We start from the raw sequence: 144,179 nt of genomic DNA, 5'->3' as shown, positions 1-144,179 counted from the left end.
GAACAAAATTCTCATTCTGAGGGCAATTCTCCTGTTTTACAAAACACTAATTCTTCTGATAACCTAAGGAGATTTACCAGAAGCACAGTATTTCTTAAGAAGTTTGATGATTTTGTTATTGATGATAAAGTTGAATATAGTATTAATAGAGTTGTAAATTTCTCTAATCTGAATTCTGAGAATTTGTGCTTTGTTTCTAATTTGAATAAAAGTTTTGAACCTAAAAATTATGAAGAAGCTGTTAAAGATAAAAATTGGGTTGAAGTCATGAATACTGAGATTGAAGCTCTTAATAGAAATAATACCTGGATTATTACTGATCTTCCACCCGATAGAAAACCTGTTGGTAATAAATGGGTGTATAGAATCAAGTATAAATCTGATGGTGAGATTGAGAGATATAAAGCTAGACTTGTTGCAAAAGGATATAGTCAAAAGGAAGGAATAGATTATGATGAAACATTTTCTCCTGTTGTTAAACATGTTACTGTTAGGTGTTTAATAACTATTGCTGTGCAAAATGATTGGCCTCTTTTTCAACTTAATATCAATAATGCTTTTCTTTATGGTGATTTAAATGAAGAAGTTTACATGACATTGCCTCAAGGCTATTATTCTGACTCTGAAGTGTGTAAATTAACAAAATCTCTTTATGTATTAAAACAAGCACCAAGACAATGGAATGAAAAATTAAATGCTACTTTGGTTGAAAATGGTTTTGTTCAAAGTAAAAGTGATTATTCTTTATATGTGAAAGATTGTGATAATGTGTTTATTGTTGTACTTGTTTATGTTGATGATATTGTTATTACTGGAAATAATCTGACTGAAATTGATAATTTCAAAACTTTTTTGAAGTCTAAATTCGTGATAAAGGACTTGGGAAAATTAAAATATTTTCTTGGTATTGAAATTTTAAAAACAAATCAAGGTGTTTGTTTGTCACAAAGAAAGTATTGCTTAGAACTTCTAAATGACTATGGTTATTTAGGAGTTAAACCAATTGGTACTCCAATTGAATCAAACTTGTGTGTTGCTTGTGAACCAAGTGATAAGGATTTATTGATTTCTAATATAACAGAATATCAAAAGGTAGTTGGAAGGTTGATTTATTTGACCTTAACCAGACCTGACATATCTTTTGCTGTTCATGTTCTTAGTCAATATATGTATGCTCCATTGCAATCTCATTTGAATCTTGCATTTAGAGTTCTTAGATATCTTAAGAACTCACCTGGAAAGGGTATACATTTGATGAAGGGCAATGGTTTTTCTCTGTATGCATATTCTGATTCAGACTGGGGAAAATGTAAATTAGACAGAAAGTCAGTCACTGGTTATCTTGTTTTCTTTTGTGGATCCTTAATCTCTTGGAAAAGTAAAAAAACAAGCAGCAGTTTCTATGTCCTCTACTGAGGCAGAATATAGGGTAATGGGTTCAGCTGCTTGTGAAATTATTTGGTTGAAAATTTTATTTTCAGATCTGAATATTACTGTTAAATTACCTATTGAGCTATACTGTGATAATAATTCAGCTATGCAGATTGCTTCTAATCCCGTATTTCATGAGAAAACCAAACATTTTGATATTGATATACACTTTATAAGAGATAAAGTTTGTACAGGTGTTATCAAAACTTTAAGAGTTGACTCTGAAAATCAGCTGGCTAATGTTTTAACCAAAGGACTTAGTATCAAACAACATAACTTTCTTTTAAAAGATTTGGGACTTATTGATTTGTTCAAAAATAAGCTTGAGGGGGAATGTTAAAATTTATAAATAGTTCAAGCTTATTTTTTATTCTTATTTAAAATTGTTCTTATTCTTTGGTTCTAGTGTTTGCAGAGTAATGCTTGTTATTCTGGAAGGATTGGCATTGCTGGATTTCATAAAGTGAAGGACTAAAGTTGTTAAGTTATTGAAATTTAATGCTGGAATCAAGTTGGAGGACCTTTTTGCACTTCTTAGAAGATTAAAGGACTACTTGGGGACCAAGTTATTTTGATGCTTATAGTGGTTTTCTCTCAAAACACACAATATTTGAAACCCTAATCATCTTCATCAGATCGTTAGAGTGCTTCTGTTATTCATTTAATCAATCACTTATAGTGATTGTAATTTTGATATTTGGTGTTCAAGAGATTTTTAGTCTATTTGATTTTATTCTCATCAAAGTTAAGATTGTAATTTTGAAGATTGAAGTATTTTGTAATCGAATCTGATATATTTTAGCACCACTCATATTTAAAAATAATTTTGTAGGTCACTCAAGATTCTTGTCGTGTTTATAGGCCACTCATATTCGCAAATGATTGTATAGGCCATTCAAATTCATATTTTGCTTCGTTTACACCAAATCGACTGAAAACTCATTGAAGTATATGTGGGTTTTAATATCTACACAGTCAATTGGTTTACCAAACAAATGCTCCAACTTACATGTTTTATCAATCAATATCTTCACATTCAATTGTTTTTATCAACCAATATCATGAGCTCTTCTCAAACTCTATAGGTTTTATCAACTAATATCTTCACATTCAAATAATATTATTTTACCAATCAATATCTTCACATCTAAGTGATTTTATCAACTAATTCTTATCAAACTATCTGTTCTGAAGGTTTATCAAACAATTGCTCTAACTTACAAGCTCTTTAAGAGTTGAGCTCACCTCTCAAGAAATCATGCAAGTTTTAATATCTTATGCAAGTTGGAGCAACATAAGAGTTAAGCTATTATCAACAAATATTGGTTGATAAACCAATTAGCTATGCGCATATTGGTTGGAAAAACCTTTTTCAGTGAGTTTACCGTCGGATTTGGTATATATGAAGCAACATACGTGATGTGTAAAAACGTAAATTAAGATAATTAGACAATTTAACTCAAAAATGTTGCACAATACAGACAACTAAACCCGACCGTGCAGTAGCTAGTAAGTAAATCGACCAGTTCGTTTCACAGGGAGCGCAATATTTAAAATCCAAATAACTAATAATTATTCTAAAAATGGGGTTTTTTTTGTTTTGAAGATGATATAAGAAACTAGAATAAGCGAATAAAGGAGATGACATGAATTCAATCAGAGACGATGATATCCACTCAGAATCAATTTACATGGCTATGATTGTTTCAATTAAACCGATTAAGCAACTGAAATGTAGTGACACTGTATTTATCTGTCGATTTCTACAGTTTCTTAACAAGTATTGCCCTAGCAACTATCACTAACCTAGATACTGTAGTGACCCGAACTTTTCCATGTTTATATATATATTAAATGAAATTATTATTTACATGATTAAGTGTTTCCAACATATTAAGCAATCAAACTTGTTAAGACTTGATTAATTGAAATAGGTTTCATATAGACAATTGACCACCCAAGTTGACCGGTGATTCACGAACGTTAAAACTTGTAAAAACTATATGATGACATATATATGGTTATATATATAGTTAACATGATATTATGATAAGTAAACATATCATTAAGTATATTAATAATGAACTACATATGTAAACACAAGACTACTAACTTAATGATTTTGAAACGAGACATATATGTAACGATTATCGTTGTAACGACATTTAATGTATATATATCATATTAAGAGATATTCGTACATCATAATATCATAATAATATAATAATTTAAAATCTCATTTGATATTATAAAAAATTGGGTTAACAACATTTAACAAGATCGTTAACCTAAAGGTTTCAAAACAACACTTACATGTAACGACTAACGATGACTTAACGACTCAGTTAAAATGTATATACATGTAGTGTTTTAATATGTATTCATAAACTTTTGAAAGACTTCAATACACTTATCAAAATACTTCTACTTAACAAAAATGCTTACAATTACATCCTCGTTCAGTTTCATCAACAATTCTACTCGTATGCACCCGTATTCGTACTCATACAATACACAGCTTTTAGATGTATGTACTATTGGTATATACACTTCAATGATCAGCTCTTAGCAGCCCATGTGAGTTCATTTGATTCCCTTTTACTCTTTACATTTTTTTAGGGCTGAGAATACATGCAAATGCTTTATTAACTGTTTTACAATAATTATATGTGTGAGTTTCATTAATCCCTTTTTAAATGCTTTTGCAATATATATTTTTGGGACTGAGAATACACACGCTGTTTTTATAACTGTTTTACGAAATAGACACAAGTAATTGAAACTACATTATATGGTTGAATGATCGAAATCGAATATGCCCCTTTTTATTAAGTCTGGTAATCTAAGAATTAGGGAACAGACACCCTAATTGATACGAACTCTAAAGATAGATCTATTGGGCCTAACAAACCCCATCCAAAGTACCGGATGCTTTAGTACTTCGAAATTTATATCATATCCGAAGGGTGTCCCGGAATGATGGGGATATTCTTATATATGCATCTTGTTAATGTCGGTTACCAGGTGTTCACCATATGAATGATTTTTATCTCTATGTATGGGATGTATATTGAAATATGAAATCTTGTGGTCTATTGTTACGATTTGATATATATATAGGTTAAACCTATAACTCACCAACATTTTTTTTGACGTTTAAAGCATGTTTATTCTCAGGTGAATATTAAGAGCTTCCGCTGTTGCATACTAAAATAAGGACAAGATTTGGAGTCCATGTTTGTATGATATTATGTAAAAACTGCATTCAAGAAACATATGTCGATGTAATATATTTCTATTGTAAACCATTATGTAATGGTTGTGTATAAACAGTATATTTTAGATTATCATTATTTGATAATCTACGTAATGCTTTTGAAACCTTTATTGATAAAATAAAGGTTATGGTTATTTTAAAAATGAATGCAGTCTTTGAAAACGTCTCATATAGAGGTCAAAACCTCGCAACGAAATCAATTAATATGGAACATTTATAATCAATATGAACGGGACATTTCAGTTGGTATCCGAGTATTGGTCTTAGAGAACCAGAATTTTGCATTAGTGTGTCTTATCGAGTTTGTTAGGATGCATTAGTGAGTCTGGACTTCGACCGTGTTTACTTGAAAAATGATTGCTTAACAAATTTTGTTGGAAACTATATATTTTTAACATGTGAATATTATGTGATATATTAATCTCTTAACGCGTTTGATATTATGTGATAGATGTCTACCTCTAGAACAAGTCCCATTGACTCACCTAATAATAATGAAGAGTCAAATGTAAATTGGAATGATTCGTGGACTGATTCACAAGTTCCCGAAGAGGAACCGAAAGAAGAATCGGAACCGGAAGAAGAATCGGAACCGGAAGAAGAATCGGAACCAGTGGGGGAAATAATAAAACGGTTAAGTAGAAGAAAATCCTCAACCAACCGACTAAAGTTAATTATGGTCAATGGTGTTTCCGCCAAGGAAGCAAAGTATTGGGAGGATTACCAATTCTCCGATGAATCGGATCCCGACAAGGATTCCGATGATGTTATAGAAATTACCTCAACATAATTTAATAAGGCAAAAGAGAACAATAAGGGAAAGGGCATAAAAATAGAGAAATTTGATTCCAAACCCGATGAACTTTATATGTATCGTCAACACCCGTATTTCTTAAGTTGTGACAATAACCCGGGAACCTCTAAACCACCAGGTTTTTCTAAACCAATGTGGAAAACGACGGCTCGTATTAGGGGAACATCATATATCCCTAAAAACTTAGCAAAAAGAACCAAGTTCAAAAAAGAAGAAACGAGTGAGTCGGAATAAGATAGTTATATTTGTGCGGTGTAATATATGTAATATAGTGTGCTTATGCTTTACGATATATGTAAAAATTGCTTGTATTAATAAGTATCTTTTATGAATCTAACTCTTGTCTATTTTACAGTATAAAAACACAAAATGGATAGACAACCCAATATTTTAGAAGACTTATCCGGAGACATGATTGATGAAATCTTGTCTAGAGTCTGTCAGAATTCCTCGGCACAACTATTTATAGCAAAATCAGTTTGTAAGACATTCGAAGAACGTTCCAAGAATGCCTTGGTTTAAAAAAGGCTTTCGTTTGAAAGATGGGGGATATCACATTGGGAAACCCATAAGTTACGATGTGTTTACTTTGACGCATATATTGCGGGGAACCCAAATGCTATTTTACGCAACGGGTTAAGAAATTATTTTGACTCAACGTATCCGAATATAGGACTTCATGATTTAGAAAAAGCGGCTAACATGCAACATAAAGAAGCATGTTATGCTTACGGGTTAGTAATGTTCGCTTCTCACCAAAGTGAGAAAAAGAACATCGGGCTACAACTATTAAACAAAACGTTCCCACAAGTGACGGAGTCGGTAATTGGGGTAAGAAATGAGGTTTTTAGGTTATTACGAGACTGTTGGTCATTACGTAACCTTCGTCCTTTTGACGACGTTACAACACGTTGTCATACTATCGGTCACAACGATTACGTTCCACAAGACCAAGGATGGGAAGTGGTATTAGTAAAACCAGAATGCATGACTTATTTCTGGACGTATGAATTACGTATCTTTGTTGCCTTTGCTGAACGCCTTATTTATTAACTAGAATTATCTTCGCAACTACTTTGTATCAAAGTTTTATGTGCTATATTTCATGCTATATGTAAAATAGCGGTATTGTAAGTTTGCAAGTTATTGTATAAAGGTTTGAATATGATATATATTTTTTTGTGATTAGTTTTTCATATAGAATTGTAGTAGTTGAAATGGTATGTTAGCTACTAAGTATGAACTTAATGGGTAGGTACTACCCGAATTAAAGAGTATAAAACGCTAATATGAAGAAAGAGCTTTTATAAATAAGTTCATATTACGCTACGAAATACTATTGACTACTCTTGATATTCTATATGATTAACTCGTTTCATTTGACTATTTTGAAGGAAATGGCACCGACTACTCGACACACCTTGAATATGAGTGAAGAGGAATTTCGTGCCTTTCTTGCTTCAAACATAGCCGTAGTACAGGCCGCGCTACATACCAACAATAACCTTGGATCTAGCAGTACAGGAAATCGTGTAGGATGCACCTACAAAGAATTCACTGCCTGCAAACCTTTGGAATTTGATGGAACCGAAGGACCGATCGGATTGAAACGGTGGACCGAGAAGGTCGAATCAGTGTTTGCCATAAGTAAGTGTACTGAAGAGGAAAAAGTGAAGTACGCTACGCATACCTTCACAGGTTCTGCGTTAACATGGTGGAATACCTATCTAGAGCAAGTGGGACAAGATGATGCTTACGCACTACCGTGGTCAGCATTCAAGCACTTGATGAACGAGAAGTACCGTCCCAGAACCGAGGTCAATAAGCTCAAGACAGAACTTAGAGGGTTACGAACCCAAGGATTTGATATTACCACGTACGAAAGACGATTCACAGAATTATGCCTATTGTGTCCGGGAGCGTTCGAAGATGAGGAAGAGAAGATCGACGCGTTTGTGAAAGGATTACCGGAAAGAATCCAAGAAGATATAAGTTCACACGAGCCCGCCTCCATACAACAGGCATGTAGAATGGCTCACAAACTAGTGAACCAGATTGAAGAAAGAATTAAAGAACAGACTGCTGAAGAGGCCAATGTAAAGCAAGTCAAAAGAAAGTGGGAGGAAAACAGTGATAAGAATCACCAATACAACAACAACAGCAATTACAACAATAATCGCAACAACTATCCTAACAATCGCAACATCAATCGCAACTACAACAAACGGCCCAACAACAACAACAACAACAACAACAACAACAACAACTACAACAATCATCTTAACAACAATAATAACTGCAACAACAACAACAATCAGAAGCAGCTATGCCAAAGGTGTGAGAAGTATCACTCGGGGTTCTACACCAAATTTTGCAACAAGTGTAAAAGAAATGGTTATAGCGCGGCGAAGTGTGAGGTCTACGGACCAGGGGTTAACAGAACGAAAGGAAAAAATGGTGTCGGAACAAGTAATGGCGGAGGAAGTAGTGTCGGAGCAAGTTATGCCAATGTAGTTTGTTATAAATGTGGAAAACCAGGCCACATTATTAGAAATTGCCCGAACCAGGAGAACACGAATGGACAAGGCCGCGGAAGAGTTTTCAATATTAATGCGGCCGAGGCACAGGAAGACCCGGAGCTTGTTACGGGTACGCTTCTTATTGACAATAAATCTGCATACGTTTTATTTGATTCAGGTGCGGATAGAAGCTATATGAGTAGAGATTTTTGTGCTAAATTAAGTTGTCCATTGACGCCTTTGGATAGTAAATTTTTACTCGAATTAGCAAATGGTAAATTAATTTCAGCAGATAATATATGTCGGAATCGAGAAATTAAACTGGTTAGCGAATCACTTAAGATTGACTTGATACCAGTAGAGTTAGGGAGTTTTGATGTGATAATCGGTATGGACTGGGTGAAAGAAGTGAAAGCAGAGATCGTTTGTTACAAAAATGCAATTCGCATTATACGAGAAAAAGGAAAACCCTTAATGGTGTACGGAGAAAAGGGCAACACGAAGCTACATCTTATTAGTAATTTGAAGGCACAAAAACTAATAAGAAAAGGTTGCTATGCTGTTCTAGCACACGCCGAGAAAGTACAAACTGAAGAAAAGAGCATCAATGATGTTCCCGTCGCAAAAGAATTTCCCGATGTATTTCTGAAAGAATTACCGGGATTACCCCCACATCGATCCGTTGAATTTCAAATAGATCTTGTACCAGGAGCTGCACCAATAGCTCGTGCTCCTTACAGACTCGCACCCAGCGAGATGAAAGAACTGCAAAGCCAATTACAAGAACTTTTAGAGCGTAGTTTCATTCGACCAAGCACATCACCGTGGGGAGCTCCTGTTTTGTTTGTCAAGAAGAAAGATGGTACATTCAGGTTGTGTATCGACTACCGAGAGTTGAACAAACTTACCATCAAGAACCGCTACCCACTACTGAGAATCGATGACTTATTTGATCAACTACAAGGCTCGTCTGTTTATTCAAAGATTGACTTACGTTCTGGGTATCATCAAATGCGGGTGAAAGAAGATGATATTCCAAAGACTGCTTTCAGAACACGTTACGGTCATTACGAGTTTATGGTCATGCCGTTTGGTTTAACTAATGCACCAGCTGTGTTCATGGACCTTATGAACCGAGTGTGTGGACCATACCTTGACAAGTTTGTCATTGTTTTCATTGATGACATACTTATTTACTCAAAGAATGACCAAGAACACGGTGAACATTTGAGAAAGGTGTTAGAAGTATTGAGGAAGGAAGATTTGTACGCTAAATTTTCAAAGTGTGCATTTTGGTTGGAAGAAGTTCAATTCCTCGATCACATAGTGAACAAAGAAGGTATTAAGGTGGATCCAGCAAAGATAGAAACTGTTGAAAAGTGGGAAACCCCAAAAACTCCGAAACACATACACCAGTTTTTAGGACTAGCTGGTTACTACAGAAGGTTCATCCAAGACTTTTCCAGAATAGCAAAACCCTTGACTGCATTAACGCATAAAGGGAAGAAATTTGAATGGAAGGATGAACAAGAGAAAGCGTTTCAGTTATTGAAGAAAAAGCTAACTACGGCACCTATATTGTCATTTCCTGAAGGGAATGATGATTTTGTGATTTATTGTGACGCATCAAAGTAAGGTCTCGGTTGTGTATTAATGCAACGAACGAAGGTGATTGCTTATGCGTCTAGACAATTGAAGATTCACGAACAAAATTATACGACGCATGATTTGGAATTAGGCGCGGTTGTTTTTGCATTAAAGACTTGGAGGCACTACTTATATGGGGTCAAAAGTATTATATATACCGACCACAAAAGTCTTCAACACATATTTAATCAGAAACAACTGAATATGAGGCAGCGTAGGTGGACTGAATTGTTGAATGATTACAACTTTGAGATTCGTTACCACCCGGGGAAGGCAAATGTGGTAGCCGACGCCTTGAGCAGGAAGGACAGAGAACCCATTTGAGTAAAATCTATGAATATAATGATTCATAATAACCTTACTACTCAAATAAAGGAGGCGCAACAAAGAGTTTTAAAAGAGGGAAATTTATAGGATGAAATACCCAAAGGATCAGAGAAGCATCTTAATATTCGGGAAGATGGAACCCGGTATAGGGCTGAAAGGATTTGGGTACCAAAATTTGGAGATATGAGAGAAATGGTACTTAGAGAAGCTCATAAAACCATATACTCAATACATCCTGGAACGGGGAAGATGTACAAGGATCTCAAGAAACATTTTTGGTGGCCGGTATGAAAGCCGATGTTTCTAAATACGTAGGAGAATGTTTGACGTGTTCTAAGGTCAAAGCTGAGCATCAGAAACCATCAGGTCTACTTCAACAACCCGAAATCCCGGAATGGAAATGGGAAAACATTACCATGGATTTCATCACTAAATTGCCAAGGACTGCGAGTGGTTTTGATACTATTTGGGTAATAGTTGATCGTCTCACCAAATCAGCACACTTTCCGCCAATAAGAGAAGATGACAAGATGGAGAAGTTAGCACAACTGTATTTGAAGGAAGTCGTCTCCAGACATGGAATACCAATCTCTATTATCTCTGATAGGGATGGCAGATTTATTTCAAGATTCTGCAGAAATTACAGCAAGCATTAGGAACTCGTCTAGACATGAGTACTGCCTATCATCCACAAACTGATGGGCAGAGCGAAAGGACGATACAAACGCTTGAAGACATGCTACAAGCTTGTGTTATTGATTTCGAAAACAGTTGGGATCGACATCTACCGTTAGCAGAATTTTCCTACAACAACAGCTACCATTCAAGTATTGAGATGGCGCCGTTTGAAGCACTTTATGGTAGAAAGTGCAGGTCTCCAATTTGTTGGATTGAAGTGGGGGATAGACAGATTACGGGTCCGGAGATAATACAAGAAACTACCGAGAAGATCATCCAAATTCAACAACGGTTGAAAACCGCCCAAAGTCGACAAAAGAGCTACGCTGACATTAAAAGAAAAGATATAGAATTTGAAATTGGAGAGATGGTCATGCTTAAAGTTGCACCTTGGAAAGGTGTTGTTCGATTTGGTAAACGAGGGAAATTAAATCCAAGGTATATCGGACCATTCAAGATTATTGATCGTGTCGGACCAGTAGCTTACCGACTTGAGTTACCTCAATAACTCGCGGCTGTACATAACACTTTCCACGTCTCGAATTTGAAAAAATGTTTTGCTAAAGAAGATCTCACTATTCTGTTAGATGAAATCCAAATCAACGAAAAACTTCAATTCATCGAAGAACCCGTCGAAATAATGGATCGTGAGGTTAAAAGACTTAAGCAAAACAAGATTTCAATTGTTAAGGTTCGATGGAATGCTCGTAGAGGACCCGAGTTCACCTGGGAATGGGAAGATCAGATGAAGAAGAAATACCCGCATTTATTTCCAGAAGATACGTCAACACCTCCAACTGCTTAAAATTTCGGGACGAAATTTATTTAACTGGTAGGTACTGTAGTGACCCAAACTTTTCCATGTTTATATATATATTAAATAAAATTATTATTTACATGATTAAGTGTTTCCAACATATTAAGCAATCAAACTTGTTAAGACTTGATTAATTGAAATAGGTTTCATATAGACAATTGACCACCCAAGTTGACCGGTGATTCACGAACGTTAAAACTTGTAAAAACTATATGATAACATATATATGGTTATATATATAGTTAACATGATATTATGATAAGTAAACATATCATTAAGTATATTAATAATGAACTACATATGTAAAAACAAGACTACTAACTTAATGATTTTGAAACGAGACATATATGTAACGATTATCGTTGTAACGACATTTAATGTATATATATCATATTAAGAGATATTCGTACATCATAATATCATGATAATATAATAATTTGAAATCTCATTTGATATTATAAACATTGGGTTAACAACATTTAACAAGATCGTTAACCTAAAGGTTTCAAAACAACACTTACATGTAACGACTAACGATGACTTAACGACTCAGTTAAAATGTATATACATGTAGTGTTTTAATATGTATTCATACATTTTTGAAAGACTTCAAGACACTTATCAAAATACTTTTACTTAACAAAAATGCTTACAATTACATCCTCGTTCAGTTTCATCAACAATTCTACTCGTATGCACCCGTATTCGTACTCGTACAATACACAGCTTTTAGATGTATGTACTATTGGTATATACACTCCAATGATCAGCTCTCAGTAGCCCATGTGAGTTCATTTGATTCCCTTTTACTCTTTACATTTTTTTGGGGCTGAGAATACATGCAAATGCTTTATTAACTGTTTTGCAATAATTATATGTGTGAGTTTCATTAATCCCATTTTAAATGCCCCTTTTTATTAAGTCTGGTAATCTAAGAATTAGGGAACAGACACCCTAATTGACGCGAACTCTAAAGATAGATCTATTGGGCCTAACAAACCCCATCCAAAGTACCGGATGCTTTAGTACTTCGAAATTTATATCATATCCGAAGGGTGTCCCGGAATGATGGGGATATTCTTATATATGAATCTTGTTAATGTCGGTTACCAGGTGTTCACCATATGAATGATTTTTATCTCTATGTATGGGATGTATATTGAAATATGAAATCTTGTGGTCTATTGTTAAGATTTGATATATATAGGTTAAACCTATAACTTACCAACATTTTTGTTGACGTTTAAAGCATGTTTATTCTCAGGTGAATATTAAGAGCTCCCGCTGTTGCATACTAAAATAAGGACAAGATTTGGAGTCCATGTTTGTATGATATTATGTAAAAACTGCATTCAAGAAACATATGTCGATGTAATATATTTCTATTGTAAACCATTATGTAATGGTCGTGTATAAACAGTATATTTTAGATTATCATTATTTGATAATCTACGTAATAGTTTTGAAACCTTTATTGATAAAATAAAGGTTATGGTTGTTTTAAAAATGAATGCAGTCTTTGAAAAACGTCTCATATAGAGGTCAAAACCTCGCAATGAAATCAATTAATATGGAACGTTTATAATCAATATGAACGGGACGTTTCAGATACAAGTTAACTCACCACTAAATCAATCAACTATGCGACTTAGTCAAATTTTACTTTCATAAAACCTAAGTTACTTCAGTGTCCCTATGTAACCTCACGATTATAAGAATTAAATTCACCAATCACCAATTATATTCCTACTTCAGTGTCCTTACGTATTCACACAATTGTCTAGATCACTCAATGTGTTGAAGCACAAGTTATTAATCGTAAATTAATTGTTGTTAACTAATAAATAACTTATGTGACGAGTTTAAACTGAATAATTCAAACAACAATGGATCTTTTAACTAAGCACACAATCAATTAATTGCAATTCACTTAAGACAATAATTTAACTTAAGTTGTTTTGGTGTCCCTTTACAACCTCACTACTATTCTCGATCAATCAATAATTAAACCACTAATCGTTCAATTATAGTTTGGTGTTCCATTTATAATTTTAACGATTATCTAAACGATTTGTCAATAATTTAGTAAAGCTCATCAACAAACATAACTGTCATTAGCAATCAACAAAACTCGGTGACCTTTTTAATTGGAAAACCTTGAATAACAGTGATTCTTCAACCAAACATAATCACAAGCAATTTAATCAATTAAATAATATAAAAACATAGCAATCCATAGCCTAGGTTTTAATTATCTAAGTAGATATAATAGAGTTTAGCCTAACATGGCTGAACAATTAATTATACAAAGGAAAACAATAGTATTCATGATTAAAATCACTAATAAAGATGAAAAACAATTGTACCAATGATCGACTTTGTTGGTTAGTGATCCAATGATAATATTCAAATATTAACCACTTTGTTTTGATGATGACATCAAGTCTTATGTGCTTAAACAACGTTTAGTACAACACAAGTTCACGAGCCTACACAATCTCTAGCAAACGACCAATGCACACAATAACAAAGTTAAAAGAGTCATTTGTAAAATCCTGGATGAGCACAGCTGGGTCCACGGTCAACCGCATGTCAGACCGTGGGATTCCCTGTACCTTGGTTCTTCGAAACAAGGTACACGGTCGACTCCACGGTCAGCCGTGGGTCGACCACAATTTCTCACTGTTCGAATTTTTGATCGAAAAATGTTTGACTACTTCGGGGCATCTATAATTTACAAAACTTATTCAAACATGCTTAGAATAGTTGTCTCCTTCATATTCAAATGAGTTTTGGTCACAAAAATACTAATCTTAGTTAATCACACTTAATGACGCCTTAATGACATTTTTAGCTTATGATTAATGTTAAACACACAAGTATGGCTAAAAGTTCTTTTTCAAAGGATATCTTTTTTAAATTTAAATTAAAAATAATGAAACATTTAAGATGTTTATTAAGTCCCAATTAAAGATATGCTCTCCACTTGATTAATCATTAAGCATTACTTACTTAAGTATGCTTATCTCTATATGATTAGTGTAACTTCCTAGAAGTCTTCATATAAAACAAATGGGTCTTATTTGAAGGGTTGTAAGTAACCAATGAATACATATACTTGCAATCAAATGTTAACAAATATTTTGAAGACATGAGATATGGTGTTTGGCTTGTAGTGGTTCGTTAAAGGATAAATGCAACTTCCAAAAAGTCTTTACAAGACTCAAATTAGTCTCATTTGACTTGTTACAAGCAATCAATGAGGCAAGATATATCAATCAAAGTATTGACAAATTGTTGAAGACATGGGATATGATGTTTGGAGTGTTGTGGGTTGTCAACGCATAAAAAATCTGCATTTACCATAATGGGAAATCAATGATACAAAAGAAGACTATGTGACTTTCCTGTTTAGCAAGCTCATGTCCACTTCAATGAATGCATCTAAAAGTATAAGATGAAGGTTAAGGACTTCTAGGTGTATTAAGCATCTTTTGAAGTCTCTATATTGGGTAAAGAAGCCAAAAATTCAAAGTCAAAAGAGCTCCAACGGATATATTGAAAAGATGTCCAGAAGGTGCAAGGTCGATCCACGGTCGACCGTGGGGTAAGCCGCACACCATCTGAGAGAAATTTTCATTTCCTATAAATACCAACATTTGCCAAATTTGAAGAACACCTCTTTCCAACATTCTTTCAAAGTCATATCAACTGATCTCCCAAGCCTCAAGCACATATCAATGGAGATATTATAAGAGAGAAAGAGAGATTCTACTTACACTAAGTAGAATTACATTATAAACTTTATGCTTATTATTTATATCTTTAAGTTTACTTTGTAAGATACTTCCTTAGGGGGTCAAGGAAGTTAAATAGTTCTTGTAATAGGAAGCACCATCTTACTTAGTGATTCAACTTCCTTAAAGGGATCTAAGAAGTTTATTAATTCCATTGAGAATTAATACCTGTCCAAGGTAAAGACAAGTTTGATCTAAGTAAGGTTTGTGTGACCTATTGAAGAACTATGTGAGGCTGAGTTAGTAGAATCATTGTGTCAACTTAATTGTAAGTTTACTTGGGTTCTATCTTCTTAAAGGGTTCTAAAAGGTAGTTGTTGAACTTGTGGTAAGAACATATGGTGATTGTGAATTCTTCAAAGGGATGTAAGAATTCACAAGTAGCAACTTATTTAAGATCAATTGATGTAAATGGATCTCCACCGGGTTTGGAGAAACTTAGTGAAGAAAACTCTCGATAAGGTGTATCGAGGAGTAGATTAAGGAGGATTAGTTAACATCCTCTCGAACCACTATAAATCCTTGTGTTTGTGCACTTACATTCTTTACATACTTGCATTAACAAACACAAACGCTTCCACACTTAAAACTTACGTTTTGATTGTTAAAGATTTCAAAAAAGTTTTAAGAAAACACTAAGTAACTATTCACCCCCCTCTAGTTACTTACAGACTTATAATCCTTGATGATTAGCCCTTTTAAAGTTGATAAAAATAGGGTTTAGAACCCCTAAAATCGCCCCAACATTTGCCCAAATAAACTTCCACTAGCGAGCTCCAGAAAAGTCACGCTCCCACTCGCGAGCTCCAAAGGCTTATTTTGCTCCCACTCGCAAGCTGAAGAAAATCATGATTCTTTGTGTTCGCGAGTTGATCTTTCGCGGCTGGAGATTACGCTTGACATTAAGCCCGCGAATGGGAGTGATATAGCTTTAAAATGCTCGCGAGTGGGATCCATTTAAAACTCATTTACCTCTGTTCTCTTAGCTATGCAATTTTATTGGTGTTCGGCATTCATTATATCAGACGGTATTATCAAAGAGATAGAGAAATTGATTTGTGGTTTCTTATGGTGCCAAGGCGATTATAAAAGAGGTAAAGCTAAAGTTCGATGGGATGATGTTTGTATGCCAAAGGATGAAGGAGGGTTTGGTATTAAACGGTTAAAAACGTGGAACATTGCTCTCATGACATCCCATATTTGGAGAATATAACTGCTAAACAGTCTATATGGGTTCAATGGGTTCATGAATACAAGCTCGTAAATAGTCACATTTGGGAGGTCGGCATCCAGCCTTGTTCTTCTTGGAGCTGGCACAATTTAATGCAAATAAGACATTTGGTTGAAAAATTCTCTGTTTATCAATTGGGTAATGGTTATTTTGCTGATGAGTGGCTGGATTTGTGGAGTAATATTGGTCCTTTAGTCGATGCCTATAAATGAGATTTTGATTGATGGCTTTTACAAATATGACAAGGTCTGCGATGTCGTTAGATTAAATGGTGTCGTTTAGCCTTCGTCATGGTATCAAAGATTTCCCCCTCTAAGCAGCTTGTCATGCTGCTGTTGTTTGATTATAAGGTTGAGCTGTGTTGGGACTCAAATGATATTCTTCAAGATGTGTCTGTTGGCTGTATATGGGATTCACTTCGTCCTCATGCTCCACGTGTTGCTTTGTTCAAGGTGGTGTGGTTCAGTCAGAGTATTCCTAAGCATGCTTTTGTTATGTGGTTGCTTATGGGTGAGCTTCTTAAGACTCAAGACAAATTGAAGTCATGGAATTTGCACGCTAATCTGGTGCTAAAGTGTTTCTTTTGTAATGATAGTGTTGTCTCGCATGAACATCTTTTTTTCAAATGTGCCTTTTCATCTAAAGTTTGGAGGAGTGTGCTTGCATTTATTCATGTTAATACGGAGAGTGACGATTGGAAAGTGTGTAGGGATGTTCTTATTCCTATCGTTGGTCGCAATTCTTCTAGAGTTGTTGCTAAATTGTGTTTTGCAGCAACGGTTTATTATATTTGGCATGAGAGGAATATTCGGTTGTTCAGAGGTATTAGAATATGCATATTAGGAATAGCCCGACCCAATAATATAGATGGGCTTAATCCATTAGGGTTTAACTAGGTCATTTGTAATCTATAAATACTATACCAATAAACGTTATGACCTACGGGGTTTTCTTTATTCTACATTGTATCAGATGCTTAGGTTTCTTCTTTCTTTTTCTTACTTTTTCTTGCCACTGCCATCAAAACAGTCTGCCGCCGCCACCACCCAAACGATCCGCCACCGCCCCCATGTATTGGTCGCCGCCTTTCTTTGTTACCCTCTTCTCTTCGTGTTCCAGGGTCCACGAATCTTCTATCGTTTCGTTTTCTTTTCATTTATATGGTGACATTGTGCCACCATTATTATTGCACGTCGATCAGTTTGTCCAGCCTCTTAATCTTTATTGACAAGATTCCTTATTGTAGTTGGTAAATTTTCCTCCGTCTCATCCATTCCATGTTTCCGCTTCTATTCCTTTTTGCTGCAAATCACAGCCGACTTAGGTCTTTTCTATCCTATCTATCTACTCATATATTCACCATTCTCTGTCTATACTCTTGGATTCTTCATAGATCACCTATTTTCTTAAGTATCATTATTTCTTTATTATTAGTATATTAAAAAAAAAAAATAAATAAAAAACTAACGGAGTACTTATTGGTGGCATAGATCACCGTACGAATTCATATAGGTCACCCTACGTCCCTGTGAATAGATCACCCTGCGAATTCTTCATAGATCACCCTACGAATCTCTCTTTCTTAGTTTCTTTGTAATTCGTATCTACGTACTATCCATCTTTATAATATTCAATATCTCCATGCATCTTCTGAATCTTCTACATCTTTAATTTAATTCACATAATTTCCTTTCTTACTAGTTGACTCTTTCGTTTTTTCTTTATTTTTTTTTCTTATTTATCAAGAAAAAAAAAATGAACAACTTTCAAGATGAACAAACAAGACTTTTCAAGATGAACAACCGAGATTTTTCAAGCTCGAGATGAAGACATTGGCTACATTTGATTGTTTTGTTAATGTATGTATTATTAGAATACGTGTTTATTATTTTTCATTTCAGTTTAAGCATGTGTATTTAATCCCGCTTCAACTGATGGGAGTATTAGAATATGTATATTAGGATTAGCCCGACTCAATAATATAGACATGCTTGATCCATTAGGGTTTAACTAGGTCATTTGTAACCTATAAATACTATATCAATAAACGTTATAACCTACCGGGTTTTCTATTATTCTATAAGAGGGAAGCACAAATCGGTGGATCAATCGTTTGAATTCATACGGTCTAATATTCGGTTGATATCGTGTCTAATTGATAGATCCCATAACGTCGATCAAGCAAAAGAATTAAACATTAGCTTAGTGCGGAAACGAAGAACAAAAGAAGTTTCTCAAAGTTTAACATTTTATTGAATAAATGAAAAACATAAACAATGAAAAACAGAGGATAGACGATCTCAAAGTTATGAGATCGGTTCTTGCTGCAGGCAAAGACAACTAACCTCACCCCAAGACCTCTTTATTTATAGAGTTTTGGGGATAAGAATTAGGAAACTAAATCCCCTAAGATAAATTAAAATCCCACTATTTAAGGGATTTATACCCATACCGATTTTATCCAATCAATTCTAAAAATAGGAAATCTTTTCTTAACAATCTCCCCCTAATTGATTAGGATAAAACAATCGGTTACAAGATGTAAATATAGACTAAAAATAAATCCAATCTTTGTCTTCAAAGCTTTTAATCATCTTGTATGATCTTCAGATCTCTTGATAAATTGATCTTTCTTTAATCTTGATTCTCCTCCTCTTTATTATAATTTTAGTACACATAGCCTCAACATCTCATCAGTACTTCCGAAGACAAATCATCAACTAACATGAACATAATCATGACAAAACTGCATTTGAAAATATGCATGAAAAACCGCGTTCACCACCGCTTAACCACTTGCGTATAAATGTTGAACATATTTGTTGAATCTTCATCTTCATAAATGTTGATTATGTTGAGCTAACATCCGGTCTTCTTATTGGGGAATAACCACTTCAAAAGAGATGAACTCAAATGGGTCTGACCTGATTTGAGTCTGGAGTCCTAGAGTCTGAAGTATTTTGAGTCTGGCCTCGTGTAAGTCTGACTTCTACTAAGTATAAGTTCACGCGAAATTGAAGTCTGAATCTGATCTTTATAATCTGTGCTTGAGTCTGATCTTGAGTCTGCATTTGAGTCAAACTGTTAAGTCCGAAATTCAGACTCATATCTCAATCAGAGTCTTGATTCTGAGTTTCCAGACTCAGAATTACATCATAACTAAAAATACATATCTTTTAATATAATTATCAGATCAAGCTAAAATTTTTACACGAGATAGATCTATATGCCGTTAACCTCATATCCAAAAATCATGACGATCCAACGGCCAACGAATCTAAAAAAATCGTTTTAAACTGACTGCACATATTGAAACACAAGCAGACTGCTGTGTATTCAAAAATTTATATCTTTTCGTAGACACGTCCAATCAAGATGAAATTTTTACACAACGACCATCTATATGTAATCAATGACCGAAAATCATAAAAATATAGATGATAACGAAGATACAGTAATTAAATTACTGAAACTGCACTGAAAACCCTCCAATCTCAGCAGCAGATTTCGACCATTGATATCTCTCAATCCAAAGCTCCAATCAAAATTTCCTTCGGTAGGAATTTAGTTCCATGTGTTGTGAACATACAGTTAAAATTTTATGAAGATTGAACGGTTAACGAATGAGATATAATCATTTATATATCGCTGCGCATAGCATGACGAATCTGAAAATGATTTTTCTTTTGTATCTTCAATAAGACATATTTTGCTCGAAAATGACTGGATCATCAACAAGATATGTTGATCCTGCTTTGATACCAGACTCTCAATTAAACAATAAATAAGAATTATTAGTGCAGAAATTGAGAGAACACGATAATAGAATAGAAGACAAATAATATTAATCGTAAAAAGTGCATCCTACAAATGAAACATACGTCTCTATTTATACAAGTAAAAACCAAATCTGGAGATTTGGTTTCCAAAACTACTTAGCTATAAATATGGAAAAGATAAACTAAAAACCAATCAAATTTGCTAATAACTAGGAAGTCAACTCTGGAGATAAAATCAACTCTTCAAAACAAATCTTCTTAATTAACAAGCATATCTCCAGAATATTCTATGGCTTCTGCTTCAAGAAATCTTCAAACGTTTACTCCAGCAATTCCAGAATCTGTAACCTCAGACTCTAAATCTCCAGACTCTAAAATCTGCAAAATGCTTTTGACTCATCAGATTATTATTTTCATTTTCCCAATAATCTCCCTCTATCTGATGATGTCAAAACAACCTGTTCACCTACTTAACCACCTTAGCATACTCTTTTTCAATAAGCTTACACTTGCTCTTCATATGAGGAATTTCCTTTAACATATTCAGCTTGCTATACAAGTGTTTCAACAACACATCTAATCAACATCTTTTGATAGTAGTCTTAATCATCAAGCCATCCAAGTATTCTTAACCTTCTATCTGGCAAATGAGTCATGGTAAGCAATAGAGTGACACCTTCAAATTCAGATTTATCAACCTCAACCTTGACAACATCACCTTCATATCTTCTGAATCTAAATCTTTTTTTCATCTGAGCTCTTAAATTACCTTGCATAGCAGCAACCACAACAACACTAGTGCTTCCTTGAACATAACCAACACCACCTATTTGAGTATCACCAGCAACAACCACCTGAGTATCAACACCAACCACCATTTGAGTATCACCAACAACCACCATTTGAGTATCACCAACACCTTTATCAGTAATATTCTCCCCCTCAAGTTGAGCTCTCTTAGATTGCTCCCCCTCAAGTTGAGCTCTCTTAGATTGCTCCCCCTCAATGCCATCATCGTCTAATCTTTTTCGTTTCTCCCCCTTTTTGACATCATGCAAAGGAAGAGAAGATAGAAACTGCCAAACTTCAGCCTGTTGAGCTTTTAGGAAACAAATATCAGATGCAAACCCAGTAAAACATTCTCTTAGTTCATCAACACCAGCCATTTTCTTTTCCAAAGCAGTCAATCTGTCAACAATAGCAGTCACACCCTCTGCACTATTTGAACTAGCCAAACCCTGCATATCCCCAACCAACCTCCTTACCTCTAACAGCTCATCTTTTGATACAAAATTATTATTAAAGTTAAGATTATTAATCTTAGACTGCACACCAGAGAGCTTGTCATCAAACTCCTTAGTCAACTTGGTCAAAGCCTGATGTAGGCCAACCATGGTGACTGGTGCCTCAGTTTGAGAAGTAGTGCCAGAAGATAAGGGTAGGGTTGGTATGTCCTCACAACCTTCCTGTTGTAAAGAAAGCTGATCCTTAGACATAGAAGATTTTGAGGCCTGTATCTCACCCTGTGACATGAGTGTGATATTGGCAGCCTGTGCAAGAATGTGTAAGGATGGAACATTTTGGGTTGGTAGTGACAGACTTAAGTCTGGGGTAAAAGTAGGCTTGGTCATTTCAGTTGGTTTTTGGATTTGGTTATTTGAGTCTAGGATTGAGACTTCTTCATGTAAGTCTGCTGAGTAGGTTTCTTCAGTGACTGTAATGTGGGTATCCAAGTTCACTATCCTATCAGGTTTAGGTTGGGTCAAAGCACTGCCTTCATCAACCTCTAGCAGAGGTGATGAAGTAGTACTAGAAGCACCTTGCCTAGTGAATTTTTGAGGTGAATTCACAAGTGTTGTAACATCTAGGGTTTCAGATATGGTGGTATTCTCTGTATGAACTGGTGAGTTCATAAGATGGTTTGAGTGGGAAATTTTCACAGTAGCAGTGAGTGAAGATGGGTTAGAATGAGGTGGGATTTACTCATTCATGTCCTCAGCCTGCTCTGTATGTGGAACATCACCAAAAAGGCTCTCGTTACTGGTTTTAGCCCCAATAAGGCTCTAGTGTGCGATTCATCCACGGGTTACAGGCTTGTGTATTCAAAGTTGTTCCCTGTGTCGAAACAACCACACGTCGAGTAAAATTACCGAGCCAACTAAACCCGGTTTCGGAGTAGGGCGGAAAAGATACTCGAGAATGGCAATTTGTACAATTCAATTCAATTCAATTCTTGGGTAACAACTTTGACTCTGATTGATCAGAATCTGTAGGTTGGTCTGCACGGCCAAGATTGACCCAATGCATCATAACAGAAAGTTATCAAAAATATTGACACAATCATTATCAAATGAATACTCCTGACAAAAATTTTCAAAAAGTTACCATTAACTCCCTTCATTAATACCAAATTTGACCCTTTTATTTTAGAAAATAGAATAAAGAAAAAAAAATTTAACCTAAAAACGAAATTTAAAAAAAAAAATTTATTTGTCTAAAGAAATAAACAAATTTATACACAAAAATACACTTGAGTAAACTTTCCCAGACTCTGAACAATATTACGTCACCCAGACTCTAAGAAAATAATTCAGACTCAAGAAATATCATCACTGGACAACATTTCAATAGATGGATTTAACATTCCAAGTTGTCCAAGAAGATAGAAATGCCTTTCCTCAGGAAGCGCTTTAGTGAAAATATCTGCCAATTGATCCTTAGTGCCAATATGCTTTAAAAACACTTTGCCCTTTTCAACACAATCCCTTATAAAATGATGCCTGATTTTAATATGCTTGGTTCTGGAGTGAAACACTGGATTCTCACAGTAATAGCAATTGCACTTTCATTATCACACATTATTGGAGTTTTGGTCAATGATAACCCAAAATCTAAAAGTTGATGTTGCATCCAAAGTAACTGAGCACAGCAACTTCCTGCAGCAACATATTCAGCTTCTGCTGTGGAAGTGGCCACAGAATTCTGCTTTTTACTCAACCAGCTGACCAATTTTCCACCTAGCAATTGACATCTACCTGAAGTGCTTTTTCTGTCTAATTTGCAACCTGCATAGTCTGTGTCATAACCCGTCCTTAACCATAAGAACGTGTTAGATAACGTATGATTTCATTGCGAGGTATTGACCTCTATATGCGACATTTTTTTAAAGAAAAACTGCATATATTATACATTACAAACCATGATCCTTATTTTTGATACAAGCTTTGGACAAAATAAAGATGATTATCGTTTAGCGATAATCTTCGACTTACAAACTTTACAAATGATAATAACAACCCGATTTCTAGCATATTTTACAACACAAGTTCTTGGATATGCAGTCTTATTTTTGACACAAATATGCGTACGCAAGATCCTGCTTAGATTCAACATGATGCAGCGGAAGCTTCTAATTATCACCTGAGAATAGACATGTTTAAAACGTCAACATAAAGTTGGTGAGATATAGGTTTAATGCCGGCAGCGATATAAATATAGACCACAAGATTTCATATATAAACATTTTAATAAAAATATTCTAAGTGGTTGAGCACTTGGTAACCATACTTAACATTTAATCACGTCGCATATTCCCTTTATTATGAAATCTTACTACACCGTACCAAGTGTAGTCACGAAACGAAGTACTGTGCAACCGTTGAATACTGGTCGTCCAGTCCGGTTGGGGTTGTCAGGCCCGATAGATCTATCAACAGGATTCGAGTTTACAATACCGCTGTAAATAACAGTTACCAAGCTACAGGGAAGTATGCCAGTGGTACAACTCAACGTAGAATATATTTTTCAGTTACTTGTGTCCATATCGTAAAACATAAAATACATGTATTCTCATCCCGAAATATTTAGAGTTTAAAAGTGGGACTATATACTCACTGTTGTCTTGAAGATATATATAATTTGACTTGGTCTCCGGTTGATATCACGAACCTATCCATGTATAATATATCAATACCTTTTCTTTTTAAACAAACGTCACATATATACACTTGTTATACTTTTAATACTTTGAATAATTCCTTAGTCCGTAGTTAGCAGTTCGTTGTTAGTAATTCAATTTTAATGGTTCATTTTTAGATGTTTAATATACCCGCAATGAAATAAATAAAACCCCCTAACGAAATAAATAAAACCCCATCATATATGTATTGGTCGAGATTAATCTTGACCCACGGTACCAGTGTTGTCAAATGACGTGTTGCGTACATAAAGTACCGGTGTTGTCAAATGACGTGTTGCGTACAAACATGGGATCTTATGATTAATCTTCTCGTGTTGTTTGCGGGTGATCATGAACCATATAAAATTGAATTATAAGTACATATATATAAAATATCATGTTATCTTAGAAATATGTGATTTTATTTAATTTTTCCCAATTAATCCCGAAGTTAAACAAGTCTTAGATATCCGATCTCGTTTTGGTCATAGTTTCTTCGTTACAACTCCGTTTTCGTTGATTCAACTTGTCACTTCCTTGGATCGAGTCCCTCTTTAAGACTATGAACTGTAAATACCTTAGTTTGTATTCGAAATCACAGGTCATAGGTCAAACTTTAGTGAAACTTATGAAGTTAATCATTTTCCATCATGTAAACAACCTTAAATGATTATTTTTCTAAAAATACTTATACTTTGAGTTAAATCATGAAATTTTTATGTGTTATCATATTCATAGTAAAAATAATTTTTCCAGAAAATAAACCTCCAATTCAAAGTTTAAGATGGTTTTTAATTATCCAACCCAAAACAGCCCCCGGTTGCACTCCGACGTCGTAAATTCAGTTTTTAAGGTGTTCTTTGAAAAACTAAGTTATACCTTGTTAAATTAGCATATATTTATGATATATTACAGGTCTTGAAGTATTTTAAAAGTTAAGTTAGAAGGATCTATTTAGTTTGCAAACAAGTTTGAAAACATTCAAACTATGTTCTTGTTGTTAAAATTTTATACCACAAAATAAGATAGCTATATATATATGAATCGAATAAGGTTATGAACATAGATTCTACCTCAAGTTCCTTGGACAAGGTTGCTGTAAAAGAGGAGTAAAAAGCTAGAACCAAAAGGGTGATGGAATTGGATGAAAGATTGGAAGTAAGTTTGTGTTCTTGGAAGGATTTCTTGAAGTGTTTTTGTATGGTGATTAAGTAAGGTTTTTGAAGCTAAATGATGTGGAAAATGCTTGGAGATGATCAAGTATGAAGTTAAGAGTATTTTGAGAGAGAAATGGAAGTGTAAGTATGAGAAAATGGGGTGAAGAAATGGTGTGCATGCATAAAAACGTTTTTAGGTTATAAAGGAAAAAAAAGATACCTAACTTTGTTTTCTTGCTAAATAATTCATGCTACTTGACAAATGGTTGGTTCCACATGTTTCTTAATCATTTAAGGCTGCTAAGGAGCAGATTTTTATTGGTATATACCAATAGTAAATACATCTAGAAGCTGCGTATGATACGGGTACATATACTCTAGGTATACGTATAGAAATCTTTGAGGAAACGGAACGAGGATTCAAATATAGCTATCTTTTGTAAATATACTTATATTGTTTTATGTATGTAAGCCCTTTAAAAGTGATAAAATACATATCTATACGATCCATGTATAAGTAATATAGGTTATAAGTATTTACGTCGAAAAACATTACGTATAGTTATCGTTTTGAAAACTTAAGTTAGTAGTTTTAAAATATACTTATAACTTATTGTTATTAATACAAAATGAGATATTAAAACATTCTTAGATCATGTTAAATATGTATATATACATATATATACACAAACGTATAATTATCATATGTTATATAGTTCGTGATATCATCGGTCAAACAAGACGGTCAAACGTTGTGTAAACTCTTTTCGGAAATATAAATCTCGACAATTTGGATTGCTTATCATGTTGGTAAGGTTTAATTTATGTAAATATTAATCTTATAAGTATAGAACGATCGAAAAAGTGCGGGTCGTTACATTACCTCCCCGTTAAATAAATTTCGTCCCGAAATTTTAAAATTGTACCTATTTTGCGTCATCGAGAAACAAGTGTGGATACTTTTGTTTCATCTGATCCTCTCGTTCCCAAGTAAACTCAGGACCTCTTCGAGCATTCCAACGAACCTTAACGATCGGTATGTTGCTCTGCTTGAGCTGTTTAACTTCACGGTCCATGATTTCGATTGGTTCTTCGATGAATTGTAGTTTCTCATCGACATGGATTTCTTCAAGAGGAATGGTGAGATCTTCCTTTGCAAGACACTTCTTAAGGTTCGAGACGTGAAAGGTATTATGTACTCTGGCGAGTTGTTGCGGTAACTCGAGTCGATAAGCTACCGGTCCAATGCGTTCAATAATCTTGAACGGGCCTACGTACCTTGGGTTCAGTTTACCCCTTTTGCCGAAACGTATTACACCTTTCCATGGTGACACTTTTAACATAACCATGTCACCGATCTGAAACTCTAATGGTTTCCTTCGAACATCGGCGTAGCTCTTTTGGCGACTACGGGCTGTTTTCAATCTCTCCTTGATTTGTACAATCTTCTCAGTCGTTTCGTGTATGATCTCGGGACCCGTTAATTGTCGATCTCCTACTTCATTCCAACAGATAGGAGATCTACACTTCCTTCCATACAATGATTCGAATGGCGCAGCTCCAATGCTCGCATGATAACTATTATTATACGAGAATTCTGCTAACGGTAGATATTTATCCCATCCGTTTCCAAAATCGATCACACATGCCCTGAGCATGTCTTCAAGAGTCTGAATTGTTCTTTCACTCTGCCCGTCGGTTTGCGGATGATATGTGGTACTCATATCCAAACGAGTTCCTAGTGCCTCCTGTAGTGATTGCCAGAACTTTGAGGTAAATCTACTATCACGATCAGATATAATGGAAATAGGTATTCCATGCCTTGAAACTATTTCCTTTATATATAATCGTAATAATTTCTCCATTCTATCCGTTTCCTTTATAGGCAAGAAATGTGCAGATTTGGTAAGACGATCAACAATTACCCAAATAGTGTCGTATCCCCAGGCAGTCTTTGGTAACTTCGTGATGAAATCCATGGTAATACCGTCCCATTTCCATTCTGGGATTTCTGGTTGTTGAAGTAATCCTGACGGCTTTTGGTGTTCTGCTTTGACTTTGGAACAAGTTAAACACTCCCCAACATATGTTGCAACGTCTGTCTTTAAATTAGGCCACCAATAATGCGTCTTAAGATCTTGATACATCTTTCCAACTCCAGGATGTATCGAGTATCTTGTCTTATGTGCCTCATTCAATATCAACTTCCTTAATCCACCCAACTTCGGTACCCAAATACGGTTTGCAAAATATCGAATTCCGTCTTCCCGTATAACGAGTTGCTTCTCATACTTCTTCATTATTTCATTTCTTATGTTTTCTTTAGTAAGTGCTTCTCGTTGAACTTCTTTGATTTGTGAGTTGAGATTCATGCGAATTTTTATGTTCATCGCTCGTACTCGAATTGGTTCTCGTTCCTTTCTGCTTAGAGCATCGGCCACCACGTTCGCCTTCCCGGGATGATAACGAATTTCACAATCATAGTCGTTTATCAGCTCGACCCACCTACGTTGCCTCATGTTCAGCTGTTTTTGATCGAAAATATGTTGAAGGCTTTTATGATCAGTAAACACAGTGCATTTAACCCCATACAAGTAGTGTCTCCATATCTTCAATGCAAACACGACTGCTCCCAGTTCTAGATCATGCGTTGTATAATTCCGCTCGTGAATCTTTAATTGTCGGGATGCGTATGCAATAACTTTCTTCCGTTGCATAAGAACGCAACCAAAACCTTGTCGCGAAGCGTCACAATATATTTCAAAATCATCGTTCCCTTCTGGTAACGATAAAATAGGCGCCGTAGTCAACTTCTTTTTCAGTAATTGAAATGCACTCTCCTGCTCAGAAGTCCATTCATATTTCTTCCCTTTTTGCGTTAACGCTGTCAACGGCTTAGCTATTCGGGAAAAATCTTGAATAAACCTTCTATAATAACCGGCTAAACCCAAAAATTGGTGTATCTGCATTGGTGTCTTAGGAGTCTCCCATTTTTCAATGGCTTCAATTTTTGCTGGATCAACCTGAATTCCTTTGCTACTAACAACGTGGCCAAGAAATTGCACTTCTTTCAACCAGAAAGCACATTTAGAAAATTTAGCATATAGCTGTTCTTTTCTCAACAACTCTAATATCAACCTTAAATGCTGCTCATGCTCTTGCTCACTCTTGGAATAGATAAGAATATCATCAATGAAAACGATAACAAACTTATCTAAATATGGACTACAAACTCGATTCATGAGGTCCATGAATACAGCTGGCGCATTCGTCAATCCAAACGGCATGACCAAAAATTCGTAATGACCGTAGCGTGTCCGAAAAGCAGTTTTCGGTATATCTTCTTCTTTGACACGTAATTGATGATAGCCCGATCTTAGGTCAATTTTCGAGTACACACATGATCCTTGGAGTTGATCAAATAAGTCGTCAATTCTCGGTAGTGGATACCGATTCTTGATAGTTAACTTATTTAATTCACGATAATCTATACACATTCGGAAAGATCCGTCTTTCTTCTTGACGAATAAAATTAGAGCTCCCCACGGTGAAGTACTTGGTCGTATGAATCCACGATCCAGTAATTCTTTTAACTGATTCTGAAGTTCTTTTAACTCAGACGGTGCAAGTCTATATGGAGCACGGGCAACCGGTGCAGCTCCTGGTACAAGATCTATTTGAAATTCTACAGATCTAAATGGAGGTAATCCCGGCAACTCTTCCGGAAATACTTCAGGAAAATCTCTTGCCACAGGCACGTCATTGATGCACTTCTCTTTTTCTTTCTTTTCGACTTTATTAACATGTGCTAAGATAGCATAGCACCCTTTCTTCAAGCACTTTTGAGCTTTCAAATAACTAATGAGTTTTAGCTTTGATTTACCCTTCTCTCCATAAATCATTACTGGCGTTTTATCCTTACGAGGAATGCGAATTGCCTTCTTGGCGCACACAACTTCAGCTCCTATTTTGGACATCCAGTCCATGCCGATTATTACATCAAAACTTCCTAATTCTACGGGTATCAAATCAATCTTAAATGTTTCTCCGGCTAAATTTATTTTACAATCACGGCAAATTTTATCGGCGTTAATTAGTTTACCATTAGCTAACTCAATCATGTACTTAGCATCTAGAGGTAATGATGAACAATTCAATTTAGCGTGAAAGTCTCTACACACGTAACTTCTATCAGCACCAGTATCAAATATAATAGATGCGGATAAGTTATTAATGGTAAACGTACCCGTAACAAGCTCCGGGTCTTCACATGCCTCTCTAGCATTAATAACAAATGCTCTCCCACGTGCAGGTCCGATATTCTTCTCTGGATTCGGGCACTGGCTCTTATAGTGACCTTGTTTTCCACACCCAAAACAAGTAATGGTAGCCAAAGCAGTTCTATTTGCATTGGTGGCAGGAGTCTTGGTACCATTTGTATTTGTAACGAGAGCCCTACAATCTTCAGCAAGATGACCCTTTCGATTACATTTGTTGCATACCACATTACAGTAACCAGAGTGATGTTTGTGGCATCGGTTGCATAAAGGATTTTGTCCTTTATAACCAAAGCTTAAACCACTACCCGCACCTTGCGTGTTTTCTTGTTTCTTAAAAGATTGTTGTTGGTTACCTCGATCATAATTTCCATTCCACTTTCTTTTGTTACCTGATACCTTCACATCAGTATTGGATACTTTCTTATCCATGATGACCTGATCCATTAGCTCGTTTGCCATGGTTATAGCTTCATGAATTGTCTTAGGTTTCGATGCTGTAACATTTGCCTTGACCTTTTTGGGCAAACCATCTTTGTACATTTCAATCTTCCGTTCTTCGGTTGGAACCAATTCAGGACATAGCAAAACTAATTCCATGAATCGCTGATTGTAGTTGGTGATTTCAGTACCAATAACCTTCAGACTTCGTAACTCATCTTCCAACTTCCTAACCTCGTTCCTTGGACAATATTCGTTGATTAACATTGTTTTGAATTCTTCCCACGGAGTATCATAAGCTACATCTCCTCCTACAGCCTTCACATAATTTTTCCACCACGTGAGTGCACTATCTTGTAAAGTGCACGATGCATACTTGGTCATGTCCTTTTCAACACAACCACTGATTTTAAACACAGTCTCCATCTTTTCTATCCACCGGGTTAAACCGATCGGTCCTTCTGTTCCACTGAATGATGGGGGCTTGCAAGCTTGAAAAGTTTTGTAAGTGCACCCCACACGAGGATTTGGGTTAACTGCAGCACCTCTTGAAGCCTCGACCCATAACATTCTGTCGTTCACTCATTGATTGATGAGTTCCTGGATTTCTTGTTCCGTCATTCGGTTCAATCTCGCCATATTCTTCTATAAGAATGAAAAGAAAATAATTATTCACATGGAATATTATAGATGTAGTGTATATTTACAGTACATTATAGCTTATTAATAATATGAACCAGGTATTATTATAAAAGCCTTTTCTTCTTATTAGCGTTTTATAATTATATCTAGGGTAGTACCTACCCGTTAATGTCCATACTTAATAGCTTAGTACAGAATCAATTACTACCATCTAAATAATACTTAACCATGGAAAATTATTGCATTTCACACTTCACTATTTTACATATGCTTATCTTACATCGAACATTAAACAAACCACACTAATAATATTATACAAAACATTATATGATCCCATGGTTTAATACGGCAGCACATCGTTTGGTCTATTTTCTAGGACGTTTAGGTTCAAAGAATCGCTTAACGCTTATCCTGGCTGTCTGCCTATATTTTGGTTGTGGGACTAAAGAACTGGATGCCGGGATAGAACGAATAGGAATAGCGGGAATAGGGGTGGTAGTGTCTAGTGGAGTTGGTGCCACATCATCCTTACTAAACTCGGGATTTGAATTTTCTAATTCATTAGCCTTTCGTTTCTTTCCTAGTTCGAACTCGTCTTTTGTAATTTCCTGTATTTCTTCCTCGGGTTCACTTTCCTCCTCGGGTTCACTTTCCTCCTCGGGTTCACTTTCCTCCTCGGGTTCACTTTCCGGGTTCTCTATAGTCGGTTCATCCGGAATTTGTGAGTCTTCCCCAAAGATATTATTTTCGTCATCGGATAGGTTAATGACTGGAACACCATCTGAAGATTCTGGTTCGGAGTCGCTGAACGTGATGATAAGTTTTGAGCCCGACATCTATCACACAACAACTAACCCATTAGTACTACATAATATTTACATATAAATTTTAACCAACAATGATAAGCAATGGTTTTTAAATCAAACCCGGTCAAAGTCCAGACTTACTAATGTATCCTAACGACTTATCAGTTAGACACACTAATGCAAACCTGGTTCGCTAAGACCACCGCTCTGATACCACATGTCATAACCCGTCCTTAACCATAAGAACGTGTTAGATAACGTATGATTTCATTGCGAGGTATTGACCTCTATATGCGACATTTTTTTAAAGAAAAACTGCATATATTATACATTACAAACCATGATCCTTATTTTTGATACAAGCTTTGGACAAAATAAAGATGATTATCGTTTAGCGATAATCTTCGACTTACAAACTTTACAAATGATAATAACAACCCGATTTCTAGCATATTTTACAACACAAGTTCTTGGATATGCAGTCTTATTTTTGACACAAATATGCGTACGCAAGATCCTGCTTAAATTCAACATGATGCAGCGGAAGCTTCTAATTATCACCTAAGAATAGACATGTTTAAAACGTCAACATAAAGTTGGTGAGATATAGGTTTAATGCCGGCAGCGATATAAATATAGACCACAAGATTTCATATATAAACATTTTAATAAAAATATTCTAAGTGGTTGAGCACTTGGTAACCATACTTAACATTTAATCACGTCGCATATTCCCTTTATTATGAAATCTTACTACACCGTACCAAGTGTAGTCACGAAACGAAGTACTGTGCAACCGTTGAATACTGGTCGTCCAGTCCGGTTGGGGTTGTCAGGCCCGATAGATCTATCAACAGGATTCGCGTTTACAATACCGCTGTAAATAACAGTTACCAAGCTACAGGGAAGTATGCCAGTGGTACAACTCAACGTAGAATATATTTTTCAGTTACTTGTGTCCATATCGTAAAACATAAAATACATGTATTCTCATCCCGAAATATTTAGAGTTTAAAAGTGGGACTATATACTCACTGTTGTCTTGAAGATATATATAATTTGACTTGGTCTCCGGTTGATATCACGAACCTATCCATATATAATATATCAATACCTTTTCTTTTTAAACAAACGTCACATATATACACTTGTTATACTTTTAATACTTTGAATAATTCCTTAGTCCGTAGTTAGCAGTTCGTTGTTAGTAATTCAATTTTAATGGTTCATTTTTAGATGTTTAATATACCCGCAATGAAATAAATAAAACCCCCTAACGAAATAAATAAAACCCCATCGCATATGTATTGGTCGAGATTAATCTTGACCCACGGTACCGGTGTTGTCAAATGACGTGTTGCGTACATAAAGTACCGGTGTTGTCAAATGACGTGTTGCGTACAAACATGGGATCTTATGATTAATCTTCTCGTGTTGTTTGCGGGTGATCCTGAACCATATAAAATTGAATTATAAGTACATATATATAAAATATCATGTTATCTTAGAAATATGTGATTTTATTTAATTTTTCCCAATTAATCCCGAAGTTAAACAAGTCTTAGATATCCGATCTCGTTTTGGTCATAGTTTCTTCGTTACAACTCCGTTTTCGTTGATTCAACTTGTCACTTCCTTGGATCGAGTCCCTCTTTAAGACTATGAACTGTAAATACCTTAGTTTGTATTCGAAATCACAGGTCATAGGTCAAACTTTAGTGAAACTTATGAAGTTAATCATTTTCCATCATGTAAACAACCTTAAATGATTATTTTTCTAAAAATACTTATACTTTGAGTTAAATCATGAAATTTTTATGTGTTATCATATTCATAGTAAAAATCATTTTTCCAGAAAATAAACCTCCAATTCAAAGTTTAAGATGGTTTTTAATTATCCAACCCAAAACAGCCCCCGGTTGCACTCCGACGTCGTAAATTCAGTTTTTAAGGTGTTCTTTGAAAAACCAAGTTATACCTTGTTAAATTAGCATATATTTATGATATATTACAGGTCTTGAAGTATTTTAAAAGTTAAGTTAGAAGGATCTATTTAGTTTGCAAATAAGTTTGAAAACATTCAAACTATGTTCTTGTTGTTAAAATTTTATACCACAAAATAAGATAGCTATATATATATGAATCGAATAAGGTTATGAACATAGATTCTACCTCAAGTTCCTTGGACAAGGTTGTTGTAAAAGAGGAGTAAAAATCTAGAACCAAAAGGGTGATGGAATTGGATGAAAGATTGGAAGTAAGTTTGTGTTCTTGGAAGGATTTCTTGAAGTGTTTTTGTATGGTTTTCTTATGGTGATTAAGTAAGGTTTTTGAAGCTAAATGATGTGGAAAATGCTTGGAGATGATCAAGTATGAAGTTAAGAGTATTTTGAGAGAGAAATGGAAGTGTAAGTATGAGAAAATGGGGTGAAGAAATGGTGTGCATGCATAAAAACGTTTTTAGGTTATAAAGGAAAAAAAAGATACCTAACTTTGTTTTCTTGCTAAATAATTCATGCTACTTGACAAATGGTTGGTTCCACATGTTTCTTAATCATTTAAGGCTGCTAAGGAGCATATTTTTATTGGTATATACCAATAGTAAATACATCTAGAAGCTGCGTATGATACGGGTACATATACTCTAGGTATACGTATAGAAATCTTTGAGGAAACGGAACGAGGATTCAAATATAGCTATCTTTTGTAAATATACTTATATTGTTTTATGTATGTAAGCCCTTTAAAAGTGATAAAATACATATCTATACGATGCATGTATAAGTAATATAGGTTATAAGTATTTACGTCGAAAAACATTACGTATAGTTATCGTTTTGAAAACTTAAGTTAGTAGTTTTAAAATATACTTATAACTTATTGTTATTAATACAAAATGAGATATTAAAACATTCTTAGATCATGTTAAATATGTATATATACATATATATACACAAACGTATAATTATCATATGTTATATAGTTCGTGATATCATCGGTCAAACTAGACGGTCAAACGTTGTGTAAACTCTTTTCGGAAATATAAATCTCGACAATTTGGATTGCTTATCATGTTGGTAAGGTTTAATTTATGTAAATATTAATCTTATAAGTATAGAACGATCGAAAAAGTGCGGGTCGTTACAGTCTGCATCTGTGTAACCAATTAGATCAAACTCTGAGTCTTTGGAGTACCAAAGACCCAGGTTAGGGGTACCTTTTAAGTACCTAAAAATTCTTTTCACAGCTTTATAATGAGACTCCCTAGGATATGATTGGTAACGTGCACAGAGACATGTAGCAAACATTATATCAGGTCTACTAGTAGTTAAGTATAGCAAAGATCCAATCATACCTCTATAGGTTGATTGACAAGTGAGTTTCCCAGATTAATCTTTATCAAGCTTTTCAGAAACACTCATTGGAGTTCTTAAAGTAGAACAATTTTTAAAACCAAATTTAGTTAACATGTCAGAAACGTAGTTACTTTGGTTAATAAAAATGCCTTCAGAACTCTGTTTAATTTGCAACCCAAGAAAATAGTTTAAAGTACATAAATTGCTCATTCTATACTCTTCAGATATAATGTCAGAAAACCATATTCTTAAGTGTGGATTAGTAGACCCAAAAATAATGTCATCAACATAAATTTGAACAAGTAACACATCACCTTTGTCCTTTTTGATAAATAAAGTCTTGTCAATGGCTCCTCTGGAAAAATTCTTTTCTAGAAGAAATGTTAACAAGGTATCATACAGGCTCTGGGAGCTTGCTTCAGACCATACAATGCTTTCTTCAATCTGTAAACATGCTTAGGAAATTTCTTACTTACAAAACCAGGAGGTTGTTTCACATACACCTCTTCTTGCAATTTACCATTCAGGAAAGCATTCTTCACATCCATTTGAAACACCTTGAAATCTTTGTGTGCAGCATATGCCAGAAACAGTCTAATAGCTTCAATTCTAGCAACAGTAGCAAAAGTCTCATCATAATCTATTCCTTCTTCTTGTCTATACCCTTGAGCCACTAACCTTGCTTTATTTCTAATCACAATACCATCTTTATCAACCTTGTTTCTGTAAACCCATTTAGTGCCAATTGCAGTTTTACCATCAGGTTTTGGAACCAACTCCCATACATCATTTCTTTCAAATTCTGTCAACTCTTTAGTCATAGCCTCAACCCAATCATTGTCAGCCAATGCTTCATATACTTCTTTGGGCTCAATTAGTGAAAGAAAACAAGAAAAGAAGCAATAGTTTGCAATAGCAAAGTCAGACACAGGTATCTGAGAAGAAGAGCTAGGTTTAGGCAAACCAGTAGGATCCACAATATAATCCTTAAGATGCTTTGGAGGAACTATATTTCTAGATGATTTTCTAGTAGGAACAGCAGGATCCAAGGTGGTATTTAATGACTGATCACCCTCTTGAATAACAACAGACTCATCTTCTTGTGGAACTTCTTCTGTATGAGAATTATCTGCAGAATCATTTTTCAACCCAGACAAATTAGGTTCATCTGACTCAGACTCTGAATCCAAAGTCTTTAACACTGTTTCCAGAAATTAAATTTGACAATTCACCAAGTGCAGATTGCTCAGTGCTGGATGACTGATCCATTTCTATAGAACTTTCATCAAAAGAAACATTAATGGATTCTTCAATCTTCATTATCCTCTGATTATATACTCTATAAGCTTTAGATACAGAAGAATATCCCATGAACACACCTTCATCAGATTTTGGCCTCATCTTTTCAAGCTGATCTCTTTGATTTAAAATATAGCACTTACACCCAAATACATGGAAGTAATGAATAGTAGGCACCTTTTTATGGTATAACTCATAGGGAGTTTTGCCATGTTTCTTCACAATCAAGGACCTATTTTGAGTATAACATGCTGTATTAACTGCCTCTGCCCAGAACCTTAGAGCAACATTTGATTGACATAACATGGTTCTGGATGCTTCAATAAGGGTTCTATTTCTTCTTTCAGCAACTCCATTTTGTTGAGGAGTTCTAACAGCAGAGAAATTTTGACCAATTCCAGATTCTTCACAAAAATCAATTAGTGTAACATTCTTGAACTCAGTACTATGATCACTTCTCAATTGTTTAACAAGAACACCTTTTTGAACCTGCTCTTTCTTAATCAAATTAACGATTTCTTAGGGAGCATCACTTTTTGCAGCTAAGAAAATAACCCATGTGAATCTAGAATACTCATCAACAATCACTAGAGTATATCTTTTCCCACCCAAACTACTAGTGTTTATTGGACCAAACAGATCCATGTGAAGCATGTGAAGTGGATCACTAATAGTAGCTAGGGTTTTTGAGGGAAATTTTATTTTGGTCTGTTTACCCATAATACAAGCAGAACAGGGCTTATCTTTCTTGAAAGGCTGTTGAGGCAGACCTCTTACAAGCTTATTTTTGGAAAGCTCATTAATGTTTTTTGAAATTGAGATGTGACAGCCTTTTGTGCCAAAGCCAATTAAGTTCAGGGACAGTCTGAGAGTACAGACATGTTTCAATTCCAGCATCAACCGAATTTAGATCCAGCATATACACATTTTGAAATCTCCAGGCTACAAGTGTTGGTCTTCCTTTAGGATCATAAATAATACCAGCTTTCTTTCTTAATCTGATCTCACAATCTTCATCAGCAATTTCACTCACACTTAGCAGATTATGCTTCAACCCTTCAACTAAAGCAACTTTCTTAAATGAAACACTTCCAGCTTTAACAGTACATAACCAATAGTCTTTGCAACTGAATTATCACCATATCTTACAGAAGGACCTTTTTCTTCAACAAACCCTACAAGATGCTCTTTGCATCCAGTCATGTGTCTTGAGCAACCACTATCCAAATACCACATGTTACCCTGTTACACAAGACACAAAATAAAAGAAAATGGTTAGTTTTTAAGGGGAACCCACTTTTCAGTGGGTTCAGTTGGAGTGCTCTTCACTCTCCAAACAAAAGCTTTGTTTCCAATCCAAATCAGCTTGTCCTTAACAGATTTTAAGACACTTTTATTTTCACAAACTTTGGGTTTCCATTATTTCTCAATTTTCTTAGGAAAACAAAATATTCTCTTAACTGAAGGTTTTTCTTGACTCTTGATTTTTTCATTGAGTTTTGAAATTTTCCTTTTGAGTTTTTGAATAGTCTTAGCTTATTTTGACTTTGACCCTTCTTTTAGTTAACCTTTTTTAATCTGGACAAGTGTCAGTTTCAGAGGATGATTCAGAGTTGTTATTGCAACTTGACTCTTGGGTGTCAGACTCTAGGTCAGAACATACACTATTATCTTGAGAGACTAAAATGCTAGAGTCTGAAGGTTTCAAAAGTTCAGACTCTAATGGATTTTTACTTTCAAGTATTATAGTCTCAAAAGGTTCAACAGGATCTAATGACCTTACAAAAGCATTAGTTAAAATCTTTTTGTCACCATCAAATTTTACAAAAGTGTTTGGTAAAATGTCAGGTTTGAATACACTTGGATCAACTTCCACATTATTATTTAATATGTAGTTTTCACCTAGTATAGCTTTGACATTATTTGGAATTTGTTTGGCAATAGCATCAGAATTCTTTTTGGAAGATACACACCAAGATTTGAAAATTGATTCATAGTGTTTTGACCTTTTCATTGATCTTCCTAATTCAGTATTTAATCTTTTAGTTTCTTTTATATATGTCATTTTATAGGTTTCAAGTTCAGCCTCACATTTTTTAAGTCTTTAATTTCAGCATCTTTGTTTTTGATAACATTTTTAAGATCAAAGATTTGTGTTCTTAACCTATCAATATCATCTAAACACCATTGAAAGTCAAGCAGCAAGTACTGAAACATTCTCTCTTTTTCATTATCAAGATAGTTCACAAAGTTTTGTACCTTATAGGCAGAAGCTTTATTGCAAGTAGTGTCCTTATCCATCTTCTCAACAGCTTTCAGATCTTCCTGAAACTTGCTAGAACCACCATCCTTTTCAATTATAGCCATAACTGGGGTAGTAATAGTACTGATAAGAAAAATATGGATCGTTTTAAAGATCATCGAGATAGGATTTACACCTTTCCTGCTCTGATACCAGTTGATAGACCCCATAACGTCGATCAAGCAAAAGAATTAAACATTAGCTTAGTGCAGAAACGAAGAACAAAAGAAGTTTCTCAAAGTTTAACATTTTATTGAATAAATGAAGAACATAAACAATGAAAAACAGAGGATAGACGATCTCAAAGTTATGAGATCGGTTCTTGCTGCAGGCAAAGACAACAAACCTCACCCCAAGACCTCTTTATTTATAGAGTCTTGGGGATAAGAATTAGGAAACTAAATCCCCTAAGATAAATGAAAATCCCACTAATTAAGGGATTTATACCCATACCGATTTTATCCAATCAATTCTAAAAATAGAAAATCTTTTCCTAACACTAATATTCGGTTAATATCGTGTCTAATATTTAGCACGAAAGGTATATCGTGTTTATGTTCTGATAGCTAGTTGGTTGTTTTGCTGGGTTGCTAGGCTCTCTAGCAGCAGTTGTCCCTTTACCAGAAAAAATGTATAATGGAATAAAAAGTGAACCTACAAAAATGATACCGTATATTTACGGGATACGTCAACTGTAGTGACCCGAACTTTTCCATGTTTATATATATTAATTAAGATTGATATTTACATGATTAAATGTTTCCAACATGTTAAGCAATCAAACTTGTTAAGACTTGATTAATTGAAATAGGTTTCATATAGACAATTGACCACCCAAGTTGACCGGTGATTCACGAACGTTAAAACTTGTAAAAACTATACGATGACATATATATGGTTATATATATAGTTAACATGATTTTATTATAAGTATGTATCTCATTAGGTATTTTAACAATGAGTTATATACATAAAAATGAGACTATTAATTTAAGAAACTCGAAAACGATATATATAACGATTATCGTTATAACAACGTCTTACTAGGTACATATGAATCATATTAGGATATTGATACACTTGGTTAATTATGTTAAATGATAAGTAAATATATTATTAAGTGTATTAACAATGAAATACATATGTAAAAATAAGACTACTAACTTAATGATTTCGAAACGAGACATATATGTAACGATTATCGTTGTAACGACATTTAACTGTATATACATCATACTAAGATATATTATATATCATAATATCATGATAATATAACAATTTAACATCTCATTTGTTATAATAAACAATGGGTTAACAACATTCAACAAGATCGTTAACCTAAAGGTTTCAAAACAACATTTACATGTAACGACTAACGATGACTTAACGACTCAGTTAAAATGTATATACATGTAGTGTTTTAATATGTATTCATACACTTTTGAAAGACTTCAAGACACTTATCAAAATACTTCTACTTAACAAAAATGCTTACAATTACATCCTCGTTCAGTTTCATCAACAATTCTACTCGTATAACCCGTATTCGTACTCGTACAATACACAGCTTTTAGATGTATGTACTATTGGTATATACACTCCAATGATCAGCTCTTAGCAGCCCATGTGAGTCACCTAACACATGTGGGAACCATCATTTGGCAACTAGCATGAAATATCTCATAAAATTACAAAAATATGAGTAATCATTCATGACTTATTTACATGAAAACAAAATTACATATCCTTTATATCTAATCCATACACCAACGACCAAAAACACCTACAAACACTTTCATTCTTCAATTTTCTTCATCTAATTGATCTCTCTCAAGTTCTATCTTCAAGTTCTAAGTGTTCTTCATAAATTCTACAAGTTCTAGTTACATAAAATCAAGAATACTTTCAAGTTTGCTAGCTCACTTCCAATCTTGTAAGGTGATCATCCAACCTCAAGAAATCTTTGTTTCTTACAGTAGGTTATCATTCTAATACAAGGTAATAATCATATTCAAACTTTGGTTCAATTTCTATAACTATAACAATCTTATTTCAAGTGATGATCTTACTTGAACTTGTTTTCGTGTCATGATTCTGCTTCAAGAACTTCGAGCCATCCAAGGATTCGTTGAAGCTAGATCCATTTTTCTCTTTTCCAGTAGGTTTATCCAAGGAACTTAAGGTAGTAATGATGTTCATAACATCATTCGATTCATACATATAAAGCTATCTTATTCGAAGGTTTAAACTTGTAATCACTAGAACATAGTTTAGTTAATTCTAAACTTGTTCGCAAACAAAAGTTAATCCTTCTAACTTGACTTTTAAAATCAACTAAAAACATGTTCTATATCTATATGATATGCTAACTTAATGATTTAAAACCTGGAAACACAAAAAATACCGTAAAACCGGATTTACACCGTCGTAGTAACACCGCGGGCTGTTTTGGGTTAGGTAATTAAAAAAACTATGATAAAATTTGATTTAAAAGTTGTTATTTTGAGAAAATGATTTTTATTATGAACATGAAACTATATCCAAAAATTATGGTTAAACTCAAAGTGGAAGTATGTTTTCTAAAATGGTCATCTAGACGTCGTTCTTTCGACAGAAATGACTACCTTTACAAAAATGACTTGTAACTTATTTTTCTGACTATAAACCTATACTTTTTCTGTTTAGATTCATAAAATAGAGTTCAATATGAAACCATAGCAATTTGATTCACTCAAAACGGATTTAAAATGAAGAAGTTATGGGTAAAACAAGATTGGATAATTTTTCTCATTTTAGCTACATGAAAATTGGTAACAAATCTATTCCAACCATAACTTAATCAACTTGTATTGTATATTATGTAATCTTGAGATACCATAGACACGTATACAATGTTTCGACCTATCATGTCGACACATCTATATATATTTCGAAACAACCATAGACACTCTATATGTGAATGTTGGAGTTAGCTATACAGGGTTGAGGTTGATTCCAAAATATATATAGTTTGAGTTGTGATCAATACTGAGATACGTATACACTGGGTCGTGGATTGATTCAAGATAATATTTATCGATTTATTTCTGTACATCTAACTGTGGACAACTAGTTGTAGGTTACTAAAGAGGACAGCTGACTTAATAAACTTAAAACATCAAAATATATTAAAAGTGTTGTAAATATATTTTGAACATACTTTGATATATATGTATATATTGTTATAGGTTCGTGAATCAACCAGTGGCCAAGTCTTACTTCTCATCGAAGTAAAAATCTGTGAAAGTGAGTTATAGTCCCACTTTTAAAATCTAATATTTTTGAGATGAGAATACATGCAGGTTTTATAAATGATTTACAAAATAGACACAAGTAATTGAAACTACATTATATGGTTGAATGATTGAAATCGAATATGCCCCTTTTTATTAAGTTTGGTAATCTATGAATTAGGGAACAGACACCCTAATTGATGTGAACTCTAAAGATAAATCTATTGGGCCTAACAAACCCCATCCAAAGTACCGGATGCTTTAGTACTTCGAAATTTATATCATATCCGAAGGGTGTCCCTGAATGATGGGGATATTCTTATATATGCATCTTGTTAATGTCGGTTACCAGGTGTTCACTATATGAATGATTTTTATCTCTATGTATGGGATGTGTATTGAAATATGAAATCTTGTGGTCTATTGTTACGATTTGATATATATAGGTTAAACCTATAACTCACCAACATTTTTGTTGACGTTTAAAGCATGTTTATTCTCAGGTGAATATTAAGAGCTTCCGCTGTTGCATACTAAAATAAGGACAAGATTTGGAGTCCATGTTTGTATGATATTGTGTAAAAACTGCATTCAAGAAACTGATTTCGATGTAACATATTTGTATTTTAAACCATTATGTAATGGTCGTGTGTAAACAGGATATTTTAGATTATCATTATTTGATAATCTACGTAAAGCTTTTTAAACCTTTATTTATGAAATAAAGGTTATGGTTTGTTTTAAAAATGAATGCAGTCTTTGAAAAACGTCTCATATAGAGGTCAAAACCTCGCAACGAAATCAATTAATTTGAAACGTTTTTAATCAATAAGAACGGGACATTTCAGTTGGTATCAGAGCGTTGGTCTTAGAGAACCAGAATTTTGCATTAGTGTGTCTTATCGAGTTTGTTAGGATGCATTAGTGAGTCTGGACTTCGACCGTGTTTACTTGAAAAATGATTGCTTAACAAATTTTGTTGGAAACTATATATTTTTAACATGTGAATATTATGTGATATATTAATCTCTTAACGCGTTTGATATTATGTGATAGATGTCTACCTCTAGAACAAGTCCCATTGACTCACCTAATAATAATGAAGAGTCAAATGTAAATTGGAATGATTCGTGGACTGATTCATAAGTTCCCGAAGAGGAACCGGAAGAAGAGTCGGAACCGGAAGAAGAATTGGAACCGGAAGAAGAATCGGAACCGGATGAAGAAATAGAACCGGTGGGGGAAATAATAAAACGGTTAAGTAAAAGAAAATCCTCAACCAACCGACCAAGGTTAATTATGGTCAATGATGTTTCTGCCAAGGAAGCAAAATATTGGGAGGATTACCAATTCTCCGATGAATCGGATTCCGATGAGAATTCCGATGATGTTATAGAAATTACCCCAACTGAATTTAAAAAGGCAAAAGAAAATAATAAGGGAAAGGGCATAAAAATAGAGAAATCTAATTCCAACCCCGATGAACTTTATATGTATCGTCAACCCCCGAAGTCCTTAAGTTGTAACAATGACCCGGGAACCTCTAAACCACCAGGTTTTTCTAAACCAATGTGGAAAACGATGGCTCGTATTAGGGGAACATCATATATCCCTAGAAACTTGGCAAAACGAACCAAAACCGAAGAAGAAGAAACAAGCGAGTCGGAATAAGATAGTTGTATTCGTGTGGTGTAATATATGTAATATAGTGTGCTTATGCTTTATGATATATGTAAAAATTGCTTGTATTAATAAGTATTTTTTTTTATGAATCTAACTCTTGTCTATTTTACAGTATAAAAACACAAAATGGATAGACAACCCAATATTTTAAGAGACCTACCCAGAGACACGATTGATGAAATCTTGTCTAGAGTCGGTCAGAGTTCTTCGACACAACTATTTAAGGCGAGATCAGTTTGTAAGACATTCGAAGAACGTTCCAAGAATGCCTTGGTTTATAAAAGGCTTTCGTTCGAAAGATGGGGGATATCACATTGGGAAATCCATAAGTTACGATGTGATTACTTTGACGCATATATTGCGGGGAACCCAAATGCTATTTTACGCAATGGGTTAAGAAATTATTTTGACTCAATATATCCGAATATTGGACTTCGTGATTTAGAAAACGCGGCTAACATGCAACATAAAGAAGCATGTTATGCTTACGGATTAGTAATGTTCGCTTCTCACCAAAGTGAGAACAAGAACATCGGGCTACAACTATTAAACAAAACGTTCCCACAAGTGACGGAGTCGGTAATTGGGGTAAGAAATGAGGTTTTTAGATTGTTACGGGACTGTTGGACATTACGTAACCCTCGTCCCTTTGACGACGTTACAACACGCTGTCTTATCAATGGCCATAACGGTTATGTTCCACAAGACCAAGGATGGGAAGTAGTCCTAGTAAAACCAGAATGCATGACTTGTTTCTGGACGTATGAATTACGTGTCTTTATTGCCTTTGCTGAACGACTTGTGTACTAGCTAGAATTATCTTCACAACCATCTTGTATCAAATTTATTGTGTGCTATATTTCATGCTATATGTAAAATAAGCGGTATTGTAAGTTTGTAAAATATTGTGTAAAAGTTTGAACGCGAAATATTATTATAATCAGTTTTTCATATAGAATTGTAGTAGTTGAATTGTATATTAGCTACTAAGTATGAACTTAACGGGTAGGTACTACCCAAATTTAAACTTATAAAACGCTAATATGAAGAAAAAGCTTTTATAAATGAGTTCATATTATGCTATGAAATACTATTAACTACTCTTAATATTCGGTATGATTAACTTGTTCCATTTGACTATTTTGAAGGAAATGGCACCGACTACTCGACACACCGTGAATATGAATGAAGAGGAATTCCTTACTTTTCTAGCTTCAAACATAGCCGCAGTACAGGCTGCGCTACATACCAACAATAACCTTGGATCTAGCAGTACAGGAAATCGTGTAGGATGCACCTACAAAGAATTCACTGCCTGCAAACCTTTGGAATTTGATGGAACCGACGGACTGATCGGATTGAAACGGTGGACCGAGAAGGTCGAATCGGTGTTTGCCATAAGTAAGTGTACTGAAGAGGACAAAGTGAAGTACGCTACGCATACCTTCACAGGTTCTGAGTTAACATGGTGGAATACCTATCTAGAGCAAGTGGGACAAGACGATGCGTACGCACTACCGTGGTCAGCATTCAAGCACTTGATGAATGAGAAGTACCGTCCCAGAACCGAGGTCAATAAGCTCAAGACAGAACTTAGAGGGTTACGAACCCAAAGATTTGACATTACCACGTACGAAAGACGATTCACAGAATTGTGCCTATTGTGTTCGGGAGCATTCGAAGATGAGGAAGAGAAGATCGACGCGTTTGTGAAAGGATTACCGGAAAGAATCCAAAAAGATATAAGTTCACACGAGCCCGCCTCTATACAACAGGCATGTAGAATGGCTTACAAACTAGTGAACCAGATTGAAGAAAGAATTAAAGAACAGACTGCTGAAGAGGCCAATGTGAAGCAAGTCAAAAGAAAGTGGGAGGAAAACGGTGATAAGAATCACCAATACAACAATAACAGCAATTACAACAATAATCGCAACAATTATCCCAACAATCGCAACATCAATCGCAACTACAACAAACGGCCCAACAACAACAACAACAACAACAGCAACTACAACAATCATCCCAATAACAATAATAACCGCAACAACAACAATCAGAAGCAGCTATGCCAAAGGTGTGAAAAGTATCACTCGGGGTTCTGCACCAAATTTTGCAACAAGTGTAAAAGAAATGGTCATAGCACGGCGACGTGTGAGGTCTACGGACCAGGGGTTAACAGAACGAAAGGAACAAATGGTGTCGGAACAAGTAATGGCGAAGCAAGTAGTGTCGGAGCAAGTTATGCCAATGTAGTTTGTTATAAATGTGGAAAACCGGGCCACATTATTAGAAATTGCCCGAACCAGGAGAACACGAATGGACAAGGCCGCGGAAGAGTTTTCAATATTAATGCGGCAGAGGCACAGGAAGACCCGGAGCTTGTTACGGGTACGTTTCTTATTGACAATAAATCTGCTTACGTTTTATTTGATTCGGTTGTGGATAGAAGCTATATGAGTAGAGATTTTTGTGCTAAATTAAGTTGTCCATTGACGCCGTTGGATAGTAAATTTTTACTCGAATTAGCAAACGGTAAATTAATTTCAGCAGATAATATATGCCGGAATCGAGACATTAAACTGGGTAGCGAAATATTTAAGATTGATTTGATACCAGTAGAGTTAGGGAGTTTTGATGTAATAGTTGGCATGGACTGGCTGAAGAAGGTGAAAGCAGAGATCGTATGTTATAAAAATGCAATTCGCATTGTACGAGAAGAAGGAGAACCCTTAATGGTGTACGGAGAAAAGGGCAACACGAAGCTACATCTTATTAGTAATTTGAAGGCACAAAAACTAATAAGAAAAGGTTGCTATGCTGTTCTAGCACACGTCGAGAAAATACAAACTGAAGAAAAGAGCATCAATGATGTTCCCGTCGCAAAAGAATTTCCCGATGTATTTCCGAAAGAATTACCGGGATTACCCCCACATCGATCCGTTGAATTTCAAATAGATCTTGTACCAGGAGCTGCACCAATAGCTCGTGCTCCTTACAAACTCGCACCCAGCGAGATGAAAGAACTGCAAAGCCAATTACAAGAACTTTTAGAGCATGGTTTCATTCGACCAAGCACATCACCGTGGGGAGCTCCTGTTTTGTTTGTCAAGAAGAAAGATGGTACATTCAGGTTGTGTATCGACTACCGAGAGTTGAACAAACTTACCATCAAGAACCGCTACCCACTACCGAGAATCGACGACTTATTTGATCAACTACAAGGCTCGTCTGTTTATTCAAAGATTGACTTACGTTCCGGGTATCATCAAATGCGAGTGAAAGAAGATGATATTCCAAAGACTGCTTTCAGAACACGTTACGGTCATTACGAGTTTATGGTCATGCCGTTTGGTTTAACTAATGCACCAGCTGTGTTCATGGACCTTATGAACTGAGTGTGTGGACCATACCTTGACAAGTTTGTCATTGTTTTCATTGATGACATACTTATTTACTCAAAGAATGACCAAGAACACGGTGAACATTTGAGAAAGGTGTTAGAAGTATTGAGGAAGGAAGAATTGTACGCTAAGTTTTCAAAGTGTGCATTTTGGTTGGAAGAAGTTCAATTCCTCGGTCACATAGTGAACAAAGAAGGTATTAAGGTGGATCCGGCAAAGATAGAAACTGTTGAAAAGTGGGAAACCCCGAAAACTCCAAAACACATACGCCAGTTTTTAGGACTAGCTGGTTACTACAGAAGGTTCATCCAAGACTTTTCCAGAATAGCAAAACCCTTGACTGCATTAACGCATAAAGGGAAGAAATTTGAATGGAAGGATGAACAAGAGAAAGCGTTTCAGTTATTGAAGAAAAAGCTAACTACGTCACCGATATTGTCATTGCCTGAAGGGAATGATGATTTTGTGATTTATTGTGATGCATCAAAGCAAGGTCTCGGTTGTGTATTAATGCAACGAATGAAGGTGATTGCTTATACGTCTAGACAATTGAAGATTCATGATAAGACTAAAAAGGAACATACATTTCATAGCAATATCCCTCCTAAATAATAGGTTTTCATATGTAATTGTATTATATTTTCATTGTAATTGTTTAAATAAATAAGTGCGAAGACAAAAGGCGAAAACGATGATTTGAAGATGCAAATGACCAAAAAGCTCAAATGTACAAGATACAATCCAAGTGGTTCAATTTATTGATGAGAAACTTCTAAAAATGACAAGAGTACAAGTTGCGGAACGCAAAGTACACGATATAAAATAATACGCAAGGACGTTCAAAAATCCGGAACCGGGACATGAGTCAACTCTCAACGCTCGACGCAAAGGACTAAAAATTACAAGTCAACTATGCACATAAATATAATATAATATTTAAATAATTCTTAAAATTATTTATATATTATATTTATTTATATATTATGTCGGCAAAGCTAAGATCCAAATTGATGTGAGCTGGAAAATCAAACTCCACGACTCGCGGAGTTTGAAGGCAAAAAACTCCACGACTCGCGGAGTTTGAAAAATCAGAAATCCCTATAAAAGGCCATGCATTCTGCCGAGTAAAAATAAAAAAATAATAATAATAATACTCTGTAATAAATAAATAAATAAATATATATATAATATATATAGTATAGGGTAGTTTTATATTAGATTAGTTCGGGTTATGTAAAGGTTATTTTACGGGTTTTTGAAGTCGAAATTCTGTCCGTTTAACACTACGCGATAAATACTCAATGTAAGTTATGTTCTCCTTTTTAAATTAATGTCTCGTACTTAAGTTATTATTATGCTTATTTGAGCCAAAGTAATCATGATGTTGGACTAAATATTAAAGACGGGGTAATTGGGCTTTGTACCATAATTGGGGTTTGGACAAAAGAACGACACTTGTGGAAATTAGACTATGGGCTATTAATGGGCTTTATATTTGTTTAACTAAATGATAGTTTGTTAATTTTAATATAAAGATTTACAATTGGACGTCCCTATAAATAACCATATACACTCGATCGGACACGATGGGCGGGGTATTTATATGTACGAATAATAGTTCATTTAACCGGACACGGAAATGGATTAATAGTCACTAGAATTATTAAAACAGGGGTGAAATTATGTACAAGGACACTTGGCATAATTGATAACAAAGTATTAAAACCTTGGGTTACACGCAGTCGATAACCTGGTGTAATTATTAAACAAAGTATTAAAATCTTGTTACAGTTTAAGTCCCCAATTAGTTGGAATATTTGACTTCGGACATAAGGATAATTTGACGAGGACACTCGCACTTTATATTTATGACTGATGGACCGTTATGGACAAAAACCAGATGGACTTATCAAATAATCCAGGACAAAGGACAATTAACCCAGGGTAATAAATAATCAAAACGTCAAACATCATGGTTACGGAAGTTTAAATAAGCATAATATATTTTATTTCATTTTTCCTCGTACTTTTATTTATTGTCATTTTAATTATTGTCATTTATTTTATATTGTTAGTTAAATATCGTCATTTACTTTACGCTTCGCTTAAAATATAAAATCGACAAACCGGTCATTAAACGGTAAAACTCCCTTTTATATATTATTAATATAATATATTTTGTACGAATATAATTGTTTAAAATATAGTGTGAAATAAGCCAGCTCCCTGTGGAACGAACCGGACTTACTAAAAACTATACTATTCTACGATTAGGTACACTGCCTATAGTGTTGTAGCAAGGTTTAGGTATATCCCATTTGTAAATAAATAATTAAAACTTGTATAATTTGTAACGTATTTCGTAGTAAAATATAGTACTATCACGTACCCCACGCCACGACATCAAGTTTTTGGCGCCGCTGCCGGGGAACTCGGCGAAACGCTATATTTTTAATTTATTTTTCTATAAATATATTTATATATCATTTTAGAAAAATAATATAAAATTTAAAAAAAAAACACGTTTTTCAAACTCCACGACTCGCGGAGTTTGCAGGCTTAAAACTCCACGACTCGCGGAGCCACCCTGACACCGACAGAAACCCTAATCAGCATTTATTACGGATAATTATTATTATTATTAATAAACCCTAATTACTTAATTATTATTATAATTAGTTTAAGTTTTTAAATTAAATTGTATTTTAAATTTTAATTAGTTTTATTATATATAAAAATTAATAGTTTTATAAAATAAATAATATAAAAATAATATTTTTATAAAAAATTGTACTTTTTAAAACTTTTAGTTTATTTTTATATTTTGTCCCTTTTTATTCGTTTTTAGCTAACTTTTGTAATTTTCGCTCATTTTTAGTTTTAAGATATAGTTTTTGCCATAGTTATTTTTATTTCTAGATTTTTAGGCTTTGCCGTAAAATTCCTTAAGTGCTTTTTCTTTAGATTAAGATTTAGGCGCTTTGGAATTTTGCGACGCCGTTTTTCGCTTTAGTTTTAAATAGATTTTAGTGCCTTTAAGTAATTGCCGTTTTCTGAATAAAATTGCATTTACCTTTAGACATTTAGGCGCAACTTTTTAGATATAATTTTTAGACTTTTAAGTTTCGATGTTTTTCTTTCTAATTTTTATCTTTCGACGTTTTTCGACGCGCATTCTTTTTCTTTCTTATTTCTCGACGCTTTAGTTTTTAGGACTTAGAAATTTTCTCTATTTCTTATCTAATATCTCAAACGGAAAGAAAAATTATTTAAGTAGTTAAATTAATGGACGTTGACAATTTTCTGCTTCGTAGTAATAGTTGGATTTGTTAGTGGCTGAGTTGTGAGCTTCCGATTTAAAGGGTTCTGGCTCCCTGCTGCATCTTTTGGCTATTCGAAACGTGGGCAAAAGCAGAAAAGTCTATTAATTGGACAACTTATATAAGTTTTTCTATTTTTATAACTAATAGGATAATTAGTAAATGCACCACATTGTAGCTAAAATTTGGCCATCGCAATAAAATGGAAAATTTTGAAAACAAGGCTATGGAAACTCTTTTTGATATCCAAAATCAATTAAATCAATACTCTCAAACGAGTGTTGATGACAATTCGATCAGTCAATCTTGGATCACGAACGACGAAACAATAACTGGTTGTGAAATATGTGGAGATTATCACTCAACATGGGAATGTTACTATTACATTCCTATGGAAAATTACGCACCCACGGAACCTGAATGGAATGATTATGAAGAATACAATTTAAATTGGGATTATTCCCACGAATATTTCCAAACTCAACAACCAGTAGACGAGGAAAATTACGTGTCTGAAAATTTATTAGACAATATGAAAATCAAACTCGAAGAACTCAATGCTCAAAATGAACAAATAAGAGAGTTTGTAAACCGGCAAGCTGAAACTCTATTAGACTACACACCTGTTTATCTGAGGAGTATTGTGCAAGAAAATCTCATATCATCGAATTTTGATGAATTCGAGAGCTCCGAAATCACCAACTATCCCGATGATACTTTTTATTCAGCTTTACCAATTTCACAACATATCGACACATTAGCCTCTACCGACGAAATCATCGATCCATCTATGGATGAAGAAGAAGTAAGGAAGACAAATTTGTACTCTTGGGAAAACGATAACGTTGAAAATTTTACCCCCGAGACCAAAATAATGGGACCGATAAGTACCGTTAATGAAGAAGAATCTACTCCAATCCCGAAATTCACCATTCCACAACCTTCCAACACAATATTCTCAATAGACAAGTCATTTACCAAAGATGAACTACAAGCTGTAATAGATATTGACACCTCAAATTTCACCCAATTGGGTAATAGAGGTGAAAACTTTGATCCCGAGAATGAACGAAAGGAAATGTTAGGAATTGTCCACCCTATAGAAATATGTATGTCGGTGTATATCGATCCATTTGACCAAGAACCAGAAAAGAGACATATCCATTTACTAAAAGCTACACTTAAAAAAGAATTAAGTAGTGACAATCGGGCGAGTCTAAACTTTAAACCCATTGATATATTATACACCACCCGAGATGTAAATAACTGGCTCACTATTTTAATTTGTGGAACTTATTCTACCGACTTCACATGTCGTCAGCTAAGTGTGGGGAAGTTTAACCCCACTTAACGTTAAATTAGGGGTTCGGGTTAGTGCATAACTCGTTAATAAAAATGCACGATTAGGGTAAAAGATGCATTTTCAAAAATTATCAAACAGTTCAGAAAAGCAACCATTTTTGAAAGAAAAAAAAAAGCATGTGTGATAAAACAAGAAGGAATGAACGATGAGGCGCGCCATCTATCATTCGACGAGCTTTGTAATTACAAACTGGGTATTTTCAATCACTTTTCTACACTAATCACCCTCATGAATTTATAATTATAGTCTGATTTCATGCTAATGAGGGCATTGCATGATCTCAAGTGTGGGGAAGGGTTATAAATTCTCTCGGGTTTACACTTGGTTTATTTGCCAAATTTTGTGAAAATTTTAAAAAAAATTTCAACTAAATGAATTCAAAATCATGTTTATACATATTTATGAACGATGAAAATTAGGTGTTAATACCGAAATTATCGTTACCTAGGAAAGGACATAAATTGAGAAACACCCTAAAACGCTTGAATTCATTTAAAATGGAATAAAGGAGAATAAAAAGGCAAAGAACATAATAAATAAAAGCCAAGTGTGGGGAGAATATACCAAGTTATTCAATAAAAAATTATCTATCACATGTTTCCGTAAAGTTATTGCAGGTGTTTTTGTTTTGGACTAAATTAACTGTTTTACCCGATGAAAGAAAAGAAAAGATGGATCTACACGATGAATCAATTCCATCATTAAGAGGAAGTAAAGTCTTCTGAAAAAGACACGCGCTTCTTGGTTTAGGTCAAGAAGTTGTCGTCCAGACCAGCTGTAGGTTGACGAAAAATCTAGAAAAGTCATCTCTAAAATCAGCAGGAAATCCACGGACCTCAGCATAAAACAGGGTCGTCAAGTGGTCAGATTTATCCTAACCATGAGAAGGATTTATCTCGTACAATGGGGGGCACCGTGCAAATTAGCTTGATAAGACTAATGAATCAGATCCCCAGAAAGGATAACCTCCTTAAAAGATCCAAAATCAGCTTTTAAGACTGATATTACTCAATCCTTGAGATTGACCTTAAAGATTGAGAATTCAAACTCATGGAATTCAATGATATCTAAACTCGAGCTTGAACGAGAAAATATTTTGATCAAAAGTTACAAACCGATTTGTTTTCTGAAAACCCATTTTTAATGCGTTCATTACCATTGAACGTAAAATCCTAGGAATTCACCTGGAATTCATTAGGTCACCTGAACCAAATCGGGTGTCAACCGTAAGAACGGTGGTTGCATAGCATGGTCAAAGACAGGACCTTGTGCCAGACCGAAAAAATTATAGGATGATCTTTACTATTGCTCCTACAAAGGATAGTAATTGCGTCCGACACGTTATAGACCATAATTAAATGCATGTCATTAGACATTGCCTTAACAGTTTCTTGTTCATCGCTTTCCTTTACAACCGGACGGTAGTTTGCCGAAATGTAATATACGGGACAAGTAAACTGGACGTGTTGCTTTCCTAATACAAGGTTAGCAAGTGGGTAACACAAAACCACAAGTGTTGAGCTAAAATTTTCAAATCTGAAACCCACACAACCCACAAAAATATTTTGCAAACACCGGTGAATGGTTATTCCGGAAAACTTATCTAGGGTAAAAGCTAGATTGAATTTTCAAAAGATCAAATGTTTTCATAAAGATCCAATTTCCTTAAGGATCTAAATTTTCATAGTCATGTGGGACTGTAAACCGCCTTTCAAATGTGCACTTTGCTTTGGAAACTGAAAGTAAATCGGCTATTTGATTGCAAGTGTCGTTGACCTAAACCCGAGGCAACTGTGGATGACACACCCACCTTTAACCATGGTTCTATCGTTACTATCATTGTTTATACCACCATATCAAAATCACTAATGTACAAAGTGTGATGAATAAAAAAGTGATTCATGTATGTTTTTATTTCAAGTTCTGTATTGCTTGAGGACAAGCAACACTCAAGTGTGGGGATATTTGATAAGACTAAAAAGGAACATACATTTCATAGCAATATCCCTCCTAAATAATAGGTTTTCATATGTAATTGTATTATATTTTCATTGTAATTGTTTAAATGAATAAGTGCGAAGACAAAAGGCGAAAACGATGATTTGAAGACGCAAATGACCAAAAAGCTCAAATGTACAAGATACAATCCAAGTGGTTCAATTTATTGATGAGAAACTTCTAAAAATGACAAGAGTACAAGTTGCGGAACGCAAAGTACACGATATAAAATAATACGCAAGGACGTTCAAAAATCCGGAACCGGGACATGAGTCAACTCTCAACGCTCGACGCAAAGGACTAAAAATTACAAGTCAACTATGCACATAAATATAATATAATATTTAAATAATTCTTAAAATTATTTATATATTATATTTATTTATATATTATGTCGGCAAAGCTAAGATCCAAATTGATGTGAGCTGGAAAATCAAACTCCACGACTCGCGGAGTTTGAAGGCAAAAAACTCCACGACTCGCGGAGTTTGAAAAATCAGAAATCCCTATAAAAGGCCATGCATTCTGCCGAGTAAAAATAAAAAAATAATAATAATAATACTCTGTAATAAATAAATAAATATATATATATATATATATATATATATATATATATATATATATATATATATATATATATATATAGTATAGGGTAGTTTTATATTAGATTAGTTCGGGTTATGTAAATGTTATTTTACGGGTTTTTGAAGTCGAAATTCTGTCCGTTTAACACTACGCGATAAATACTCAATGTAAGTTATGTTCTCCTTTTTAAATTAATGTCTCGTACTTAAGTTATTATTATGCTTATTTGAGCCAAAGTAATCATGATGTTGGACTAAATATTAAAGACGGGGTAATTGGGCTTTGTACCATAATTGGGGTTTGGACAAAAGAACGACACTTGTGGAAATTAGACTATGGGCTATTAATGGGCTTTATATTTGTTTAACTAAATGATAGTTTGTTAATTTTAATATAAAGATTTACAATTGGACGTCCCTATAAATAACCATATACACTCGATCGGACACGATGGGCGGGGTATTTATATGTACGAATAATAGTTCATTTAACCGGACATGGAAATGGATTAATAGTCACTAGAATTATTAAAACAGGGGTGAAATTATGTACAAGGACACTTGGCATAATTGATAATAAAGTATTAAAACCTTGGGTTACACGCAGTCGATAACCTGGTGTAATTATTAAACAAAGTATTAAAATCTTGTTACAGTTTAAGTCTCCAATTAGTTGGAATATTTGACTTCGGACATAAGGATAATTTGACGAGGACACTCGCACTTTATATTTATAACTGATGGACCGTTATGGACAAAAACCAGATGGACTTATCAAATAATCCAGGACAAAGGACAATTAACCCAGGGTAATAAATAATCAAAACGTCAAACATCATGGTTACGGAAGTTTAAATAAGCATAATATATTTTATTTCATTTTTCCTCGTACTTTTATTTATTGTCATTTTAATTATTGTCATTTATTTTATATTGTTAGTTAAATATCGTCATTTACTTTACGCTTCGCTTAAAATATAAAATCGACAAACCGGTCATTAAACGGTAAAACCCCCTTTTATATATTATTAATATAATATATTTTGTACGAATATAATTGTTTAAAATATAGTGTGAAATAAGCCAGCTCCCTATGGAACGAACCGGACTTACTAAAAATTATACTATTCTACGATTAGGTACACTGCCTATAGTGTTGTAGCAAGGTTTAGGTATATCCCATTTATAAATAAATAATTAAAACTTGTATAATTTGTAACGTATTTCGTAGTAAAATATAGTACTATCACGTACCCCACGCCACGACATCAATTCACGAGCAAAATTATACGATGCATGATTTGAAATTAGGCGCGGTTGTTTTTGCATTAAAGACTTGGAGGCACTACTTATATGGGGTCAAAAGTATTATATATACCGACCACAAAAGTCTTCAACACATATTTAATCAGAAACAACTGAATATGAGGCAGCGTAGGTGGATTGAATTGTTGAATGATTACGACTTTGAGATTCGTTACCACCCGGGGAAGGCAAATGTGGTAGCTGACGCCTTGAGCAGGAAGGACAGAGAACCCATTCGAGTAAAATCTATGAATATAATAATTCATAATAACCTTACTACTCAAATAAAGGAGGCGCAACAAGGAGTTTTAAAAGAGGGAAATTTAAAGGATGAAATACCCAAAGGATCGGAGAAGCATCTTAATATTCGAGAAGACGGAACCCGGTATAGGGCTGAAAGGATTTAGGTACCAAAATTTGGAGATATGAGAGAAATGGTACTTAGAGAAGCTCATAAAACCAGATACTCAATACATCCTGGAACGGGGAAGATGTACAAGGATCTCAAGAAACATTTTTGGTGGCCGGGTATGAAAGCCGATGTTGCTAAATACGTAGGAGAATGTTTGACGTGTTCTAAGGTCAAAGCTGAGCATCAGAAACCATCAGGTCTACTTCAACAACCCAAAATCCCGGAATGGAAATGGGAAAACATTACCATGGATTTCATTACTAAATTGCCAAGGACTGCAAGTGGTTTTGATATTATTTGGGTAATAGTTGATCGTCTCACCAAATCAGCACATTTCCTGCCAATAAGAGAAGATGACAAGATGGAGAAGTTAGCACGACTGTATTTAAAGGAAGTCGTCTCTAGACATGGAATACCAATCTCTATTATCTCTGATAGGGATGGCAGATTTATTTCAAGATTCTGGCAGACATTACAGCAAGCATTAGGAACTCGTCTAGACATGAGTACTGCCTATCATCCACAAACTGATGGGCAGAGCAAAAGGACGATACAAACGCTTGAAGACATGCTACGAGCATGTGTTATTGATTTCGGAAACAGTTGGGATCGACTTCTACCGTTAGCAGAATTTTCCTACAACAACAGCTACCATTCAAGCATTGAGATGGCGCCGTTTGAAGCACTTTATGGTAGAAAGTGCAGGTCTCCGATTTGTTGGAGTGAAGTGGGGGATAGAGAGATTACGAGTCCGGAGATTATACAAGAAACTACCGAGAAGATCATCCAAATTCAACAACGGTTGAAAACCGCCCAAAGTCGATAAAAGAGCTACGCTGACATTAAAAGAAAAGATATAGAATTTGAAATTGGAGAGATGGTCATGCTTAAAGTTGCACCTTGGAAAGGCGTTGTTCGATTTGGTAAACGAGGGAAATTAAATCCAAGGTATATTGGACCATTCAAGATTATTGATCGTGTCGGACCAGTAGCTTACCGACTTGAGTTACCTCAACAACTCGCGGCTGTACATAACACTTTCCACGTCTCGAATTTGAAGAAATGTTTTGCTAAAGAAGATCTCACTATTCCGTTAGATGAAATCCAAATCAACGAAAAACTTCAATTCATCGAAGAACCCGTCGAAATAATGGATCGTGAGGTTAAAAGACTTAAGCAAAACAAGATACCAATTGTTAAGGTTCGATGGAATGCTCGTAGAGGACCCGAGTTCACCTGGGAGCGTGAAGATCAGATGAAGAAGAAATACCCGCATCTACTTCCAGAAGATTCGTCAACACCTTCAACAGCTTAAAATTTCGGGACGAAATTTATTTAACGGGTAGGTACTGTAGTGACCCGAACTTTTCCATGTTTATATATATTAATTTAGATTGATATTTACATAATTAAATGTTTCCAACATGTTAAGCAATCAAACTTGTTAAGACTTGATTAATTGAAATAGGTTTCATATAGACAATTGACCACCCAAGTTGACCGGTGATTCACGAACGTTAAAACTTGTAAAAACTATACGATGACATATATATGGTTATATATATAGTTAACATTATTTTATTATAAGTATGTATCTCATTAGGTATTTTAACAATGAGTTATATACATAAAAATGAGACTATTAATTTAAGAAACTCGAAAACGATATATATAACGATTATCGTTATAACAACGTCTTACTAGGTACATATGAATCATATTAGGATATTGATACACTTGGTTAATTATGTTAAATGATAAGTAAATATATTATTAAGTGTATTAACAATGAAATACATATGTAAAAATAAGACTACTAACTTAATGATTTCGAAACGAGACATATATGTAACGATTATCGTTGTAACGACATTTAACTGTATATACATCATACTAAGATATATTATATATCATAATATCATGATAATATAACAATTTAACATCTCATTTGTTATAATAAACAATGGGTTAACAACATTCAACAAGATCGTTAACCTAAAGGTTTCAAAACAACATTTACATGTAACGACTAACGATGACTTAACGACTCAGTTAAAATGTATATACATGTAGTGTTTTAATATGTATTCATACACTTTTGAAAGACTTCAAGACACTTATCAAAATACTTCTACTTAACAAAAATGCTTACAATTACATCCTCGTTCAGTTTCATCAACAATTCTACTCGTATACACCCGTATTCGTACTCGTACAATACACAGCTTTTAGATGTATGTACTATTGGTATATACACTCCAATGATCAGCTCTTAGCAGCCCATGTGAGTCACCTAACACATGTGGGAACCATCATTTGGCAACTAGCATGAAATATCTCATAAAATTACAAAAATATGAGTAATCATTCATGACTTATTTACATGAAAACAAAATTACATATCCTTTATATCTAATCCATACACCAACGACCAAAAACACCTACAAACACTTTCATTCTTCAATTTTCTTCATCTAATTGATCTCTCTCAAGTTCTATCTTCAAGTTCTAAGTGTTCTTCATAAATTCTACAAGTTCTAGTTACATAAAATCAAGAATACTTTCAAGTTTGCTAGCTCACTTCCAATCTTGTAAGGTGATCATCCAACCTCAAGAAATCTTTGTTTCTTACAGTAGGTTATCATTCTAATACAAGGTAATAATCATATTCAAACTTTGGTTCAATTTCTATAACTATAACAATCTTATTTCAAGTGATGATCTTACTTGAACTTGTTTTCGTGTCATGATTCTGCTTCAAGAACTTCGAGCCATCCAAGGATCCGTTGAAGCTAGATCCATTTTTCTCTTTTCCAGTAGGTTTATCCAAGGAACTTAAGGTAGTAATGATGTTCATAACATCATTCGATTCATACATATAAAGTTATCTTATTCGAAGATTTAAACTTGTAATCACTAGAACATAGTTTAGTTAATTCTAAACTTGTTTGCAAACAAAAGTTAATCCTTATAACTTGACTTTTAAAATCAACTAAACACATGTTCTATATATATATGATATGCTAACTTAATGATTTAAAACCTGGAAACACGAAAAACACCGTAAAACCGGATTTACGCCGTCGTAGTAACACCGCGGGCTGTTTTGGGTTAGGTAATTAAAAAAACTATGATAAACTTTGATTTAAAAGTTGTTATTTTGAGAAAATGATTTTTATTATGAACATGAAACTATATCCAAAAATTATGGTTAAACTCAAAGTGGAAGTATGTTTTCTAAAATGGTCATCTAGACGTCGTTCTTTCGACTGAAATGACTACCTTTACAAAAACGACTTGTAACTTATTTTTCTGACTATAAACCTATACTTTTTCTGTTTAGATTCATAAAATAGAGTTCAATATGAAACCATAGCAATTTGATTCACTCAAAACGGATTTAAAATGAAGAAGTTATGGGTAAAACAAGATTGGATAATTTTTCTCATTTTAGCTACGTGAAAATTGGTAACAAATCTATTCCAACCATAACTTAATCAACTTGTATTGTATATTATGTAATCTTGAGATACCATAGACACGTATACAATGTTTCGACCTATCATGTCGACACATCTATATATATTTCGGAACAACCATAGACACTCTATATGTGAATGTTGGAGTTAGCTATACAGGGTTGAGGTTGATTCCAAAATATATATAGTTTGAGTTGTGATCAATACTGAGATACGTATACACTGGGTCGTGGATTGATTCAAGATAATATTTATCGATTTATTTCTGTACATCTAACTGTGGACAACTAGTTGTAGGTTACTAAAGAGGACAGCTGACTTAATAAACTTAAAACATCAAAATATATTAAAAGTGTTGTAAATATATTTTGAACATACTTTGATATATATGTATATATTGTTATAGGTTCGTGAATCAACCAGTGGCCAAGTCTTACTTCTCGACGAAGTAAAAATCTGTGAAAGTGAGTTATAGTCCCACTTTTAAAATCTAATATTTTTGGGATGAGAATACATGCAGGTTTTATAAATGATTTACAAAATAGACACAAGTACGTGAAACTACATTCTATGGTTGAATTATCGAAATCGAATATGCCCCTTTTTATTAAGTCTGGTAATCTAAGAATTAGGGAACAGACACCCTAATTGACGCGAATCCTAAAGATAGATCTATTGGGCCTAACAAACCCCATCCAAAGTACCGGATGCTTTAGTACTTCGAAATTTATATCATATCCGAAGGGTGTCCCGGAATGATGGGGATATTCTTATATATGCATCTTGTTAATGTCGGTTACCAGGTGTTCATCATATGAATGATTTTTATCTCTATGTATGGGATGTGTATTGAAATATGAAATCTTGTGGTCTATTGTTACGATTTGATATATATAGGTTAAACCTATAACTCACCAACATTTTTTGTTGACGTTTAAAGCATGTTTATTCTCAGGTGAATACTAAGAGCTTCCGCTGTTGCATACTAAAATAAGGACAAGATTTGGAGTCCATGTTTGTATGATATTGTGTAAAAACTGCATTCAAGAAACTGATTTCGATGTAACATATTTGTATTTTAAACCATTATGTAATGGTCGTGTGTAAACAGGATATTTTAGATTATCATTATTTGATAATCTACGTAAAGCTTTTTAAACCTTTATTTATGAAATAAAGGTTATGGTTTGTTTTAAAAATGAATGCAGTCTTTGAAAAACGTCTCATATAGAGGTCAAAACCTCGCAACGAAATCAATTAATATGGAACGTTTTTAATCAATAAGAACGGGACATTTCATCAACCCTCTCCCAATATTGCGCTCAATTGCCATGTTTATAAAATGATTTATGATTTATGTAAACATCGCTCGTATAACAACTAACAAATTCTAGGTAGTTAACTAAAAGTGGTTGATTTTTAGTTAATATAAACTGTTTTTTAAACGGTAAACACAAACCCTTTTTATCTAAGACATGACTCGAACTCACCTCGAGCTGATAAGCCATTTGATATCAAAGCTTGACGAGTTTTGATAGAAGTTGACGATTAAAGAACTTATATACTCTTAAACAAGTAACTTTATCAGCGAATTAGATTTAACAAACTTGATGAAAATAAAAGATAAAAGACATACTCCGTAATTAATAATAAATGGAATATTACATTACAATTTACTTAAAAATATAAGAGAAAATCTACAATTACATAAATTATACATAAAAACAATTTTACATGCTGACATGTCAAGTTGACTTGGCATCACACCTCATCTCACTAACATAACCCAACCCACTAACCTAACCAACCCACTAACTAAACTTAAATTAAATACTCCGTAAAATATTAGTATACATCAATAACCGTAATATTATAATTAATTTGTATCTGTCTCTCTATTCCTTAATGTAAACAGACAGACCCCAATTAAAATCATATGCTCTCAACTCTATTGCAAACCTTCTTCACATAGAAAACCATCTAAATATATGAATAAATTAGGGACTGCATCCAGAAAATACTTCTTATTTTTACCTTTACCCAACACAGATTCAACATAAATCCTTTACAAATGACTGAATCAAAAGGACTATTTTTAAGAATTGCAACTCTTAGTTTGTGTTTAGTGGGTCTATTGTTGGTGGGAATATCTCCTTTAACATGTTTGACTGTTTCAACACTTAAACCATAATACATTAGCAAACATGTTCGATATGTACAGTTTTAGGAGGATACAATCACCAAACAAAATATAACATTAATAAGAGAGGACATAAATTAATAAGAGAGGACATAAATTAATAAGAGAGCACATAAATTTAGTTCGTAAGTATAATGATATGCACTATACTACAAAAAATTTGAAACTCAAATAATAGCAATTCAAATTAATAAGAGAGGACATAAATTTCCGGCACAAAAATGTGTCCTGTCGTTTACTCGTAAATCACAAAACAACGGCTACGGAGAGAAAAATTGAGATGTGTTTGGATGAATAAATGTCATATTTGGACCATTAAAGGCTGCACTTGGATGGTTTACTTGTGATGATTGCTGCATTTGGATGCTTAAATGATGTTGTTGTGGTGATAGTTGGGGAAGCATAAGATTGGCAACCGAAGGATATTGTGATTGTTGCATCGAATAACCCGGAATAAATCCACTAAGGTCTAGGGGAAAGTTAGCATAGCTTGTATGGGTATATTCAAATGGAACATGGAAGGCAATTTGATTACCCTGCAATCAAAATTATACACAAGAGTTTATACCATGGTTGTATAATCATGTGTTTGCAGTAATATATCACAATATAATATTGAATTTTATAGTCCAAGAACACATAACATACATATGAATGTACCTGTCTGCTGATCTCTTTTTCATTCCCCTACAATAAAAAGAATGCATGTGAATAGGTATAGTCAAACAAATAAAAAATTACATGACTTATATAAACATATATCAAAACGAACACTTGCCTCTTTATTATTCATTGAACGTTTCCTCACTAATTCGTTATCATTAGCTCCACAAGCACCTTCTCTATGATCAGAATCTTGCATATTCTGAGATTGCAATCGAACATATGATGAAAATGTAAAGCATATACTCGGATTTTAAGTGAATTGCATAAGTTAATTAAAATACCTTCTTCTTTTTTCTGCATTTTGATAATGATTTTCTCAGAATTAGACTTGAGCCTATTATTTGGAGGACGACATTTTCCCCGCAACGCCAAAGGATCACGAATCTTAACGTTATCCTTGATACAAGGACTTGAATCTTGTGTACACACAACGGTACCACAACTACTTTTTCCATCCGAAACTTCCCTCTTTAATTCGTTGACTTTGTTAAGTACAAGACTACACTTTTCTTCAAACTCGGATGCTATGTCCGCCACTTCAGCGAAAGCAGTACACATTTTATTATAACGATTCCCAACTTTCGAACCATCCCAATCACTATAACTTACTTTAACCTTAGTATGCCTTCGTTTAGCATCTTTCCTCCATCTATCTTCGTTTAGCATCGCTCCGAAACTCTTTAAGCTTAGCATTTGTAAAAAAACGTTTTGTTTGTTCTTCCATGGCATAACGGGTGACTGGTGGATACCATGAATTGTAAGAATTGAAATCTTCTATGTTTTCTTTTTCAACCCTATGCCTTAATGCATTTTCGTACTGCCTCTACAAATTGCTTTTAGGTAGTTTTTTTGTTTACATATTTATCAAAAAAAGAATTTATGCTCTCACTTCGTTGTGTAGTAGAGATATCCGCCCAAAAAATATCTTTCACAAAACAAGGTACCCAACGGCGTCTTTCAGTATACAAATCATTCAACCACTTATTCTTTTTTAGTTGGTATTTTTCTACCATTTGAATCCATGCGCTTTTAAATTCACTTGAGGTAAAAGAATCATACACAGCTTTTTTTAGCTTGAAATTTATTGATTTATATCTCTTATGCTTACCAAACTTTTCGGGTATTTTTCTCATTATATGCCACAAACACCACCTGCAAGTATTATGCTGTTATGGAATGGTTTCGCAAATTAATCTCTATACAAACAAACATAAAATCAAAACTAAAAAAAATATACATGCGACGCGCCATAGGAAATACAATCTCAATTGCTTTTTTCATTGCTTGGTCTTGATCTGTTATGATGGCTGCAGGAGCACGTCCAGACATGCACGTAAGCCATGTTTTAAAGAGCCATGTAAATGTCTTAGTATCTTAATTAGAAATCAAGCCACAATCAAGCAAGATTGACTGACCATGATGATTTTGTGATGACCCGGAAATTTCTGACCAAATTTAAACTTAATCTTTAACGTTTCCGACACGATAAGCAAAGTCTATGAAGTTGAATCTCAACATTTTAAACTATTCAAATACCCTTAGATTGTTCTCAAAGATTCGCGAACCATAATATGTAAATAGATACATATATATAATATAACTTGAAAACGTAACAAAGTTTTAATTGCATGATACCGTACATTAAACTTATTGGTTTATATATCTATTTGAATATATATGATTTCAAGTTATTTAGTAAACGATAGTAACATTCATTTATTGATTCGATTGATATTTAGATAAGTTAACTAAAGCGTTTAAGATGAACCAGTAAAACACTAATTTGCTACAGTGTTTTCTAATTGCCACATTACTCAAAATGCTACAGTGTTTTCGAAAATCACTATTTGCTACAGTGAAATTGCTACAGTAAAAATTGACTTTGCTACAGTAAAACACTATTTTAGAATGTATTTTAACAACTAACGAGACGATGATTTATAGAAGTAAATGACCAAAATACTCAAATGTATAAGTTATACCTCAAGTGGTATAGTTTATGGATGATTTAAGGCTATATTTTAACAAAGGTACGAGTCACGAAATGTAAAATGGAAGTTTTCTCAGCGTACGAAAGGACATTTGAGAAACCGGAACCGGGACATAAGTCGAGTGATGACGTACGACTTATCGGAACAAGAATTACAAATCAACTATGCATGTGAATTTAATATAATATATAATTAATTATTTAAATTATATATATTATATAATTATTTATTATGTCGACAAACAAAAATACAAAATTTTGTGAGCTGTAAAAGTGGGCCATGCGATCGCATGGCCATTGTGCCTCAGACCCATGCGATCGCATGGGAAGGCTGGGCAGGCAACATCTATAAATTCAGTCGATTTCTGTTTTTCTATCCATCTATCTCGCATCTATCTCTCTATATATATTATATTTATATTTATTATTATTATTATTATTATTATTATTATTATTATTATTATTATTATTATTATTATTATTATTATTATTATTATTATTATTATTAAGATTAATATTATTATTAATCTTAAATATTATTATTAGTATTACTTTTAGTAATATTATTACATAAAATATTACGACGGAGTACTGTCCAAGTAATTTTCAAAACAAGTTTCCGAGCAAGCTAGAGCTAAGGAAAATATGGGTTATTGCCAAGGAGGTTATGGGTAATATTCGGGGGTATTTTTGTGAATCAAACCTAGTGCTTATTATCTCCGATGCGTCTACGTGCTTTCCTGCAATATTGTATATCAATATTAACTGTGAGTTTCATTTGATTCCCTTTTACTCTTTACATTTTTGGGCTGAGAATACATGCACTGTTTTAATAACCGTTTTACAATATTTATATGCGTGAGTTTCATATGATCCCTTTTTCTCTTTACATTTTTGGGCTGAGAATACATGCGCAGTTTTATAAACTGTTTTACTAAATGGATACAAATACTAAAACTGATTTTGTGTGAGTTTCATATGATCCCTTTTACTCAATATATTTTTGGGCTGAGAATATATGCGACTGTTTATAAATACTGAAAATACTAGATTTATATGCGTGAGTTTCATTTGCTCCCTTTTTAAATACTTTAAATATTTTTGAGCTGAGAATACATGCAATTTATTTTAAACGCAATGGATACAAGTACATACTAAATTCTACACCGAGTTTGAACCGAAAATCCCTTAGCTTTGGTAACTAGTAACTGCCAGTTATAAGAACTGGTGGGCGCGAGTAGTTATATATGGATCCATAGGGCTTGACATCCCCGTCCGAGCTAGAGCACTAGCCTTTTAACGGACGTATGCTATTTGAGAAGCGTACACGTTGGTTTGCGTGCATTATTAAGATGATTATACAAAGGGTACGAATTATATATACGTTAAGTTTAGTTACCAGGGTGCTCAAAAATTTTGTAGAATATTTTGATAAACGTTTCTGGATGAAACAACTGAAATCTTGTGGTCCACCTTTTATTTAAAACATATTGATAAACGTTTTGAATGAAACAACTGAAATCTTGTGGTCCACCTTTTATTTAAAACATATTGATAAACGTTTTGAATGAAACAACTGAACTTTTGTAATCCACATTGATATACGGATTATGTGTAATATTAAAACTATGAACTCACCAACCTTTGTGTTGACACTTGAAGCATGTTTATTCTCAGGTTTCTAGAAGTCTTCCGCTGTTTGCTGATACGTGATACAAGTTATGTGCTTGGAGTCATACATGCTATATATAAGAAACTTGCATTCACCAAACCATTACCATGTACCTTATTTTGACTGTATTGTCAACAGATGTATTATTGTAAACCATTTAAATGGTGATTGTCTATACGTAGGAATCATCAGATGTTAAAAACCTAGAATTTATATATTCATTTATGAAATACCTTTTCAAACGAATGCAATGTTACAAAACGTATCACATAGAGGTCAAATACCTCGCAATGAAATCAATGAATGACGTGTTCGTCCATATGGATTTGGACCGATCGTCACAGATTTACACCTACAAAAGGAGCCATTGGCATCTCATACTTATTAGTCAGATAAGTTGTATCGAAAGTCACAACATCCCCAAATTCTTCATAAGCTGCCCTACACCTTCCATCTGCCAAAAACAAACTTTTTAATCGATTTTCATCATCCAATTCCCATGCATAAAAAAAATTAGGATCTGTAGATTGAACTTTCATGAAATAACTTTGAATTGCTTCGACATCCCCTTCCCCAAACTTTAAGCGTTTAACTTTATCAATATAATTGCGACAATCTTTTTCTGTGAATGCTATATTTTCATATCCTCTGTAGCGACCCGACAAAATCGTCATTGACGGCGTCATTAACTGAGGTCCCGTTACGTGATCATAGTCCCTATATGAGACGCGTTTGACCAAAATTATGTCGCATTCATTTGAAACGTACAAGACTTGCAAGTTGTTTACAAACGGTTCGACAACAAGTATAAGTTTACAAAAGTTGGAAAGTATAAATGAAATAACTTGCGACATAATAAGTTGAAAATCACGGTTGCTATATGTAAGACCCAAATATTTCATAGTACATATGTGTGAATAAGTGATTCAAGTTGTGGGGTTTACATTGTATATAATTAAAAGGCAAAAGAAGCTGAACTGGGCATTTGGCGCGCCGCGCGGCCTTATGGCGCACCGCGCCATTACGGGCTGACAGATTCCTTTTTCTTATTAAATTAGATATTTTAAGGGCATTTTGGTAAAACCACTTAAGGTCCGACTTTAAGGTTTGGATCAGTTGTTTGGAGTGACATTTACTCTATATTCACCCACCTTATCATCTTCCAATCAATTCTAGAGAGAGATTTAGATTCTAGAGTGAGAGAGCTCAAATTAAGGAAGAAGAAACTCGAATCGGGTCAAAGTGCAAGCACTAAAGTTGTTCATCTCCTCATTTACTACGTTTTGATAGTTGTGGTAAGCCCTAAACCTAATTTCCTTGTTTTAATTGTTTAAGAGTTAGGGTTTGTGTAGGTAATGAACACTAAGACCCATTTGTTAGTGAATTTGGGTGTTTTGGGTGAAATTGGGTTATGTTGACTCAAAGATGACTAACTAGGGTTTTTCAAGCATTAATTGTTGTTAATAAACCTTAATTAGTTAGTAAATTGCTAGAACACCAATATTTATGTAAATGGATGTTAAGTGGGTCAGTGGATGACCCGAAATGGGTGTGTTAACCCTAAACGGGCTAAACGGGTCAAAATGGACCTAAGTTGGTTAATGTTTGCGTTTAGTGCATAAACCTTGTTCTAAAATGTGTTTTGAACCTATCTTGGCAAATGATTAGGGTTTTGGTGCGAGATGACCCAATATTAGGGTTAGGTGTCCAAATGGGTCAAAATGACCTAGAAATGGTGAGTGTTGCGAGTTTGACCAACTTGAACAAATGATTGATTATATATACTTTGTAATAGGTGCATTACCTTGAAGTTTCAAGCTTGGTTTATTGATTCACCGAAGGCGAAAGGTGAGTGGAATAATTATATGCGTAGATATATAATGTATTTATTTGTAGTAGCGTGAGATGTGAAGTGCCGAAGTGTTAAGACACCATGTTTCACGTGACGAGTGAAGCACCGAGGTGTTAAGGTGCCACTCTAGGTAATTGATGGGTGAAGCATCGAGGTGTTAAGATGCCACTCGGGGTGAAGCATCGAGGTGTTAAGATGCCACCTAGGAGTGTAGTGTCGAGGTGTTAAGACACCACTCCGTAACTTAATGAGTGAAGCATCGAGGTGTTAAGATGCCACTCGGGGTGAAGTACCGAGGTGTTAAGGTGTCACCCTAGGGGTTAGTGATACGAGGTGTTAAGTACCCTAACAGATTGTATGAACACCGGTGGCGTTTTCGCGAGCGCCATTCCCTTGTACGATTGGTTAACCATGGTTATTTGCATTGTAAGTGTAAGCATAATATATTATTCGAATTATATTATATGCGTTGCTATGCTAGCTTGTGGTATTGGAGATTTATAGCTTGTATTCGAGATTATAAGCTAATTGTGTTGCTAGCATGTATGCGGTGTTTGAGTAAGTGATTTGCAAGTAGGTATATTATATATGTATGTGTATAATTATTGCATTCACTAAGCGTTAACTTCCCCTCTCGTTGTTTACCATTTTATAGGTTCCGGCGTGGATAAGGGTAAGGGCATACGGTTGGATTAGAGATCCCGCTTGTTGGGGGACGCCTTTTGGATGTGTTAGCTTTTGGAGTTTGACCATGACTTGGGTAGTTTAATCCCAAACACCATGCTCATTGCGTCGTTTGGTACTTAAACTTTTTGATGGTCGAAACTCATATTTTGTATTAAACTCGTAAAACGGTCGATGTGGGCCCCGCTTCGTAAAACTCATTTTATTAATGGAATGTGTTAGTTTTACATATTTGAATATGTTGTTAAAAGCGTTTTGTCTAATTATGTCGGGAAGTGGCCGATCTTTTTCGCGTTTCATGACTTTTGGGACAGGCCAGTTTGGCGCGCCGCGCCATATGCTCTTCCAGCAAAAAAAAAAATTTGTTATTTTTACGCGGGTTGTTCATGGTTTGGTTTGGGTTGTTACACTATAAATAGCGTAAATATGTATGCTTTAAGTTTGAATCCAAAAGTGCTATCCCTAGCGTAAGCATGTATGCTTGACTCCAAGAAAGTAATCAAAGTGCGGAAACATGTATCAAGTAGCCAAATATGAACCTGAGAAACATATAGAAAACTGTCAACGAAAAACGTTGGTGAAATCATAGATGTAGTAAAAAACGTTATTTTTGAACCACGAGATTTAGTATTCCTATAAAATTGATCATCCAAATAGTTTGCATTCCAAAATAAGTTCGCGAGCACCCAAGTATCAAGGCCTAACTTTCCTTCCATAGAACCCTATCACAATAGTGTTAGAACATACACTGTTTCTCGAAAATATATTTCATCCGAAGTAACGGTAGCGAACCGTCCGAATGAGGGTTTGTCAAACCCATATGGCCATACAACATAAGTTCCCACTTACACTCGGCAAGTGTAACTAATGATAATCGAATTGAGGATTTTTGTTCAAACTCGCTGTGGAATGTTTGTTTCATCAGACTTGTGTTCAAAACATAAAAGTAAGTTGTACAAGATGTAACAAGGTATATCTTTCTCAGCCCACGATTTAAAAGTATAAAAGTTGTTGAAAAGGTGGGACTATGATCTCACCGTAGTAGCACGCCAAAGTATTTGAAATTAAACGTTGTGCAATGAAAGTTGTTTAGTCTTGACCTAAACAAATAAGTTGTATCAATTAACCGGTTACGACACAAGGTCGGGTGAAATGTGTTCAATTAGTCCTATGGCTCGTTACGACTCGAATATATAGCATGTGAATCACGTTGTCAAGTTTCATGCAACATATAAGTATAAAAGCACGTTAGAACGATTGCATAAGTGTTTGGTTAAGTTTGACTAAAAGTCAAACTTGGTCAAAGTCAAAGTCAACGGGGTCGGGTCGGGTATCCGACAATTTTTCTATGAAATATAAGCATATATAAGTATGTTGGCCAAGTTTCATGTTAATCGGAGGTGCGTAGCATAGTTAGAATTAAACGTAAATGAGACTTTTTGGACAACAGGCAAATGACGCTCCGCTCAGATAAGTGGCGCGCCGCTCCGTTTCAAGGAAAAGCCTCGGTGCCATTTTGTAGGCATTCAGCGCTCCGCTCAGAAATCGGCTCGCCGCTCTGTATGCCTGACAGAAATTCTGGGCTGTTTTCATGTGTAGGCTCGAACCAAATTTCAAACAAACATAACTTATGAACCGTAAACATTCAAAACACGTATCTTATATCGTTGGAAAGGTAATTTAAAAAGGAATACAACTAAACACATTTCATTAAACAAATTCAACATTTACGATAACCGAAATCTCGCCGAAAGATCATTATTTAACGTTTCAAGCTCAAAAATGCGAATGGTGATTCGGGAATCCAATTTACACATACGATATGCCGTTTTGAAGGTAATGAAACATACAATACAACTAAACACTTACTAACAACATTTCATAGCATTCAATGCATCAAAAGTGTGTTTTAAAGTTCATCAAACCCTAACCAAAATCATGAATTCAACCATTTTGCAAATGAAGCTTTTCTAAATCAACCAACACATCAAATTGAAGCTAATGATGCTAGTAACATATTTAATACATGAACTTTAACATTTAAACAACATTTAATCACTCAAAACTCAAGATTAAACAAACCCAGTTCAAGTTCATGCTAGTTTATGCAAAACAACAAGATCGAGCAAATAAATCATATATTCATGCTAGACACGAGCCATAGACACTAATTAACATCATTTCAAGTCAAAAACATCAAGAACAAGAAATCTAGTGATTTTAGAAAGTTACCCAAAATGGATGAAATTGGTATCAAGTTGTAGAGGATGAAGAGAGGATTCCAAATATGTAGTCAGATTTGTTATGAGCTTCCTAGATGTGAAATGGATGATGAATTCTTGTTTGAGTGTTTGAGAGAAAAAGAGGAAGTAAGAAAGAAAGAAAGAGATGAATGAATGAGTGGAGGTGGTGAGGTGGTTGACTAGTCAACTACTAGCCACCTCTTTGGTCAAGTGGCAAAACTAGTCCCTCGATTTCGGATGCGGGTGCGTGAATTAACCAAACGAATATTTTAAATCGCTAGAGTAACCGAGAGATGTTATAATCAAATAACGGAAATATTAAGAACATTAGTTAATGAAAGACACGAATTTAGATAACAAAAGATATTATCTAAAAAAAAGAGTGTTAAAAATAAATTTAACGGAAAAACGCGGGATGTTACATTACCTACACCTTAAAAGAAATTTCGTCCCGAAATTTAGTTGGAAGTAGTAGTTGTTGTTTCTTCTTCGAAACCTTGCGTTGCAAATTCTACTAATAAGTGAAGGTACTTCCTCGGGCATTTCAACGAACTTCGACAGTCGGGATTTTACGTTGTTTAAAAGTTTAGTTTAACGATCTATAATTTCAACCGCTTCTCCTAGGAAGTGGAGTTCGTCATCGATAGTAAGTTCATCAAAGGGAATAACAAGTTCTTGCTCGGCAAGACACTTTTTCAAGTTCGACACATGGAAAGTAGGATGAACGGAGCTCAAATGAGTCGGAAAATTTAAACGACAAGCAATGGGTCCAAAACGCCCCAAGATTTCAAAAGGGTTAAAAATATCGCGGATTTAGCTTTCTACATTTCCCGAAACGGATTACACCTTTTCAAGGTGCGACTTTTAACATTTCGCGGTCACCCACGTGGAATTCGAGAGGTTTACGTCTAACATCGACATAGCTCTTTTGGCGACTTTGGGCCGTCTTGAGTCTTTCTTGGATTTGAACGATCTTAACGGTTACTTCATGAATGAGTTCAGGTCCGGTGGTTTGCTTGTCACCTACTTCGGTTCAACAATTAAGAAAACGTCAATTGCGGCTATATGAGTTCTCGAAAGGTGTGGCGTTAATACTCGAATGAAAATTATTGTAGTAAGAGAATTCGAGTAAGGATAAAATACAAGTTCGTATTATGGTTTCCAAGGTTCGAATCGTACATTTGCTTTGTTCGTCAGTTTGTGGGTGATACGCGGTACCCATGTCTAAGCGTGGTCCCAAGGCTTCTTGTAAGGCACTCCAAAAATCTAGAAGTGAAACCAGAATCTCGATCCGAGACGAGGTACATCTCTTTAAGATATATTTGAACAAGTTTTCGTTTCTCAAGAAATTCGCGCCGCGAAAGATTTATCGGTTTCCGAAAACGTTCGTTAGGACTATTCACCCTCGTGACAAATACTAGTATAACGTGAAGAGTCTCTCTCTCCATTGAGAATTTAGAATAAAATATTTCCTTAAACGGAAGTACGAGTGTAATGCGGGAGAAGTTTCCGTCTCGATGTGAGCATAACAAGCATAATGTAGTTCGACGATAAAACTGTACGAAAACAAGATAGTATACACGTGTATCATATGTTTGAAGTCGAAAGAATTTGTCATTCATTCGGAAGCATAAATATGGTTCGATAATAATCGACGATGTGTCCCGGGTATGGTTGTTATCAGTATTCTCGGAGTTGTCGGATGTTCAAACAAGAAAAATGAAGTCATGTACATGGCACATGGTGGTGGTTAGGTTGATCGAGTCCAACCACCATCACGTGTCATTAGAACTTTGGTATGACTTACTATAATATAACCACGTTGATCGAGTGTCGTTATATTATACTAACTCGTACCTCCATTCCCACATCACCCCATAGATTCAAGTTTGTGTAATCGTGAAGATTTAAAATGAACAAAGTGTAACGACGTGTCTACCGTGACTCATATTGAATAGAAAGAATTAGTGCTACTCTGAAGATGCGTTTCCCGAGGGAAGTGTATAAATGATTGTTTTCATCAATCGGTTCAAGTCAAACGATAATGTATTTTAGGTACGAAAAGAGTAACGAATTATGATAATGAGTAGTACGCAACCGTAGTGATAAGTAGTGACGACGATACTCACCTAGAGTAGCGATGGTAGTAACAAGAAGTGGTAGATAATAAGGAACACCGGTGTGACACTAATAGTAAGTTGAGACGATGGCGAAAAACAATCTGGGAGATCGAGTTCCCGAACGAGTGTGACTAATGAAGTCGTCGTCATCCTTACATGTATAAATCTTGAATTTACGTGTGTTACCCGAAAGTGGCAGAGTACGAGTTCGCATGACGAGAATTGGGTACAATTAGGAAGTTTACCTAAGTAGGATTCAAGTATAAATGCACAAGTAGTCAAGTAAGTGCTATCTATAGAAAATGCAAGTCAGAATGCAATAGTTAACTATCCGGTTGTAGTCTAGATTCACTAATGCGTCCTAACGACTCTGTCAGACACACTAATGCATATCCTAGTTCCCTACAACCAATGCTCTGATACCATCTGTAGCGACCCGACAAAATCGTCATTGATGGCGTCGTTAACTGAGGTCCCGTTACGTGGTCATAGTCCCTATATGAGACGCGTTTGACCAAAATTATGTCGCATTCATTTAAAACGTACAAGACTTGCAATTCGTTTACAAACGGTTCGACAACAAGTATAAGTTTACAAAAGTTGAAAAGTATAAATGAAATAACTTGCAACATAATAAGTTGAAAATCAAGGTTGCTATAAATAGCGTAAATATGTATGCTTTAAGTTTGAATCCAAAAGTGCTATCCCTAGCGTAAGCATGTATGCTTGACTCTAAGCAAGTAATCAAAGTGTGGAAACATGTATCAAGTAGCCAAATATGAACCTGAGAAATATATAGAAAACTGTCAACGAAAAACGTTGGTGAAATCATAGATGTAGTAAAAACGTTATTTTTGAACCACGAGATTTAGTATTCCTATAAAATTGATCATCCAAATAGTTTGCATTCCAAAATAAGTTCGCGAGCACCCAATTATCAAGGCTTAACTTTCCTTCCATAGAACCCATCACAATAGTGTTAGAACATACACTGTTTCTCAAAAATATATTTCATCCGAAGTGATGGTAGCGAACCGTCCGAATGAGGGTTTGTCAAACCCATATGGCCATAAAACATAAGTTCCCGCTTACACCCGGCAAGTGTAACTAGTGATAATCAAATTGAGGATTTTTGTTCAAACTCGCTGTGGAATGTTTGTTTCATCGGACTTGTGTTCAAAACATAAAAGTAAGTAGTACAAGATGTAACAAGGTATATGTTTCTCAGCCCACGATTTAAAAGTATAAAAGTTGTTGAAAAGGTAGGACTATGATCTCACCGTAGTAGCACGCCAAAGTATTTGAAATTAAACGTTGTGCAATGAAAGTTGTTTAGTCTTGACCTAAACAAATAAGTTGTATCAATTAACCGGTTACGACACAAGGTAGGGCGAAATGTGTTCAATTAGTCCTATGGCTCGTTACGACTCGAATATATAGCATGTGAATCACGTTGTCAAGTTTCATGCAAGATATAAGTATAAAAGCACGTTAGAACGATTGAATAAGTGTTTGGTTAAGTTTGACTAAAAGTCAAACTTGGTAAAAGTCAAAGTCAACGAGGTCGGGTCGGGTATCCGACAATTTTTCTATGAAAGATAAGCATATATAAGTATGTTGGCCAAGTTTCATGTTAATCGGAGGTGCGTAGCATAGTTAGAATTAAACTTAAATGAGACTTTTTGGACAACAGGCAAATGGCGCTCCGCTCAGATAAGTGGTGCGCCGCTCTGTTTCAAGGCAAAGCCTCAGTGCCATTTTGTAGGCATTCGGCGCTCCGCTCAGAAATCGGCGCGCCGCTCCGTATGCCTGACAGAAATTCTGGGCTGTTTTCATGTGTAGGCTCGAACCAAACTTTAAACAAACATAACTTATGAACCGTAAACATTCAAAACATGTATCTTATATTATTGGAAAGGTAATTTAACAAGGAATATAACTAAACACATTTCATTAAACAAATCCAACATTTACAATAACCGAAATCTCACCGAAAGATCATTATTTAACTTTTCAAGCTCAAAAATGCAAATGGTGATTCGGGAATCCAATTTACACATACTGTAACAGACTGAAACCCGGGCTAGTTGTAAGTTGTCTATTTTGCCCTTAAGGTTTATGCTTAGTCTTAAGTGCTTTTATTTTAATTATTTTATTAGTGTTTTATTATAATTGTGTTGTGACCAATTTGTGACAAGGGTCCCAGAACATGTTTGTTTATTTTATTTGGACCTCGTTTGGGTTACCTAATCTTGTACGAAAGATTTTAGATAACTGGTAAATACCCGTGTGTGATGGGGTATTAATTTTTAACACATAAGAGTGTAATATCTGGATGTTTTCATCCATTTCACCTAATTTCCCAAAAATAAGAACGTACCTAAACTTCATCCCTTCACAAACCCTAATTGAATCTAAGTCTTAAATTGGATGGTGAGGCTTTAAGGATTGATTCATATCATCCTTGTGATCATTTATCCAGGTTTGTTAGCTTGAATTCGTGCTTTAATTCATAGAAATTGGGTTTTGGGTGTAAATGGATTTTTGATGAATTTTGAGCTTGAATCTTCATATTATGTGTTTGTATATGTTAATTGATGTTAGAAATAGGTTGTATATATGTTTAGTAGCTTCCATGTGCTTAAAATTTGATCAAAATCGCTCAAAAATCGAGTTTTTGGGGAAAAAATCACGAAATCAGCGAATGTGTTCGAACCAGTTGCTACAGTATTTTGCTACAGTGCTCGAGTTACTACAGTGCCTGAGTTGCTACAGTGTCACTATTTGCTACAGTACCGAGTTGCTACAGTGTCACTATTTTCTACAGTGTTCGGTATTGCTACAGTATCACTATTTGCTACAGTGCCCGAGTTGCTACAGTGCCACTATTTGCTACAGTACCTTTTATGAAATTGAAACGGGCGTAACTTTCAAAACGTAACTCCGTTTTTGATGAATAAACTATCGTTAGAATCATAATAAAGAATACTTTTCAATGGTGAACTTTTAAGAAACTAGATCAAACTTTTTTTAGGCCGTAAAAGGAGTTTTAGTGTGTATGTCGTGTTTTGCACGCACATGTATGCCATTATTGAATGGAGTCATGATGTAGACTCATAAAATTATGAATATATGGTGTTATGACCTATTTAATCGTATGAAATGATTATATTATTTATTGGATATGTATATTAACTTTGTTTGCGTTGTTCTCAGGTTATAAGGACAAGGAGGAAGCTCAGAAATAATAACTGAGCAGTTGCTGGTAATTGGTGAGTGGGTCTATCTCCGGATAGAGTTTAAGTAGCATATCATGCTACTGTGGTTGACTCTTTTACCATGCATAGTGTAGAAATTACCATGTTAGAATAATATAGTATGCCTGATGTTGTATGTGATTTATGTGTACACTGTGTGAATGGCACCAGTCGGGCTTAGGGAGACTGGGGACTCGAGACCGTGCCTAGGAGAGGTTAGAGTCCGTATGAGGTCAACCGTGCCTAGGGGAGGTTGGGTCCATAGGCTACTGATTGTGGAGTATAGTGTGAATGATGCATCCCCTGCATCTGGATAACTATACTGTGAATTGAGTAGCAGGGACTATCGGTAGACTCAAGTCCGATCAGCTAGGAGTCGTGTGCTCGTACAAGCTGCCGATCCTCGTATTGCCTTATTGTATGCTAGTTGGTAGTAGCATGTGTTGTTGTTAGTATATAGCTTGTGTGCGACTTAAGCTATATCTGTTAGATAGATTCCATTCACTTAGCGGTGCACTAATCCCCCACATATTCTTCCCTTGCAGGTTTAGGTACTGCTAGTCGGGATGGGTGCTGTTGTAGAAGACAAGTTTGACAACCCAACTCTGATGTGGACTTTTGTATAAATCATGTTTTGTAATAACGTAACACCGTTGTGTAAACTTAAACTTAATTACTCAGATTAAGGTAATGACGCGACTTATAGGGTGTTTGCTAATAAAGTCTTCCGCTGTGTTTTAAAAAAAAATGGCCGGTGTTACAAGTTGGTATTAGAGCATAGTTTGGCAGCAAATACGTGCGCGTATTTTGTTCCCAAACCCTGAGGCAAGTCAAACATGTCTGTGGGAGTGGGGGCTAAGTGGACAATAGGATATACATGTGTTAGTTGTGATTGAACTAACTGTTATCCACTAAGTTTTTGTGTGAGATGTTTTGTAGCACAGGTATGGCTGATAGAAACGCAACTGGCCCCTCTAACCCCGGAACATTCAGAGCACCAGAAGAGGGTGTTGAGTCGGATGATGATCAGAGTAGTTACATCCTTCAGTTAGAAAGCAAGCTAAAAGAGGCTGAGGACAAAATTAATGAGCTTGAATTGGCGAGGCATTCTGGAAATGATGATACACCACCTGGATTCCCAACCGCGCAATCCCAAACGATACCTAATGTGCCCCAGAACCAGTTTCAGAATCAAATACCTAACCAATACTATATGCCACCGCAAAACACTTTTACTTACCAAAATCCCATGATGATGAACCCATACCAAATGCAAATGTTCCAACAACCTTACATGCAACCATCCAAAAGGTGTACTTATAAAAATTTTCGTGATTACAAACCCTCCGAGTTCTCTGGAAGTACTGATCCGACTGTAACTCTCAATTGGTTGTGAGAAGTTGAAAGGGTATTTGAAGCGTGTCAGTGTGAACCCGAGTTAAAGGTAACATATGCTAGTAGACTGTTGAAAGGTAGGGCTATGATTTGGTGGGATTCTTTGATTTCCAGTATACCGAAAGAGCAAGTGAGTATGATCACATGGGAGCAGTTTTATGGGAAGGTGTGTGAACAGTATTGTAATCCGTATGATATGAACCGAATCAAGACTGAGTTTCTTAAAATGAAGATGACACCTCAAATGACGATCGATGAGGTAGTAGAGAAGTTTATGGATAAATTGATGTTTGTACAACAATGGGTACCAGACGAAGCGTCTCGTATCCAGCATTTTGTTAATATCATTCTGCCTGAGTACAGAACTTTTGTTAGAACAGCTACATCATTGTCTCAAGCTGTTGTGATGGCTAAGATGGTAGAAAGTGATGTTCAGGCCACCAGAAACAGAATGTTTGGTAATGTGCTACAACAAGGTGGGCAAGTATCTGGTCAATCAAGATCTAAATCCAAGAAGTCTAGTGGGTTTAAATCGAAGGGTAAAAGTGGTCAGAGTAGTACTGGATCTGGATCAGGTAAAGGGAATTGGTGTCACACGTGTCGATCTTCTCACAGTGGTCAGTGTTCTGAGGCTACAAGAAGATGCTTAAAGTTTGGTGTTGTTGGGCATGAGTCTTCAGCATGCCCGTATCCGAATAGTGTGTGTTGGAGTTGTCATAAACCAGGGCATCGTGCAATTAGTTGTCCGTCGAAGAGTGGTAGTTCCGGGGCAGGGTCAGGAGCGCGTTCAGCATCAGCCGTAGGGTCAACTGCCTCGAGTGGGCAGAAGAGGAAGAACCCTTCAACAACAGAGGCTAGAGCTTTGCAGATGTCGGTTGAGAATGTTCTGGCAACCGACGAAGTAATCACCGGTATGTTTCTAATCAACTCAATACCTGCTCGCGTATTGTTTGATTGTGGTGCCAATAGGTGTTTTATGTCCCTAGATTTCTGTGCTAAGTTGAATTTACCAGCTAGTGTGTTACCCAAGCCGGTTAGTGTAGAAGTAGCCGATGGTAAGACCACACCCGTCACAACCTATGTGACTGGGGTTTGTATAGAGATCGAAGGGAAGTCTTTCCCGGTGACTTGTTTAGTGTTACCTATTCCAAGCTTTGATGTAGTACTAGGAATGGATTGGTTGAGCTCGCTTAGGGCTAATATTAAGTGTGATAGGAAAATGATTACCTTTCGTTCGACCGATGGAACCCGTGTTGTGGCCCAAGGGGAGCGGGGAGGGTATAATTTTCTATTGATAACCATGATGAAAGCGAAAAAGTCGATGGTAAAGGGTTGTGAATCATTTCTTGCATATGTGATTGATGCGAAGAAAGAAAAGAAAACAGTGGTCGATATTCCGATAGTATGAGAATTTCCCGAAGTGTTCCCAGATGAGTTACCAGGTCTGCCGCCGGTAAGGGAAGTCGAATATAAGATTGAATTGGTTCCTGGAACAACTCCAGTTGCAAAAGCTCCATACCGATTAGCGCCATCTGAAATCCGTGAAATGATGTCACAGATTCAAGAACTATTAGATCGTGGGTTTATCCGACCGAGTTCTTCACCGTGGGGTGCTCCGGTATTGTTTGTTAAAAAGAAAGATGGGTCAATGCGTATGTGTATTGATTATCGTGAATTGAACAAAAGAACAGTGAAGAATAAGTATCCGTTACCTCGAATAGACTATTTGTTCGATCAGTTACAGGGTGCTTCATTCTTTTCTAAGATAGACTTACGATCCGGATATCATCAGGTTCGTGTTGCTGAATCAGATATACCAAAAACAACGTTCAGAATAAGGTATGGTCATTATGAATTTCTTGTCATGCCGTTTGGGTTGACGAATGCGCCAGCAATCTTCATTGATCTAATGAAAAGAGTGTGTCGCCCGTTCTTAGATAAGTTTGTGATTGTGTTTATAGATGATATACTAGTGTATTCAAAGACCGAAAGTGAACATGCTGAACATCTGAGACAGGTTTTGAACATGTTGAAACGTGAACAACTATTTGCAAAATTTTCAAAATGTGAATTTTGGTTACGTGAAGTGCAGTTTTTGGGTCATGTGATTTGTGCCGAGGGTATAAAAGTTGATCCGACAAAGATAGAAGCAGTAATGAATTGGAATTCTCCGAAGACTCCGACTGAGATTAAGAGTTTTCTGGGATTAGCCGGTTATTATCGCATATTTATCAAGGATTTCTCGAAAATAGCGGGTCCGTTGACTAAGTTGACTCGTAAAGATGTAGCCTTTCGATGGACTGATGAACAGGAAAAGGCTTTTTAGATTTTGAAACAGCTACTGTGTCAGGCACCAGTGTTAGCTTTACCAGAAGGTTCAGACGACTTCGTGGTATACTGTGATGCATCATATGCTGGGTTGGGTTGTGTATTAATGCAAAGAGATAAAGTAATCGCCTACGCCTCGCGACAGTTGAAAGTTCATGAGAAGAATTATCCAGTGCATGATCTTGAAATGGCTGCAGTAGTGTTTGCTTTGAAACTGTGGAGACACTATTTGTATAGAACCCATTGTGTTATATGTACAGATCACAAGAGTTTACAGTATATCTTCTCACAGAAAGAATTGAATATGCGTCAGAGACGATGGCAAGAGTTGATCAAAGATTACGATTGTGAAATTAAATACCATCCGGGTAAGGCAAATGTGGTTGCAGATGCGCTAAGTCGTAAAAAATCAAGTGAAAATGTGAAATTTCTTCGTTTGAATATAACTTCAGATTTGATTAACAGTTTAAGAACCATTCAGGCATGTGCTTTAGAGGACGAACATATTAAATCTGAACAAATGACCAAACGAAAAGTGGACTTAATTGATTACTCACGTCCACTAAATACCTTAAACAATCATGTTTGGGTGCCTAAACTTGGAGATTTGAGGGATTTAATCATGACAGAAGCTCACAAATCCAGATTGACAGTACATCCGGGTAGTAATAAGATGTATCATGATTTGAAAACAGTGTATTGGTGGCCAACAATGAAATCAGATATCGCCCGTTATGTCGAAAAGTGTCATATATGTGCTCAAGTGAAGGCATAACATCAGAAACCTTATGGTTCGTTACGTCAGTTACAGATTCCAAAGTGGAAATGGGAACATATAACGATGGATTTTGTGACCAAATTACCTCGAACTCAGAAAAGACATGATATGATTTGGGTAATAGTGGATCGTCTAACTAAAAGTGCTCATTTTCTTGCTACTCGTGAGACAGCTTCGTTAAGTGAGTTAGCCGAATTGTATGTGAAAGAAATAGTTAGTCGTCATGGTGTGTCGTTATCGATCGTTTCAGACAGAGATTCCAGATTTGTGTCAAATTTTTGGAAGAGTCTTCAACAGAATCTGGGTACACGTGTGAATTTAAGTACAGCTTATCATCCTCAGACAGACGGACAGAGTGAAAGAACAATACAGACTTTGGAGGATATGTTAAGGGCTTGTGTGTTAGAATACGGTGGTTCGTGGGATACACATTTGCCGTTGGTCGAATTCGCGTATAATAATTCATATCATTCGAGTATAGGGATGCCGCCCTATGAAATGTTATACGGTCGTCGTTGCAGAACTCCGACTTGTTGGTTAGAAGCCGGGGAGAAACAATTTGTAGGTCCCGAAATTGTTCAAATGACAGCCGAAAAAGTTGCAATTGCGAGAGAAAAGTTGAAAGCCGCTAGAGATAGGCAGAAAATGTATGCTGATCCGTGTAGACATCCGGTAACCTTTAATGTGGGTGAACGAGTGTATCTGAAAGTTTCGCCGTGGAAAGGGGTTATCAGATTCGGTAAACGTGGTAAGTTAGCACCGAGATTTATTGGTCCGTTTCCGATCAGTGAAGTGTTGAATGATCAGACTGTGGTGTTAGATCTTCCGCCAGAGTTAGCTGGTATTCATAATACATTCAATGTGTGTTATCTTCGTAAGTGTAAAGTCGACGATGAAACACAACTTCTTCCTTTAGAAGATTTAAGGGTCGATTTGAATAAGAAATTGGTGGAAGAGCCGGTCCGTGTGGTTGACCAAAAGGTGACTAAGCTGAGAAAAAAAGAGATTCCAATGGTGTTGATTGAGTGGAAACACAGTTTGGGTTCTAATCTTACGTGGGAAATGGAAGAGTTGATGAGAAAACGCTACCCTCATTTGTTTGACCAAGACCAGATTCCGAGGACGGAATCTTCTTAAGGGGGTGGATTTGTAACAGACTGAAACCCGGGCTAGTTGTAAGTTGTCTATTTTGCCCTTAGGGTTTATGCTTAGTCTTAAGTGCTTTTATTTTAATTATTTTATTAGTGTTTTATTATAATTGTGTTGTGACCAATTTGTGACAAGGGTCCCAGAACATGTTTGTTTATTTTATTTGGACCTCGTTTGGGTTACCTAATCTTGTGCGAAAGATTTTAGATAACTGGTAAATACTCGTGTGTGATGGGGTATTAATTTTTAACACATAAGAGTGTAATATCTGGATGTTTCCATCCATTTCACCTAATTTCCCAAAAATAAGAACGTACCTAAACTTCATCCCTTCACAAACCCTAATTGAATCTAAGTCTTAAATTGGATTGTGAGGCTTTAAGGATTGATTCATATCATCCTTGTGATCATTTATCCAGGTTTGTTAGCTTGAATTCGTGCTTTAATTCATAGAAATTGGGTTTTGGGTGTAAATGGGTTTTTGATGAATTTTGAGCTTGAATCTTCATATTATGTGTTTGTATGTGTTAATTGATGTTAGAAATAGGTTGTATAAATGTTTAGTAGCTTCCATGTGCTTAAAATTTGATCAAAATCGCTCAAAAATCGAGTTTTTGAGGAAAAAATACGAAATCAGCGAATGTGTTCGAACCAGTTGCTACAGTATTTTGCTACAGTGCACGAGTTGCTACAGTGCCTGAGTTGCTACAGTGTCACTATTTGTTACAGTGCCGAGTTGCTACAGTGTTACTATTTGCTACAGTATTCGGTATTGCTACAGTATCACTATTTGCTACAGTGCCCGAGTTGCTACAGTGCCCGAGTTGCTACAGTGTCACTATTTGCTACAGTACCGAGTTGCTACAGTGCCACTATTTGCTACAGTACCTTTTATGAAATTGAAACGGGCGTAACATTCAAAACGTAACTCCGTTTTTGATGAATAAACTATCGTTAGAATCATAATAAAGAATACTTTTCAATGGTGAACTTTTAAGAAACTAGATCAAAATGTTTTTAGGCCGAAAAAGGAGTTTTATTGTGTATGTCGTGTTTTGCACGCACCTGTATGCCATTATTGAATGGAGTCATGATGTAGACTCATAAAATTATGAATATATGGTGTTATGACCTAGTTAATCGTATGAAATGATTATATTATTTATTGGATATGTATATTAACTTTGTTTGTGTTGTTCTCAGGTTATAAGGACAAGGAGGAAGCTCAGAAATAATAACTGAGCAGTTGCTGGTAATTGGTGAGTGGGTCTATCTCCGAATAGAGTTTAAGTAGCATATCATGCTACTGTGGTTGACTCTTTTACCATGCATAGTGTAGAAATTGCCATGTTAGAATAATATAGTATGCCTGATGTTGTATGTGATTTATGTGTACACTGTTGATAATGCTAAAAACGAACATATATTTCATAGCATTATTCCCCAAGAAAGACAAGCTTTTAGTTGCAATTGTTCTATTTACAAGTGATATTCGTTTAAATATTAAAAGGTGAAGACAAAAGACAGATTCGACGAATTGAAGACGCAAACGACCAAAAAGCTCAAAAGTACAAAATACAATCAAAGAGGTTCCAATTATTGATAAGAAACGTCTCGAAATTACAAGAGTACAAGATTCAAAACGCAAAGTACAAGATATTAAATTGTACGCAAGGACGTTCGAAAATCCGGAACCGGGACCAGAGTCAACTCTCAACGCTCGACGCAACGGACTAAAAATTACAAGTCAACTATGCACGTGAATATAATATAATATATAAATAATTCTTAAAAATTATATATATATATTATATTAATATTTAAAATCGTCGGCACGAAAGAAGCCAAAGCTGGTGAGCTGGAATTTCAAACTCCGCGACTCGCGGAGTTTGAAGGCAGAAAAGGCCGCGAGTCGCGGAGACCCCCTGAACTCAATTCCCTATAAAAGCAAACGGATTCTGATCAAAAAAATATCCATAATCTATCTCTCTCTCAATATATACGTAAATATATATATATATAATTTATATTTTAATTTTAATTTTAATTTTAAATCCTAATAATAAGGGTATGTTAGCGAATGTTGTAAGGGTGTAAGTCGAAATTCTGTCCGTGTAACGCTATGCTATTTTTTAATCATTGTAAGTTATGTTCAACCTTTTTAATTTAATGTCTCGTAGCTAAGTTATTATTATGCTTATTTAAAATGAAGTAATCATGATGTTGGGCTAATTACTAAAATTGGGTAATTGGACTTTGTACCATAATTAGGGTTTGGACAAAAGAACGACACTTGTGGAAATTAGACTATGGACAATTAATGGGCTTTATATTTGTTTAACTAAATGATAGTTTGTTAATTTTAATATAAAGATTTACAATTGGGCGTCCCTATAAATTACCATATACACTCGATCAGACACGATGGGCGGGGTATTTATATGTACGAATAATCGTTCATTTAACCGGACACGGGAATGGATTAATAGTAACTAGAATTATTAAAACAGTGGTGAAATTATGTACAAGGACACTTGGCATAATTGATAACAAAGTATTAAAACCTTGGGTTACACTCAGTCGACATCCTGGTGTAATTATTAAACAAAGTATTAAAATCTTGTTACAGTTTAAGTCCCCAATTAGTTGGAATATTTGACTTCGGGTATAAGAATAATTTGACGAGGATACTCGCACTTTATATTTATGACTGATGGACTGTTATGGACAAAAACCAGACGGACATATTAAATAATCCAGGACAAAGGACAATTAACCCATGGGCATAAAACTAAAATCAACACGTCAAACATCATGATTACGGAAGTTTAAATAAGCATAATTCTTTTATTTCATATTTAATTTCCTTTATTTTATATTTAATTGCACTTCGAATTATCGCATTTTTATTGTTATTGTATTAATTGCACTTTTAATTATCGTACTTTTTAATTATCGCAAGTTTATTTTATCGCACTTTTATTATTCGCAATTTCATTATCGTTATTTACTTTATGCTTTAAATTAAGTCTTTTATTTATTTAATATTTTACATTTTGTTTTAACTGCGACTAAAGTTTTAAAATCGACAAACCGGTCATTAAACGGTAAAAACCCCCCTTTATAATAATAATATTACTTATATATATATATATATATATATATATATATATATATATATATATATATATATATATATGTATTTTTATAAAATTAAACTAATATAGCGTTAAGCTTTGATTAAAAGATTTTCCCTGTGGAACGAACCGGACTTACTAAAAACTACACTACTGTACGATTAGGTACACTGCCTATAAGTGTTGTAGCAAGGTTTAAGTATATCCATTCTCTAAATAAATTAAAACTTGTGTAAAATTGTATCGTATTTAATAGTATTTCCTTGTAAAATTTAATAGCTATTTTATATACACCTCGCACCACATCAAGTATTTTGGCGCCGCTGCCGGGGAGAATCTAGCTTAAAAGCCGGAAGCGCAACGCTAATATAAAAAAAAAATTCTTATTAAGTTTTAATTAGTTTTTATAAAATATATACTTTTTAAAATTTAAAAAATTTAAAAAATTAAAAACCGAAAATATATATATATATATATATATATATATATATATATATATATATATAAATCTATTTTTAAGATTTTTTTAAATTATAAAGTATTTCTATTTTTATTTTAGTTTTTAAAACATAAGTTTTTATTTAATTTATATAAATATTTTATATATTTATTAAAACAAAAAATTTAAACAGAAAAATAAAAAAAAAATAAAACAAAATATAAACCTGTCAAACGAAAGCTCCTGATCTGAAATTTGATACCCCGTGACTCGCGGAGTTTCCATCTTCGAGCACCGCAACTCGCGGAGCCGTCTGACACGGGTCACACAGAAACCCTAACAGCATTTATTACGGTGTAATTATTATTTATTATTATTATTAACCCTAATTACTTAATTATTATTATAATTAGTTTTAAATTTTTAAAATAAATTGTATTGTAAATTTTAGTTAGTTTAATTAGTTTATAAAATTAATAGTTTTATAAATTAAATAATATAAAAATAATATTTTTATAAAAATTGTAATTTTCACAACTTTTAGTATATTTTTATATTTTGTCCCTTTTTAATTGTTTTAGCGTAATATTTGTATTTTTCGCTAGTTTTTAGTTTTAAACTTAGTTTTTGCCATAGTTATATTTTTATTTCTAGATTTTTAGGCTTTGCCGTAAAATCCCTTAAGTGCTTTTTCTTTAGACTAAGATTTAAGTGCTTTAGAATTCTGCGACGCCTTTTTAAGTTTTAGTTTCTTTTTAAGTTATTGTCATTTGGGATATAGTTTTACTTGTAAGCTTTAATATTTTTAGACACCTTTTACCTATGTATCAATTATCATTCCAATTAGTAATCTCAATTTGCGATTATAATTTTAAGTTAGTGATAGTAATAAGGTTGGGTTAGTCGAGTGTTTTTAAGTTCTATAAGTCACTCTTTTTCTTTCTTATTTTTCGATCTTTTTCCGACACGCTCTTTTTCTTTCTTATTTCTCGCTATTCTAGTTTTTAGGACATAGATTTTTATTCTACTTCTTATCTAAATTTCTTAAAATTACGAAAATTTATTTTAAGTGGTTAAATTGATAGACATCAAAATTTTCTGGTTCGTAGTAATAGTTGGATTTGTACGTGGACCGGGTTATTGGAGCCAAACAGTCCTCAATTATATTGAGACCAAACGAATCCTGCCCCTCTGCTGCATCTTTTGGCTATTCAAAACGTGGGCAAAATCAGAAAAGTCTATTAATTGGATAACTTATATAATTTTTCTTTCCTTTTTAAAAACTAATAGGATATTCAGTGAATGCACCGAGCAAGACGTTCACCACCTTTTGTACGTTCACCACCTGTAACTAGATCAAGACATTTAGCAAATATTACCGCCGTTGATTTTTCTTTAGAATCGTCATCCAGTCGACCAAGTACTCCAATTCAAATTTCCGATAATCCATTTTTTGAACCCGACCTCACAATTGAGAATCCGGAGAATATTCAGGGACGATTCATAGATCCTGAACCACTAAACTTTCCTCCAGAACCACCAATCATTCAAACAGAGATTGTTGAGGAACGAACCATTAAATCAGAATCCTCTAGTGATTCCGATTCAACAAATTCAATTATGGAGAATCTGGAACCTTTAAGTATGGAAGACCGAATGAGAGCTAAATGCACTGGCCAAGGTCACGCAATTACTCATCCAGACATTAATGCGCCAGATTATGAAATCAAAGGACAAATTCTACACATGGTGACTAATCAATGCCAATTTAGTGGTGCGCCGAAGGAAGATCCAAATGAACATCTTCGTACCTTTAATAGGATCTGCACTCTATTTAAAATAAGAAAAATTGAGGATGAACAGATATATCTCATGTTATTTCCCTGGACTTTAAAGGGAGAAGCCAAAGATTAGTTGGAATCTTTACTTGAAGGGGCGATTGATACATGGGACGTTTTAGTTGAAAATTTTCTTAAACAATTCTTTCCGGCATCTAAAGCCGTAAGACTTCAAGGAGAAATTGTTACGTTCACACAGAAACCGAATGAAACTCTATATGAGGCGTGGACAAGATTTGGAAAGTTATTAAGAGGATGTCCGCAACATGGTTTAGACACCTGTCAAATAGTACAAATATTCTACCAAGGATGCGACATCACTACAAGAAAAGACATCGATATAGCAGCTGGTGGTTCTATTATGAAGAAAACATAAACTGATGCTTATAAAATTATTGATAACACTGCTTCCCACTCACATGAGTGGCACCAAGAAAAAGATATTGTTAGATCATCTAAAGCAGCTAGAGCCGATTCTAGCCATGACTTAGATTCCATTTCCGCAAAGATAGATGCTGTCGAGAGACGAATGGAAAAGATGACTAAGGATATTCACTCAATACGAATTAGTTGTGAGCAGTGTGGAGGACCACATTTGACAAAAGATTGTCTCAGTATTGAACTAACAATGGAACAAAGAGAGAATATTTCATACATAATCCAAAGGCCTGGAAATAATTATCAGCATAATTATCAACCGCCAAGATCGATTTACAATCAAAACCAGAATTATAACCGAAATATTCCATACAACAACCAACAAGGTCCTAGCAATCAACAAGTATCCAACAATACTTACAATCAGCAAAGACCTAATTTTCAAAACAAACCACCACAACAAACCGATGATAAAAAGCCGAATTTAGAAGATATGATGACGAAGCTAGTTGAAACTCAAACGCAGTTTTTCACATCTCAGAAACAAACAAATGAACAAAATGCTCAAGCATTTAGAAATCAACAAGCTTCTATTCAAAATCTGGAACAAGAAATAAGTAACCTAGCAAGGTTAATAGGTGAAAGAAAATCAGGAAGTTTACCTAGTGATACAAATGCTAACCCCCGGAATGAAACAGCTAAAGTCATTACCACAAGAAGTGGTACAACACTTAAACCACCTGAAATACCTGTAACTTCTGATGAAGCTATTCCTACTCCACAAGAACCACAACCTGATCAAGATAAGGAAAAAGAACCGGTAGTTGAAAAGGTTAATGAAGATAACACAGTTAAGGATAAACCTTATGTTAAACCATACCAACCACCACTTCCTTATCCAAGTAAAATGAAGAAAGAGAAACTTGAAGCCGAGCAATCCAAATTCTTGGATATGTTTAAACAGATAAATGTAAATCTTCCTTTCATTGATGTAATTTCAGGAATGCCTAGATATGCTAAATTCTTGAAAGATCTGATCCCGAATAGAAAGAAAATGGAAGAACTCTCGGCTATTACTATGAATGCTAATTGTTCAGCAGTGCTGTTGAATAAGATACCAGAAAAATTATCTGATCCAGGAAGTTTCACAATTCCATGTTTTCTGGGTAGTCTTAGTTCAATAGAAGCATTAGCAGACTTAGGTGCTAGTATAATTCTAATGCCGTATTCACTATACGCTAAACTAGACCTTGGAGAATTGAAACCAACCAGAATAAGTATACAACTAGCCGATATATCAATAAAATATCCTAGAGGGATAATGGAGAACATGCTAGTTAAAGTTGGTACTTTAGTATTTCCAGTAGATTTTGTTGTTCTGGACATGGAAGAAGATTCTCAAGTTCCTCTCATATTAGGAAGACCATTCTTAAACACGGCTAAAGCAATGATAGACGTGTTTGGTAAGAAATTGACCCTAAGTATAGAGGATGAGAGTGTTACCTTTTCAGTTGATAGAGCAATGCAACAACCGCAATCTGCAGATGATACATGCTATTATATTCAAACTATAGACTCACATGCAGAATTATTAGAAGAATTTCCAGAATTACAAGGAACAGGAGAATGTTCTTTAGGAGAAGGTACTGAACAAATTGATGAAGCTGAAATGTTAGCTACACTAATAGCTAATGGATATGAACCAACAACAGAAGAAATTCAAATGCTAAAAGAAGAAGACAGATATCGATATAAATCATCGATAGAAGAACCACCAAAATTAGAGTTAAAGCCACTTCCAAACCATTTGGAATACGCTTATTTACATGGTGAATCTGAATTACCTGTAATAATATCGTCTTCTCTTACTAAAAATGAAAAATCTCAACTCATTTCTGTGTTGAAAGCTCATAAACCAGCCATTGCATGGAAGATTCATGATATTAAAGGAATAAGTCCTTCGTATTGCACACATAAAATCCTTATGGAAGAAGGTCATAAAACGTATGTGCAACGCCAATGAAGACTAAATCCTAATATGCAAGATGTAATTAAAAAAGAAATTATTAAACTGCTAGATGCAGGTTTAATTTATCCAATTTCTGATAGTCCATGGGTAAGTCCAGTTCAATGCGTGCCTAAGAAGGGTGGCATGACTGTCATTACAAATGAGAAAAATGAGCTTATTCCTACTAGGACTGTAACAGGATGGCGTGTATGTATTGATTATAGAAAATTAAATGACGCCACCAGAAAAGATCACTTTCCCTTACCTTTCATTGATCAAATGTTGGAAAGATCAGCCGAAAATAGTTACTATTATTTTCTAGATGGATTTTCCGAATATTTTCAAATTCCAATAGCACCCGAGGACCAAGAAAAAACCACGTTCACGTGCCCTTATGGTACTTTTGCTTACAAACGCATGCCATTTGGACTTTGCAACACCCCTGCAACCTTTCAAAGGTGCATGATGGCGATTTTTCACGACGTGATAGAAGAATGCATGGAAGTTTTCATGGATGACTTTTCAGTCTTCGGTGATACATTTGAAACATGTCTAGCTAATCTTGAACGAATGCTTATTAGATACGAACAATCAAATCTAGTTCTTAATTGGGAGAAATGCCATTTTATGGTTAAAGAAGGCATCGTTCTTGGACATAAAATCTCAAAGGAAGGAATTAAAGTGGATAGAGCTAAAGTAGATGTAATTGCTAAACTTCCACATCGCACCAATGTTAGAGGAGTTAGGAGTTTTTTAGGGCATGCCGGTTTTTACCGACGTTTCATAAAAGACTTTTCTAAAATTGCTACTCCTATGAATAAACTCCTAGAAAAGGATGCTCCATTCATCTTTACAGATGAATGTATCAAATCTTTTAATATTCTTAAAGAAAATCTCACTAATGCGCCGATCATGATAACACCAAATTGGAATCTACCGTTTGAACTAATGTGCGATGCAAGTGATTTTGCAATGGGAGCCGTTTTAGGACAAAGGATTGAAAAACGATTTCAACCTATATATTATGCTAGTAAGACGTTACAAGGAGCACAAACAAATTATACAACTACTGAAAAAGAACTCCTTGCTATTGTCTTTGCTTTTGACAAATTTCGATCATATCTCGTTCTAGCAAAAACGGTGGTCTATACCGACCATTCTGCTTTTAGATACCTATTTTCGAAACAAGATGCTAAACCAAGATTAATCTGTTGGATCTTACTCTTACAAGAGTTCGATATTGAAATCCGAGATAAAAGAGGAGCAGAAAATCTCGCCGCTGATCATCTTTCTCGTCTTGAAAATCCTGAATTAGAAGTTCTAAATGAATCGGCCATACAAGACAACTTTCCTGATGAATATCTATTGAAGATAGATTATAATAAAATTCCATGGTTTGCAGACTATGCAAACTACTTAGTATGTGGATTCCTTGAAAAAGGATTATCGTACCAAAAACGAAAGAAATTCTTTAGTGATATAAAACACTATTTTTGGGAAGATCCACATCTATTTAAAAGTTGTCCAGATGGAATAATACGCCGATGTGTATTCGGAGATGAAGCTAGTAAAATTTTAAACCATTGTCACACAGGACCAACAGGAGGGCATTATGGGCCTCAACTAACAGCAAGAAAAGTTTATGAAGCTGGATTCTATTGGCCTACAATTTACAAAGACGCACACCTTCTTTGCAAATCCTGTGATGCTTGTCAAAGGGCCGGAAAAATAAGTCAACTTGATGAAATGCCACAAAATGTCATTCAAGTATGTGAAGTATTTGACATTTGGGGTATTGACTTTATGGGTCCATTTCCAAAATCTCATAATAATCTCTATATTCTCGTAGCCATTGATTATGTATCTAAATGGGCGGAAGCACAAGCTCTCCCAACTAATGATGCACGAGTTGTAGTCAACTTTTTAAAACGTCTTTTTGCAAGGTTTGGAACACCGAAAGCTTTAATAAGTGATCGGGGTACTCATTTCTGTAATAATCAACTTGAGAAAGTTCTTAAAAGATATGGAGTAACTCATAAAATCTCCACTGCTTATCATCCACAAACAAGTGGACAAGTTGAAAATACCAACCGAGCATTAAAATGTATTCTAGAGAAAACCGTAGGATCAAATCTGAAGGAATGGTCCATTAAATTGGAGGATGCACTCTAGGCTTTTAGAACAGCCTACAAAACTCCAATTGTGTCATAACCCGACCTTAACCATAAGGACGAATACAATAACATATGATTTCATCGCGAGGTATTGACCTCTATATGCGACATTTTTCAAAAACTGCATTCGTTTTTACAATAGAAACCATAGCTTTTATTACAAATACAAGGTTTAAACAACTTAATAATGATTATCGTTTAGCGATAATCTTAGACTTACAAACTTTACATGTGATAATAACAATACGACCTCCAACATATTTTACATTACAAATCCTCCGATATGCAGTTTTATTTTTGACACAAATATGCATACTCAAGATCTTGCTTAAATTCAACATGTTGCAGCGGAAGCTTTTAGTTATCACCTGAGAATAAACATGCTTAAAACGTCAACATAAAGTTGGTGAGATATAGGTTTAAAGCCGGCAGCGTTATGAATATAGAACACAAGATTTCATATATAAACGTTTTAATAAAAATATTCTAAGTTGTTGAGCACTTGATAACCATACTTAACATTTAATCAATGTCGCATATTCCCTTTATTATGAAATCTTACTACACCTTACCAAGTGTAGACACCGAAACGAAGTACTGTGCAACCGTTGAATACTGGTCGTCCAGTCCGGTTGGGGTTGTCAGGCCCGATAGATCTATCAACAGGATTCGCGTTTACAATACCTCATGTAAATAGTAGTTACCAAGTTACAGGGAAGTATGCCAGTGGTACAACTCAACGTAGAATATATATATTTTTAATCACTTGTGTCCATAACGTAAATCATAAAATGCATGTATTCTCATCCCGAAATATTTAGAGTTTAAAAGTGGGACTATATACTCACTTTTGTCTTGAAGGTATTTAACTCGACTTGGTCTCCGATAGATATCACGAACCTAACCATATATATAATATATCAACATATTTTCTTTTCAAGTAATCGTTATATATATATATATATATATATATATATATATATATATATATATATATACTTTTAATACTTTTAATATTTTCTTAGTCCGTAGTTAGCAGTCCGATGTTAATGGTCCACAATTAGTTGCTTAAATAAAATAAATAAAGACCCCATCGTATTCATGTTGATCAGAATTAATCTTGACCCATGGTACCATGTTGTCAAATGACGTGTTGCGTACATAAAGTACCGTGTTGTCAAATGACGTGTTGCGTACAATCATGAGGTCTTATGATTAATCTTCTCGTGTTGTTTACGGGTGGTCCTGAAATATATAAAATAAAATCATAAGTAAATATATATTAAATATTATGTTAATTAGCCAAGATATGATTAATCCGTTTTTGTCATAATATGATATATTACAGGTCTTGAAGTGTTTTTAAAAATCAAATTAGAAGGATCTATTTAGTTTGCGAACAAGTTTGAAATCACTCAAACTATGTTCTTGTTGTTAAAATTTTATAACACAAAATAAGATAGCTATATAAACATGAATCGAATAAGGTTATGAATAAGGTTACTACCTCAAGTTACTTGGACAAAGCTACTGGAAAAGGTAAGAAAAATCTTGGAATCAAAAGAGTGGTGGAGTGGGATTGAAAGATTGGAAGTAATCTCCTTGAAATCGGATGACTATATTGATACGTTCTTGAGTAGGTAAATGAAGAGAGATTAGGGAGTGAATTAACTTGAAAGAAAATTGGAAATGAAATTGTATGTGTGTGTGTGCAAAATAGCATGATTATGGGATGGATATATAGGAGATTTAGTTTGTTTTCTTGCACAAAAGTCACACATGAGGTTAAATGGCTGGTTCCCACATGTAACATCATGTCTAGTGACTGATCATTGAAGTTTATTGTTGGTATATACCAATAGTAAATACGTATAGAAGCTGGGTATGATACGGTTACATATACCCTAGATATACTTGTAGAAATTTTGAGGAATCGGAACGAGAATTCAAATATGGACGGGTTTATAACTGTAAAAGAGGCTCAAAACTGGGCTTTTATTTTTGGGTCAAACCGGGTCAAAATAAAATTTTAAGACATTTTTAATAAAGCAATGTTAGCCCAAAAAAAAATTTCCAAGCTGACCTGGCAGCTCGACCCCAGCCAGGGGCTCTGCCCCTTGGACCCCGCCAGGGGTTGCCACCCCTTGGACCTCGCTTATCGGGGGCGCTGCCCCCGAACCCCCGTCATAATCAAGATAAGTTCAAATAAGTGTGCACTCCACACTTCCCCAAACTTGTTCGATATTTATCAAGATTATTTTGGTTACAAATTAATCCCATTACACTTAAATCATATTGGTGACATAGATCACCAACACATTATAGATTGTAAGTATATATGTCAAAGAACGTTACATATAGTTATCGTTTTAAAAACTTAAGTTTGTGGTCTCAAAGTATACTTATAACTCATTGTTGTTAGTTCACAATGAAATGTTAAACCATCCTTAAATCATGTTAAATATGTATAGATATGTACATATATATAATCGTATAATTATCGTGTGTTATATAGTTCGTGATATCATCGGTCAAATTGGACGGTCAAACGTTGTGTGAAACTCTTTTCAAAAACATAATCTCAACAGTTTGGATTGCTTATCATGTTGGTAAGGTTTATTTTATGTAAATATTAATCTCATAAGTATAAAACGATCGGAAAATCCGGGTCGTTACAAATTGGAACCACACCTTTTAGACTTGTTTATGGAAAAGCATGTCATCTTCCAGTAGAAATTGAACACAAAGCATTTTGGGCTTTGAAGACATGTAATCTTGATTTACATGAAGCTGGACGTCTACGATTAAGTCAACTAAACGAATTAGAAGAATTAAGACATGAAGCATACGAAAATTCGTTAATCTATATGGAAAGAACGAAGAAATAGCATGATAAAAGAATCAGAAGTTTAAAAGAATTTAAAGAAGGAGACAGAGTTCTTCTTTTCAATTCACGATTCAAGCTATTTCCTGGAAAATTGAAATCAAGATGGTCTGGACCATTCATAGTCAAAAGAGTTTTCCCATACGGAACAGTAGAATTAATAAATTCAAATGGGATTGAATTTAAAGTTAATGGTCACAGAGTTAAACACTACATAGATAGTCCAATGGAAGTTGACAACGAAGTTAATCACAATTTCGATACCACAGCTAACTAAGTGTGGGGAGAATCAAGTCTTTAAAGGATAATATGTATTTCTGTTAGAGTTAAATTGTCTGTTTTCGTGTAGTTCTAGAAAATGGAACCCGAATGGTCTTTCCCTAGCAGACCCTAAAGAACTAGTCTTCTCCCCCCATTCTGAATTTTTATTTTTTTAGGTTTTTACGAAACGAAGACTGCCTGTGAACTAAACCATGGTCTAATGCTACACGCTTTGATCACTAAACGTAATAATGACACACTTCCGAGTGAAATAGTATCAGTAATCAGAGAAAGATTGGACGGAGTAAGAAAAGAATCCAGATGCGAAGATAATAAGTTACAATTTGGTAAAGGAAAATCAAAATCCGCAGCGAAAAGAAGAGCACGACACCTTGAAAGATGTCACAAATGCGGAAAATGGTCACATGGAGGTAAATGTTCAAATAATCAAACCTATTCAAATACCGAATTTGTTACTTTATGCAGAGACGGACCGTTCATATGTTTAGAAGAAAAAACACTGAATGCTCGAGGTTACGCCTATGTAGCTATGGAAAACCAATTAAACCGACTATCTTATGAATGGGATAGATCATATAACTAAGAATACTATCTCACAGGTAAGTCTGTACAGTTTTTATTTTTTTTTATTTTTAACCTTTTGATAATAAACGCTAATTTGTTCGCTATAAAGTATTAAATTGGTATTGAATAAAATTAGGTTTGGCGACCGAAATTGTTGATATCATTCAAAAATTTATTACATCACTGCAAAATTTAACGTTTATTCTTAAGGTATAAATATCTTTAATCAATCAACCTAAAATATTTCAAAAATTCGTCATGAGTTAAATTAGGTTATGGAACCGAAATTACTTTACCGAAAAGAGGGACGCATATTTTTGATAATATTTGATTGATTAAAGTGGGATAAAAGCCAAAAAGATTTTTAATTTTCTTTTTACCATGTTTTTAAAATTAATATATAAATCTTAAATTAATATTGTGAACTTTGTAAGATCAATATATTTAAGTTTGTCAATATTTGAAAAATTTTAATATTTTTAATATAAGTTTGTATGTATAACAACAAAATTAAATATAAGTTTGGTGTGAATTTATAATATGAATTTTAATTAAGTTTGGTGTGAATTTTTAATTTTATGCATTTTAAATTTAAGTTTGGTGTGAATTTAAAAACAAAAATTTACTTTATTTCGTTAAGTTAAAAATATGATTTTTAAAATTCGTCGTAAGTTGAAGACTAGGTCTTTGAACCGAAATTGCTTTACCCGAGGGAGGGACGAGAACTTTTATTATCATTATTTTTAATCTTATTAAACTAAAGTATGCCAAAAACATTAAAAAAAAAAAAACTCAAAAATCTTTACTTTTAAAACCGCGCTTTGAAAAGACAAATTTTAAAATTTTGTCGAAGGACGGACTAGGACATCGATCCGAAACGTCCTAAATAACAAGGGAAACAAAATTTTAAAATTAATTACTTAATTGTTTTAATTAGTATAAGATGTTTAAAAAAAAAAATACAAACTCCGCGACTCGCGGAGTTTGAAGGGTCAAACACCGCGACTCGCGGAGAATGTACAATACAGAAAAAAAAAAATATAAACAGCCGAACAGATCAGTTTGTGCACAACCAACACCAAAATACTGCGAAAATACACACAAAACCACTCCCAAATTTGCAATTTTTGACCGTTTTTCATCAAATCTTTTACTAAAATCATGTTAAGAAGGATGCTATCAAGGAATTACTCAAGAAAAACGGTAAATTTCTACACCTAAACACTATTTAATCCGAAAATTAGTGTTCTTGAGCAATTTTTTTTTCCCAATTCGATTTTGATGCTTTTTAGTGTAATTATTCTTAAATTGTTTATGTATTATGCTTGTATAACCTAGATTGATGCTATTTAACATGATTAGAAGCCTTAAACTTCAAATTTTGAGTAATCTAGGGTTTGTGTTCTTGAGCAATTTGGGGCTTTTTGATATAAACAGGTTATGGCCGATTTTTGTCATGAATTGTTGCTAAATTAAGTAGTGTAACATGTTTAGGTAGTTAAATGATCCAAACTTTGAGCCTAAACATGATTTTGAGAATTAAAGTGGAATTTTTCAAGTCTAAAATTCATGAACTTGATTTTTGAGAGATAATGCCATTTGAAACTTGTTTAATTGCTAGTGATGATTATTTTGACATGTTATTTGAGTTGAATGCTTATGAACTTGGCGAACATTTTCATATATGCTTATTTGAAAAAGTGTAGATTTGATGAAAATATGAAAATGAGTTTAAGTTTGATATAAATTAAACATGTCATTGTAATTATTTTGATTGATGATTTTGCTGACACTAATGCATATTTGGATGCACAAAAATTGTGTTTGATGTGTTTTGCAGACTGAAAGGGGTGAATCTTCATCCCAAGCTCGCAATGCTCCTGCTGAGAATGCGGAACAACAGGAGGTGGATAACTACTACAAACAAGATATACCTCATCCAATCATGACATTTTCTGATATGCACTTGGAAAATTTGCACCCGAACCTGAGATTTAACAGACTTTGGATAGATTATCCAAAATACCAAAGGGGCTTGCATACTCTTCATTCTAAAGCTGTTGAAGTACCTAGGGTCATAGAATGGGGACCATTAGAAGCTGTAGAATTGGCCGGGCCAATTAGGAAATTACTTGCACAGAGGTATGGTAATTCTACTTTTAACGATTGGGTACGGTTATTCAACATGCGTAGACCTGTATATAAAGTATGGTGTGAATAATTGTTGTGTAGTATAGAATTAAATGATCGGGTAGCTAGTTTAACCGATCGATCTTTTATTAGATTTTTGTTAGGAGGTTCGATGCGCCACATGTCTTTACTAGACATGGCTCAGGCTTTACGTATATATACGCCTGAGGAGTTAGGCCGATTGTAGAGGGTTGATATTGAACGGTAGGAAGATAGATGAGAATTTTGATACACATGGTGTATGGAGTCAAATGACTAGCCATCACCGATTCAAAGGGGGAAATTACTCTTATTTGGATATAGATAGAGCAGAGTTAAGAGTAATTCATAGATTTTTAGCTAATTCGATTACACAAAGAGGTAAGAATAAGGAAAAGGTAAATGAACAGGATTTGTTTTACCACATGTGTATTCGAGACCCAAAAAGCGCTGTAAGTATACCATATTGTGTGGGTTATTATTTATCAGCTATGGTTAGGGGGATGAGACTGCATAGCATAATAGGAGGTGGTATATTTATTACTTTGATTGCTGAATATCTCGGTGTGGATATAAGTCGGGGGGATTACTAATCGAAGAACCAGAACCCCGCGATACAATAGGTTTAAATGTATACCATGGTGCGAAGGTTTTGAAGAGGCAAAATAATGCCGCAGTACGATATAATGGTAGACATCCACAGGTTGAGAGAAACCAACAGCCAGGTAATGTGGGAGGGGGAAATGAAATGACAGAAATGCAAAGGTTTATAGCTTCACAAGAGTACGAAAATGCTAGACATCGAGCATTTGAAGATTGGCAAGTTCATCAAAACCAAATCATAGCTTATTGCCAACAAATAGGTAGAAACTATATTCCTACTCCTTCGCCCGTATTTCCTCCCTGGTCTATAGAGATCCAACCACCGTATCCTACGTATAACCCAGCCGAAGCATTTTATAACACCTATGGTTATGCATGGAACTCCTACTGGTATCAGTATCATCCCTAGTCTACTTAGTTTTATTTATTTTATAATTTGTAATGTTGATACATTTAATACTTATGTTAATATTGTAATAGTTTTTATAATTTTCTAACTTTTATTATTAGATTTTAATAATTTTTGAATGTGGGGTAATATACCAAACTTCAAAAATATGTATATATGTTTGCAGTTTATCTTATGTAACAACAGGGTAAAACAACGCATTTTCAAAGACTGGCATTAAGTTCAGCAAAAGCAACTAATTTTGACGACAAGATGCAAAATAAATGTGATATAACAACAAGACGGAATGAACAAATGATGTGCACCATTTATCATTCAACACAAACACAAATAGGTTTGAAAAACTTTGGTAAAATTTAATCATTTCTACGCTAATCACCGTCACTAATTTACATTGTTACTGATTTCTTGCAAATGAGGGCATTGCAAGATCTTAAGTGTGGGAAGGGGTTAAATTCTTTCTGATTTTAAAATTTTTACTTTATACACTTGGTTACCATTAGAAATACTAGTAAAGTAGTAGTTGTATTAGAATCTAGTGCTCTCTGATAATAAAGAACAGCCCTAGTCTTATATACTGACTACCCAATTCTAGTAAAAATTTTCAAAATTTTCAATTAAATGAACTCAAAATCATGTTTATACATATTTATGAACGATAAAACTAGGTTTTAACACCGAAATTATTGTTACCTCGGAAAGGACATAAATTGAGAAACAAACCAAAATGTTAAAATTCATTTAAAATGGAATAGAGGACAATAAAAAGGAAAATAAAAGCCAAGTGTGGGAAAATTTACAAAGATATTTTAAACATATGTCACATATTTCTGTAACAAATAATTGAAAATACTTTTGTTTTGAACAATAATTAACTGTTTTACCCGATTTACTGTAAGAAAGATGGATCTACACGATGAATCAATTCCATCATTAAAAGGAAGTAAAGTCTTCCGAAAAAGAAACGCGCTTCTTGATTTAGGTCAGGAAGTTGTCGTCCAGACCAGCTGTAGGTTGACGAAAAATCTAGAAAAGTCATCACTAAAATCAGCAGGAAATCCACGGACCTCGGCATCAAACAGGGTCGCCATGTGGTCAGACTTATCCTAACCATGAGAGGATCTGTCTCGTAAAATGGGGAGGGCGCCGTGCAAATTAGCTGGATAAGACTAATGAATCAGATCCCCAGAAAGGATAATCTCCTTAAAAGATCAAAAATCAGCTTTTAAGCCTGATATTACTAAATCCTTGAGATTGACCTTAAAGATTGAGAATTACAAACTCATGGAATTCAATGATATCTAAACTCGAGCCTGAACGAGAAAATATTTTGATCAAAATTACAAACCGATTTGTTTTCTAAAAACCCATTTTCAATGCGTTCATTACCATTGAACGTAAAATCCTAGGAATTCACCTGGAATTCATTAGGTCACCTGAACCAAATCGGGTGTCAACCGTAAGAACGGTGGTTGCATAGCATGGTCAAAGACAGTACCTTGTGCCAGACCGGAAAATTATAAGGGTGAGCTTTACTATTTCTCCTACAAAGGATAGTAATTGCGTCCGACACGTTATAGACCAAAATTAAAAGCATGTCAGGGGACATTGCCTTAACAGTTGCTTGTTCAACGCTTTCCTTTACAACCGGACGGTAGTTTACCGAAAGGTAATATACGGGACAAGTAAACTGGACGTGTTGCTTTCCAAATACAAGGTTAGTAAGTGGGTGACACAAAACCATAAGTTTTGAGCTAAAATTTTCAAATCTGAAACCCACCAAACCCACAAAAATATTTTGCAAACACCGGTGAAGGGTTATTCCGGAAAACTTATCTAGGGTAAAAGCTAGATTTAATTTTCAAAAGATCAAATGTTTTCATAAAGATCCAATTTCCTTAATGGATCTAAATTTTATAGTCATGTGGGACTGTAAACCATATCGTTACTACCATTGTTTATACCGCCGTATAGAAATCACTGATGTACAAAGTGTAACAGACTCGTCCCACATCGGTGGGAGAGGAAAACAAAGCACTCCTTATAAGGGTGTGGATACCTCTTCTGGAATGACGCGTTTTGAGGGTGTTTACCCGAGAAGCAAATCCGTGAGGTAGAAGTGCGATCCGGGGTTGTACTCGTGCACGGGTAGCCCGTCGGTGATCGGCTTGTGTCCAAAGTGGACAATATCATACTACGGGCTGATGGTGATGTTATAAATGGTATCAGAGCCACTCATGTGCCGTTGGGGGTGGTGGGGCAAACCTCATCGAGGACAATGAGTCCCTAAGGGGAGGTGAATGTAACACCCTAGGCAAATCCCACATCGCCCACGAACATGAGTGATCATGGGATTATAAGGTAATACTCACTCTTAAATGACACAACGCGTTTTGGGATCACAGGCTGAGTAGAAGTGCGAGTACATTGTGGTTAAGCGTGCTCGGGCGGGAGCACTACCAAGATGGGTGACCTCCTGGAAAAGTGCTTCTCGTGTGTGGTCGCCAAGAAAAAGCCGTGCGCCTGCGGGCAAAGCGGACAATATTGTGGTCATGTTAAGTTGGGGTGTTACACAAAGTGTGAAGAATAAAGAAGTGATTCTAGTATTTCAAGACTATATTGCTTGAGGACAAGCAACGCTCAAGTGTGGGAATATTTGATAATGCTAAAAACGAACATATATTTCATAGCATTATTCCCCAAGAAAGACAAGCTTTTAGTTGCAATTGTTCTATTTACAAGTGATATTCGTTTAAATATTAAAAGGTGAAGACAAAAGACAGATTCGACGAATTGAAGACGCAAACGACCAAAAAGCTCAAAAGTACAAAATACAATCAAAGAGGTTCCAATTATTGATAAGAAACGTCTCGAAATTACAAGAGTACAAGATTCAAAACGCAAAGAACAAGATATTAAATTGTACGCAAGGACGTTCGAAAATCCGGAACCGGGACCAGAGTCAACTCTCAACGCTCAACGCAACGGACTAAAAATTACAAGTCAACTATGCACATGAATATAATATAATATATAAATAATTCTTAAAAATTATATATATATTATATTAATATTTAAAATCGTCGGCAAGAAAGAAGCCAAAGCTGGTGAGCTGGAATTTCAAACTCCGCGACTCGCGGAGTTTGAAGGCAGAAAAGGCCGCGAGTCGCGGAGACCCCCTGAACTCAATTCCCTATAAAAGAAAACGAATTCTGATCAAAAAAATATCCATAATCTATCTCTCTCTCAATATATACGTAAATATATATATATATAATTTATATTTTAATTTTAATTTTAATTTTAATTTTAAATCCTAATAATAAGGGTATGTTAGCGAATGTTGTAAGGGTGTAAGTCGAAATTCTGTCCGTGTAACGCTACGCTATTTTTTAATCATTGTAAGTTATGTTCAACCTTTTTAATTTAATGTCTCGTAGCTAAGTTATTATTATGCTTATTTAAAATGAAGTAATCATGATGTTGGGCTAATTACTAAAATTGGGTAATTGGGCTTTGTACCATAATTGAGGTTTGGACAAAAGAACGACACTTGTGGAAATTAGACTATGGGCTATTAATGGGCTTTATATTTGTTTAACTAAATGATAGTTTGTTAATTTTAATATAAAGATTTACAATTGGGCGTCCCTATAAATTACCATATACACTCGATCGGACACGATGGGCGGGGTATTTATATGTACGAATAATCGTTCATTTAACCGGACACGGGAATGGATTAATAGTCACTAGAATTATTAAAACAGTGGTGAAATTATGTACAAGGACACTTGGCATAATTGATAACAAAGTATTAAAACCTTGGGTTACACTCAGTCGACATCCTGGTGTAATTATTAAACAAAGTATTAAAATCTTGTTACAGTTTAAGTCCCCAATTAGTTGGAATATTTGACTTCGGGTATAAGAATAATTTGACAAGGATACTCGCACTTTATATTTATGACTGATGGACTGTTATGGACAAAAACCAGACGGACATATTAAATAATCCAGGACAAAGGACAATTAACCAATGGGCATAAAACTAAAATCAACACGTCAAACATCATGATTACGGAAGTTTAAATAAGCATAATTCTTTTATTTCATATTTAATTTCCTTTATTTTATATTTAATTGCACTTCGAATTATCGCATTTTTATTGTTATTGTATTTAATTGCACTTTTAATTATCGTACTTTTTAATTATCGCAAGTTTATTTTATCACACTTTTATTATTCGCAATTTCATTATCGTTATTTACTTTATGCTTTAAATTAAGTCTTTTATTTATTTAATATTTTACATTTTGTTTTAACTGCGACTAAAGTTTTAAAATCGACAAACCGGTCATTAAACGGTAAAAACCCCCCTTTATAATAATAATATTACTTATATATATATTTGTATTTTTATAAAATTAAACTAATATAGCGTTAAGCTTTGATTAAAAGATTTTCCCTGTGGAACGAACCGGACTTACTAAAAACTACACTACTGTACGCTTAGGTACACTGCCTATAAGTGTTGTAGCAAGGTTTAAGTATATCCATTCTCTAAATAAATTAAAACTTGTGTAAAATTGTATCGTATTTAATAGTATTTCCTTGTAAAATTTAATAGCTATTTTATATACACTTCGCACCACATCAACTGTGTGAATGGCACCAGTCGGGCTTAGGGAGACTGGGGACTCGAGACCGTGCCTAGGAGAGGTTAGAGTCCGTATGAGGTCAACCGTGCCTAGGGGAGGTTGGGTCCATAGGCTACTGATTGTGGAGTATAGTGTGAATGATGCATCCCCTGCATCTGGATAACTATACTGTGAATTGAGTAGCAGGGACTATCGGTAGACTCAAGTCCGATCAGCTAGGAGTCGTGTGCTCGTACAAGCCGCCGATCCTCGTATTGTCTTATTGTATGCTAGTTGGTAGTAGCATGTGTTGTTGTTAGTATATAGCTTATGTGTGACTTAAGCTATATCTGTTAGATAGATTCCATTCACTTAGCGGTGCGCTAATCCCCCACATATTCTTCCCTTGCAGGTTTAGGTACTGCTAGTCGGGATGGGTGCTGTTGCAGAAGACATGTTTGACAACCCAACTCTGATGTAGACTTTTGTATAAATCATGTTTTGTAATAACGTAACACCGTTGTGTAAACTTAAACTTAATTACTCAGATTAAGGTAATGACGCGACTTATAGGGTGTTTGCTAATAAAGTCTTCCGCTGTGTTTTAAAAAAAAAAATGGCCGGTGTTACACATACGATATGCCGTTTTGAAGGTAATGAAACATACATTACAACTAAACACTTACTAACAACATTTCATAGCATTCAATGCGTCAAAAGTTCGTTTTAAAGTTCATCAAACCCTAACCAAAATCATGAATTCAACCATTTTGCAAATGAAACTTTTCTAAATCAACCAACACATCAAATTGAAGCTAATTATGCTAGTAACACATTTAATACATAAACTTTAACATTTAAACAACATTTAATCACTCAAAACTCAAGATTAAACAAACCCATTTCAAGTTCATGCTAGTTTATGCAAAACAACAAGATCGAGCAAATAAATCATATATTCATGCTAGACACGAGCCATAGACACTAATTAACATCATTTCAAGTCAAAAACATCAAGAACAAGAAATCTAGTGATTTTAGAAAGTTACCCAAAATGGATGAAATTGGTATCAACTTGTAGAGGATGAAGAGAGGATTCCAAATATGTAGTCGGATTTGTTGTGAGCTTCCTAGATGTGAAATGGATGATGAATTCTTGTTTGAGTGTTTGAAAGAAAAAGAGGAAGTAAGAAAGAAAGAAAGAAAGAGATGAATGAATGAGTGGAGGTGGTGAGGTGGTTGACTAGTCAACTACTAGCCACCTCTTTGGTCAAGTGGCAAAACTAGTCCCTCGATTTCGGATGCGGGTGCGTGAATTAACCAAACGAATATTTTAAATCGATAGAGTAACCGAGAGATGTTATAATCAAATAATGGAAATATTAAGAACGTTAGTTAACGAAAGACACGAATTTAGATAACAAAATATATTATTTAAAAAAAGACGGTGTTAAAAATAAATTTAACGGAAAAATGCGGGATGTTACATCCTCCATTCTCCACAACCAAGCTATTGAAACCCTTATTCATTCTCACACCTGCTCTTTGAAATATTTCAAGTTGTCTTCGCACACGGGAATTTATGACTCTATTACATCGATAAAATCGTCCTTTGCTCGGACTAAATGAGTGATTATGTTTTAGTTGTACTTTCAAAATGTACCACTTATTATCAGCACCAAGTTTTGCATTAACTCTAGCACCACAATTTGTTTTCGTAATAGGGCGTGGATTCAAAGTATTTTGCGTTTTCGGTTGTGACTTTCCAACACGATGACACGAAACGATAGCATATCTTGTCTCCTCGTTTGTAAGAGACTTTTGGGTAGACCGTGTACACACTCCAAATCTCATTTTTTTCCCATAGTTTGCATAAAAAGTAAGGAGTTCTTCAACCGTTTCAAATACCATGCCAATTGTTGGTTCTTGAATATTATCATCAGAATGTATACTTTTGGAACCTTTATCTTGAACATGTATATTATCGTGACTTACAACTTCACTACTTTCATCATGATAAACACTATTGCCATGGTTTTGTGGAGTATGCATATCTTGTTTACATTTATCTTCATTTATGTTGTTATTGCAATTAATTTCTTCATTCTGAGATTCTTGTGTACCTGATGATAAGTCGTCGTTGTCTACCGGAGAAGAGGTATAAGATGATTCATGTGACCTGCTTAATGAAGAAGACGATGATGAGGATCGACCCATACTGGTATTGAATAGAAACTAGCTCCGATCTGTTTACGATATTGACGAAGATAAAATCTTACGTGATATTGAATAAATGATATGATGGTTATTCATGGGATAAGAATAATTGACTAATTAAGAATATTTTACGGAGTATTTAATTTAAGTTTAGTTGGGTTGGTTAGGTTACTGAGTTGGGTTATGTTAGTGAGATGAGGTGTGATGTCAAGTCAACTTGACATGACATGTAAAATTGTTTTTATGTATAATTTATGTGATTGTAGATTTTCTCAAAAAATAATAAAGATACTAATTTTATTCGTGTAATTTCATGGTGCGTAAACAGCCTGCCAAATGAAAAACTTAACCATAATGAGCCTGTCTAGTTGCACCCTTCACCACAATACCAACATATCCGACGATTATATTGTTTCCTAACCAAACCAACATATCCGACGATTATATTGTTTCCTAACTGATTCATACGAAGTTTATTACTTGGTCCCACTTTTGACTTTGTTTAGAAAAGTCAATGAATACATCATAAGCCCCACGTAGCTTTTACTTTGTACACAAATATTATTATTATTTTATATTATTTTTTTTATCTATAATGTATTCATAATTCAAAATAATAATAAGTCAGCGCCGGCACCTGTTTTCTCCGTCTGAACTGTCGTCAGCCCTTCACCGGCGGTATATATATAAAGTCAAAAGTATCAATCAAAAGTCAAATCTATTATTTGTTATTTTCTACATTCTACATTTATTATTTAGATGGATGATGAATGGGATTTGCATGCGGTGGTTAAGAGTTGTGTTACTGCCAGCTCTAGTAATCTCGACACTTCGATAGAGACGGATCGAAATGAGAATAAGTTGGAGACGAATCGAAACAAAAGCGATGATCAGTTGGTTTCGAGCTCTAAATTTGGTGAAACAAATATTGATCAGTGGCCAGCTGCTGCTACTGGACTTGCAACTCCGAGCTGTACTATACCTAGTGGTACGTCTATTTCGTTTGGTGGAGGGACACTAGACGATGAAGAACGAGAGACGGTTTTATTTTCGTTTGGTCCTGATGATTCTACTCTGCCTGTTCAAGACTCAAAAAGGTAAATTTTAATATATTAGGTGACCTTAAAGTTAATTTGTTTAAACATTACTTGATCATATATAATAACAATGGATTTAGCCATTTACACCTTTTGTTTACATGGTTTTTTCTTGGTATATATATTATTTGATTATTTTGGATGAGAATTTTATTTTAAACCAGGTATATCGTTTTTTTCCTACGCTCATAATGGACTAGCTTTGATAAGATAAAAGTCACAATTTTTTTATTAGGGTTAAGGCTACTCAAGGGTCATATACTTTTATTTTTGTCCCGATTTAGGTCATATACCCAAAAAAATACTATTAAAGGCCATAAACTTTAAAAAAAATGTGTTAATGTAAACCAACTTAACTTGTTGACCTGATAAATAAGGTTGTTCGTTTGACTTTTTTTCTAGAAACTTTGACTTCGAAATTCGGATTCATTTCTTCGATTTAAGAGCTGTAAATTTACAAATAGTTTCACGAAGAGATTTCGATCACATCTGTATTTTTACATTTCGCTATAACCTCTCAGATTGATCTGGTGCTCAAATCGGGCATGGTTTTCGGTGAAGGATGAACTCGAGATGAAACTCTATGAATTTGTTGTTGATTATCAGTTCTGATGTTGTGCGAAACTTCGTTTGATGTTATGATTCACTAATCTGAAGTCAATTTGTTAAGAGAACCATCCATGATCGATTTTGTAGGTTAATCATAAAAAAAAAAGTATATTTTTTTTGTGTTTCAATGTAAGCTATATACTCAAAAAAGTACTAATGTAGGTCACATACTTTAAAAAAGAAACAGGTCACCTTTTGTTTACATCGATAAACTTTTTGAAAGTATGTGACCTACATTAATATTTTTTAGGTATATGACGTACATCGGAACACAAAAAAAATATATGACCCTTGAGTAGCCTTAACCCTTTTTATTATGGGCCAATTTACCAATAAAGAACTTTAATTTGATAAGATAAATTTCTTTATGGTAAAGAAAATGATACTAATATTTACTTTATTGAGAAATCGTGATTTTTATTTAAGTTTTTTCATCAATCTACCCTTTAAACAATCCTAATTATAATTATTTACATGTAAACATGTAAAAAATATAAACTATTTATACGATTGATAAATACTTCACTCATAGTTGATGGATTTGTATGCATGTTTTGTTAAGGAAAAAGAAGAAGAAGAGGAGGGTGGTTGAGTTGAGAGAAGACGAATTGAGCAATGATGGATGGGCATGGAGAAAATATGGTCAAAAACCCATCAAAGGCTCGTCTCATCCAAGGTATTCTAAAATATTACATGCCAAAATATTATTAATTCACACAATTTTGCTAAACATATTGATTCGTACATCGCCAAATATTTTTCATACGCCGCCGATTTTAATTTATAGTACTGTAATATACAAACAACACAATAAGTCTATAAACACAATTTCTCCATACCCAATATTTTATAGTACTGTAATGTACAACACTGTAATGTATAAACACATTTAGTGGTGCACGAAGAATAATTAATGGATACGAATTACTCTCCGGGCACATGAACAACGGTCAAGCAGTATATGAAACCGTGGTTAAACAAAGATAATTAAGTTTAATAGGTTGCAAATTAACAATGAGTGCCAAATAACACTAAATATGTGTTCTTGTTTTGGGTGTGCAGAAATTATTATAGATGTAGTACAACAAAGGACTGTTCTGCAAAGAAACAAGTGGAGAGAAGCCCAACAGACACAAACAAGTACATTGTTTCATACACCGGTAACCATTTGCACCCACGACCCACTCATTTTAGCTCTCTCGCAGGGACCACCAGAATTGCGACTAAATCCGCTACACCGTCGTTAACTGATCAACAACTACCTCCATTATTGTCTTCTTCTCCACGCTCTACGTCTAGCTTTTCTCCTACAGATGACTCGTTTAAAGATGATGACGTCGAGATGACCGATGCTGATCTTGATGAACTAATTAAGAATTATTAATGAAGATTTAAGAATTGTGACAGAGTTTAGCCGATGAATGAGGTTGAGCGTTGGACGAATTGAAGGAATTTGATACTTACTATAACAACATTTAGTGGCTATTAGATCAAAATAAACATCATATATATGCCTGCTATTGTTTTTATACCTAGCTAGCTAGTGAAACAAATTTTTTCGTTGTGACAACTACTAGTCAATTTACAAATGGTTTTACTAGAATTGTATGCAATGATTTCAAAACAAAGATACAAAAGATGAATGAAAACATCATCTATCATCTTAAAGTGTTATTCTTTCTATTTGATGGTTTAACAAACAAATCATGAAAATGTATAATAAAAAGACAATAATACTATGGACTATTTGTTAAATTATATATATGTAAAATGTAAATATTTCGGTCCGGTCCATTTCCCATTTTTTTGGGGTCCGGTCTGTCCCGTACCAAGGACCGAAAAATATGAAATTTAAGGACCATGGACCGTACCGAAACTCCTAGGTCCGGTTCAGTTCCGGTTCGGTCCGGTCCTCGATTTTTTCGGTTTTTTCCCGTACCATGCACACCCCTAAGTACTGCAGGTGCACAGTCGATCCACGGTCGACCTTGAGGTGAGTCGCGGAGGTTCTATCAGCTTTTTGGTTTCCTACAAATACTAAGCTTTGGAGTCATTGAAGACTACCTCTTGCAAACACACTTCCAAATATTCATTAAGTGATCTCCAAAGTTTCATCTACGTATACTTAGAGATCACGAGCAAGAGAGATTCTACTTAATTAATAGAATCATAATGTAAACTTTATACTTATCATTTGTATTCTTTAAGTTTACTTAGTGAGTTCCTTAGGGGGTCAAGAAAGTTAAATAGTTCTTGTAATAGGAAACACCATCTTACTTAGTGATTCAACTTCCTTAAAGGAATTTAAAAGTTGATTAATTCCATTAGAAATTAATACTTGTCCAGGGTAAAGACAAGTTTGAATTAACTAAGGTTGGTGTGACATATTGAAGAACTATGAGAGTTTGAGTTAGTAGAATCATTATGTAAACTTAATTGTAAGTTTACTTGCGTTCTATCTTCTTTAAGGGATATAGAAGGTAGTTATTGTTCTTGTGGTAAGAACATTTGGTAATTGTGAATTCTTCAAAGGGATGTAAGAATTCACAAGTAGCGGCTTAGCAAAGATCAATTGGAGTAAACGGATCTCCACCGGGTTTGGAGAAACTTAGTGAAGAAAACTCTCGATAAGTTGCATCGAGGAATGAATTAAAGTGAATTAGTTAACATTCACCCCAACCACTATAAATCTTTGTGCTTGTGCATTTTACTTTATTTATTTTAACAAACACAAACATATTATTTGTTAAAAACTCATACTTTAGTTTTAAGAGAAGAAAATAAATCAAATAAGTTTTAACAAATCATTAAGGTATTATTCACCCCTCCCTCTAGTTCCTTACAGATGGATATGAATGGTAGGTAAAAAGACGAATTTACCCTAATAACATGCAATGCACATGTTAAGAACTAACAGACTCATTTAACGAAAGTTAGCCAGTGGGACCACCCACACAATATTTGTAAAAATTGTCAAAACCCGACCTTAACCATAAGGACGAATACAATAGCATATGATTTCATCGCGAGGTATTGACCTCTATATGCGACATTTTTCAAAAACTGCATTCGTTTTTACAATACAAACCATAGCTTTTATTACAAATACAAGGTTTAAACAACTTAATAATGATTATCGTTTAGCGATAATCTTAGACTTACAAACTTTACATGTGATAACAACAATACGACCTCCAACATATTTTACATTACAAATCCTCCGATATGCAGTTTTATTTTTGACACAAATATGCATACTCAAGATCTTGCTTAAATTCAACATATTGCAGCGGAAGCTTTTAGTTATCACCTGAGAATAAACATGCTTAAAACGTCAACATAAAGTTGGTGAGATATAGGTTTAATGCCGGCAGCGTTATGAATATAGATCACAAGATTTCATATATAAACGTTTTAATAAAAATATTCTAAGTTGTTGAGCACTTGATAACCATACTTAACATTTAATCAACATCGCATATTCCCTTCATTATGAAATCTTACTACACCGTACCAAGTGTAGTCACCGAAACGAAGTACTGTGCAACCGTTGAATACTGGTCGTCCAGTCCAGTTGGGGTTGTCAGGCCCGATAGATCTATCAACAGGATTCGCGTTTACAATACCTCATGTAAATAGTAGTTACCAAGTTACAGGGAATTATGCCAGTGGTACAACTCAACGTAGAATATATATTTTTAATCACTTGTGTCCATAACGTAAATCATAAAATGCATGTATTCTCATCCCGAAATATTTAGAGTTTAAAAGTGGGACTATATACTCACTTTTGTCTTGAAGGTATTTAACTCGACTTGGTCTCCGATAGATATCATGAACCTAACCATATATATAATATATCAACATATTTTCTTTTTAAGTAATCGTTACATATATATATATATATATATATATATATATATATATATATATATATATATATATATATATATATATATATATATATATATATATATATATATATATATATATATATATATATATATATACTTTTAATACTTTTAATATTTTCTTAGTCCGTAGTTAGCAGTCCAATGTTAGTGGTCCACAATTAGTTGCTTAAATAAAATAAATAAAGACCCCATCGTATTCGTATTGATCAGAATTAATCTCGACCCATGGTACCATGTTGTCAAGTGACGTGTTGCGTACATAAAGTACCGTGTTGTCAAATGACGTGTTGCGTACAATCATGAGGTCTTATGATTAATCTTCTCGTGTTGTTTACGGGTGGTCCTGAAATATATAAAATCAAATCATAAGTAAATATATATTAAATATTATGTTAATTAGCCAAGATATGATTAATCCGATTTTGTCATAATATGATATATTACAGGTCTTGAAGTGTTTTTAAAAATCAAATTAGAAGGATCTATTTAGTTTGCGAACAAGTTTGAAATCACTCAAACTATGTTCTTGTTGTTAAAATTTTATAACACAAAATAAGATAGCTATATAAATACGAATCGAATAAGGTTATGAATAAGGTTACTACCTCAAGTTACTTGAACAAAGCTACTGGAAAAGGTAAGAAAAATCTTGGAATCAAAAGAGTGGTGGAGTGAGATTGAAAGATTGGAAGTAATCTCCTTGAAATCGGATGACTATATTGATACGTTCTTGAGTAGGTAAATGAAGAGAGATTAGGGAGTGAATTAACTTGAAAGAAAATTGGAAATGAAATTTGTATGTGTGTGTGTGTGCAAAATAGCATGATTATGGGATGGATATATAGGAGATTTAGTTTGTTTTCTTACACAAAAGTCACACATGAGGTTAAATGGCTGGTTCCCACATGTAACATCATGTCTAGTGGCTGATCATTGAAGTTTATTGTTGGTATATACCAATAGTAAATACATATAGAAGCTGGGTATGATACGGTTACATATACCCTAGATATACTTGTAGAAATTTTGAGGAATCGGAACGAGAATTCAAATATGGACGGGTTTATAACTGTAAAAGAGGCTCAAAACTGGGCTTTTATTTTTGGGTCAAACCGGGCCAAAATAAAATTTTAAGACATTTTTAATAAAGCAATGTTAGCCCAAAAAAAAATTCCCAAGCTGACCTGGCAGCTCGACCCCAGCCAGGGGCTCTGCCCCTTGGACTCCGCCAGGGGTTGCCACCCCTTGGACCCCGCTTATCGGGGGCGCAGCCCCCGAACCCCCGTCATAATCAAGATAAGTTCAAACAAGTGTGCACTCCACACTTCCCCAAACTTGTTCGATATTTATCAAGATTATTTTGGTTACAAATTAATCCCATTACACTTAAATCATATTGGTGACATAGATCACCAACACATTATATATTGTAAGTATATATTTCAAAGAATGTTACATATAGTTATCGTTTTGAAAACTTAAGTTAGTGGTCTCAAAGTATACTTATAACTCATTGTTGTTAGTTCACAATGAAATGTTAAACCATCCTTAAATCATGTTAAATATGTATAGATATGTACATATACATAATCGTATAATTATCGTGTGTTATATAGTTCGTGATATCATCGGTCAAATTGGACGGTCAAACGTTGTGTGAAACTCTTTTCAAAAACATAAGTCTCAACAGTTTGGATTGCTTATCATGTTGGTAAGGTTTATTTTATGTAAATATTAATCTCATAAGTATAAAACGATCGGAAAAATCCGGGTCGTTACAGTACCTACCCGTTAAATAAATTTCGTCCCGAAATTTTAAAGTTGTACCTATTTTGCATTGTCCGAAAACAAATGTGGATACTTTTGTTTCATCTGATCCTCTCGTTCCCAAGTAAACTCGGGACCCCTTCGAGCATTCCAACGAACCTTAACGATTGGTATGTTGCTCTGCTTGAGCCGTTTAACTTCACGGTCCATGATTTCGACTGGTTCTTCTATGAATTGTAGTTTCTCATCGACTTGGATTTCTTCAAGAGGAATGGTGAGATCTTCCTTTGCAAGACATTTCTTGAGGTTTGAGACGTGAAATGAATTATGTACCCCGGTGAGTTGTTGCGGTAACTCGAGTCGATAAGCTACCGGTCCGATGAGTTCGATGATCTTGAACGGGCCTACATACCTTGGATTCAGTTTACCCCTTTTTCCAAAACGTATTACACCTTTCCAAGGTGACACCTTTAGCATAACCATGTCACCGATCTGAAACTTTAATGGTTTCCTTCGGACATCGGCGTAGCTCTTTTGGCGACTACGGGCTGTTTTCAATCTCTCCTTGATTTGCACTATCTTCTCAGTAGTTTCATGGATGATCTCGGGACCAGTTAATTGTCGATCTCCTACTTCATTCCAACAGATAGGGGATCTACACTTCCTTCCATACAGTGCTTCGAATGGTGCAGCTTTAATGCTCGCATGATAACTATTATTATACGAGAATTCTGCTAATGGTAGATATTTATCCCATCCATTTCCAAAATCGATCACACATGCCCTGAGCATATCTTCAAGAGTCTGAATTGTTCTTTCACTCTGCCCGTCAGTTTGTGGATGGTATGCGGTGCTCATATCCAAACGGGTTCCCAGGGCCTCCTGTAGTGATTGCCAAAACTTTGATGTAAATCTACTATCACGATCGGATATAATGGAAATAGGTATTCCATGCATTGAAACAATTTCCTTTATGTATAATCGTAATAGTTTCTCCATTCTATCCGTTTCCTTTATAGGCAAGAAATGTGCAGATTTGGTGAGACGATCAACTATTACCCAAATGGTGTCATAACCCCAGGCAGTCTTAGGTAACTTTGTGATGAAATCCATGGTAATACCATCCCATTTCCATTCTGGGACTTCTGGTTGTTGAAGTAACCCTGACGGCTTCTGATGTTCTGCTTTGACTTTGGAACAAGTTAAACATTCCCCAACATATGTTGCAACATCTATCTTTAAATTAGGCCACCAATAATGCGTCTTAAGATCTTGATACATCTTTCCAACTCCAGGATGTATCGAGTATCTTGTCTTATGTGCCTCATTCAATATCAACTTCCTTAATCCTCCCAACTTTGGTACCCAAATACGGTTTGCAAAATATCGAATTCCGTCTTCCCGCATAACGAGTTGCTTCTCATACTTCTTCATTATTTCATTTCCTATGTTTTCTTTAGTAAGAGCTTCTCGTTGAGCCTCTTTGATTTGTGAGTTGAGATTCATGCGAATTTTTATGTTCATTGCTCGTACTCGAATTGGTTCCCGTTCCTTTCTGCTTAGAGCGTCGGCTACTACATTCGCTTTCCCGGGATGATAGCGAATCTCACAATCATAGTCGTTTATCAGCTCGACCCACCTACGTTGCCTCATGTTCAGCTGTTTCTGATCGAAAATATGTTGAAGGCTTTTATGATCAGTATACACAGTGCATTTAACTCCATATAAATAGTGTCTCCATATCTTCAATGCAAACACTACTGCCCCCAATTCTAGATCATGCGTCGTATAATTCCGCTCGTGAATCTTCAATTGTCGAGATGCGTATGCAATAACTTTCTTTCGTTGCATAAGGACGCAACCAAAACCTTGTCGCGAAGCGTCACAATATATCTCAAAATCATCGTTCCCTTCAGGTAACGATAAAATAGGTGCCGTGGTCAACTTCTTCTTAAGTAATTGAAATGCACTCTCCTGCTCAACGGTCCATTCGTACTTCTTCCCTTTTTGTGTTAACGCTGTCAATGGTTTAGCTATTCGGGAAAAATCTTGAATAAACCTTCTATAATAACCGGCTAAACCCAAAAATTGGCGTATCTGCATTGGTGTCTTAGGAGTCTCCCATTTTTCAATGGCATCAATTTTAGCTGGATCAACCTGAATTCCTTTGCTACTAACAACGTGGCCAAGAAATTGCACTTCTTTCAACCAAAATGCACACTTAGAAAATTTGGCGTATAACTGTTCTTTTCTTAACAATTCTAATACCAACCTTAAATGCTGCTCATGCTCTTGCTCACTCTTGGAATAGATAAGAATATCGTCAATGAAAACGATAACAAACTTATCTAAATACGGACTACAAACTCGATTCATGAGGTCCATGAATACAGCTGGCGCATTAGTCAACCCAAACGGCATGACCAAAAATTCATAATGACCGTAGCGTGTCCGAAAAGCAGTTTTCGGAATATCTTCTTCTTTGACACGTAATTGATGATAGCCCGATCTTAAGTCGATTTTCGAGTACACACATGATCCTTGCAATTGATCAAATAAGTCATCAATTCTCGGTAGTGGATACCGATTCTTGATAGTTAACTTATTTAATTCACGATAATCTATACACATTCGGAAAGATCCATCTTTCTTCTTGACGAATAAAATCGGAGCTCTCCACGGTAAAGTGCTTGGTCGAATGAAACCACGGTCCAGTAATTCTTGTAACCGACTTTATAACTCTTTCATCTCAGATGGTGCAAGTCTATATGGAGCACGAGCCACTGGTGCAGCTCCTGGTACTAGATCTATTTGAAATTCTACAGATCTAAATGGAGGTAATCTCGGCAACTCTTCCGGAAATACTTCAGGAAAATCTCTTGCCACAGGCACGTCGTTGATGCTCTTCACTTTTTCCTTCGTTTTGACTTTATTAATATGTGCTAGGATAGCATAGCACCCTTTCTTCAAGCACTTTTGAGCTTTCAAACAACTAATGAGTTTTAGCTTTGAGTTACCCTTCTCTCCATAAATCATTAATGGCGTTCTATCCTTACGAGGAATGCGAATTGCCTTCTTGGCGCACACAACTTCAGCTCCTATTTTAGACATCCAGTCCATGCCGACTATTACATCAAAACTTCCTAATTCTACGGGTATCAAATCAATCTTAAATGTTTCTCCGGCTAAATTTATTTTACAATCACGGCAAATTTTATCGGCTTTAATTAGTTTACCATTAGCTAACTCAATCATGTACTTAGCATCTAGAGGTAATGATGAACAATTCAATTTAGCATGAAAGTCTCTACACACGTAACTTCTATCGGCACCAGTATCAAATATAATAGATGCGGATAAGTTATCAATGGTAAATGTACCCGTAACAAGCTCCGGGTCTTCATACGCCTCTCTAGCATTAATAACAAATGCTCTTCCACGTGCAGATCCGTTATTCTTCTCTGGATTCGGGCACTGACTCTTATAATGACCCTGTTTCCCACACCCATAACAAGTAACAGTGGCCAAGGCAGTTCTATTTTCATTGGTGGCAGGAGTCTTGGTACCGTTTGTATTTGTAGCGGGAACCCTACAATCTTCAGCAAGATGACCTTTTTGATTACAATTGTTGCACACCACATTATAATAACCAGAGTGATGTTTGTGGCATCTGTTACATAAAGGATTTCGTCCCTTGTAACCTGAGTTCGAACCGCTACCCGCACCTTGCGTGGTTTCTTGTTTCTTGTTGGATTGTTGATGATTACCTTCCCACTTTCTTTTGTTTCCCGATGTCTTGACATCGGTGTTCTTATCCAGAATAATCTGGTCCATCAACTCGTTTGCCATGGTGATAGCTTCATGAATAGTCTTGGGTTTGGATGCTGTAACATTTGCCTTGACCTTTTTAGGCAAACCGTCTTTGTACAGTTCAATCTTCCGTTCTTCGGTTGGTACCAATTCGGGACATAGCAAAGCTAATTCCATGAATCACTGATTGTAGGTGGTGAGTTCAGTACCAACAGCTTTCAGGCTTCGTAATTCAGCTTCCAACTTCCTAACCTCGTTCCTTGGACAATATTCGTTGATTAGCATTGTTTTGAATTCTTCTCAAGGAGTATCATAAGCTACATCTCCTCCTACGGCCTTCACATAGTTTTTCCACCACGTGAGTGCACTATCCTGTAGGGTGCACGATGCATACTTGGTCATGTCCTTCTCAATACAACCACTGATTTTAAACACAGACTCAATCTTTTCGATCCACCGGGTTAAACCAACCAGTCCTTCTGTTCCACTGAATGATGAGGGCTTGCAACCTTGAAAAGTTTTGTAAGTGCACCCCACACGAGGATTTAGATTAACTGCAGCACCTCTTGCAGCCTCGACCCATAACATTCTGTCGTTCACTCGCTGATTGATGAGTTCCTGGATTTCTTGTTCCGTCATTCGGTTCAATCGCGCCATAATCTTCAACAAGAATGAAAAAAAATAATTATTCACATGGAATATTATAGATGTAGTATGTATTTACAGTACATCGTAGCTTATTAATAATATGAACCAGTTATTATTATAAAAGCCTTTTCTTCTTATTAGCGTTTTATAATTATATCTAGAGTAGTACCTACCCGTTAAAGTTCATACTTAATAGCTTAGTACGAAAATCAATTACTACCACCCAAATAATACTTAACCATGGAAAATTATTGCATTTCACACTTCACTATTTTACATATGCTTATCTTACATCAAACATTAAGCAAACCACACTAGTAATATTATACAAAACATTATATGATCCCATGGTTTAAAACAACAGCGCATCATTTAACCCAAAGCGTTTGTGTTCAAAGAAATCGCTTAAAGGTTATCCTGGTTGTCTCCCTGCGTTTTGGCTGAGGAACCGAAGAACTGGATGTCGGGATAGAACTAATAGGAATAGCGGGAATAGGTGTGGAAGTATCTGGTGGAGTTGGTGCCACAACATCCTCTCTAGACTCGGGATTTAGATTTTCCATTTCAGTAGCCTTTCGTTTCTTTCCTCGTTCGAACTTGTCTTTCGTAATTTCCTGTATTTCTTCCTCCTCAGGATCACTTTCCGGTTCCTCTTCAATTGATTCATCCGGAACTTGTGAGTCTTCCCCAAAGGTATCGTTTTCATCATCAGATAGATAAATGACTGGAACACCATCTGAAGAGTCTGGTTCGGAGTCGCTGAATGTGATAATAAGTTCTAAGCCAGACATCTATCACATAACAACTAGCACGTTAATACTACATAATATTTACATATTAATTTTTAACCAACAAGGATAAGTAATAGTTTTCAAAATCAAACACGGTCAAAGTCCAGACTCACTAATGCATCCTAACAAACTCGATAAGACACACTAATGCAAATTCTCTGGTTCTCTAAGACCAAGGCTCTGATACCACATGTCAAAACCCGACCTTAACCATAAGGACGAATACAATAGCATATGATTTCATCGCGAGGTATTGACCTCTATATGCGACATTTTTCAAAAACTGCATTCGTTTTTACAATACAAACCATAGCTTTTATTACAAATACAAGGTTTAAACAACTTAATAATGATTATCGTTTAGCGATAATCTTAGACTTACAAACTTTACATGTGATAACAACAATACGACCTCCAACATATTTTACATTACAAATCCTCCGATATGCAGTTTTATTTTTGACACAAATATGCATACTCAAGATCTTGCTTAAATTCAACATATTGCAGCGGAAGCTTTTAGTTATCACCTGAGAATAAACATGCTTAAAACGTCAACATAAAGTTGGTGAGATATAGGTTTAATGCCGGCAGCGTTATGAATATAGACCACAAGATTTCATATATAAACGTTTTAATAAAAATATTCTAAGTTGTTGAGCACTTGATAACCATACTTAACATTTAATCAACATCGCATATTCCCTTTATTATGAAATCTTACTACACCGTACCAAGTGTAGTCACCGAAACGAAGTACTGTGCAACCGTTGAATACTGGTCGTCCAGTCCGGTTGGGGTTGTCAGTCCCGATAGATCTATCAACAGGATTCGCGTTTACAATACCTCATGTAAATAGTAGTTACCAAGTTACAGGGAAGTATGCCAGTGGTACAACTCAACGTAGAATATATATTTTTAATCACTTGTGTCCATAACGTAAATCATAAAATGCATGTATTCTCATCCCGAAATATTTAGAGTTTAAAAGTGGGACTATATACTCACTTTTGTCTTGAAGGTATTTAACTCGACTTGGTCTCCGATAGATATCACGAACCTAACCATATATATAATATATCAACATATTTTCTTTTTAAGTAATCGTTACATATATATATATATATATATACTTTTAATACTTTTAATACTTTTAATATTTTCTTAGTCCGTAGTTAGCAGTCCAATGTTAGTGGTCCACAATTAGTTGCTTAAATAAAATAAATAAAGACCCCATCGTATTCGTATTGATCAGAATTAATCTCGACCCATGGTACCATGTTGTCAAGTGTCGTGTTGCGTACATAAAGTACCGTGTTGTCAAATGACGTGTTGCGTACAATCATGAGGTCTTATGATTAATCTTCTCGTGTTGTTTACGGGTGGTCCTGAAATATATAAAATCAAATCATAAGTAAATATATATTAAATATTATGTTAATTAGCCAAGATATGATTAATCCGATTTTGTCATAATATGATATATTACAGGTCTTGAAGTGTTTTTAAAAATCAAATTAGAAGGATCTATTTAGTTTGCGAACAAGTTTGAAATCACTCAAACTATGTTCTTGTTGTTAAAATTTTATAACACAAAATAAGATAGCTATATAAATACGAATCGAATAAGGTTATGAATAAGGTTACTACCTCAAGTTACTTGAACAAAGCTACTGGAAAAGGTAAGAAAAATCTTGGAATCAAAAGAGTGGTGGAGTGAGATTGAAAGATTGGAAGTAATCTCCTTGAAATCGGATGACTATATTGATACGTTCTTGAGTAGGTAAATGAAGAGAGATTAGGGAGTGAATTAACTTGAAAGAAAATTGGAAATGAAATTTGTATGTGTGTGTGTGTGCAAAATAGCATGATTATGGGATGGATATATAGGAGATTTAGTTTGTTTTCTTACACAAAAGTCACACATGAGGTTAAATGGCTGGTTCCCACATGTAACATCATGTCTAGTGGCTGATCATTGAAGTTTATTGTTGGTATATACCAATAGTAAATACATATAGAAGCTGGGTATGATACGGTTACATATACCCTAGATATACTTGTAGAAATTTTGAGGAATCGGAACGAGAATTCAAATATGGACGGGTTTATAACTGTAAAAGAGGCTCAAAACTGGGCTTTTATTTTTGGGTCAAACCGGGCCAAAATAAAATTTTAAGACATTTTTAATAAAGCAATGTTAGCCCAAAAAAAAATTCCCAAGCTGACCTGGCAGCTCGACCCCAGCCAGGGGCTCTGCCCCTTGGACTCCGCCAGGGGTTGCCACCCCTTGGACCCCGCTTATCGGGGGCGCAGCCCCCGAACCCCCGTCATAATCAAGATAAGTTCAAACAAGTGTGCACTCCACACTTCCCCAAACTTGTTCGATATTTATCAAGATTATTTTGGTTACAAATTAATCCCATTACACTTAAATCATATTGGTGACATAGATCACCAACACATTATATATTGTAAGTATATATTTCAAAGAATGTTACATATAGTTATCGTTTTGAAAACTTAAGTTAGTGGTCTCAAAGTATACTTATAACTCATTGTTGTTAGTTCACAATGAAATGTTAAACCATCCTTAAATCATGTTAAATATGTATAGATATGTACATATACATAATCGTATAATTATCGTGTGTTATATAGTTCGTGATATCATCGGTCAAATTGGACGGTCAAACGTTGTGTGAAACTCTTTTCAAAAACATAAGTCTCAACAGTTTGGATTGCTTATCATGTTGGTAAGGTTTATTTTATGTAAATATTAATCTCATAAGTATAAAACGATCGGAAAAATCCGGGTCGTTACAAAAATGAAGTGATCAAGTTTGCTAAAAACGACAGAGAAGCCGCATGCAAAACGGGGTAAAATCACCAACGGAGAAAAAGTAGGGATGGTAAAAAAAAAAATCGTACCTAAGGGGGAAAGCCGAAACCCAATTTTTCCGGCCGGGTTCGGGATGGGTACGGAGATGATTTTTAATTTTTTTGCGGGTCCGAGTCTGGGGATAATTTTAGACGCAAACCTAATTATCCGGCCTGTAAACCCGATTACTTGGCCCCGAATATCCGATTACCTAACATGTATACTCGGAAAAAAAACTTGAATACCCGTAAAAAAAACTCATTTACCCGATAGTAGTTCGTGAGTAAATAGGAAACCTGAATACTCATGAGAAAATTCATTTACTCGTAAGTTAGTAACTAAATGAGACCGAGCGGATCTGAGTTCAGGCTTGAGCAGCGACGGAGCTTATGTAGGGCAGGGGGTGCCATGGTCCCCCCCAAAAAAATATGTTCTTAATAGCAAATTCTATAGTTTTATTGACTAGACGTGGTAAATTTAAGTATTGGCCCTACCAACCTCGCTAGCATACTGCATACGATTTTGATTAAATTATTATGGCCCCTCATTATTGACGTTCAAGCTCCGTCGCTGGCGCTTGAGACAGGTTTTTTAATTAGGTTCTATTGGCCCAAACCTGGCCCGCTGCCCGTCCTAGACAAAAAGTCTCTTTTTAAACCGGTATCCAGTTTCCAAAATCACCAAATCGAAGACACACAGCGGCGAGTTTGCGCCAAAAAAAAAAAAAAAAAAAAAAATGTTTCTGCGGAAGTTTGCTCGGCCATCATCAATGATGATGATGGCGAAGTTGAAGGAAACAACAGGGATCGTTGGTCTCCATGTTGTTCCTAACGCAAGAGAAGTTTTAATCAGTCTTTACTACAAAACCCTAACTAAGATCCAACGTATTCCTGAAGACGAAGGATACCGTAAATCTATTGAATCATTTACAAAACATCGATTGCAGGTTTGTGAAGAGGAACAAGATTGGGAAGCTATTGAGAAACGACTTGGTTGTGGTCAGGTTGAAGAACTTATTGAAGAAGCTAAATATGAGCTCAAAATCATCAACAAAATGCTCGGTACGTATTTTAAATATAATTCTTGAGTTTAGCGATTAAATATGTGTTTGTATTCTATTTAGATTGTGATGGATTGAGAAGATTACACAGTTGTGGGGTACCAATTTGGAATCAAAAATTGAGAAATTAGATGATATATGATTGGGTGAAATTAAGTGTACATTATTAGTTAATGTTGTTTCGATTGTTTGTGGGATCAATCGAAATACATAATTGGTGTTAGCTTTACTGCTATTTGATCAAGTGTACATTATTTTGAGTTAGGTTTTTTAGACTTTGGATGTTCAATTAATTAGGGAGAAACTATGAATAATAGAAGGATCACTAGGAAGTTGTGTGATTATAACAATGAATTGTGGTAACTGATACTAATGTTTTCGTTCTACTTGAATTTGTCATATATTGTAGTTGCTAAAAAAATTATATAAGACCGTAAAAACCGAAAGTGACAGCAACATGGCCAATTTGATCGAAGAAACACTCTTGCCTTGGATCGAGGCGTGGCAAAGAGGAAAAGTAGCACTCAATCAAATTATGACAAATCATTTTTATTTTATTATTCTATTTCCTTTTCACTCGATTCTTAATTATATTTTGCCGTTGCAACCCTCTCACTCAATTTTGACACTCACTATTACAACCCATCAAAAACTGACACTGCCATGTCATAGTAAAATTTCCACAAACTTTCAAAACCCAAATTTGCCTCCACGTCACAGTCATTGTAACGGGTGGTCTAAGCATCAATATCGCCGCGTCAAATTACTCCGTGAGATGAGCTGGATTGTATTTGACGGAAGGTGACGGCTGTAATGGGGCAGCAAGCAAATGCGTTAGTCACTCATGTGACTAAAATGGGAGGAGGCTTGACGAAATAGACCAACCAATCAACACTTTTTTTTCTTTTTCTTTTTCTTTGTTATTATTATATTTTTCACCACTCAATTTCCAATCAGATTTTACCACATCACCCTACAAATATTTGACACAAACATATGACCTTTTGGGTTAACGAAGGTCAAATACTAACCTTACCACATCACCAAAAAGTACACTATTTGCCTATGACGTCACAGTCACGGTTAATGGTGGTCTAATACATTTAAATATTCAATGCCTATCATCAATGCATAATTTTTTTTTATAATACATTTTTTTAGCAAGATAATAAAAATACATCCACATATACAATGGCTATCATCATTGTAAATTTTTTCATGCTTTGATTCTTTTTTATAGATAGTATACAGCCTTATTTGGTACTTATATTTTGATCTAAAATACAAATATGGGCAATCTTATAAATTTTATGAGCTTAGAGTAAGTGTGTTGGTGGTCTTGTTTCTTGAGTTTACTATCTACAGAAATTTAGGTAACTTACGAAAATTATTGATATTTAACATTATGTAGTTAACCTGCAACCTATGTGCTACTAGTGCCACGCTATTATTGTATAACTTATGTTAATCTTGGGTTTTGTTACCATTGCAATTGCTAGAGGAATAATATACAAATGTGTCTGGTGTAATCTCAATTCCAGTAATTGGCTATTTCACCCCTAATCAAATAATTAGTTCTCAAGTGTGAGAATCTCATTTGACGTGGCACCCAACCCAACCGAGCCCGACCGACCCATATTGCCACATTGAATCGAGCCTCTATGTAGATATGAAATTTATGGACATGTTTTTTTTTTCCTATTTGCAGAGTGGGACCCATGGGATGTAGCTGAGGACTATGAATGTGAAGTTGAGAATGATGCCCCTGTCCCAAAGCATGTGCCTCAACACCAGCCCGGCCCGCTTCCTGAGGAGTTTTACAAGACGTTGGAGGGTTTAATGAAAAAAGGGACATTGGATCCTGCCCTCCAAAATAAGGATCCTGCTATCCCCTAAGTTCTCACTGAGTATGACCCATGTTTGTTTATGTGTTTCGGCTCGTTTTTGTTTTTTTTTTAATTTGGTGGTAAATGTTTGTTTCTATTAAGTTAAAGCTGAATCCTTACTGTTTTCTGAATTGATGTTACCTTTGGTTTTTGAAGTCAAATGGTTAATGTTGCCAACACTTGATTTAGGAGTTTAATAAACACATATTCAGCTACCTTATTTCTCTCTGTCCTTTTATTACGAAGTAGTATTTTTTTTTTTTTTTTTTTTTTTCCTGTGAATTTATTTTCTCTTTTAGAAAATTGCTTACGCTTATAAAACACAGCACAAGAGTATCGTCCTTATTTGTATTCTACTTCTTCTGGTTCAAACAGACCGAGACCAGATCTGTTTGTAAATTTCAAACATTCATAGTCTTGAGCTAGACAATGCATGGGGTAGTTCTCGCCATTTTCAAATTACATCTACTGACTTGATTATGAGATTCTTTGTCATGTAAATAAATAGAATGTCTCACCTAACACGTTTGAAAACACGTTTGAAAAACTATGACAATTCTAAAGAGACGATCATACCATTTGATCGTAGGTTTCTATCCGTTCATCAATTTCTTCAAGAAAGGTATATCGTTAACTCCACTTTTGTTTTAATATTCATGACAATTATTATAGTGTAACTGGGTCTCATTGGGATAGATTTATCGTGGGTATGTTTTACTAAATGGTTATTTAATCTTGTAATACTGTACTAAAATAAAAAGTTTCTACTTTTAATTTAATCATTAAAATAATTTAAGTAGTCCCCACTTATCCCCTGTTCATCTACATTTGATTGTTGTTCTAGCCATTCCTTTTCTTATCAAATCATCATCCACTAGTTTCATATTTCCATTCATTTATAGCTCATTCACTCGTTCTTTAATTGTTTCTTAAAACAAACATAAAAAAATGAGTAGTATAGCTTTATATCCATCTCCGGGTATGGGTCATCTCATATCAATGGTTGAGCTAGGAAAACTAATCCTAAAACACCACCCTTCCTTCTCAATCAACATCCTCACTCTCATTCCATCTTTCAACACCAGCACAACCGCCGCCTATGTCCACCACATCTCCACCACGTTCCCCGCCATCATGTTCCATCACCTTCCCGATATCCCTCTTGACCCTTTACTTTATCCCTCAATGGAAGCCACCGTCTTTGAACTTATTCGACGTAGTAGTCCCAATGTGGATCAAGCCCTTAAATCCATTTCTCAATCTTCTAGCGTTAGCGCTTTGGTCATCGACCTTTTTTGCACTCCTGCGGAGATTGTGGCTTCTAACTTAAACATACCCGTTTACTACTTTTTCACTTCGGGTGCTTGTTGTCTTGCACAACTACTTTACTTTCCTACGCTTCATGAAAGCACGAACTTAAGTTTTAAGGAAATGAACACACTCATTCATTCGCCAGGATTGCCGCCCATACATTCATCGGATATGGCGGGGCCAATTCTCGATAGAAACTCTAGTGATTATTCGGATTTTCTAGAACTTTCTAATCGAATCGCCAAATCAGCTGGAATCATCGTGAACACGTTTGATTCGCTAGAACCAAAAGTAATTAAAGCAATTAGTAATGGAGAGTGTGTACTAGATGGGCCTACCCCACCAATCTATTCCATCGGACCGTTGGTGGCTGAATGGGCTGGTGGTTCGCACGAGTGTTTGAATTGGCTCGATTTGCAACCGAAAGGAAGTGTTGTTTATTTGTGTTTTGGGAGTTTAGGCGTGTTTTCGAGTGATCAATTGAAGGAGATTGCTCTAGGGCTTGAAATGAGTGGACATAGGTTTCTATGGGTGGTACGAACCCCGCCATCTACTAATAAAAAAGAGGACCGCTATTTGAAACCGCCAGAACCCGACCTAGATTTATTATTACCGAACGGATTTCTAGACCGTACTAAAGATAAAGGGCTTGTGGTAAAAACATGGGCCCCACAAGTGATGGTTCTAAGCCATGAGTCCATTGGCGGATTCGTGACACATTGTGGGTGGAACTCAGTACTGGAAGCTGTGCGTGCAGGGGTTCCAATGGTGGCATGGCCATTGTACGCTGAACAAAGGTTTAATAAAGTGGTATTGGTGGAGGAAATGAAGTTAGCTTTACCGATGGACGAGTTAGAAGGAGGACGCGTGCCTTCAAGCGAGGTGGAAAAGCGTGTTAGACAGTTGATGGAGTTGGAGGAAGGAAAAGCGATTAGGGAAGTGGCAACGATAAGGAAAGAAGAGGCCGAGATCGCAATGAGCGACAATGGGTCTTCTCGTGCTGCATTGTCCAAGCTAGTCGCAATGTGGTAGGTCGCTCTTAATGTCCTAGTGTTGTATTAAGCGATCTTGACATAAAATAGAGAATATCGAGTAATGCCAAATATGTCTACGATTATACTCTCTAGCCGGTATGTAACAAGTGGATTACATTTACTCTTTTTTATTAGCTACTTATTTTAACATGTTAACTAATTGCATTTCTATGCCATCAATCGTGAGGGTCTTTACTCTCCCATGTGCTATAAGTTGGCGATTATTTTTTAATGGAATGTTCAGGCCGTGTCGTGCATAGATGTTGGTTCTGTTTGCCTCTTTTGTCTATTTCAATTGTATGCTGGAGTCAGTTAAACTTTGTGCAATGTTGGTTAAAATCGAACTCGGTGATTTGATAAAATAAATGCCACTTAACACGTATTTTCAAGGTATTTGGCAAATTCTTCTGGTTTTCATTACTTTTCCTACTTTGAGCACTTGATGGTTGTATACGAGACAAGATAGTAATTTTTATACTAACTAAAAACTAAAAGATATTAATTAATTAACCTTAACCTTTATCTACTAAAAGAGATGGCAAATGTTGTAGTTTTAATTTTACCCGATTGTAGTTTTAAGTTTGCGTCCACATTACAAACGGTCCCTCAACTTTGTCTATATTTTCACAACGGTCCCTACAGTTTACACTTTCTAAGACGTAAAAAGTGTAAATATATAATTTAATTAAAATATAAAAAACTAATTCCACCCGAATTTATAACGGGACCTATCTTCTCGCTGGGTGGGAGTTAAATTTTTCAGAGACTACCATTCAACTCGGAAAAATCTTACGAACCCAACGGGACTAACTATACGTGAAACGGACACTTCTAAAAAAACGCTAAACACAACGACAACCCGTATCTTCCCGCTCGGCACGAGTTAAATTTTTTCGACGGCAGCGTCAGACTCGAAATAATCTTATGAACAGAACGATACTAACTACGTTCGAAACGGACACTTTTTAAAAACCACTAAACACAACGACAGCCTGTATCTTCCTGCTCGCCGCGAGTTAAATTTTTTTTTCCAGCACCATTATGCTCGAAATAATTTTATCAACAAAACGAAACTAACTACGTTCGAACCGGACAGATTTTAAAAAAACACTAAAGACGACGACACCAACAATGACACATAACACATGGCCCGTTTTCCCTTCTGTAAATAAAATTGCGTTAAATATGAATGCGCCGGCCGAAAGCCCCCGACACATCGCGCGGGCCGATCCGGACTAGTTTGAAACAAAAAGACAACAAAATTGTGAATAGATAAAACCTAACTAATGATAAAGAGAAAAATATATGAAGAATAAACTGCTTCTAGATTACAATGGATCCCAAATGATCAAATTCGGCTGCTAACTGTCTCTAAAATATGATCGCAAATAATTAACAAAAAATGACGGATTGATCTTAATGTGAATAAATAACTTTAGCTAGACATGACTTAGAAGCAAAAATATAAGTATGGTAAATTAGAGATGGCAAAAAGACCCGTACCTGATGGGTAAACTCGAAACACGATATTTTTAAGCAGGGCTCGGGTTAGGGTATTTGGGTCATGGCCCGGGTATGGGGATAGTTTTAATTTTTTTTCCGGCTTCGGGTATGAAGATGAGTTTTGATTAAACCCACATACTCGACCCATATACCCGCCCCGAAGGAGATTTCAATTTCCTTAATACAATAATAAAATTTAAAATTTTTAATAATAATAATATAAGTTACAATGTAGTATTGTACTATTGTTCGGTATTTATTTATAGTCATTTTGATTTAGTCTTCATTTTTAATAGCATTGTCGAAACAAAAAAATGCAATATATGAATGGTGAATGAGAATGACTAACAATGGGATATTCGATACCTGCGAGAAAACTCGGTAACCCGAGGGTAATAAGTGAATGGGGATCCCGTTACCCATGGGGAAAACCCGAGAACCCGATAGTCAGTAGGTAAATGGGGACCCGACGGGTATAGGATCGAGTCTGGGACAGAGTTTTTTAGTTGGTTTCGGGTATGAGATTACGTAGACCCGGCCCAAACCTGGCTAATGTCATCCCTATGGTAAATAAGTTTAGGTAGACATGAGTTATAACTTGCAAAATAATATAATAGGTAATGATCCGTATACCATCAAATTTTATTCATATACCAGTAAAACTGCTTTAAAGTGTTGTACATTACAACATTATAATGCTTAGTTAATGTAAATGGATAATTTTGGTGGTATACTAATCATCACTCTAATCAGTGGCGAAAACATAAATCTTTTTCACTCGGGGCAAAAAAAAAAAAAATTAAAAACGTAACAACTTTTTTGGATAAAGTATTGAGGTTTTGGGCAAAATATGGGGGTTTTTGGGGCAAAATATGAAGGTTTTGGGGCAAAATTTGGAGGTTTTTGGGCAAAATTGAAAGGTTTTTGGGCAAAATATGCAGATTTTGGAGCAAAATATGAAGGTTTTAGAGCAAAATATGAAGACTTTGAGTCAAAAATATTTTTCACTATGGACAAAATCAAAAAAACTCAAAATTTTCACACTGAAAATTGCGGCGACTGCCCCCTCTGTCCTTAGTATTTCCGCCACTGACTCTAATATAATTAGATGTTTGATTAAAATATGGTGATTAGCAATAAATGTTGATTATATAGGATATGAACAAACAACATTTTTTGTTAATAGATTAATAAACGTAGTTTTTTGGATTATTTTAAACTCACTATTTTAAGTTTATAAACTGTGATGAATTAATTGTAAGATATAAATATTCTTTTTAATACTGATACTAGCCGGAGACCCGCGACTTCGCGAGGTTATTTGACTTATTATTATCTAGTAATACTTCAAATCAATGTATGACAGAAATATAGTAGCGTTGGGTTTTCTCAAAACAACTAAAAATGTCTATATAGAGTATTACTAAAACCAAAACATGGTGGACATAAAAATAAAACTTTTATCACACATTTGGTCTAGTTTTCCACAAATTATTTCAAGATTGTAGACGCTTCACATGTTTATAAAATGCATAAAAAGCGAGATCGTTTGTCTTAATGTGAGTATAGTTTGAATTTGCTTATATGTAATTGCCCGTAAATTATCTGCCTGCATGAAATGTATGTTGAATGGAAAAAGTTAGTAAGTATTTAAATAAATAATTTGATTGAACTATATATCACGATTGTATTGAAGTCACCTGAGTTAAGTAGATTTCCATAGCCGATAATCTATCTAGTTGTTCAAACATATTGTTTTTGAAATTAGACATAGCGGCATGATCTCCTTTATCCACAAAAGTCTGCAAAAAATTCTGATATTTCGTCTTTCAAGGTATTTACTTGATCCGTAATGTTTTTCTCTTGTTGAATAGTTTGGACTTTCAATTGTTCAATTTTGTCAACATGTTGTCAAAACATTGATTATAAACATTACTCTTGTCAACCTGTGAGCGTTTAATCACGGGTAATGTTTATAATTAATATATGAAATTAAAATAGTAGTGTTACTTGTTATATATTCAATCTAGGAAGCTAGAATAAAAACATATATACTGATGATATAATGTAAAAATCACATTATAAATCAACATCAACATGAATACAATGTATTCTTCTTAAATTCTTATTAAAAAAAAATCAAGAATTCAATACTTTTTTCTTTTCAAAAGCAAAATGAATTTTATCATATATATATATATATATATATATATATATATATATATATATATATATATATATATATATATATATATATATATATATATATATAAGGTATACATGTACACCATACAACATCTAAACATTCTAAGATCCATAACAGCATGCATAATTGCATATCACATTTACATCATTTACAAATATTATGCTATGCACCAAGAGCATCAAAAAGTCCTACCCAACTTTACATATCTCTAAGACTTGTATTCACCTAAAGGATAATTACAGAACATACAACAGTTTTTTAAAAGACTTAAGGAATTTGCATATACCTTTCACTATGCGACATATATAGGAGCCAAGATCCATTGTTGCCGATCAAACTATTTCTTCTTATATCGGTTGAAAATTCATTCGAAGCTCTTCATTTGGATTTCGTTTAGAATAGTCGATCGACACCACCTAATTAAGATTTTTTCCAAATAGTGTAGCCGGTGACCTACTCGATGGCTTTCCAATTTAGAGATCCCCACCTGATTTTATTGAGCCACTCTTGCATGATAAATATGTGACAACCCGGAAATTTCCGACCAAATTTAAACTTTAAACTTTATATGTTTTTGGCACGATAAGCAAAGTTTGTTAAGTTGAATCTCAAGAATTGTAAACTGTGTTCATACATTCATTTAACCTCGACCAAATTCCAATGATTCACGAACCATTATATGAACGGGTATGATTATATATGTCTATGTGTAAATAAACATATATACATATGTGGGAATATTAAATTGAAATACATTAATAAAAATATTTAACGGTTCAGTTGAGAGATGAATATAAGCTATGAGATCTATTTTATGAATTTGAAAACGTTATCAAAGTATTGAACGAATAATACTTTACATGAACGTATTTGTTTCAATATGTTTATCAAATGGAATTAAATGATAATATCAAATGATTGATTTATCAGATACATTGTATGATTACAAGTCTCTGTTAAGAGGTCCACTTTGATTTAGGAAACCTTTCTTTAACGGTATCCGAAATATTTGGTAAAGTAATTTACATGTAACAACAAATGTGTCAATTGACGAAGGTTAGACAAAAGTTAGTGGAGAACTGGATTTCATAATATTCGACTGACATATTTTTCAAATGTGCGAAAAACGTTTTTTGATTCAATAGATTTTGATTATTAAAATGTTTTGTTTAAAAAACATAATTTGAATATATACAATAGGATATTGATTATTAGAATTAAATATATAAATAACTTGCAACGTGTACTTAAAACGTGTTTATGTATATTAAATATATTTGATTTCAAATTAATTAAGTAAACGATTGTAACACTCGCTTATTGAGTCGATTGATATTTAGATATGTCAATTAGTACGTTAAGAAGTTAAAATAAACGCTAGCACATAAATGAACTATACTTAGTTAAGTTTTAAAATGAAAACGTTATATGATATAATAATTCCTATTATGTAAACAATCTAAAATGTTACTTTGAAATATATAATTAGTAATTGAAAAACTAAATATTATTAAATAGATATTTTAAAAATATATAAATATTCTAAATGAATATGTATGTAAATTTTTACAAAATAATAAAATATATTATTAACCTTGATATATAAACGTTTTGATTTAAAAATACTATTTTATATGTATGCATATATATCGAAATGACGATTTACAGAAGCAAATGACCAAAACACTCAAAATATTAAGTCACACATTGAGTGGGTTAGTTTTTATTGATTTAAGTCTAATTATTGATAAAGGTACCTGTCGCAAAACATAAAGTACCAGTTTTCTAAGCGTACGAAAATGCGTTCGAGAAACCGGAACCGGGACATAAGTCGAGTGACAATGTACAAGTCATTGGAACTAAATTTACACGTCAACTATGCACATGAATATAATATAATATATAATTAATTATATGAATTAAATATAATATTTATATATAATATTATTTTGTAAGTAAAGTTTTACGTAATGGTGACATATATACATATATATATATATGTATGTATGTATATATATATATATATATATATATATATATATATATATATATATATATATATATATATATATATATATATATATATATATATATATATATATAGTGCATGAAAATGAAGACCAAACCCCATGTGAGCGCATGGGGTGGTTGGTGGCCAAATGTTGTATAAAAGGAGATCGAGCCTGGTTCCAGTTTACTTCATCAATCCTCTCGATCTCTCTACTCTCTTAATATATATTATTATTATTATTATTATTATTATTATTATTATTATAAAGATGAATATTATTATTATTAATCATATTAATATTATTAGTAGTATTATTATTATTAATATCTACATAAAATATTACGACGAGGTCTTGAGCGAGTTATTTAAAAACTGGTTTTGTGAGTAGGATATGGCTAAAGAAATTATGGGTTATAGCTATGGAGATTATGGGTATGGATTAGGAGTATAGCTCATGAGGTCAATTTAGTGTTTATCATCTCTGTTGCGTCTACGTACCTTTCCTGCAATATTGAATCTCAATATTGATAAGTGAGCACTCATAACTTAACTTTTATATATTAATAGTGTATTCCTGACTAGTGCTCGAGTATATAGAATTATGCATGCTTGTATTTTTGATATTGTTGTTGGATAGGTTATGTTGAATCCTGAATTAGTTACATATGCGGTTGAGATAAGGTATAAGATATGCATGTCGTTGGTAAGCTAGCGAAAGATTAAGAACTTTTCATTTAGATATCGAATTTTCGATGAACGGATTAGAAGTTATAATCAATTGAATTTTTGTATTATTATTAAAAATGATTATTATTATTGTCGTTATAGTTTTTATATAATTATTATTATTATTATTATTATTATTATTATTATTATTATTATTATTATTATTATTATTATTATTATTATTATTATTATTATTATTATTATTATTATTATTATCATCATCATTATCAATAAAAGGGTATTATAATTAAAAATTGATATTTTTATTATTATTACTATCGTTATTATCGTTAACGTTATAATTAGTATTATTATCATTAAAATAGTTACTAGTATTATCATTAATATTATCATAATATTTATTATTATTAGCATTATTATAATTAAAACTAATATTAGTAACACCAAATTATTATGATTACTATTATTATCATTAATATGAACGCGATATAAAAGACGACTAAAAGCTATTAACAAATTAATTAGGAAATAATGAGTATATGTATCATAATGAGATTAAAATTTAAAGGTATTGATTTAGATAAAAATATCGTTTTCATTAATTTTATCATTAGTATTATTAAAAGTATTTATATTAAAACTACCATGTTTACAAAATTATTATTTATAGGAATATCATTGTTAATATAAAATATCATTATTATTATTATTATCATTTTAATAAAAATTATCATTTTATCATAATATCTTTTTTAGTGAATATAAATATTATTATTACTAATAGAATAATAATTATTATTATTACAAAATAATACAATTTTTACGTACTATTGTTATTATCGATATTATTTTATCAAATAAATACATGATACAAAGATATTTTACTACGTATATAATTACATTAATAAAACCTATCATATTATTTTTATGATATTAAATGAACTTTATAAATTATATTACTTAAGATATATAAAAGTATATTCTCATTATATAAATTTTAATATAAAAATTTTATTTATTAATAAATGAATTATATTATTTACTCTAATAAAACCTGTTAAAAAAATATTTAAATGTATAAAACAACTATATTTAAACTATATAATAATCATGTATAAATTGTGGAAATCATTTTGGTCAAGTTGACTCTTGTTGACTTTTGCATATTAGTCTCGAGCATTAGGATTGTGGTACACTATGACCTGACCTAAATTGCTACAGATATTGACCAACATATAAATATATATAATTAATGAATCCGAGGCCAACCCTGCACTTGTTCAATGACGTCATATGTATTTTTACTACAAGATACAGTATTATGAGTTTCATTTTGTAACAGACTGAAACCCGAGCTAGTTGTAAGTTTCCTGTTTTGCCCGTAGGGTTTGTGCTTAGTCTTAAGTGTTTTTATTTTAATTATTTTATTAGTGTTTTATTATATTTGTGTTGTGACCAGTTTGTGACAAGGGTCCCAGAACAGGTTTGTTTATTTTAATTAGACCTCGTTTGGGTTACCTAATCTTGTGCGAAAGATATTAGATAACTGGTAAATACCCGTGTGTGATGGGGTATTGTGTTTACCACAAATATATAAGCCTTGACCATCTCATTTTGTTAGGTTTCCAGAAATTTCTTCCTCACTCTCGTACCTAACCTTCACCTCTTTAAAAACCCTAATCACTCAATCTCGATTTGGTCCTTGAATTGAGTTAAGAAACTGATTCCTTGTGTTGTTGTGAGTCTATCAAGGTAAGATTTGTCAAATTTCATGTCCAAATCAGTGTGTAAATTGAGTTTGAAGGTAAGTTTTGTTAAAAGTGATTTTTGGGTCAAAAGTGCTTAAATTGATGTTGTTTGAGCGTAAATTTTGTGGGTTTATGTCTCAGAACGCTTATTATAAAAGATGTGTTCGGTTTTGGGGTCTTAAACGAGCCATAGGTCGAGATTTGGTGATTTTGGGTTGAAACCTGTCACTTTGCTGCTGTTGCAGCTGATGAACTACCTTCGGCCGATGGTCGTTGACCATCGACCGATGGTGAGGGTCGATCGGCCGGTGGACAAGACCATCGACCGATGGTGTATGACTTCTGACCAGCGGATGTAATTTTGACGATCGATCGATTGTGGGAGACCATCGACCGATGGTGTGTTGACGATCGGCCGATGGATGGGACCATCGACCGATGGTCTTAGACAGTGAAAATTTTACTAAGTGTTGATTTATAGCCGTTATGCTGTCCGTGTAATTTTAAGATTTTCAGGATGTAAATTTTGAAAATGCACAAGTGTTAAGCATGAAATTTTTAGCGGACGCATTTTTTTTACTAATTTGCTATAATTCGCTGTCAGTGTGTCTAATCTTGATGGGAACACTATTCTAACTTGGTTTTTGCTGTTCTCAGGAGATAAGGACAAGGAGGAAGCTCAGAAATAATAACTGAGCAGTTGCTGGTAATTGGTGAGTGGGTCTATCTCCGGATAGAGTTTAAGTAGCATATCATGCTACTGTGGTTGACTCTTTTACCATGCATAGTGTAAAAATTGTCATGTTAGAATAATATAGTATGCCTGATGTTGTATGTGAATTATGTGTGCACTGTGTGAATGGCACCAGTCGGGCCTAGGGAGACTGCGGACTCGAGACTGTGCTTAGGTGAGGTTAGAGTCCGTATGAGGTCAACCGTGCCTAGAGGAGGTTGGGTCCATAGGCTACTGATTGTGAAGTATAGTGTGAACGATGCATCCCCTGCATCTAGATAACTATACTGTGAATTGAGTAGCAGGGACTATCGGTAGACTCAGACCCGATCAGCTGGGAGTCGTGTGCTCATACAAGCCGCCGATCCTCGTATTGCCTTATTGTATGCTAGTTGGCAATTAGCAGGTATTGTTGATGTATATAGCTTGTGTGTGGCTTAAGCTATATCTGTTAGATAGATTCCATTCACTTAGCAGTGCGCTAATCCCCCACATGTTTTCCCCCTTGCAGGTTTAGGTACTGCTAGTCGGGATGGGTATTGATGCAGAAGACATATTTGACAACCCTACTCTGATGTGGACTTTTGTTTAAATCATGTTTTGTAATAACGTAACACCGTTGTGTAAACTTAAACTTAATTACTCAGATTAATGTAATGACGTGACTTATAGTGAGTTTATTTTTAAAGTCTTCCGCTGTGTGTTTAAAAAAAAATGGCCGGTGTTACACATTTGCTCCCTTTTTAAATGCTTTTGCAATATATATTTTTGGGACTGAAAATACATGCGCTGCTTTTATAAATGTTTGACGAAATAGACACAAGTAATCGAAACTACATTATATGGTTGGATTATCGAAATCGAATATCGCCCCTTCAAGTCTGGTAACCTAAGAATTAGGGAAATGACCCCTAATTGACGCGAATCCTAAAGATAGATCTATGGGCCTAACAAACCTCATTCTGGAATTTGGAATGCTTTAGTACTTCGATTTAAAAAGGTGATTGCGATTGCCGTTATATAGCATACTTGCGAGTATGCGGGGGATATTCTATATGCATCCTTGTTAGTTCGGTTAACAGGTGTCCATCATATGAATGATTTTTATATACTTGCGAGTGTAAAATTATTACGAAAATGAAATCTTGTGGTCTATTAAGATTATGAAAATGATTGATTACGATAAACTAATGAACTCACCAACCTTTTGGTTGACACTTTAAAGCATGTTTATTCTCAGGTATGAAAGAAATCTTCCGCTGTGCATTTGCTCATTTTAAAGATATTACTTGGAGTCATTCATGACATATTTCAAAAGACGTTGCATTCAAGTCGTTGAGTTCAATAAAGATTATTATCAAGTAAATAGCAGATTAGGTCATTTATAGTTTGGATATTATGAAATGGTATGCATGCCTGTCATCTTTCGATGTAATGAAAGTTTGTCTTTTTAAAACGAATGCAATGTTTGTAAAATGTATCATATAGAGGTAAAATACCTCGTAATGTAACCATATGTTATTGTATTCGTCCTTATGGATTAGGACGAGTCACTTCATGTGGTATCAGAGCGATGGTCTTAGCGAACTAGGTCTTGCATTAGTGTGTCTAATTGATAGTTGATAAGATGCATTAGTGAGTCTGGACTTCGACCATGTCTGCATATCAAAAGTTTTGCTTATCAATTTTGTCGAAAATAACATGCTTATCATTCTTAGTCTAGACACATCTTATTGCATTGATTGCATGAATAGTGTATAGACAAAATTCATATCTTAACGTATCTGCTAATTCATATCTTAACGTATCTGTTACTGTAAACTTTGCCTGACATATTCCGTAAATTCCTCCGTAATCTACGAAATCTTTTGCTCTATTTATATATAGATATTCTATGTTATCAGAATACCACCCGATAACCGGAAAATCATTTCATATCGAAAAATCCTTTATTCAATAGTACGAAATGGAATTCGTCATTAGTTCAAGTCCCTCGGATTCCGAAATGGAATCCCACTCAAGCTCCGAAAGCAGTGTGACTGTAATGGATCAACCAATTAGCCATCATCTATTCTGGATGAATTGGGGATGGGTTCGTAGCCTCCTTAATCATTGGAGACAAGAAGAAGGCGATCCTTTCCATCCACCACATTGTCCTCTTGGTGAAGAACCTGAAGCACTTATCGGCGAACCTGTTCGTAATACCATTTTCTCTCTCATTTCTAGAGTATCTCGTCACGATTATATACTATCTCACATTCTAGATTTTATTCATCCGCTCGTCCGAACCGACAATCATCCCGGTGTAATAGAAGAAGTCAATGAGCTTCGCGCTTGGGTAGTGGCTTTGGATAATATGGTGCAAAGGTTACAAACACCAGCAGCATAACCAGTACCACCATCATCAACACCAACAGTACCATTACCACCACCAACAACAACCGCATCGCAAACCTCAACTTCACAATCTGTCCCACAAGCATCGACGTCATACGCCCTGTAGATACCAAGGAATACCACAACGATGAAATATTGATTCATAACTTCATTGGGGGAAACATTCTACGGCGATTATGTAATTTCTAAAGTCTTAGAGATTATCTATTATAGCCCTAACCATAAATTAGACGAATGAACCAAAATGGGAGGAGGAAGAATAGAAATCCTGACAAGAATGGTGCGTGATTTACAAGCTAGAATTGTTTTATCAACAGTACCGTTAGCATCACCAGCACCGTCAGTACCGTCAGCATCATCAGCACTAACAGCACCTATAACCTCACAAGCGCTGACAGTTCAAGAATCGCCGTGGACATCATTACGAATCAACAACAAGTCTGTCATATCAACGAGTTATGAAGTGTTAACTCATTTCCACTGAAGGATTTATATGTATATCTTATATATATAAATTTTAAACCATAATAAATCTTTCCGTACTAAGCTATTACGTATGAATCTTAACTACTCGGTTAATTCATATTACTAATAAGCTATGATGTACATCCTTTGTCACCAACATAACCATCGTTAACTACAATCTCTGTTTTAATTCAATGAATTCCATTTCATAAAAAATCAAGTGTATTATTCAAACATATGTTTGATTTTACACTTTAATCATCGATGTACTCGAAACTTTTCAGACAACATCATTCGTACCTTGCAAAATTCACAAGAATTCCACGAACACCAACATCATGCATCAACAAATAACGAAGTATTGATTCATAATTTCAATATCATTGAAGAAATACTTATGTAATTTCTAAAGTTTTAGGGATTACTTAATTCTAGTTTCAACCGTAAATCAAATGAGTTTAATTTAATATTAACTCATTAAATTTATGTTACATCTAAAGAAAATATACACATATATATTTTCATAAAGACGGTAATAAAAATTCTTATGTACAAAATATTAATCGTGAAATTGTTTTTTTTAACGGGTAGGTAATACCCGAGAAATATATAAATTCACAATTAATATGATACATTCTTCGAATCTGATTCAGCAATCATCAACTATACTCACTACTTTCACAACAATATACATTCTTTTATAGAAATCAAAACAACCATACTCATTCAAAATCTAATTACATATTCTGATTTTGAAACCTTAGAATTTAACTCGAGATGTAACCAAAATCATTACTCTTAAATCTTTACATCTTTCAAAGCTATACTTTGACTTCAAAACTGAAACGACCGGTCCTAATCCTCCCGGACGAAGTCTTCAACAGTTGGTCCCATTGCGATGATCGACTCCAAGTAATATCCTTAATTTGAGCTAATGCACATCGGAAGACTTAGTTCGTACCTGAGAATAACATGCTTTAAAAGGTCAACATAATGTTGGTGAGATATATAGGTTTGATGCTAGCAGCGTTATAACTATTGACCACAAGATTTCATGTTTATACATAATACACTCCTCGTGTATGAAAAGTCGTTGAGCACTTGGTAACCATACTTAACTATAAGTCACAGCAGTATACTCTTAAATAAACCCTACACCGTACCAAGTGTAGTAACGAAACGAAGTACTGTGCAACCGTTTAAAACTGGTCGTCCAGCCCGGTTGGGGTTGTCAGGCCCGATAGATCTATCAACAGGATTCGCGTTTACGCTCCTCACGTAAATATTAGCTACCAAGTATAAAGAGATATGCCATGGTACAACTCAACGTAGATTTTATTTTTGATCACTTGTGTCCATAACGTAAATCATTTATAAAAACAGCGCATGTATTCTCAGCCCAAAAATATTTAGAGTTTAAAAGGGACTATATACTCACCATACTGTATTTTGTAGTAAAAATACATATAACATCATTGAACAAGTGTAGGGTTGGCCTCGGATTCACGAACCTATTATTCAATCATGTATATTAATACATGTAATGGTAATCGAACAAATATATATTTTATAACCTTTAGTTATATATTACATATATATATATATATCTGATTGATATTATATTAAGAACACATAACTCATTATATTAGATTATTTATACAAAATTTGATAATAATATTAATACATACCTATGTGTAATATATACATTTTCTCACATGTAAAAATAAATAAAAATTTTGATTTTAATCCTTAATGCCTATTAATAATAATAATTATGACAGTCTTTTTACGCATGGTAATCTTAATAGTATTACTTTTGTTAATAATAGTAAAAAAAAATGATATTAATATTAATGTTGATAATAATATTAATGGTTATAATACTTATAATGATATTAGAATTTTTATTATAGTAAAAATCATTTTATTTGATAATAAAAACTAATAATAATAATAATCCTAATACTTCATGATAATAATAATAATAACAAAAATGCTAAATGTTATAATAACAATAATAATAATAATAATAATAATAATAATAATAATAATTTTAAGAAGAGAAAACTACCTTTAAAGTCTTTCTTTAAAAAAAATGCCCATAGCTGGGCTCGAACCCGTGACCTCACAATTTCCCCGAAACACACACAACCACTCGTCTGCTGCTTACTTTCTGATTTAAGTCTCATATTAAACTTATGTAACCCGATAAACTGTCTGTTTTCCCCTTTCTTCTACACAGAATCAAATCAACCGATCTCTTACCATTTAAATCGATACTTAAACTAGTTAAATTAAGGCCTATAATTAAAGTAATAACGTCCTGCTGTGGTTGAGTTGATTCCTCATAACCGAAATAAATAAATAAAAAAACAACAACGCAGCAACCGTGGCCCTCATATGAACTCGAATCCAAATTTTTAGATTAGGATGTTTTTACACTAAAATTACAACATGAAAAAGTTCATAAATCATTCATAGAAACTTTGTAAACTGTTAATTGATCAAGAAACTTTAAAATGAACTCAAATTGCTCGAAAACAATTCTGTTGTCTTTTTGAATTGAAACTATGACCTCGAAAATTCATCTTAGTTTTATCGATTTAGAACCTGAAATTGAACATACACACTCACAACATGAAGAGGAAGAGATCCTTATTTTTACTTTTCTTCAATTTGGTCCGATTCATTTGAATTGTTAAATGGGTTCGGTTTAAGAAAAAAATATAAATATGAAGAACCCTTTTGATTTAACAATTAACACAAGAATATGGTGCGGTTTATATGACTGATCTAAAATAAAAATAAAACTGATTGTTGTAGCTCAACCTAAAATCACGAGGGAACAGAAATTAGGAGAAAGAAGGAGAATAAAAACAATATGGAGAAAAGCCTGATGGGGATATGTATATGTAGGCGTTTATATCTTTCTTTTTTTTTTTTTTTTAATAATAATAAATATAATAATAATAATACTATTAATATTAATTATAATAAAAATACTAATTTATTAATAATAATACATAGTAATAATTTTATTAGTGATAATGATAATTTGTTGTTTTGTAATAGAAATTACAATTTTTATAATAAATTTTGTAATAAAGATATTTCTAATAATATTAATAATAAAATTAGTAATTATATTAATAATAATAATAATAATAATAATAATAATAAGTAATCATATTAATACTTTTGATCATGATAATAATATTATTACTAATATTCTTATTATCAGTATTATAATAATACTATGTCAATTTATATATATCAACTTTTATAACTATATACTAACTATTGATAATAATATTTTTGACACTGATTTTAGTACATATAATAAATAACATTATTATTACTAGTATAGGTAATATTAATATCATTAGTTATAAATTTATTATTTTTATTAAACAACAATATTAACTCATACTCATCGAATTTCATACATATATATATACATATATTTTATATAATAATATTAATGATACAAATATTATAAAATAATGATGATAATATTAACATAGCAAAATAGTATTAACTTGTAATTACATAGATTCATTTTGTTTATAATATTTTATTTTACAAAAATGATTCTACTAACTAAATAATATAATATTTCAAACTATATTTCGAATTAATATATATATTTATATTTGTAAATATATATATGTAGTTGTTCGTGAATCGTCAAGCATGGTCAAAGGGTAACTAATTATCCGAATATAGTCTTCAAACTTTTCTAGACTCAACATTACAGATTTTGCTTATCGTGTCGGAAACCTATAAAGTTTAAGGTTTAAATTTGGTCGGAAATTTCCGGGTCGTTACAGTACCCACCCGTTAAAGAAATTTCGTCCTCGAAATTTGATAGAGGTTGTCATAGATAACAATAGGAATGTTTTCATGACGAATATGAATTGATAACTAGAGTTTTATCACCATTTAGTAATATTGGTAAAACAATTCGATTATGTGAAGCGTACGAATGAAGCTATCACAAAAGAGTGACATGAGTAAATGTAGAATCGTTTTAACCGATGACGTAGTTACTATTATCTTCCGGGATTTAAGGAATTTAAAGAAAATCTTTCGTGATAAGATTTGGTTCTTCGGCGATCAGGATCTTCTTTGATTTAATGCGGCAATCTGTTTTGATTTCTCTGTCGGATACTTTACTATAAATTCACCTCCTTGTTTCCTTATTTTCTACAACTCCTATCTTTTACTCTTTCTCCTTAATTCCTACTTTAAAACATTTACCAATATGCTCCATTCTCTTCTAATCCTTGATATATTCTAAATTTTCACGTCTGTCATCCTTCTATTTCATCTATCACCGGAGGATCTTATTTACTTTCACTATTATCTTGGGACTATAGTGTTATAAATTTTCCCGTGCCTTTACGTGGCAATACGTATTGATATGCACGGTTTGTAGTTTCAGGGTTGTTATTGGGTTTTATATCTTTCCTTATATTCTGATGTCCCTACTCCTGTGTTCTATAATCATTGTCATCCACAGTTAATGCTCTCTCCTATTTGCTGCGATCTATACTCCAATTTCTATTTTGGGGATTTGTCCCTTCGTTTCTTCTTCCCGTATTCGAGTCAGGCGAGCAATGATCCGGAATTCGTAGGTATGAGATTTGGAATGAACATAGTTAATGCTCTAAGAAAGCAATGGCAATGGAAAAATTTTTGATTTATCAAATTACCAGAATATCTTGGAAAAGATAGAACTATCAAGGTGATATGTTCCTAATATGTTTGGAGATTGGATAGAATGTAAGAGCCGTGTAACATGGCACATGATGATGGTACTGTGAATCATCACATTTCATTAGAAATTCAACATGACTTACTGTAATATAATGAAGTTGATCAAGTTTCATTATATTATACTAATTCATGCATCAGTTCCCAACACTACTTCAAAACATTCATATTTTAAACTCAGAGATTTCAGAATTTAGAAACTAATCCAGTTTCTTTTATGTTGTAACGCGGATGTTACGGAGAGATAAATATTCTCAGATAAGAATACTTATGAAAATATCTTCAGAAATATTGAGGATATTTATAATGAAAAGGCACGATGATATTGTAAATCTTTTATCATTGATGGATAACGAGAAAGATTTGTCTGTGAAGGTTTGGAATAAGGAGTAAGGTGTTTGCTAATGATTTCAACAGGTACGGAATCATTTGGATCCTTTGAAGTCAGGTTTAGTTTTCATGATTTGTCCACGGTCTCCTTCATACTTTGCTCAATCCGTTTCTCAGTTTCAACACTTCTCTTTTTCTGGGCTTTTCCAACATACTGTACTTCATCGTAAACTTTTGACTATTAAGGTCGTTTACGGTTTTTGCTGCTTCATCAGCATTTCAAGAACTACTTCATAGTCCAGGATATTTTTCAGAAACTTCACATTCGAAATATATAATTCTTAGGGATAGACTTTTTCGGTATAACTGGGAGAATTTCTACGAGATTTTCAAAATACAGATTGCGGATTTTGCCAAAGAGATAACGAGTTACTGGTACGTCTGCTGATGATGTTGTGAAATATAAAAGGTTCTCCGGTAACGACGGCGAAAGGACAAGGTATAAATATCGAAATTATAATAGGAGTAGTCTCACTGAGAAGTCGAAGTGGAGCTGTGATAAAATTAGCTTCCTGAAAAGAAATTGTAGAGTTGTTTTTGCTAATAAATGGCATATGATTCAACACGATATGTGTTAAACTATGAATTTGGATTCGAGAATTTTTCAGGTGCATAAATCTTTCTTCCGTAGGTGAAATGCGATTGGTTCGTCCTTTCGATCGAGGTGTTTTCAAGAATCATGAAAAATTGTGAATGCGACTTGTAATCGTCAAGATAAGAATGAGGTTTAAAATAGAATCAAGTGGCAAACTTGAAGAATTGTTTAGTTTCATATGTTATAATTAGCATTTTAACTCATTTTAATTGTCCAAAGTTAACAGTCCAATAGTCTGATTGTCCAATGGTTCAATAGATTCATATATAAATTAAATATATATAATATTCGAATTACTTAATACGTATCGTGACCCGTGTACCGGTCTCGGTGTCGATCACAACTCAAAGTATATATATATTTTGGAATCAACTCCGACCCTGTATAGCCAACTCCCACCTTCACATA

At 34.4% G+C, this 144,179-nt stretch overlaps 3 protein-coding genes and 1 pseudogene across 3 annotated transcripts; 3 read left to right on the top strand and 1 right to left on the bottom strand.

Moving 5' to 3' along the window:
- The first annotated feature begins 16,828 nt into the window (after positions 1–16,828).
- Positions 16,829–17,434, top strand: LOC139889622 (uncharacterized). The gene has a single exon (XM_071872563.1). It carries the CDS (start codon positions 16,829–16,831, stop codon positions 17,432–17,434), a length of 606 nt encoding a protein of 201 aa, XP_071728664.1.
- A 45,456-nt stretch (positions 17,435–62,890) lies between these two features.
- On the bottom strand, positions 62,891–105,545 carry LOC139889621 (protein FAR-RED IMPAIRED RESPONSE 1-like; annotated as a pseudogene).
- A 16,124-nt stretch (positions 105,546–121,669) lies between these two features.
- Positions 121,670–124,135, top strand: LOC139892990 (probable NADH dehydrogenase [ubiquinone] 1 alpha subcomplex subunit 5, mitochondrial). Its single transcript, XM_071876118.1, has 2 exons — positions 121,670–122,030; positions 123,738–124,135. Exons 1-2 carry the CDS (start codon positions 121,706–121,708, stop codon positions 123,923–123,925), a joined length of 513 nt encoding a protein of 170 aa, XP_071732219.1. The 5' UTR covers positions 121,670–121,705; the 3' UTR covers positions 123,926–124,135.
- Positions 124,136–124,825: 690 nt separating this feature from the next.
- On the top strand, positions 124,826–126,258 carry LOC139892989 (UDP-glycosyltransferase 88B1-like). The gene has a single exon (XM_071876117.1). The coding sequence runs from the start codon at positions 124,864–124,866 to the stop codon at positions 126,256–126,258; it is 1,395 nt and encodes a 464-aa protein (XP_071732218.1). The 5' UTR covers positions 124,826–124,863.
- Positions 126,259–144,179: the final 17,921 nt, after the last annotated feature.

The sequence above is a fragment of the Rutidosis leptorrhynchoides genome, chromosome 2 (assembly GCF_046630445.1).
Source record: "Rutidosis leptorrhynchoides isolate AG116_Rl617_1_P2 chromosome 2, CSIRO_AGI_Rlap_v1, whole genome shotgun sequence".
Taxonomy (NCBI): domain Eukaryota; kingdom Viridiplantae; phylum Streptophyta; class Magnoliopsida; order Asterales; family Asteraceae; genus Rutidosis; species Rutidosis leptorrhynchoides.
Note: the sequence above shows the minus strand (reverse complement) of the source record. Positions and strands in the feature narration are given on the sequence as shown.

What these genes read in the sequence shown, in the direction of transcription:
- LOC139889622 (XM_071872563.1), top strand. Translation starts at nt 16,829, where the DNA reads ATGGTATCAAAGATTTCCCCCTCTAAGCAGCTTGTCATGCTGCTGTTG.
- LOC139892990 (XM_071876118.1), top strand. Translation starts at nt 121,706, where the DNA reads ATGTTTCTGCGGAAGTTTGCTCGGCCATCATCAATGATGATGATGGCG. An exon ending in AATCATCAACAAAATGCTCG is followed by an intron (nt 122,031 to 123,737) that starts GTACGTATTTTA and finishes TCCTATTTGCAG; the next exon opens with AGTGGGACCCATGGGATGTA.
- LOC139892989 (XM_071876117.1), top strand. Translation starts at nt 124,864, where the DNA reads ATGAGTAGTATAGCTTTATATCCATCTCCGGGTATGGGTCATCTCATA.